Source organism: Clinocottus analis, unplaced genomic scaffold (genome assembly GCF_023055335.1).
Source record: "Clinocottus analis isolate CAN_PGR_092001 unplaced genomic scaffold, fCliAna1.0.p SCAF_10, whole genome shotgun sequence".
Taxonomy (NCBI): domain Eukaryota; kingdom Metazoa; phylum Chordata; class Actinopteri; order Perciformes; family Cottidae; genus Clinocottus; species Clinocottus analis.
The window spans coordinates 15723217-15864184 of NW_027175821.1; the positions used below are offsets into that span (position 1 = coordinate 15723217).

At 40.7% G+C, this 140968-nt stretch overlaps 11 protein-coding genes and 1 non-coding gene across 20 annotated transcripts; 3 read left to right on the forward strand and 9 right to left on the reverse strand.

Moving 5' to 3' along the window:
- Positions 1–5235: 5235 nt before the first annotated feature.
- On the reverse strand, positions 5236–6682 carry nkx3-2 (NK3 homeobox 2). The gene is made up of 2 exons (XM_068594641.1): positions 6310–6682; positions 5236–5660 (listed from the first exon to the last, which is right to left on the reverse strand). Exons 1-2 carry the CDS (start codon positions 6680–6682, stop codon positions 5236–5238), a joined length of 798 nt encoding a protein of 265 aa, XP_068450742.1.
- Positions 6683–16543: 9861 nt separating this feature from the next.
- Positions 16544–28286, reverse strand: bod1l1 (biorientation of chromosomes in cell division 1-like 1). The gene is made up of 27 exons (XM_068592671.1): positions 28045–28286; positions 27067–27191; positions 26712–26902; positions 26132–26608; positions 25532–25681; positions 25275–25432; positions 25065–25161; positions 24720–24846; positions 24514–24571; positions 22400–24404; positions 22246–22316; positions 21918–22044; positions 21632–21745; positions 21497–21540; positions 21354–21405; positions 21189–21253; positions 20977–21058; positions 20733–20791; positions 20549–20624; positions 20204–20241; positions 19910–20066; positions 19386–19499; positions 18936–19024; positions 18663–18813; positions 18263–18392; positions 17787–17858; positions 16544–17030 (listed from the first exon to the last, which is right to left on the reverse strand). Exons 1-27 carry the CDS (start codon positions 28159–28161, stop codon positions 16904–16906), a joined length of 5073 nt encoding a protein of 1690 aa, XP_068448772.1. The 5' UTR covers positions 28162–28286; the 3' UTR covers positions 16544–16903.
- Positions 28287–29676: 1390 nt separating this feature from the next.
- Positions 29677–29758, reverse strand: trnal-aag (transfer RNA leucine (anticodon AAG)). Its single transcript has one exon. It is a non-coding gene; the product is annotated as a tRNA-Leu (tRNA).
- Positions 29759–30040: 282 nt separating this feature from the next.
- aurkb (aurora kinase B) lies at positions 30041–34278 on the reverse strand. The gene is made up of 9 exons (XM_068583859.1): positions 34167–34278; positions 33121–33159; positions 32830–32911; positions 32709–32754; positions 32313–32501; positions 31840–31978; positions 31465–31613; positions 31163–31337; positions 30041–30605 (listed from the first exon to the last, which is right to left on the reverse strand). Exons 1-9 carry the CDS (start codon positions 34170–34172, stop codon positions 30432–30434), a joined length of 999 nt encoding a protein of 332 aa, XP_068439960.1. The 5' UTR covers positions 34173–34278; the 3' UTR covers positions 30041–30431.
- A 968-nt stretch (positions 34279–35246) lies between these two features.
- Positions 35247–38262, reverse strand: LOC137795731 (F-box/LRR-repeat protein 12-like). The gene is made up of 3 exons (XM_068593317.1): positions 38047–38262; positions 37834–37909; positions 35247–37114 (listed from the first exon to the last, which is right to left on the reverse strand). Exons 1-3 carry the CDS (start codon positions 38145–38147, stop codon positions 36074–36076), a joined length of 1218 nt encoding a protein of 405 aa, XP_068449418.1. The 5' UTR covers positions 38148–38262; the 3' UTR covers positions 35247–36073.
- A 2277-nt stretch (positions 38263–40539) lies between these two features.
- cops6 (COP9 signalosome subunit 6) lies at positions 40540–44931 on the forward strand. The gene is made up of 9 exons (XM_068593319.1): positions 40540–40676; positions 40798–40929; positions 41547–41635; positions 42067–42129; positions 42215–42262; positions 42361–42475; positions 43366–43458; positions 43683–43783; positions 44462–44931. The coding sequence occupies exons 1-9, from the start codon at positions 40565–40567 to the stop codon at positions 44600–44602; spliced, it is 894 nt and encodes a 297-aa protein (XP_068449420.1). The 5' UTR covers positions 40540–40564; the 3' UTR covers positions 44603–44931.
- Positions 44932–47210: 2279 nt separating this feature from the next.
- LOC137794653 (uncharacterized) lies at positions 47211–48900 on the reverse strand. The gene is made up of 3 exons (XM_068591581.1): positions 48822–48900; positions 48558–48718; positions 47211–48050 (listed from the first exon to the last, which is right to left on the reverse strand). The coding sequence occupies exons 1-3, from the start codon at positions 48898–48900 to the stop codon at positions 47211–47213; spliced, it is 1080 nt and encodes a 359-aa protein (XP_068447682.1).
- Positions 48901–51128: 2228 nt separating this feature from the next.
- mcm7 (minichromosome maintenance complex component 7) lies at positions 51129–60354 on the reverse strand. 2 transcript variants are annotated; one of them, XM_068584655.1, is made up of 15 exons: positions 60145–60354; positions 57929–58008; positions 57317–57481; positions 56994–57118; positions 56724–56904; positions 56508–56645; positions 56236–56385; positions 55976–56090; positions 55737–55868; positions 55388–55471; positions 54917–55128; positions 54563–54828; positions 54263–54431; positions 52393–52502; positions 51129–51675 (listed from the first exon to the last, which is right to left on the reverse strand). In XM_068584655.1, the coding sequence occupies exons 1-15, from the start codon at positions 60173–60175 to the stop codon at positions 51450–51452; spliced, it is 2184 nt and encodes a 727-aa protein (XP_068440756.1). In that variant the 5' UTR covers positions 60176–60354; the 3' UTR covers positions 51129–51449. The 2 variants fall into 2 exon arrangements, with proteins under 2 accessions (XP_068440756.1, XP_068440764.1); XM_068584663.1 differs by lacking the exon at positions 60145–60354 and adding an exon at positions 58654–58672.
- A 716-nt stretch (positions 60355–61070) lies between these two features.
- On the reverse strand, positions 61071–80008 carry LOC137795325 (cohesin subunit SA-1-like). Of its 7 annotated transcripts, none has more exons than XM_068592742.1 (32): positions 79889–80008; positions 79391–79505; positions 78838–78934; positions 78032–78238; positions 77073–77169; positions 76644–76720; positions 76110–76314; positions 75485–75636; positions 75069–75266; positions 74624–74722; positions 73947–74026; positions 73177–73284; positions 72082–72178; positions 71593–71695; positions 71293–71396; positions 70819–70911; positions 70476–70568; positions 70108–70308; positions 69407–69474; positions 69227–69314; positions 68803–68883; positions 67861–67953; positions 67387–67558; positions 66994–67127; positions 66468–66569; positions 65962–66095; positions 63939–64061; positions 63614–63792; positions 62746–62923; positions 62312–62413; positions 62082–62178; positions 61071–61579 (listed from the first exon to the last, which is right to left on the reverse strand). In XM_068592742.1, exons 2-32 carry the CDS (start codon positions 79417–79419, stop codon positions 61529–61531), a joined length of 3642 nt encoding a protein of 1213 aa, XP_068448843.1. In that variant the 5' UTR covers positions 79420–79505; positions 79889–80008; the 3' UTR covers positions 61071–61528. The 7 variants fall into 7 exon arrangements, with proteins under 7 accessions (XP_068448843.1, XP_068448851.1, XP_068448835.1 ...); XM_068592750.1 differs by having other exon boundaries at positions 70285–70308; positions 71293–71420; XM_068592734.1 differs by having other exon boundaries at positions 62746–62920; positions 71293–71420.
- A 287-nt stretch (positions 80009–80295) lies between these two features.
- gpc2 (glypican 2) lies at positions 80296–95333 on the forward strand. Of its 2 annotated transcripts, XM_068595389.1 has the most exons (12): positions 80296–80405; positions 81625–81767; positions 83542–83700; positions 84891–85025; positions 86481–86656; positions 86755–86835; positions 87127–87292; positions 87967–88097; positions 88983–89129; positions 89994–90130; positions 92435–92607; positions 92731–95333. In XM_068595389.1, the coding sequence occupies exons 3-12, from the start codon at positions 83592–83594 to the stop codon at positions 93009–93011; spliced, it is 1536 nt and encodes a 511-aa protein (XP_068451490.1). In that variant the 5' UTR covers positions 80296–80405; positions 81625–81767; positions 83542–83591; the 3' UTR covers positions 93012–95333. The 2 variants fall into 2 exon arrangements, with proteins under 2 accessions (XP_068451490.1, XP_068451489.1); XM_068595388.1 differs by lacking the exon at positions 80296–80405 and having other exon boundaries at positions 81293–81767.
- Positions 95334–95407: 74 nt separating this feature from the next.
- LOC137788659 (integrin alpha-6-like) lies at positions 95408–104827 on the reverse strand. Its single transcript, XM_068581640.1, has 25 exons — positions 104620–104827; positions 104414–104535; positions 103789–103868; positions 103434–103704; positions 102940–103059; positions 102632–102845; positions 101745–101941; positions 101049–101137; positions 100849–100976; positions 100298–100387; positions 100142–100206; positions 99573–99718; positions 99331–99477; positions 99036–99157; positions 98757–98913; positions 97894–97977; positions 97736–97815; positions 97580–97654; positions 97301–97403; positions 97016–97192; positions 96819–96920; positions 96589–96699; positions 96330–96434; positions 96050–96175; positions 95408–95590 (listed from the first exon to the last, which is right to left on the reverse strand). The coding sequence occupies exons 1-25, from the start codon at positions 104793–104795 to the stop codon at positions 95504–95506; spliced, it is 3174 nt and encodes a 1057-aa protein (XP_068437741.1). The 5' UTR covers positions 104796–104827; the 3' UTR covers positions 95408–95503.
- Positions 104828–115808: 10981 nt separating this feature from the next.
- anxa5a (annexin A5a) lies at positions 115809–135911 on the forward strand. Its single transcript, XM_068585844.1, has 14 exons — positions 115809–116062; positions 118575–118705; positions 119269–119305; positions 122042–122126; positions 123434–123528; positions 125552–125665; positions 127930–128020; positions 129666–129745; positions 130072–130122; positions 131109–131202; positions 132240–132335; positions 132688–132746; positions 133570–133692; positions 135629–135911. The coding sequence occupies exons 1-14, from the start codon at positions 116060–116062 to the stop codon at positions 135686–135688; spliced, it is 1119 nt and encodes a 372-aa protein (XP_068441945.1). The 5' UTR covers positions 115809–116059; the 3' UTR covers positions 135689–135911.
- Positions 135912–140968: the final 5057 nt, after the last annotated feature.

A 140968-nucleotide genomic window follows, 5' to 3' on the forward strand; every position in this document is an offset into this window, starting at 1 on the left:
AAGCATTTAAAAAAGCTCCACCTCGACCACACACAAAAATGTATACATGCACGTGCATGCATAAGTAAATCCATACAACAATATATATGTGGCCTATCCTGCTATTAGTCAGCGCCACTGTCACTTTAGAGTTGTCTGTATTTATTTCTCTCCTCACTTATACTTTATTTGATATTTTTTACAAATTGATACTTAAATAAATGAGATACTTTCACTGTACGTCTTACTTAAAATTTAAAATATATAAGTACCTCTTTCTCTATCACAAACTCTCTGAAAAAGGTTTTTAATTCAACATTATCTGAAGTTCTTGTTTACTTTAGGAGCAATACAGTGTTTCCATAAAAATAGATTTGTAGACATCAATCTAATCATGAGAATAGTATTATGATAATATATTTGTATTATGATTTATAATCGCTTCGATCAGTCTGGAAACATATTTTTGACTACAGTAGATATCTGCAATATAATATTTATAATATACTTCGAACAGCTCTGCATACTTGTCTTGCAGTAAAGCACACACCGGTACACTATCATGTCAAACTGAATCACAATTTTTGACAATTTAGGTTCACCTGAATAAAAATACAGATCTATAATCTGCCGCAACAAACACTTTATACCTTTCAGGTTTTCTTTTTGCCTTAAATAATTATAGGCTCTGCAGTGTTAAAGGTATTGTTATGACTGAGACATCCTAATTAGATATACAGATTTTATTTTTCCTCTGCTAACAGGTGAACAAAGTCCAGAAGAATATCTTAGCAGCTGGAGTGTAATCGATGACACACTGATGTATTTACCAAATAAAGTATGACTATTATGGCAAGTTAATTCCAGCCGTTGACAAAATAACAAGAAAGAACATTTAAGCACATTGATTTTCTGACATTTGTTTCTTGTTTTTGTCAATGATTCCTCTCAGTTTCAAGACACAACACTTGATAAAAATAAACAAAGTACAGTTTGAGAATCATAAGTCATGGAGTCTCTGTGATCTGTTGACAGAAACTTTAGTCTTAATTATTGATTCTCTTTACTTATATTTGGAGGTATTTGGATGTTTGGAGTTTGGATGATTAAACTTAATTTGCATTAAAATAAAATATCCTTTCAAAATACCAAAAGATCAAACTATGCAGGAAAATAAATGTAAAACAAAACAAACTATTCATGAAGAATTACACATTTGTGTCCTGACCTTAAACTCTATTGTCCTATTAAACTTTTTTTTTGTTTATTAAGAATTGACTCTTTTTCTCCACGGTGTGAGCTGCAGCTCAAGTGTGATGTCGATATATATTTAAATAAGATACAGTCACTGTGCACAAAACTATTTTCACCTTTTAAATCCACTCTGCCGTGAGATTATGTGTATTGGAAGTGTTGCTTCATCATTTAAAAATATGTGTGTGCATATGTTTTGTAATATGTCTGTAGAATCATGCGCTGCAGTTCTTTAAAAGCAAAGGTTGAATCGCGGTCCTCGTCTTTCACACTTGCTTTCCACCGCAGGGGGAAGGATGTCGCTGCCATGAGGGATGCAGAGGAATTTGCACCTGGGCCACTTTGAAGCAGGTGGCAGTGACTGTCAGGTCAGTGTACTCCAACCTGCTCATGAGGGTGTGATTGACAGCAAGCTTTGGGGGGGAATTAAGCCTAATTGTTTTTGAAAGATGTTGAAGGCAGAAAGATGAAGAAAGAGAGAGAGACATCTTTACTTCATTAAAGCATTTGATCCCTTTAGGGACAAAGAATATATGAAAACCACGTAAACACTAATTCATTCATTCACAATGACTGACGTGTTGAACCTTTTACATTGTAACAGTTTTATATATGAGGATCAACTGTTCCACTAAAATGTACAAAAACCGAAAAAAGAAGAAAAAAACATTTACGTATTTTGTGGTAAAATTATGAATATTTAGACAATGAAAACGTCAATATTGTTGAATTGAGATATTATTGATTTAAGCTACTTAAATTAAGAGATGTATTAACTGGTTGAATGATTAATTTGTGACTAACAAATAAATCCATTAAAAGACCTCGTGACGTTTCAGCTTCAGGAGCCCTTTTTTTTCTTGAATTGACCTTAAATAGAAAAAGAAACGTTTTCAGAAAAAGAAAATTCTGAAATAGTCAAAAAAAAATAAAAATAAAAAAAAGGCTCAGTCTACCAACTCATATTTGTGTAAATAAGATTTCACGTTTTGTCAAGTGCACGTTGTTCGCAGTGCAATGTGCTGGTTAACTCACAGGACTTTTGAATCCGGTCATTTTATTCTTCTTTTAACGTCCCCATCTCTCTCTGTGGCCGCTCTGCCACGAAAAGAAGCAACACGTCTCAAAAGAGGACTCCGGCTGTAAGCAGTGTCTGTTTAGGAGAACACAACTCGTAATGTCTCAGAAAGGCCAATTTCATCTGATCGATAACAACTTTTCAGATGTTCCACAAATTAAATGAATTATACTGCAGAGTATAAATGGAAAGAGCAGACTGGATCCTTAACTCCTCGGAGAATAGGTCTAGGCCGACATTTTATTTTAAAGACTTCGTGGCCGTATAATTTCAAAAGGAAAAGAAAAAAACAAAGAAATGGCGATGTGTTGGACGGCATTTCCGTGGGGAAAACCATGTCAGCAAATGCAATTCCACCGGGTTTTTTTTGTTCGAAATCACAATTCCCAAACTTTGGGAACTCCAGAAACGACCCAAAGAAAATTGTAAACTCATCCAGTGCTCCTTTTTGTTTAATATATTGGCCAAAATAAGTTACTTGTGCACAAACCTCCTGAAAGTGTGTAATTGATTTAGTGGTTGCAAAAAACCTTTTCTGTGAAAACTGCCTCACTGTGAAATACAGTCACATCCAAATGAATATATACAATAAATTTAAATATTCCCAGACACACATCAGTTCTGGAGAAAAAAAAAGAAGTAACGGGTAGACGCCATGGTGGGGTAAATGCACACCGATGGGGGTGTTTGCATTTCAACGACCGCAGGTTGAAAGGAAAAAACAGCCGCAATATGTCCCTCTGTATCAGATATCTCCACATGCAGGCACGAACAGAAGTCATGTGGGACGGGGTCCACTCCTCAGTGCCCCTCTCTGTCCCTTCGGAGCAGCCAATGAGCGGCATCATTGGCGCTGGAGGAAGCCTCGGGAGGCTATACCTGCATCAAGGAGATCTGATTTTAGGACATATGGCGCCATCCGTGGGTCTGACTGTTTTTACCATATAGGGTTAAAGAAGATGTGGCACTGATCAACCAAACACCCGACATGTACCCGGGTGTTGTGCGTAAAAGCGCAGCGCTGCCAGGGATACAGATGTTCCAGTTGTGTCCACATAACACACCTGTGTTGCACTTTTATTGTCCACTGCCAGCTTTAGAAGTGGCACTTGAGCCACCGGGATTCCTTGGACGTCTTTCTACTGTATTTCTGTATGCCATCACACATACAAGCTTTTTATATTCCCGCTAAACAGCACCCGGCCGTATAAATGTCTGGAAGGGATGTGGGTATAGTTTAAGGCCAAAGATGGATGCTGATGTGCGGCAGCTCCCCACTGACCCTGGCTTAACATCCACGCAGCTGGTGGAGGCAGAAACACACTCCCGTAATATTTCAATTCCATCATTATGCCTCAAAGTAGAAAAAAACAGCTCAAAGTATGTTCCTCTTTTGTTAAAACATATATTGTTTAGAATCTGCCAACTTTACATTCGTGACATGGGCCTCCTTAACCCCGGAATACTCCTCTCCTTGTGTTGACATGCAGCCCTAAAGGTAGCTGTCAGTTGGCCCTGTCCGGGAATCACAGAGCGATTCATCATTGTTTGACAGGTGTGTTTGGGAAGAAAGCCATGGTGGCCCAGATGACTCCTACAGGGCGCTACAGTGAGTGTACAGCACGAGCACTGTGGGAAAGTTGGTACACGCTTAAGTTTCGATCATAATAAAGATTTTACATTATGAGAAAATGCGCAGATAAAGCTCATAGCGATCATATTCACTGCACATGTGGCCTTATGCCCCCCAAACACACAAAAAGCATCCTAAATCAACCGCTAAAGAAAATGTGTATAAATAATTATTCATACGCCATTACATTCTTATAAGTCTGACATTATTCATTTAATTTAAACCTCCGGATATGGACTATGGTCAGAAAAGAGGAGCGCAAAACATCATGCTCGTTTCCATTACAAGAACGCAAGGCTTGTAAAAGGCTTATTATTGCAGATGAATCATTTTACGCTCTATAGTTGATGTATTTTAGTTTTTTTCCACACAGAATCAAACATAGTTTTTAATGCAGTGCATATTTAAATGGTAAATGCGCTAAGTGTCATAATTATTGTTCAGCTCTAACCTCTCACGCGTAATAAAAACCTTAAAATGAAATGTCATCCAAATGAAAGTAATGCCTGATATGTTTTAATGTTTTTATCGATCTAAAACAGTCATTTTACACAAATAGCACATGTACATTTCAATTAGAAGCAGGTCTGTTTTATAGCCCGCTTCCTGCCACGAGATCACTTTTAGGCCAATAACACAAGAGACGCCTCCTCTCATCCCGACACTGTGCATGCCCACACTATAATGCATTGTACATTGAAGTATGTAACGTATATTAGCTCAAAAGTGCTGAAATATCTTACCTTTACAAACACAGCAAGAAAAAAAACAACCTGTAACAGAGACAGTTTTATGAAAAGTCAAAGGAATAAGCCTATTTCCAATCACTGCAGAGGTAGGAAGGCGCATGTAAAATATAAACCAACATAAGGTGACATTTTCAGTCTGTTCAGGCCGCCGGTTTCCAAAGTGAGGTCCGGGGGGCGTCAGAGGTCCTTGAGGGGCTCCCGCGCAAAGAGAGAAATACTTCAACGTTATTACTGTCATTCCTCAGAGGTTAACATACTGACATTATAAAAGAAGGTCCATTCTCCCCGCTCACCAGCAGTAGGATTTGATAGCCTTAAGAAACATCTTCTTGAACCGGGTTCCTCGGGACAGACTCGCATTAAATAAACAAAGGAGTCGTTTGTAAGTATTTGAGGATGTGGAAACGGTTTTGGAAACCCATGGTCTGGCCTGGAGCAACACGATGAGGCAGATGAGCAGATTAGTCCTCTTGTCAGAAAATAAGTATAGTTAGTCTGAGCAAAATAATCAAACAAAATGAATAAATACAGTCACAGCGTTGTCACGGATTCCCCGCACATGCAGAGAGTGTCCATGCAGGGAGGCAGTACGCGTAAGGGTAATAGTAGGACGGCTGCAGGGAGAGCAGCGGGGGCCTCAGGATCTCTCCGGGGCTGTACTGTCTCTGGTCGTCCCGCACCAAAACCTTCACCGCCACCTTCTTGGCCGCTGGAGTCGACGCCATCAGATCGGCGGCCATCTGGCGGCGTTTCGTCTTGTACCGGCGGTTCTGGAACCAGATCTTGACCTGAGTCTCTGTGAGCTTCAGGGAGGCCGCCAGGTCCGCCCGCTCCGGCCCGGACAGGTACCGCTGGTGGTTGAAGCGACGCTCCAGCTCGAAGACCTGCGCGTGAGAGAAGGCGGCCCTGGAGCGCTTCTTCCGCTGTTTGGGCTGGTCCAGACTCTTCTCGTCCAGGGTGCTGGAGTCTGAGGAGGAGAGGGAGACACGCAGATGCAACTTGCAAGTTAATTCCTGGATTGGTTTGGAAATGCAGCAGGAATCACGCGTGCTGGTTGAAAATGAGATTGGTGCGCGTTTTGGGATCAAATCTGAATTCGTTTAAGTGTCCACACTTTTACAGAGGTTTCAATGTCCTGTTATTGCAACATCACAATGGATGTCGTGTTTTTACGAAATGAGTTGAAACTGTCCGATCAGGGTTTTCATTCAGGCCTAAACGTCACAACTCATGCCTTTATTCCAGACGCTGGAGTACAGTCCTTTGAAATAAGCTTAAATCCTTGTAGTTTTTAAACTTTTGTCCAACGTTAAATGGAGCATTACATGCGTTATGGGTCAAAGGATCCATTAATAAGCGTGCGTAAAACGAGAACAATTTGTGCGTAAAATGTGCAGGAGAGATGTCGTACTGTTTAATATCTCATGCACGCAGGCCTGCTATCCGTCAACAACACAACAGATTATGCACAACTGTACCAGCAATAAACTGCAGTATTGATCAGGCCTTTGGCTCTTGTTTCAGAGATAAAGTTGACTGAAATCAGGGAGCCACGCTTCTCTTTTTCATTTCTTTCTTACTTTGCGTATACACATGAGTCTTTCAGCCCTACTCACCCGTAGCATTATTGGGCTCACTGTCACTCTTTGCGTTCTCTGCAGCTGCAGACTCGTGGTCCGTCTCCTCCTGCAAACTTTCTTCCGGCACATCGGACGAAGGGTCTCCGTCTTTCTCCGACTTGCACACGGCCGGAGTCTTGCTGTCGTTGTCGTCGCTGAGTCCCGAGTCAGAGTCGTAGCTTTTCTGGTCCGTCGGCTCACAAGCCTCCACATCATCTCGCCGAGACCCGCCGTTCATCTCCCCAAATATTTTCCAGCACGTCGTCTTGGAGAAGCACATGTCCAAATCTGGCAAGTGTCGACTGTCGTCCTTTTTATTCAGGATGGCTTGTATTGAGAAAGGCATCAGCGAGTTGCCACGAACGGCCATTTTCAAAAGAGAAAAAGGCGAAGTTGTCTCGCTCTTCAAGTTGAGTAATTAACCGGAGTCAATGTCAGTTCATCCACATTTTAGGCTATTACCTCCGTGGAGCTCTGCTGTGACTTATATTTCCCCCCAGTGTAGTTTCCTGGTCGCATCCCAGCGGGAGAAGCTGTAAATAATAATAAAAAAAAAAAGTTTCTGCTACATCCGCAGGCTCGATGCTGCTCCTCCGCATAGCTCTGCCATCAGCCCGGGCTCGCTCCAGTCTCCGGCCCTTTTCACCCAACTTTTTTTTTTTACCATCCACCCTCACCTGTGACTGACAGGCACTCCTCGTCGCCTCCTATTGGCCCGGAGAGGAAGAAAGCCGCTTCACAATTGGCCACTGTAAACTACGTCATGCTGCTTTCAACCGGGTGGGGAAAAAGTGAAATACATGTTGGTCCAAGTGTTTCACAGCTGAACGGACCTGCAGGTGGCCGCCACACAAACATATTTCACCTGAAGGTTCCTTCAGATCAGGAGGGCAGACTGTATCTCCTCCTGGCTGATAACTAAACGTCCTGCACATTTTAATTCACGATTTAGGGTTAATTTGACTGAACGTTATGTGTTGATAACGTTGAAAGTTAACGTGTAGTCAGAAGAGGCAACGTCTCGTGCGCATAACACGTAATCAGCTGCAATACCACGCGAAAAGCACACGGGAATGCCGTGTCTCCCATTTTCCGTGTATCCCCTGAATGCAACATCGGGACAATATATTCGTAGGGTATTTAATTTTCTTTCAACTTAACCCTTCACTATCCAAACGGGTCTGCAGGGACTCGTGGGGGTTGTCTTTCTTCTTTGGTGACATGTCGCACTGAGCGACGTGTGTCCGGGTTCGAACACTTGACTCTTTCTTCGTCCTCGCTGTGCTCTTTCCTGTTGCTTCCTGGCGGCCTGCATCACGGATCGCCATGACCAGGTAGGCCTCCGCTGCTGCTTTTTTTTTTTTTTTTTTAAATATAAATACGAGTTCAAAAAGCAAACATTTCCTGCAACCTCCTGTTGCCTCGCGGGACGGTTTCATTGAACGAGGGCAAATAGTTCTGACACCAGGCGACAGGCTGCACGGATGAATCCGTTTGAACAGCAGTCAGCTTGTGCAACGTCACATAAACACACACTGTCATACAAGTGAAACACAGGTTTTCACTGACATGATCTCCTTCAACGTTGAGACTACTTGACGTCAATTAAATCGATTCGTACAGCTCGTTTGTTTCCAGTGACCCGGTGTTTCTCCTCTGCTTTCCATAGATGTCTGAACGTCATGGAAATGGCGCCCATCATGAAGTATTATCCATCTTTGTTGTGCGCCGTCTCGGGGATGTAAGTGTACAAACGTCTGTCGTGACCTCTCACAGCGTTTCAACCAATATCAATTGAAATGCTTCCTAAAACTCTATTATTTTTTTAAATAACGGTAACATGGTTTTGCTGCATGGCAAACCGCGCGTGCAGGGGCTATTTTATTAAAATGATATCAGGCCGCTATTTTATTCTGGCAAATTGACAATCTGTCTCCAGTCTGGAGGCTTTGATGGATTAATTCCTTCAGATTATATACACTTTTATGTTTTATTCCTTAGAATAGTGTTTTTTGGAATTGTGCACCTGCTATATATTAATTTAAGTAAACCATGTTTAATTAATAACCCCGAGCTTATCAAAATGTTAATGATGTAATGTATTAAATACGTAGGACGTGAAATTGATCAGGTCTAAAATAAATGAGTCATCCTGCTGGCTTTAGTGCTGCATCGATACAAGTTATGTTTAATAAAATAAGGCATTAAATAATACATTTACAACACCATTTAAGTATTATAATTCTAATAGGAGGCCTAATGATAATAATCATAGTAATAATTCTACCAATAATAATACTACTGCTAACCTGTTCCACTGTTGTTGTTTTAAATAAAACGTTAATAACAAAACAATAGAAAAATCGAAAACTAAAGAAAAATGGAAATATGAATATTGTTGTTTTGTCTCTGTTTGATTTACATCATTAGTCTTTTGAGACGTGTTGTATTTTCTGCACGTGACCCGTCTGAATAAACCAACACACTGAGCGCGTTACAGCTGACTATGAGACAAACGACTTGACTTTCAACATAAATTACTTTTAATGTGTGTGTATATGTCTGTATATGTCTGTATATGTCTGTATATATATATGTATATATATATATATATATATATATATATATATATATATATATATATATATATATATATATATATGTGTGTATATATATATGTATATATATATATATATATATATATATATATATATATATATATATATATATATATATATATATATATATATATATATATATATATATATAATCGATCTGAAGCTGTGTCACTATTCCCAGTCGCGTGAGGTCTCCACTTCATTCGGCGGCTGCTGGTAAAAGTTAGTAAAAAAAGGTGAATTAAATCATCGTGTGTTAATGTTAAACATTGACCCGTAGAATAAATGATGAATCATTTCTCTCCTCTGTTACTTTATTTCGAACATTTATTCCCCAAAAAACAAGTGGTGCACAAATGATAAAGCTTATAAAGATGTGTCGTCTTCAACTTCATAAGAATGATAAAGAAAATAGATTTTTTTTTTTTTTAAATGTCTGTAAGTCTCATAATTTGAAACCAGCTCCATGCTGCTGTCACCTTGTGCAACCCCGTTGCGTGCATACATTATACCATCTAGTGGCCACTGAAAATACCTCTTTTACTTGACTTTTTGACATCTTCCTTTGGGGTCAAAACACTGAACTTCACTCTGTGCAATATATTTTGCACTATTAATTATAATAGTAGATATTGGGACATTACATACTTTAGTTACGCCAAGAAAGACATCTGCTTTTATTTAAAAAAAAACATATTTTAATCAACTAAACACTGTCGGTTTAACTGCTCAGTGGAAATAAATGTAATGAAATGATGTGGCATTGTTTCAGGGCTGGATGTGACCTCCAGGATGAAGGCTTGGATCACCACAGTGAAAACACAACTAGGAAAAAGGAAAAGCACAAACCACTGACATGTCTGGATATTTTCACACACCCTGCCCTTTAGAAACTCATTCCTCCCAAGGCCAACACACAAGTGGTACATCAAATCGTTTTAAAATGCTCATGTCGAGGGGTTTTTCTTCTTCTTTCTCTCTGCGCATTACTGTTGTCTTTTATCCTAAAAACCAACCTCACTGACCCGCACACGGTCCGCTTTACCCTGAGAGAAAAAATGGAAAATAAATACATCTGTCTGCCAATTCTCCAACAAAGTGAGTCAGTGTGCGCCTATCAATGTGATGTCGAGCAGAGCTCCACGGGTTACTCTGTGTTTTGGTAACCACACTGCGAGGAAGAGTAATAAGCAGTAAGTAGCTGTAAGTGGCAGGAAATGTAAACAGCAGCTTGGTTTTCATTCAGACAACTGCAGGGGCATTTAAAACAGATACACCGCTGGTTTGATGGGATTCACACTTATAGTGCAGGGAAAGTGCTCATCTGAGTAAGTTTATTTACATATTTATTGATTTGAAGAAGCTACAAAAGCAACGGAAGAAACTATTGCTATTCTAACTAGCTCTAAAGAAAGTAACGTACAAGTAACTTTGTCATGTCCTAAGATTTACTTCTGTAATTAATGTAACATTTAGTGTTTCATGTCAGCAGGTTGTCTTTTTGAAGGGGATGACAGTAGTAAAAGCACATTCATTCATACATTCATGTGCAGTATAATGATCATTCATATAAGTCAAAGTACACAGTTACAATAGTACAAGTTGTGCATTCAAAATGCTTTGAGATGTTAAAACAAAACAGCAAAAGTACTCATGAATCAAAATGTCAGTGTAATATGACATTATTCAGTATTATTCCAGAACTTTTACAATATAATGTGAGCAGTACTTAAATAGTGAGGTGGAGCTACTTCATAATGATGCTTCATATTTTATAGCCTGATGTGGTTTTTAATATGTGTCTGTGGCAACATTAACTTTTAAACATATTAGTTGGTTATTTTATTGCAGTGATCTCGGCTTTAGTCTTGTAATTTTTTATTATGTTTTGAATACCAAATCATATCTGGCAAAGACTTAACAATATACAATAAATAAAGGAAAGATGCATAAAGCATAGCGCTGCAGCTAAGGATTATTTTCTTTTTTACATTTAAAACAAATGAATTCTCATTAAGTCTCTTTAGAAAATAGAAGAACAAATGGTCATTAAAAGATCCCAGAGCCCCAATGTAAGGTCCTCAAAGGTCTTGTTCTGTCTAAAGCTGCATACATTCAATTTACAATAACATGAAATGGGAAAAGGCAGAAAATCTTCATATTTCAGTAGCTGGAACCTGTGAATGTATCATATTTCTTCTTGAGGAATGACCTAAATAATACATTTATTTTTTAACATTCTTCTTTCTTGAGGAAAAATCAATTAATTGTTTCTTTACTAATATTGGGTGAACCAAAAAAAGAAAAAACAAGATGAAAAATACACTTACACTGGACTGCTGTCTATATAAACCTGTGTGTGTGTGTGTGTGTGTGTGTGTGTGTGTGTGTGTGTGTGTGTGTGTGTGTGTGTGTGTGTGTGTGTGTGTGTGTGTGTGTGTGTGTGTGTGTGTGTGTGTGTGTGTGTGTGTGTGTGTGTGTGTGTGTGTGTGTGTGTGTGTACACAGTCATGACGCTGAAACTGGTTTGCTGTTGATGAGCAAGACGTCGCCCTCTGGTGGCGAGGACGAGAAGCTGCCGTCATGGAAAGACGAGATGATCACTACATAATAGCCTTGCCGGGGGAAAAAAAAGCTATATTTTCTTCTCTTTTTCTGTGCCCAGACTCTTTGTCTGCGCCCCTCCAGTTTGACACCGGGGTGAAAATCCCACCACCTTTCCAGTAAAGAAATACACTTTAATGGCACATTAGACTATTACGTCTGCTCCTCCGCCCGCCGGCTCCTCTCTTTGCTGCCACTTCTTGTAACTGTAATCTGGCGTTTGAGAGAAGAAATCACGCCTGATGCAGTAACAGGCCGGTCGCCCGTGGTAACGTCTCTGTTTCCCCTCCTCTCTCCTGGGTGTGTTCATGACAGGTCTTGAATTCTTGCATGCTGGTATGGAGAAGGAGGCTCACAGCACGCCATGCACCCCCCCTTTCCTCTTCGGTGAGAATAGCTGCCAAATTGTGTTCAGATGGAGCAATACATGAGGGCACTGCCAAGAGTCATTTGCAGTAAATGCTCCCAAAATGCCCTGTAGATTTCTCACCAAATATCAGATCCACCATGATAGCACCCTTAATCAACCTCAAGATTGGAAAGTGGAAGGAACCAGGAGGGAGAGGGGCTACTGCCAGCTTTAAGTATGCTTTTAGTCGCCCAAGTTACAATTGAACCCTCCCTCCTAAAGAAAAATTACCCTCGCATGCGATGGAGCACTAAATGGAAGAGCCCTTGGGACAGAACACTTAATACAGTAAATTGAAGCAAGAGACGAGCGGGGAGAAGTTCCTGCGCCTCTTGGAAGCTATTCAAAACATCTCAGCAAGGGCTGCATTACTGCAGACACAAGAGCAGAAGTGTGTGTGTGTGTGTGGGGGGGGGGGGGGGGGGGGGGGGGTAGCCCGCTGTTACAGTCCAATTAATGTGTGTAGATAGCGCAGGCGTGATTTATAGTTTATCTTTGGGCTCTGCCGTGCTGACAGACGAGCTTCCAGACGCCTCTGGCACGCAACAGATAATGCATGCAGCTCAAGCGCATCGTGAAAGGCGTCTCAGGTCCTGGAGAGGCTTTGGCTGCCCGCTCAGGTCTCTGTGACCGGCTCCTTTTCTCCTCCACTCACGCCTAAATGAAGACGTCCTTCAAGAAGCAGCGGCCTGCTTTCAGGGGGTTTTACGTCACATGTGCCAATACCACTTTTTGAACGTAGGAGTTGATGTGGTTATGACAACTTCAAGCATCATTTAGGAGTTGAGACATCAGGGGCCTTTGCTCTCCGTGTCACCGACGGCGGCTGCAGCAGTCCAGCTCTGCGTTTTGGATATTTGCAGATAACAGATTTACCTTCCTGACAGGTGTTTACGGTTTAGAGTACGGCATTAGGGCTGTCATCTATCAGCCCATGGATTCTTTTGGTACTGTAGCTTTGATCACGTGTTACTCAAACAGAAGTAAATGGTGCTTTTATTGCGGCTGTTTTCAGCTGCAGACTAATACACATTTTGTGCTGCGTGAATATATTTAAAGCAGCAGCTTCAGTTGTAAAAAGGTTATGTGGCTTACATCTCGTGCACTAATCAGAGCTTAGCAAAGTTTGAATCAATCTGGAGAAAGTTTGTCAATCAAATCTTATTAAAAACCCACAAATATTTAGTTTAATAAATGACAAACTAATCTAATAATCACATTTAAGATGCTAAAAACAGTAAAACAAATGTTAGTTTTGCTTTCAGAAAAAACAATGATTACCAAAACAGACTCTAATGACTTTTCTGTCTATTGACTAATAGTAGCAGCTTTACACTTTGTCAAATCATATCTAAGGATGTTTTTCTCAAAACTCTAAAATTGCTTTTTAATTACAACTATTGCATGTTGTAAGAAATACTTATCACATATGTAGATATGAAATGTAATTTGCATCATAAAGTTAAGAATCAAGGTTAAGATTATTCTTTTAATTCTATATTGGGCAAGACCAGACATAAGATGCTTGTTTGACTTCCTACAACAGTGACACGCTGCGACGACTTGATTTGACTCCAACGTGTTGGGAAGCAAACGTGTATGATAGAAGTGATCCAGCACTCTTGCGTGTGCTCGTCGCAGCCTCAGCCGCCGTCAGTCGATCCAAATCTCAACTCGACTGCAGAACTATTTCAACTGCGAAAAAGGAGAGAAAGAAAAAAAGACGAAGCCATCACCCCTTTCCTGCTGCCTGTCGCTGGCTATTTCTAGGACTCTCGCATGAAACACTTCTGACGTTAAACACCTGTTAACTTTTATGTCTTGAGAGAGGAGCGGCTGAATGGGGGAGCATTATGTTCGGCGCTGGCCAAATCCCCAGTAGAGGAAAGACCACTCCCAGTGCAGAGCGGCAGCAGCAGCAGGACTGAGCCCCCTGATCCCTGCAGCCGGCGAGGATCCCCTCCGCAGTTACCTCGATTCCCTTTGACAGCTGTGTGAAACCGCCATCTCTCCACAGGCTCTCTGCTGGATACACTGCAGCGCGGCCCACCGGCAGAAAGTGAGGAGAAGTGAGGAGGTTTGAGGCCGCTTATGTTGCTGGTGTCTTGTATCATAGTCCTCGTTTTTTCCTTTTCTTCTTCTTCTTCTCGTTCACATGGAGATGCTGAAGTGAGGGCGGTGCAGTGTGTCCTGCCAGAATCCACATGACCTGCACCACCCATTGGAAAGAGACCCACACTGTACTGCGAATCCAATAATATAACGCACACCACTCAGCATATTAATTTTACGCTGATACTAATACTTAAGTACTTTTTACGAGAGTAAAAATGTTAATGCGGGACTTCTACGTGTATACGTTACTTATTAATACACTGGCTTGTAGATCTCCATCAATACTAAGTTTACAACAACATTATCTTAATCTTTTCAAAATAGTTTTGACTAAAGACAACATACCCTCTGGTATGGAACCACATACAAATAATGCCCAATACAGGGTTTCATCTTAACCATTAGTCAGTGAGTTAAAGGTTGAATCTTTTCTTTAATTCTCATTTTTTAGTAGAATTCTCCTGTATCATATTATTTATGGATAATTATATTGTAAATATGTAGCCCTTTTCTGAATGGAGATTGAGCCTTTTCACTTGTTGATGGATTGACATTAAAACATCAGACTTACTAAAGGACGTTGTGACCAGTTGGTTGTAATGTGAAGAACTGCAAACAACAATTATTGTCGTTATCAATTAATACGTCGAGGGTTTTCTCAACGTCTTAATGTGTCTATGGAATGCAAAAAAAGGGAAAAATACAATATTCACATGAGACAATTTGTAAGCAACTAGAAACTGCAAATATTTGTCATTTCTGCTTAAAAACCGCTGATACATTTTCTGTTCATCTCCTTGTGGACTATGGGCTCCATGAATATGTATTTAAAGGTCTCCTGTTGATTTTCTTTACTCACCAAATTAAGTAAATGTTATCTGTAAAAACATTTTGTAGAGTTAATCTATAAGTGACATAACTGATATTTAAAAAAACTAGAAACGATTCAGACACGATCCTGATGAAGACCACGTTGAAAACCAGTAAACGCTTGACTTGGTTGATTGAGAGCAGACACGTCTTTTCTTTCAGTCTGTGTGAAAACACGTTCAGGTACAACAGATTCAAAGCACCTAAAAGCAGGTCAGTAAATGTCTCCATAATTTAGCAGCAGCCATAAATGAAATATATTTAGATTCTTTGCCGTGCTGCTGCTTTCTCCACCTTTCTAAATTCTTGCTGTGTGAGGTCCCCGCTGGGCTGAAAGCATTTCTCCATCTCATACATAAAACATGCTGCCTATAAATCAGGCTAATGTGCCTCAAACTGCTGATTCTCAGCAGCAGAAACCTGCCTGGCGAATCCAAAAAATCATTTTGCACTACAATGCAAACGACGTATAATAAAATGACGTCTCAAGTGAGTGAAAGGAGCGCTGTTTGTCTGCCAGACCTGGTGGCTGAAGGAAAGCTGATCCAAGCCTTTAAATGAGAGCTAATATTTTAAGGCTCCAGGAAATACCTGGGAGAGGTACACCTTTAAGGAGTCAAATTTAGCAATCCACAGGAATGGGCCGAGACTCACCCAGAGAACTCTGTCTCTCTGTAACTCCTCTCGGAGCTTTCTGGATCGCGTAACTTCAGGTGCAGCGATTAAAGCCTCCTAATCTGTTAATGACGGTGGAATATTTCATTCAGAGTTTGTCAGTTTTATCCCCCATTAGCGAGCAGGAATGTCCTCTCCTCTTCTTGCTCTCAGGGGCAATTGGTTAATGTCTTAAGGCTATTTACACATTCACAGACAGCACATCCATTTAGGAAACTCAGAGGAGATAACGTTCAAGACATAATAAGGGTGAATTGCTTCCAATCTGGATATTCTACCCTGAGCACTATTTTATCTTTTCATAAACAAATATTTCAGATTTTTAGAGTTTTGAAAAACAGAAGCAGCACAGCTTAAAACCGCTATGCACAATCTGAAGAAAATAAACTGTTTAGTCTTCTGTTTTTACCATTGGTCTGTGACTTTACTAAAAAAATTAAAACAAATCTAAACATTTGAAAGTGAGATTTCCCAGAAGCAAATGATAGCAAATTGTATTTTTGAAACAGAAATGCATATCTGACTGAAATAAGAATCTGAAGTTGCACTATTCAGTATTTTTACATGTCTTGCAGGTAGGCGAGACATCTAACACAATTGTATTGAGAAACAGTTAACTCTAAAACAATACAAATAACTAGATTACCGCCATATAGAAACAGTTGTTAGTCTGCAGTGCGTTGTTACAAATATGTTATGAAGACAATTCTGTTTATAGAGAAACGTGACGTATCCTGCTGTTATATATATAAAAAAAAAAACTTCCCACAACTTTTGGATATTACATATAAAATCACAAACTTAAAAAAGTGGGAGGAAAATTCCTTTCATTCACAGAATGAATATTGAAAAATAAAAATTCACAATGAACACAAAGATGTTTCACAGTGATTTCCACGTATAAGTGTTTGGATTTGGAACGGAGACACAACTCTGGCCTCTAAAGTCAGTTCACCCTCTTTTATCTTGAAGCACGGCTCGGCTGCACGTCGGGCCTTCGATTGAGCTGAAACACTATGATTCACTGCACATTACTGAATAAACGGAGGAATGATGAAGTCTGATCCAAACCATATGCATATGCAGGAGAAGGATTCCTACACAGATCCTCAGGTTCACACTCGACCGTCAGAGGAGAGAGAGCATAATACTATCCAGCGCTTTTTAAATGAAACAGAAACGTCTCTACGTGCTAACTGACTGCCGAGGCTCTCCGACAGCCCCGATGACAAAAACTGACTTGAATATGGTGTGCAGAGAAAACGCTGCTGCGGCAAATCAGTCCAATGCTGTCTGAGGGTTTAGCGTTTGGCTCTCTTGGAAGGGGGCTCCTCTGATTTCTGTCCACCCCGTGTTCGCACCGCAGGGGGGCTGGCCTCCCGTTTGCGGCCCCCCTTCGCCGCCGCCGCTGCCTGGCCCCTCGTCCCGCTGCGGGAGGGAAACAAGGAACAAGTGTCAGCTCGTTTGACTAAAGTGTCATATTTAGGTGCTGTAAAACCCCGTCTTTGTTAATTCAAGAGTAACCCGGGAAAAGTGTTGCAATAACAAGTACTCCGTTACAACATGCAAGTGAACTTGGTGTGTCCACATTCCCCTTAATAGAAATTCATAATAGCACCTTTTTAAAAAGACGTACAGAAGCAAAATGTATGAACATTTGATAAAATCTCCTTGTCACACAGACAAAACCCCAGAGAAAATATAGATATAGATGGTTTACTGTCGTAATAAAAAAAAATAATCAAGTGTCTTCCCTTAAAGATATAGGAATTGGTTGTTGTTGATGAGACAGAGATTTACATAAACTGAAAGTTCAACCTTTTTAAACTAATTTTGAAAAGTTGTTTTCTCTCACCTTCAACAAAGCGTGTTGCTTCCATTTTAAAAAACGGTTAAAAGTCTTGCGAGGAGAGCGGTGAACACTACGACCACACAGGCTTTATTTGGTAATAGATTCCTTTCATGTTCAACCAAAGAGTGCCCACACTCAATACCTTTTAAAAAATACTTGGTGCAGAGGTTCTGACACAGCGAGAACGTGTGCATTAAGTCTGCTGGCCGGCCATTCCGGGAAAGCTTTTGGTAAAATGTGGTCTTTCACAGAGCAGCGACCGGGCGGCCGGTTTCGGTCGGATTCCCCTTCAAGCTTGTTCGTTCTGCTGAACCTCAATGAGACAAACTCACCGCGTGCCAGCTGCGGTCTCCTCTTTCCCGTTCTGTCGACTTGCCCGGGTGGATGGTTTACTTGGCCTGTTTCTGAGGAGTAAAAACAAACGTGGAACAACAGTTGCCGTAGTGCGAAATCGTCCCCCCGCTTTCCTTTAATAGGATGTGACACTGATGATGCCTGCCGGGTGCTTCAGAGTGCAAACATTCAGCACTAAAACAAACAGTGTCATTCATCACTTCACAGGATGACAGCGTCTCATAACCGTGACTCTAAACTGTCACACTATATATAGTTGTGTTATACATTGTGTTTTGTCAACATTTTTAAGATTTAATTGTAATTAAATCAAATAATGGCGTTTCAGTTAAGTTTGAATTATGGGTCCATAATAATATGCAGTCCTGATATTGAAGTGATGATATTTCCCCTCATTAGTGCATTTATATTAGTATCATTGTTGCTCATTTGTGTCCATGAGCTGTAGAATTACCTTTCGGCCTCCAGGCGAGATGCTGCCCGTGTGGTCGCTCTGGTTGCAGTTCCTTTTCCTTCCTCCTCTTTCTCACCATCCTCATCATCATCATTCTGCTCGCTTTCTTCGGCCTTTTTGTCCTTTTTATCTGTCAGCAAGATGATAAAAGGAGTAACACTGGAGTTCACTGGAGCAATACAATTTTATGTAAAAACTTAATAAATATATTTTAAATGACCAAACTGTTATGACTCGTATGTGCTCATCCATAACACTGATATGTTTTATCTTTAACCAACAAATCACTTATGTACTTAAAATTAAATAATATTGAATAATAATAAATAGTTTGTGTGTTTTAGACGCAGTATTCAAGAACCTGCACAGTAATGTTTAAAGTGAGTGTGTTCTCTCTCACCACCACTGTCAGCTTGTTCCACACTCGGTTCCACACTCGGTTCCACACTCGGTTCCACACTCGGTTCCACACTCGGTTCCACACTCGGTTCCACACTCGGTTCCACACTCGGTTCCTGTTGGCTGTTGTCCTTCTTTTGCTCCACTTCAGCCTGTAGAATTATATATTATATGTTACACCACATCAAGACACACCTTGAGAGAAGTGAATCTGAATTCAGACGGCGGGAGTGCAGACCAGGATCTTTTAATCCACAGGGATGACAAATCTCACCTCCATAGTTTCTTCCTTTGTTTCCGCCACAGATTCTTCCACAGATTCCTCCATTTCCTCTGATCTCTTCCTCTTCATTGCTGGTTTGCCTGAAATAGAAATATCATCAAAATTATTTTTTTTAATAGACAAACGGCGACAGCATAAATAAATATGTTGTGCGGTTGAACTCGTATCAAAGCGGCCAGCCTTCCCTTGTGTCAACTCTCATTGCAAAATTACTCATTCATTCTAATTTACAATCTGTTAACCGTGATGACAGAAACAAAACATCTTGTGAGGAAATGCAGCAGTTAGCTGTTGAGGTTTGGCTCATTTAGTCTTTAGACTGTAATGCATGCTCCGGCAGACAAGTAGCCACACCTCTTCATATTGTTATTCACATTCATAATGTGTACAGCTCTTTGAGCCATTTGAAGACACAGGAAGCCCAATTAAAGATGAACCTACGCGTGTCGGTGGTCTCTTCAGAGCCTCCTGCAGCTTCAGTTCCTTCTGGAACAGGAGACAGCAGATCGACTCCTTGACGCTCGTTGTCCTGATTCTCAGCCTTCTTCTGATTATCTGAGATGAAAAATAAATAATAATAGCAAAATCATAGAAAACAGAGATATGCCTCTTTGAGTATTTTACTCTGCAGCACTACACAACTTCTCAAACAGAGGAATAAATAATAATCAAATAATAAGAGCAGGCCATCCAAAAAAGAAAAACAGAAAAAAAAAAACTATGACAAATCAAATATTTGTAAAATGAATCCCAGTATTAAACATTTCAATGTTCCTTGATCATTTATATTGTAAACATGACCAACTCTTTTGTATGGCTCTTAACTAGGACGAAAAGTAAACAATTCCTGATCAATAAAACACATTCATTCAGACCTAAATATTCACCAATCTCTAAAATATATTCCACTGCAAATCATAAAACCTATTTCAGACTCAAACAACATCCGTGTTGGCTCATTTTACCAGCAGTGGCCTCTTTTGCTGCAGCTTCTGAAACTCTTCCCAAGCAGCTTGAAGTTTCCTGTAACTTCTCAGGTTCTTTAGGTCGGTCCTTCTCTGCCTCCTCGCTGGTTTTGGAGGACCGACCCCTGCGTGGTGTCCTGACCTCCACAACCTTCTCCTGAGCAAATCAATAGATAGAGATGTCAAATATATAAGCAAAATGGAATTTATGTATTTTATAAGGTTTCAAAACCCCAAACAAGAAAACAAAGCACACATTTTACATGATTGTTTTATAAAAAAGGCTGTATTTACCTCAGCAGACGGTTGTTCTTTACTTTCCTTTTCATCCCCTGATCAGTTACAGACACATAAAACACATTACTCCATACAATTACAAATATAATAATAATAATAATAATAATTATAATAATTATAATAATAATAAGCTGGAAGTGGTGAGCTCTTAGATGGAATCATTTTATCCACACATGATTAAGATATAATTTACAAACTAGATCATAATATTACTATTTTGTGACCCGATGTCTTCAGCTAACTAATTAATAATAGTTTTTACATTTTACTGAAAATTTAAAATGTTCCCAGACTTTGAGAAATCAAGTTAATATCTTGAAATGATGGAATGAAAAATCTCACCACATTCTTCTACTGCTACAACTTTCTGAGTGGCCAACTTTCGTTTACGCCTTCCTCTTCCCACCGTCTTCTCTTCCTACATCACAGAAAGAAGTGTGAGCACAGAGGGCGGGGCTCTGTATTGATACCTGCAGCTCTCAAAAATATGCAAGAGCTGAATTTCAAACGAGCTGTTTGGCGTTACCTTTTCTGACAAGTCGGATCCCTTCTCATCCTCCTGACTGTCTGCACTGGAGACGTTACCTGAGTAACACACACAAATATCAGTGACTGAAATCACCTGCAAAAGGGCCAACGTCTACATTGAGGAATAAGAATAAGCATAACATAAAAACAATTCAGTCCCAGTTTCAGCTTCTTCAGAGGACAGCCTGTAAATATCTTAATTGTACGCCGACGTTAGCAGCAGGAGGAAAAGTCAAACTCACTGATTTGTTTGACCAGTTTGGACTGACTCTCAGATCCACTTTCTCTGATCTCCTCAGTCTTCTGAAGGACATTGTGCTCCACCTGAACATCATTTACAAAGATAAAAAAAAGAGATAATACATATTCAGTGGGCAGACAGGACATATAGATCAGAGAGAAATGCTGGGTGTTATTGTTACACAAGTGAGCATGACTGAGGTTGAACACTTACAGTGTGTGGGTCAATCTTCTCGGTTGCAACATTTTCTTCCTCCACTGTCTTGCTCTCAGCTTCACCTAGTGGTGAAAAGAAGAAGTAAGGTTAAATAAATATTGCCTTTGCACTTCCAGTAGTAAGATGTTTTTAAATCTAAGTCCGACGAGAGAAAATATTTACTATCATCTACGTCCATCTTGGCCTGGTTGTCCTCAGCTACCACTTCCTCTGGCTGTTTTCAAAGAGAGATGACTTTATTAGCTTGGCATGTAAATATTAAGAAGTATAGAATTAGAATTTATAAATCCTGAACGGTAACTCACCTTTGGGCTCGTCTCTGTGTCGTTAACGTTTGGCTCAGTTTGCTCTAAAGTAGCGATGGGACGTTAAGTTAACAGTCAAGGAAAACTCATGATGTTCTTTTTTTTGTTTTTTAAAGAATGATTTGAAGCACTCGCCTTGTTCAGTGGTCATTTCTGAGGCTCTTTCAGGGGTTTCAGAAGCAACTGCAGTTGTGCTTTCATCAGTGGTTCCTCTGACCTCGTCTGCTTCAGACACAACAGCACCACCAGCTGAAATATTACAGAAAGTAAAAGGTGTTGACGAACAGATGATGCCTGGTCAATAAAAACATATTGCATCAAACCACAAACTTCAGATTTAAAAAAAAAAATTAAAAAAATCACAAGACATTTGAATTGTGTCGTTCAATTGAAGCTTAAAAAGGCGAAAAGAAAATGTTACCTTCTTTGGCAGATTCTGCTGTTGGTGCCGTGTCTACTTCTGGCTGTGCTTCAGAAGCAACAGCTGCACATTGGGCTTCAGCCTCATTTAAAAGAGCCTGGCAGTCATTTGAGGTGGTGTCAACCTCCTATGTAGAAGACAGAACATTTTTCCATAACACAATAACACTTAAGAAAGTACTACTTGTCCAACAATGACATATTTGTGAGTCATAAGAAGCTCACAGGGAAATAGTCCAAAAAGGCTAAACAGAAGCCAAAGGAAGGATGACTTCATCCCTTAACAGGACAACGGCAATTTACAAATGTGACGTGTATTTCTTATTTACCTGTGGTGCCAGAGACTCAGACACTTCAGCCGTCGTCGCATTCATTTCTTTCTCTGAATCTTCAGTCACATCTGTAAGGGAGACACATTTCTACTGAGTGAAACATTCAGACATGTTAATACACACATTTTACCATCGCCGCTGTGTAGTTCACCTGCAGCGTTTGGTTTTTCATTGACAGATTGTTGCGACGGCTCAGAGGATGTAAACTCCGCTTCAGCAGCGATTTGCATTTCCATAGGAGGCTCTCCGTGTTCAGCTGCAGTGGTTTCCACTTCCATAGGAGGCTCTCCGTGTTCAGCTGCAGTGGTTTCCACTTCCACAGGAGCCTCTCCGTGTTCAGCTGCAGTGGTTTCAGTGGTTTCCACTTCCGTAAGAGGCTCTCCGTGTTCAGCTGCAGTGGTTTCAGTGGTTTCCACTTCCGTAGAAGGCTCTTCGTGTTCAGCTGCAGTGGTTTCAGTGGTTTGCAGTGCGGCAGTCGGATTCACCTCCTGGTCTTGTGAGATGGCATCGTGGCAAATTAAGGCGGCAGACACTGTACTGTCAGGATCCATGGAGAGCAGAGTCAGAGCGGCCTCTTTCATCTTCATATCCACGTCGTGCAGAGTCATCTCGGGCACCGCCTCCTCCCGACTGCTCTCAGGCGCCAGTCTCGCCTCCTCCGAGCTGCACACGTCCATGAGAGCCAGCAGAGCGTCGGCCTCGGCCGGCAGAGCCGGCGCGTCGCTCAGCTGCGACTCGGTTTCCCCTTCCAGCGGCTCGGGGGTGATGTCGCTTAGTGCGTCACAAGTATCGTCCGAGAACGAGGTGGTGACCGTGGTGGTGGTGGTGGTGACGGGGTCGGAGTCCGTGCTCGCGTCTTGGAGAAGAGAGCGTTTCTTCGGCTGCTCCTCGGCATCCAGCGAGGAAACTGAAGACTTTGAAGATTTATCAGACTTTTCCAGTTTGTCTTCTCGGGGTGTTTTCTTCTCTTCTTGGTCATCGTCTTTCTTTTCTGGGGCTTTATCCTTCTTCTCCGGTTTTTTCTTTCCACTCTTAGGTTCAGATTTCTCATGGAGAGGTTCCTCTGAGGCTTTCCTCTGTTCCTTTGCGTTTCCCTCTTTCTTCTTCTCAGGTTTGCTGATGGGAGCGCCTCCTGGGCTTTTGACTTCTGAACTCTGAACTTTATTATCCGTCTTCGGTAACAATAGAGTCTTTGTTTCCTCTTTGGATTTGGATTTAGATTTTTCCACGATTCTTCCTTTATCTGTTGGCTTGGCCCTTTTTGGATCTTTGTCCATTTCAGAGCTGGACTTGTTTAATTTCTGGCTGTCCTGGTCTGCTTTAGTCTTTTCCTTCTCACCGTCTTTATTATCAGTTTTAGATTTGAGTTTGTCTCCCGGCCTGTCCTCAATGTGACTCTTTGACCTTTTCAGGACTTCCTTGGAGTGTTTATCTTTCTTCTTGCTGCTGTCGAACCCGGGCTCCATGTCAGACCGATCCTCAGAAGAGCAGGCAGAATCAGGACGGAGCAGCTGCTTGAAATCACTTTTCGCTGAGGTTCTCTCTCCCTTGGCCTTTTCCTTGCTCTTATCCTTATCTTTCTCCTTTTCCCTACTTTTGTCCTTGTCTGCTTTGACAGTCTCCACAGATGGAGCTTTTGACTTCTTGATAGCAGCATCTTTTGGACCATCGTCTGTCACGCCGTCACACAGAGATGACTTTCCTTCTCTTGGGGTTGCAGCCATTTTCTTCTCACTTTTAATCTTAAGTTTCTTCTCACCTTTCTCTTCAGAGGTCACTTTAGCAGCGGCACCTTCCTTCTGCTGAGCTTCATCTGCCTGATGTTCAGGTTTTTTCTCCTGCTTTTGTTTTGTTGGTTTGGCGCGTTCATCTGATAAGCTGCGTTCCTTCTCTTTGCGTTCTTTTAAGTGAAGTTCCTTACGGGCCAACCTATCAAACTTCCCAACCGAGCGCTGTTTGAGAGCCTCTTGGGATCCCTGCTCCAACTCCAGGATGAAGGAGTGAGTCCGGCTTTTCTCAGAGAGCTTTTTGGTTTCACAAGAGTCCTCTGAGACGCTGCCGCTCATCCTTCTGTGCCTTTCATCAGACGATGTAGATTCTGACAGATTTTTTAGCAATTTCGGTTGTGGGGGCTTTGAGGCTGTAGATTTCCCTTCCTATTTGTAAAATGACAAAACACAAAAAAAAATGCTTTTTACAACTCACAATCAAAGAACAAACCTTTTACCTATAAAATCAGTTGCATTCATGACGGCTTTCACTTACCGCTTTCTTGGATCCTTCTGCATCTCCTCTCTTTTTGCTTGAAACATCTCCCTCTTTTCTGAAGGGTGACATTGATGAAGATATTTTATATTTATAGACTGTATTGTATATCTCAACATGTGGTTGTTTTATTAGGCAGCAGCTGGATGATGTAGCTGATGATGATGATGATGAAGCTGTTGGCATGGCAGTCGTTGATTACCTACCTTGAGTCTAACTTCCTCTTCCTATTGAGAGCCACTTTTTTCTCCAGAACTTTTCTTTCTTTGCGAGCCTCTTTGGCTCTGGGACCGTCCAGCCCGGCAGAGTCTCCACCTTTTTGTTTTTTCTGATCTGTGTAGGAAACAGAACCCGGTAAACAATGTGACAGTCAAGAGTAAACAAAGTTCTTTTGAAGACTTCACGTGCAGCAATTTAGAGACTTTGTACGAATTTCATGTCTCTTGTTTCCACTCGAAATGAAAGAGACAAGAAAACATCGGGTGAAACAAAACCCTGAGACCCACAACTATGAAAGCAGTTGACAGACACATACGGCAGACAGAAAATACCTTGTTCTTCAGCCTGAGCTGCTTTCTGTTTACGCTTCTCTTCCATTCGCTCTCTGTTCTGCTGTCTCTTGAGCAGCCTTTCCTCTTTGTCCTTCGCCTATGAGACCACAGACAGAGACAGCCATGACAAAAGCCAATAATGATAAACAAAAGATCTGAATGAAAGCTCTGCTAATGCTGTACTTTAATGTTATCATTAAAACAACTCACCGCACTTCTTCGACGTTCTTCCACAGTGATTTCATCATCCGAGTCGCTATAGTAGCGCGAGTAGAGGAAGGGCTTATGAACGTAAGCCTTGCGGCGAGGTTTGCGCTCTTCTTCTGCATCTTCACTGCCTTGTTTCTGTTCTGCTCCCTCATCTTGATCTGGTGAGTATATAGAGACCATATTTCACATTTAATGATACGGTGAACTGTTAAAAAAATTAATTTGAAAACTCTTGTCAGGAACAAAAAGGTTGACACCGTCCGATTGGAGTTCTCCCTCTTCAGAAGAATCAGACAGCAGCTCGTCGTCGTCACTTTGTTCCTCGAATGATGACAGGTCGCTGGTGTGGACGGAGCTCACCGTGATGTCACTCAGGCCGTCCAGGTCAGAGTCCTCCAAAAAGTATTCTGCAGAGCAAAGACACATCAGGATTTTAAATCTTGTTGGACTAACGCAGATAAATTGCTTATTGTTTTTATTTAAATTTTTTATGTTTACTGATATTTGCAGCATACAAAACCTACCTGAATGAGGTCCAAATCAATGTTTTTGTTATCTATTCATCTGTAAGCTATTTTTTTAATTTAATCTTTGACGAATCTGAAAATCTTGAAAATGCTCATCACAATTTCCTAAGATGACGTCTTTAAAATTGCATAAAACTGTCGACTGATCCGAGACCTGAAGATATCAAACTTATAATAACATAAAAAAAGCAAATCCGGAAATTTTGACTTCAACCATTATGTTGAAAAACATTCCTGTGCCTATGTGCTTCAGCGTATAAATCCCTGAAGTGCAGTTGTATAAAGAATATTCCCAGAGCTCATACAGAGGGTGACGGGACAGCAGCTCACCTTCTTTTATCCTCTCTCTGGCTTTCTGCTTGGCCTGACTTGCACATTTCAGCAGATCCTCCTCCTGCTTCTCTTCTGTGGGTTTTCCTGTTGTTTTGCTGGCAGCTCTCTCTCTCTCCTCCTCTGTTTGCTCCTGAGCTCCCGACTCATCTTCTTCCATCTTCACCTCCTCTATTAACCCTTCCTTCCCCAGATCCACGTGCTCCTGAGAGTCCTCCGTCTTCACTTCGAATGCCTGGACCTCTGTCGCCAGCTCCTCTGCCTCCTCAAGTATCCTCCCATCTTGGTAGTCGTCTCCTTCCTCGTCAAGGCTCATGTCCTGCTCGCCGTCCTCCACCAGTTGCATGGGCTCGTCTTGGCCTCTCCGCCCTCTATCTGAGCTGGCCCTGACACTGGCCTCCTGGTTGAGAGAGGTTATGGTGTCCAGGATGGACATGGCGTCGCTGGCCGAAGTGGTAGCCGGAGCAGACGACGAGGCTGTAAAAATGTAACGTTACAGAGGTAAGCTTAAGTCAGAGTATGTTTATTTTAACATTTAGGAGAAAAATTCTGGCTGATGAAGGGATGAAAAGCGTAGTACCTTGCTCAGGAATGCTGACATCTGGTTTGGTCTCTGTTGAAGGCGGTGGCAGCGGCGGCTCCTCAGAGCAGCTGCCAGGTGACAGAAATTCCCGGACCACCCGCTCCACCTGCGGCCTGAAGAGGTGGTTGACTTTGGGATCCACCACTTGGGCCACGATCCTGTCCACCCCTTGCTCCAGCATCCCAGATCTAAGAGGAACAGATTTAACTTTGGGTTCTTTACTTGTACATAAAACGTCATGCAAAAAAGAAAAAGACGTAAATTCTTAAAAAGGAATAAAACACTTTCCGACGCCGGACTATTAACGTGAGCAGAGATGAAGTAAAGGAGATGATGCTCCGTTCTCACTTACTGCAGCACGAGTTGCCTGATGTTGTTTCTCAGCTGGTTCTTGTTCAAATGAGGGCTCCATGTGTGGTTAGAGAGGTGATTCGAGACAAAGTTGTCGACTCTTTGTTTCAAGTTCAAGTAAGCTGGCTGCAAGAAAAATAAAATGATCACAGGATTATTACAACCTAACTAATGTTTAGTATGTATAATGTGAGTATACATGGCGAGCTCATCTGCTAAAGTAGCCACTGGTTTAATTTAATAAATGTTAGGATGTAAGGATAGGTAGGATCAAAGTAGTAAGTTTAGCATCTATGTTGTTGCAACAGCAAACTTGAGTCAGCTGTAAAATTACAAACTTTTAAATACTACAAGCCACCAAACTCAGATTGTCCCTTGCCATCCGTTGCCTCTTGTTTGTGTCAAAATTGTATCAGTCTGACATGAAACCGAACTCCAGCTTGTTCACAAGAGAGGTCCAACTCTCTGTGGCCTAGTCTACCTCAAACATAAGTAGCATCGCTGTGTGGGACAAATGAATTCATTCATTCTGAATTTATTTTTTATCAAACTAAAGGAATGTGTTCATGCATAGCCCAAATGTCCTTATTTAGTGTAATAGCGGCGTTTAATGGTATTATCTGCACTTTTCACCGTCATCGCAAGGACAGCACATAACAGAACCAGTTTGCAATCATTTCCTACAAATTTTCTTTTTAATAAAAAAGTAAGAATTGGTTGATTTTACAATTTATTCTATTGCCCCAAAACAACAACTCATGCCAACCATCCAGAAAGGCCCTAAAAGTGAAAAACTGTGAAACGTGATGGTTCAACATCACTTGTCCAGCCGTACCTGCATTGTATGCAACATCCAAATGAATGAAAATCAGAAACGCTTTCAATGTTTCCCAAAACCGGTCACGTTATCAGACACAAGACAAATCAGAAGTGGCTTCACACTCGGAGGTGAAACGTTAGAAATGTTTCCAACCGTTACCTTCGTGTCGACGTCTGCCAGGCAGTCCCTCCTGAACTGGTCGAAGAGCCCTTGTGTTTTTAAATGACTGACGATCATTGAGACCAACTGCGGGTCTCCGGGTGGTAAACCCGCCATGTCTGAATGCAGCCGACGGTTAGCTCGGATTCAGTTCGTTAAAATGAGTCAGTGGCGACAACACGAAGGTGAATATATCCGACTTTAACGCGCCAGGCTTGTGTTACGGTTTTTATGAAGTTCGAAGCAAGTTTGACCCGGAACAAGTTCAGCGGGAAAAAAACAACGGTTGCACTAAACCGGAACCTCTTCGACAACGAGAACTTTTTTTTTACCAAAATAAAAGCTCGCAAACCAGGAAGCGCCTCGGGATTGCACGCGTACTTGTAAACGAGCCAATCAGAGGCCAGTAAATATAATTATTATCATTTTAATGCAAATTCAGAATATTGAATGATATTTATGTAAAATAACTACAATATGACAAATCAAATATGACTTTTACTTCTGAATAAATGTGTAGACAGTAAAACCTGCATGATGCTCTTCTAATAGTAGTACCTCAGGGACCGGCTCAGCTTTTCTTCATGAACAACACATGCTCACACTTCCATGTAAGAATGTTTGGTTCTAAAATGAGAAATACAACAAGTAAATACATCAAATATCATAGAGAATAAACAGACTTACTTACATCTGTATCAATAATTAGAACTAATAATTATCAAAGGCAAATATAACTAAATATATGGTTTAAATACACTTATACTGCCATCTACTGGTAGAAAGGGGGAACACTTTTACTCTGGGTCTCCTAACAGGGTCTGCGGTCCCTCAGCACAATAAGATCGAAAAATACATATGATTGCTAATAGTAACAACTCTGCATTCAAAAAAATACTTGGATTAAACTATATTACAAACTGTGTTGCATTGAACAATATAACTATTCATTTAAACTTGATTATTGCTGTTTACATGAATATTTAGTCAACCTGTAGTCAACTATTGCTGCTCCAACATTGGGCCAGGTTTATTTATTTCTATTGATTAATTTATTCTTCTAATGTTACCTTGGTATGTATTTGAATCATAGACTTGAATAAAAATGTCTTGCCAAAAATCCTTCTATTGCTGACTTTTATTGGCTTTTATTTTTGACAAACTCTCATTTCCGGTCACCTGGCCTGCTTTGCGTCTCTTTTCCAAAGAAAAAAAAGGATTTGCAAAAACATTTTTTTTCGTAAAAAACATATTGTAAAAACGTGTTGTTTTCGGCTGAACTACAAAACAAACGAATTATTCATTACATTACATTATACGAACACTGTATTTAGCTGACGCTGGTTTGATCCAAAGCGATATACAATATGTGCATTCAACCATGAGTACAAACTCAGAACAAGAAGCAAGAAAGTGACATTTTATTTAAATGCTATTTTTTATTCATTTTCCTGCGGTCTTCATGTCATTGAAGAGCCAGGACAACAAACGTGTTTAAACGTGTTTAACCTCGCGACACAACTAAAGCACATTCGGGCTGTATTAGCTATTTACATGTTTACTCTCGTATGTCATGTTTGCTTGTGGTTTATAGTATATTTGAGCACAGACGGTACAAAAAGGTGAAGGTTATGGCAGCGGTGGGATTCGAACCCACGCCTCCGAGGAGACTGGAGCCTTAATCCAGCGCCTTAGACCGCTCGGCCACGCTACCGTTCACGACCAACTCAGTCAACTGGTTTCAACAGATTTTACAAACTGAAGGTATGATTATTCTCAAATGGCACTATTTAGTCACCCTTCTTTTACGTTGCAGCGCATACTTTTATGTGCCTTGCAACGTATTTTGCAAGGCACAGTTCTATGACACTGCAGCAGTTTTAGTTGGATGTCAGTTATAAACTGAGGCCACATTTCAGCTGTTGCGTCACTCTTAAGTTACACTATACTGTTTGCAATGTGGCCACAATTTACCGACCGATTAAATGATCGCAAATGATTTTATAATATTTATTGGAAATTTAAAGTACAGCATGAGGGAAAATAAAAAATGCTTTTCACCCCAACCCTCAAGCATCTCCTCTTAAACTATTTGAGAACACAGATAGCCTTGAATCAGTCTAACAGTAGTACTTTGGTGTCAACACCCTCAGATACAGAAATTGAAAGTGTCAGAGAAGAAATGACAATTAAAACACAAAACACCTCTAGGCAATATACTAGACATATATAATGACATCACACTGTACAAGATAAAAAAAAGTGGGTACGCATTTTTACTATAGTGACGGCAGTTTGAAGCTCATGGCAGTGAAACCATAACATGCTGGCCCAGAGTCACTTGTGAAGGACAGATAAAACACCCCTCAGCGGGAGTCAGGCAAGGCTCAGGATTTCTTGGCGGGGCAGATGGGGGGTAGGACTCGGCGGGAGTTGGCTCGCACCCATGGGTGCTCAATGACCCTTTGTAGTGAGAGACGATCGACGGGGCTGTGGCGTAGCAGCTTGGTGATCAGATCCCGTGCACCATCGGAGATGGCTTTGGGAAACTTCAAATCCACCTGTAAGCAGTAAGATATTATTTATTAATGAAATGTGAACAATGACTGGTGCAGGAAAAACTGTTGTTAATTGCGATTAATAGAAACATTGAATGCTCTTTCTCGCAGAGCTGTAACAATGCACAAAGCAAGCGTAGCTCTACTCATGACAGTATTGCTACAACTAATCTGTGTGTGTGTGTGTGTGTGTGTGTGTGTGTGTGTGTGTGTGTGTGTGTGTGTGTGTGTGTGTGTCCTTTAGAAAAGATGCCATCATTCATTAACATTTTGTCTAATTGGAAAGATTATGGCATATTTCCACTGCATGGTACAGCCATACTCAACTTTCGTACCTGGTTCTTCTTTGCTACTACCTTGATACTGAAAGGTGGAGTAAAAAAAAACAAAAAAAACTGCAGACCACTGACTAGTCAAAAAGAAGTCACTTGCACGACAAAAGATGTCCTGCACAAACATGCCACTTACTAAAAAGCCACACTTCCATCAATAGTGGCAGTTTTCACCCCAACAACACTTTAACCAAAGTGGAAATGGGCCAATAGACATCCAACACCAACCTTCGTAATTCTCTTGTAAGTTTCTGAATGGCTGGCAGTTTCAAAAGGTGGGTTGCCTTGCAAGCACTCGAAGCAGAGGACCCCGATGCACCACAGGTCCACCTTCTCACTATGGGTGTGGCCCTCAATCATCTCTGGAGGAAGGTAGTCCAGCGTCCCACACATTGTACGACGTCTGGATGAGTACAGAACAAAGTGGTGAGCATGGCAAGCAGAGATTCAGCGACAAGTATATTCATGTGACAGTTTCTCATAGAGGTGCGTTAACATTATGGAGCATTAATAGAATGTCAGTTCTTCACCTTAGAGATGGAGCATGGACGGACCAACCAAAATCTGCAATTTTCAGCTCTCCACGATAACCGAGGAGCAGATTCTCTGGTTTGATGTCCCGATGAATCACTTTTTTCTCATGGCAATATATCAGTGCATCAGATATCTCCTCCATGTACTAGAAATATTGAGAGGTTGTTATTGGATCACAACAAGAGTTTAAATTGAACAAATTGTTCGATATAATTAAAAGATAGTAGCTATAATTAATTCCAGCCGTCAGACTGCTGTTCGAACAAAGGATACATTGAGGATTTGCTGATTACTATTATCCCAGGTTAATTGACAAAGACAATAATAGCACTGCTAAAAAGTTATCTTTTAATATCATAAGGAGTTCTTACTGTCGCAGTACGCTGGTCATCAAATCTTCCACATCTCTGCAGCTCCTTGTACATTTCACCGCGTGGGGCATACTCAAGCACCAAGAAGACCCTCTTTCGGTCATGGAAATAATTGTAGAAGCGCAGAATGTTGGGGTGTCTGGGGAGAAAAGACATTTTTAGGCAGCATTTAGACTGTGATTACAAAACAAAGTGAAGGGAATATCATGTGATCAAAATTCCTATTTGAGCAAGTTGACTACATACAAGTCACGGTTAAAAAGGTAAGGCTAACCGCAACATATCCATTTTTAAAATGCAAAAATGCAGAGGTTTATGGAAAATGAAGCATTGCGTTAGCCTACAGCAAAATGTACTTCTGTTTCCATGTAGCTCAAAGCACATCTAACCTACTAATAATTCTTAAAAGATGATAAATGGTTCATGTTATTGTTAGTAGATATTATATACTGTCGACATTTCAGGATACTCACTTGAGATGTGCCTGAATCTCAATCTCCCTCCTGAGTTGATGCTCTACACCCTCCTTCTCCATCTGGGACTTAAACAACACTTTCAGCGCGACAATGGCCTCCACCTTCTTCACCCTGGCTAGGTAGACATTACCAAATTTGCCCTTCCCCAGCGGCCGACCGATGTCAAAGTCATCAATGGAGACTTTCCTGATGGTGTACAAAGATCGATATTCTCACGTTAATCATTTAAAATGTATGAAAGTTGGGCTGTATCAATGTTTTTATTCAGAATTGACGCCATTAAATATGACAATAGACATTTGAAACTTATTTTGATAATCAATAGAAGGTTCTATGAAAGCATAACAAAAAAACAGAACTGACAACCAATACACAACAAGGGAATATAAATACTTTGAGGCTGCACTGGAGGATGACCCAGCATATTCCCTCCCAGGGCCTGAAAATGATAATATAATCAAATCAGGTACATTTCTTGAGGTGTCCGACTGCATGTGAAGAGGGGCAATATTACCTGTGATGGCATTAATTTCCATCTCTGTTCGTGGCTTCACCTGAACACGCTGTGGGCCTGCAACCAAGCTTGGGGTTGCGAACTGGCATTCAGAAGGAAACACAGATTTAGAAATGCATGAATATGTTGTTTTTTCCAGCCAATAATAGTGACCAATTTAAATTTTGTTTGATACTCATATCTGCCAATGATGTCATTTTAATGTCTGTGATAGTACAATTGCTGGTAATCAAATGTTAGTTTAACGCAGCTGGCAAATCCACAAATCCTTTTACAATTACTACATCTTACCGGTCGCTGGAAACCCCTGGGCTCATAATTTTCCTTATTCTGTGAAGGAATACATACAATTAACATACAATACATTTGAGCTTCTGTGTCTTTTGTTGAAGGTCAGAATTATGTTGAACTTGGAGTTGTGCTTGTTATTTTAGACAATGCTTAAAGAATGCCCAGCGAGGAGCATGTTAAAGTACATTTGCACAAATAATCCTGAAAAGACTCCATAAGGTTGTTTCCTTGTGACTTTCACCTCAACGTATAAGTAGTTGCTCAAAATCAAAAAGCTTGTGTTTAATCAAAGAAGACATTTTGAGGTTTCTTTGTAGTGTCAGCTATATTTTTTCTGATGTTTTGCCCAAATTGGACAAAATAGTAAGCGTCGTTCACAATCCCCTACAATAACACAAATTAACACAACGTTAAAGCATCTCAAGACAAACGTTAGAACAATTAAATCAACAGCTCACCCCTCCACCACAAATAAATATATACACGATGTGCCTTATTTTAGTAGACGCATTAACGTTAGACTGCACGTGCTCCTTCTTGTCTGGTATTCTAGTAAACGGTATTAATGCAACACATGAAGAAGTCCAAAAACAACTCATGCTTCAACGCTTAAGGATTGTTATATAATCAGCTTCATACTTATACGACTAATAGTGGGGAATCTCACGCTCTTCCTGTGGATCTAGTGAACTGCGTTTGGCTCAAGACGTTCACGTCACTCCATTTAAAAGTTAGCTTAACAAGGCCATTGTTTAGGTCGGTCAGATTGACACCATTACCCCATGCATGGACGACATACTACTTCGCGGGTTACTTCAGATTAAAGACCACCTTTCAGTGTACATACTTTGTGTGTATGCACGTTATATAGCGCTTGTTATGACGTGTCATTGTTCTGTGTTAGCTTAGAAAGGTAGCAAACGTTAGCTACCTTGTTGAGCTCAAATCAGTTTTCTAGTCGAACAACATAATTTAGTAAAGGAATTGTCCGTTGAACTCGTCTGTTACTGGTTCCTATCTCAAAGGTTAAAACAAACAACTGTTACCTGCATCGTAGTGAAGAAGTGTAGTATAACGTTTTTGGTAGAGAAAGAAATTTTGAACTTCCTCAGCCGCCAACGTTTTCAAAAAGCTTTCCTTTACATACCCGATTGGTCGGCGTGCCGCACACAAAAGGCTCCCATTGGTTAGAATTGTTGGAAGAGAACGCGTGTGATTGGTGTAAATCAGATGTCAACCCGCCCCCAACCATTTCCGACTACACCCTTTTAGTAATGGCTACCGTCTTCTCGATACCTTGCGGTTGCTTTCTTTATCAGCCTGGACAAATTAACTTAATTATATCACAATTTACGTCCCCTTAAAAAGACGAATAAATATGTTCATGCTTCTGATTTCATTAACTGCCTTGAAGCCTTTGAGCCGGCTAGTCTCGCCCGATTATGAGCTCTGGTTCATGTTGTGCAGTTTCTTAGAAAAGCTGATAATATAATTAGTGAAAACATATTAATAAACTGCATTCAACAGTCACGATCATAACGAAATATCTGTCGGTTGTGTTCACTCTTAAATTAGTGTTGCAATGAATTGTTGTGACATCTTCAAATAGTTTGTTTTCTCCAATAAACAGTCCAAAATATATATTTACAATGATATAACACACAAAGAGAAAAAAAGAAAAGCAGAAAACACACGTGGAACCAAACAAAGTATGGATCAATGATTGACAGGATTAATTCACTATCCAAATGTTCTGCCAATCAACTATTAGATAAATTAACATTCTTTTTTCAGCACTGACTACATCTTTTTTGTTCCAGATCCTAGAAGTGTAAACAAGCAAAACAAAATGTAATCTTTATGACAGTTTAGGATTGTTCATTCAGAAGCAGCACATACTGTTACTTTGACATCTACAGGTCTGTTGATCAACCCCTGGATTTCATGAGAAGACGGTTTATCAGTCAAAACAGATCTTCAAATAGTTTTTTTTATAGAAATATGCAAGTTTCTAATGCAATACACCAACAAAAAAAGACAAATTAAACATTAAGTTGTATTGGTTTAAAATAGGTTTATTCAAAACTCATTCATAGTTATTCAGAAGGTAAAATTATAATGGTTGGCTTGCTGCATTACAATTCACGTCAATAACAGAGATATTTCATGTAATTAATACAATAAACAACACATTTACAACTACAATGAAAGTAAGTAAGAAAGAATTGTGAATTGATGATGAATTGAAATATGTTGTGCTGTTTTTCTACAACACCAAAGTCAAACACCTGCTTGTAAACGGATACATATTTTCTAAATGTATACATTGCTAAAAAAAAAGAAAAAAGGAGTGATGGAACAGGAAACAGGAAACAGGTGGTGCCGCAGCATGCTTCAGTTCTCTGCCTTTGTAACTGAAACCTGCTTTTGTCTACAGTCTGGCTGTGACAGCTCGATATCATTTATTTTTATTGTGACCGAGTTTGATACAAATGTTGAAAATCATGTTCATTTTTGTTTGTGTATGAGCAACACATTTGAAAGCGATACTGCCCACTGATCAACCTTAAAGGTTGGACACAATAGATACCATGAGACAATATGAATCTTTGTACCTTCCAAGATTTTTATTCAGATTTGATACAAATAACATTTAAGAGAAAGATTGTCCTAAAAGCCTGAAAAGGCAGGCGAGGTGGACTATTTTATTAGAGTTTACCTCAAGTTTTCCAGTATAATACAGTTTATGAAAATTAAAAATGTTGTTGACATGAAAGTCTAAATATCTGATTCACATCCAAAGCTGGCTCAGATGAATCTGTGATATCTTGTAACCATGTGGGCTGGGCATTTTTACAATGATACAAAGTTATGAATTTTCTTTATAATACTACGTAAAATGGCTGAGTGAAAAGGGAATTGTATTTATATTGGCCAGTAGTAAAGACTTCATTTAGTCTGCACTGATCTGAACGGAGCAGTTGGTGAAAACTAGTGTGCAGGATGGTAGCAGGACAGCCAGAGAGCGACGCAAACTTGGAATGGGATCGTTCATGTCTAGTGTGTTGTTCTCATTGCTGTTATCTACACCCGCAGCTTCCTCATTGTCCTGCTCTTCTCCACTACCACCACCCTCCCCCTCCACGGCTGGTGGACACTGCCTAGGCTGAAAGGTCACATCCAAAAACTCCAGCCGGCTGAGCCCGCGGAGCATCCTGCAGCTCCGCACGATCTGCATCTCGCTGAGTGTGCAGGCCCACAGGCACAGACCCTTCAGGTCCTTCAGGCGGCTGGCACAGAGCAAGCCTGGCCCCACCTCTTTACCCCCCAGACTCAGTTCCTCTAGTCCGAGCCATCCTGCACCCAGCCCGAGGGAGGCCATCTGTAACTGGTAACCTTGTCGTCCAGTGATGCCTATTTCCAGAAATTTGAGCCTGGAAAGCCCTTCCAGCCCACAAGCGCCGTCCTTGGCAGCACAGCTCCTGAGCCCGTTAGCGGTAACACGAAAGGTGTCGCGCAGCTCTAATCGAATGAGCCTCTCCCATGATGTCAGACTTTGCAGATGCTGGTCCGTGAAAGAGGGCACATTGTTAAGGACTAACCTTCCAATACTAATCCCTGATGGAGGGCCATGCCCTTTTCGATGCCTTCCTTGCATTTGAGCACCAACACTGGATGTGGCTTCTGCTCTTTCCTGGGTATGGGCAGACGAAGTTGAAGTCTGGTTGAAGAATTCACGAGGCAGCTCACAGCCACGCAGCTCCAGCACCTGTAAAGACGTGGGTAGGGGCTGGCAACTGGGAAGGCTTCGCAAGTCTGCATGCAGAAGATAGAGCTTACTCAGGCGAGGGCACTTTGTGGACAAAGCTTTGAGCCAAGACTCGGAGAGAAAGGTGCCACCTCTGGCAGAAAGCAGCAAACCACGCAACCGTAGGCACCTTAGTCCACAACCGAGGTACTGACGCAGCAGGAGCCAAAGTATGCGGGACGTCACCTAACAAACAAGGGACAGTCACGTATGCATTGAGGGTGGGGGATGGGAGGCCAATGAGAGACAGTTTCTGTCAAAAATTGTACAGACATACAGAACCCATATGTAATAACATGTTATAGTTACTATAGTATTGTTTTATGGGATTATGGCAAAACAAGTTTATGATGCACAATTTATATCTAAAAAGATTTTTTAAGATATGCAAAGTGTATGATTTCCAATGCTCAAGGTTCAGTCATAGGTGGTGGAGAACATACACGTTTTGCTTCTATTGATTAGTTAAATGCTCTGATTGAGTCAATGAAGGAAATGAAGATGTGGTCGCATGTTTAGAAGTTATGTATGAGTCTTGCATTATATGCATGATTCTTCTTAGTTCTTTGTTTTTTAAAGATCGTAGCATTCCGACCCGTTATGGATTTGACAATCAAACAGTCAAAGTGTTATTGTGAGTTCCTGATGACACAAAGTTTCAGAGCTTTTGGTTGTCAAAGACAAAAAGTTAAGCTCTGACTATCCGCCGTTCTTCTTCATCGACAAATAATTTGGTAATGGCATTGCTATTAGTTCAATTGTTAATGGCAGGCTACATATAATACTCATATGTGTTGAGCGGACTGCATGAGGTGGCTATGTTCCCCAAATAAAATAATTACTATTGTATGGAGCGATACATTCAAAGAAAAGGGTTGACGCTAAATCGCGAGTATCATTCTTACCCCTTTCCATGCAGTCAGATCGACAAACCTCCACAGCTTTTGGTCTTTCACGAGACGTTTCCATCTTTTACACACTCTAAATGACACCGCAAACACAACAAATAACTTAATCATGTAACGTGATCCACGGCAAAGACAAAACTGGCACGGTGTTGTATTTTACAAGACGAATAACTGGTGAAATACTGTCGGTAAAGTGAAAGTCACCCTTACCTTCCAGCTCTAACGAGCTCTCGTACGCTCAAATACGACAACACGTCAATTAAAATGTTTTCTGGAAAGTAGTCCAGGTTACAGGCTTTAAATTCATCCATTTTGTCAACAAAACTATTTCAACCATGGACACGGACTGATTTCTCGACACACACAGGTTGCGCCTTCAACAACATTCCCTCGGAAACCACTGCCCATTGACTGTAGTACCGAGTGGTGGTTTTCCGCTTCAATTAAATATGCTTCTTCATGCTTAACATAACGTGTCTCGGTTAAATTCGGTCTTGCTTTCTGTTAACGCATGTCAGATTGTTTACCATAATTTTGTGGTTGAGGTCATTTTAAAGCGTACTGATGAAGCTATATTGCCATCTAACGTTCGTTAGGTGAACAGTTCACTGCGCCTGCGCGGTTTACCGGACAAGATGGCGACCAGCAATGGTGGAGGAATGGAAGTGGATGGGGCAGGCTAGTATTTCTCGCATATCTCACAATTTATGCCTGATATTAACATGAACTTGTGTGCGGACTGTTGCATGTGTCGTACTTTAGCGTTGCGATTGGCTGTAAGTAATGAATTAGTGGCGTTAAAGGTGGTATGTCGCGAGCTTGCTGACGAGCGGGTTAACGTAACGCACACGGTTCTGCTGTAAAGCTGTCAACAAATTCATCACTTTGGCTATTTGAGTCAGTATTTTAATATGTATAGTATTGCTTTCCTACTGGTGTTAAAATCAATAATTGGAATTTAAATCTGTCAACTCAGATAGTCTTAACAAAAACTAGTTTTGCCAACAATCCGATCTTTTAATTAGGGCTAGTCAGCTTTCCATGGAATCTCATTTCGTTCAATATTTGTATTTTCAGATATTTAGATTTATTAAGCCAAAGAAGTCCTTACATACAGTATATGGTTTTTGTCAATGCTCCTTTCCATTTGTATCTAAGAATCACTAAATTACTTTTTATGTAGATCCACATTTAAAACAGGTGAAAATGGAACAGTATCCAAAATGAGCCAATGGTGGACAAAAGAAACATGCAATAATAATAATAATAACTATAAGAATAGAAACGTGACTCGAATAAGGCATTGATTTCTATCTTTAGCTCCCTCTCTTGTCTTTCTTATCTTTCTCAATCTCTACTGTTCCTTAACCTACTCTCACTCTTATTGAATTTCATCAAACAGTATATATTATAAGCTATAAGTCAGAAACTCTAACGTGTGATATGAGGGGTGGCCAAAATCGTATCATATTGTGCATCAAAAAATACTAAGCACAACTATTATACCTCAGGAGATAGAGCTGTTGTCAACTAAGCAAATCCCTCGTCTCTGCAGTCGACATATCAAAGTGTCTTTCGACAAGATAATGAATCCCAAATCTGCCAGTACTTTATCGCCAATGACACACATAATAGGCAGTTAAATAAACGATATATAACACACACTGTGTTGACACAGAGTCGGTTTTGAATCATCAAATATCCTTACTAGTAGTTGTGATAAATTAAGGTTTTGTAACCTTAACCGATGGTCAAAGCTTATGAGTTCAGGAGAAAATGAGCTAAGTCTGCTTTCGTCTTTAAATCCTTCTGGGTTATAAACTGTCTCCATCTTTTACGTGCGTCTCCAATACAGACATGTACATTTTAACAAGTCTTGGACTATGTAGCTTTTTAAATGCTGAGGCTTTATTGGTCATGTAGAATCCAACAGCGTGTGAGTTGATCCGGGTCGTTTTGCTTGCTTCTGTGGCTGCAAGACGCTGCGTTTGTGTGTCAATTTGTTTCATAACTGACAACACGGGTCGTCAAAATAGGCAGTGGGTGGTGGTTTTGTATGTACATCAAAAAGTTAAAGTATTCCATAAAAATTACATTAAAAAGTCACGATATAGTATCATAAAAACATGACTGTATGAAAAGGTTTATTATATAGTCATACGTGTCATAATAAATGTCATAGTGGTCCATCAAAATGCAATAGAAAATGAAAAAAAATATGAGTATCACAGGAATGTCATAAAATATGTCAATAAAGAAAATAACATATGTCATAGTGTAATATTTTACCTTTTGAGTTTTATGATACTAAAAGTCAAACATGTTGCTTGTTTTTTTTACAATGCAACAATCTTTGGACAGTTGGGCTTCATCCAATTGATAGTTATCTGACAATTTTCTTTTTTTTAAAACCATCAACAAAATATGCAGTGTGGTCACACTGTTCTCTGTTCAGGTGATACTCTAAATCAGAACAAAGGGAAATGTCTGATCCAGACCTTTCTCCATTTCTTCTTTGACGTTTTTTAATTTAAATTTAGTTCCATAACATCTTGTCCATTAAGATTAATCTGGAATAATATTATTTGGGCATCTTGCGCTATTATTGTTACATTGAATTGGTTTCAAACACGCATCACTGAATCCTTACTTATATTAGCAAATGTTCAATCAATAACCCAATAATAATGCCCACCTACTTTGTGTGACTGTAGCCAGCCCCAGTGTTATGGCCGCAGGCGTCACCGGAAGCGTTTCTGTGGCCTTACACCCTCTGGTTATCCTCAACATATCCGACCACTGGATACGCATCCGCTCACAAGAGGGACGACCAATGCAGGGTATGTATTGGGGAAAAATGGCTTGTGAGCAGTAGTGTAATTCACAGTTGGTCTAATGTTCAGTAACTGAGTGTAATTAAGAAGGTTATTATATATTACTGTGTTTATTTCTCCTGCTCAGTGATTGGCGCCCTGATCGGGAAGCAGGAGGGAAGAAACATCGAGGTGATGAACTCCTTTGAGTTGCTGTCTCACACAGTAGATGACCGAGTGCATATTGACAAAGAGTACTACTACACCAAGGAGGAACAATGTTAGTGGTTTGTATTTGTTAAGGGCAAGAAAACAGCTCTATTCTGTTTAAAAAAGTTTCTCCTTATATGACAATGTTTTAAAAATGCAGTGCAGCCAGTGATGCCCTGGCAGGCCTGTGTTGGTGTGAGAATACAGAAGAAGACATACTCCCCTTCTGAGCCCTGCTTGTGTTTCAGAAAGTGACTTAATTATTGATATTAGCAAAACAAGCCTCATAGAGTTCAATTCCTAAAATACTTTTTTTGTGTGTGGGAGTGATAATTGGAATAAGAAAAGTGGAGACATATACATTACATGATCTACTCAGATATTTCAGACTACACGGGTCTGGCAGAAACTATTTTAGGTCAAGGGTCCCATATTGCCAAGATACCTATAAATGCATTCATGTTTTGGTTCTTCTTTGACACATTCATTGTCTACTGTAACAGTCCATAGGGGACTTGCTAAAATTAATACAATATGTGGTGCAAACTTTCCACGTCAGGATTTGGTTAACAAACCCGTCCTCACCCGCCAAATCCTTTTAAAGAAACATCAGTGACAGATTTCTTCACAGGGGAAACATTAGATTAATTTATTGATAAACAAAGTAATGTGCTTTTTGTCTCTCAGTTAAACAGGTCTTCAAAGAGATGGAGTTCTTGGGCTGGTACACCACAGGCGGCCCTCCTGACGCATCAGACATCCACATTCACAAGCAGGTAGGCAAAAGTTGAAGGGGCTGGTATGTACAGTCAAGTTGAACGAACATCTTTAACTTGTCACGGATCCTCACTCACTGAGTCAGCAGCAACCGGACACCACGGTTTTAAATCAGGGTTGTCCTGCATTCACCGCGATCGGTCAGATACCTGAGATACAAATTTTACATTGAAAACTAACACCGAGCATAAATATCGCAGAGATTCTGACATTTTGTGTTATTGATTCATGATCAACCAATATAGATGTTGTGTTTACTGAATTCCAACACAATGTCAACTCACAAAAACGACATGCAATGCACTGGTTATTTCCCGAGGTGACTTTTATTTTGTTGTTATCAATAAAAGTAAAATCATCTTCAAGCCTGATAGTTCTGTTAGGTTGTTTGCACTACAATTTCTTACTTATTTTCCTTATTCTCTGCCAGGTGTGTGAAATTATTGAGAGCCCTCTCTTCCTCAAGCTCAATCCAATGTCCAAGCACACAGATGTGAGTTCCTCTGCATTTTAACTTCATAAATGAGAAAACGATTTAGACACAGCTGCTTTTAAATGATGTGCCTTTTTCCCTTCAGCTTCCCGTTAGCGTTTATGAATCTGTGATTGACATCATCAATGGCGAGGTAATCTTCATATTTCTCATCATCATTTACATAACCTTTCCTGCAGCAGTGAGCCAGATTTCCATTGAGAATTGTCAATGTCTCTTTTTATTTTTTAGGCTACCATGTTGTTTGCTGAGCTGACGTACACTCTGGCCACAGAAGAAGCCGAGAGAATCGGGGTCGACCACGTAGCTCGAATGACGGCCACGGGGACCGGAGAAAACTCAACAGGTAAGAGTTAATGTTCTGTAATGTAAACACAGTGGCTGAGATGTCCTGTTGGCTATAAATCATTATGTATTGTTGTTAAGGTTGATTTTATAAACATTGTTTATTTAACCTATAACTCATAAAAGGTGTTATCTCATCTCTTATCTCAGATTTTAAAGATCCAAATAAAATGGCTATTGCAGCTCTGATTTATTCTGTACTGTTAGTTCAATTTCAGCAGCAATGTTGTGACTTCTTTGTGCTTTATATTTGTGACCAGAATATGAAAGACTATTCAAATTAAAGATTAAAAAGACAGGCTTGGTAGAGCAGCAGAAGATTAGTCTGTAATGGACTGTGTTGTTTACAAGATGTACTTACTAACATAATCCCTCATTCACAAAGGACTCATCTGGTATTTAGGATTTTAAAGTGTTGTGTGTTTCATCTGTGGGTATATGAGCTCAAATTATTCAATGCATTTTCCGCCATATACTGGTTTTAGTTGGTATCTAATTAGGATATTTGGTAGACTTAAGTCCAATTCATTAATATTGACCAGAAAAAAAAAAAATCAAACTCTGATGTCAATGTGTGAAAAGTAAAGAGAATTCATAATTAAATAATTCTGACGCAGATCACAGGCTCCCTTATCTTATATGATTTACAGATTGCTGCCGCATATTGAATTAAAGATGATATGTCGAAGTCTCGTGTACAATAAATTCAGAAAAACTAAAAACCCTTGTGTGGTTCCTTCTGGCGAATTAAATTAATCAATCGATTAGTCCAACAAAATGTCTTTTATTTATTCCAAAAGAAGATGTTTAACCTGCAAACTGACGATGGGACCCAATCAGACAACATGTACTCTGTCTTAACTCCAGTGTTCTCTTGGTTTTCTCTGTTAGTTGCAGAGCACCTTATAGCCCAGCACAGTGCGATAAAGATGCTCCACAGCCGGGTGAAGATAATTCTAGAGTACGTCAAAGCCGTGGAATCAGGTGAGAGGACGACGGGGTCTAATTGAGGCTTTGGGAGCAAAAAAATGTGAAGAATAAGTCAAGAAAACATCTGTTCTTAGATGAGATGTTTCCTTTCCTCACTTTTACACTCGGACACACCTCCATAATTACGCTCCCCTGTTTGACACCGGCATGACAGCATCGTCTTATCTCAATGTTTAATAAACCGTGCTTTGACTTGTTTTATTTCTTCTGGACCGCAGGAGAGGTGCCATTTAACCACGAGATCCTTCGAGAAGCCAACGCCCTGTGCCACAGATTGCCGGTTCTCAGTACCATAAAATTCAAAACTGACTTCTATGATGTAAGCAAGCTTTGTGTACCTTAACGCACAACATGTTTTTACACGCTAACGCATGTTGGTGGTTTCATCAAAATGCCAAAGGATAAGGATAGCATTCGTATCAAAGAATCTAGAGAAAAGGCTAAAACAAGCTCGGTCCATCTCTAAAGACGTTCACCTCCCCAGTCGCTCTGGCTCTGAACCCAAAGCAACTTCATTCTGAACACAAATCTATAGTTTCTGTTCTTAAGATTATGGTTATTCTTTTGTAATCAGAACGATAAACAGACAGGAGGAGACACCAGTACGGTGATGGTTTTACGACAGATGCCATAGACAGTCCATGTCTGTTTTAGTGGACAGAGTTCAGATCCGAGGGTAATATCAATAATAGCACATAACTTGGATTCTATACACGTTTTTATTTTCCAAAAGCTTCAATAATTTTATAAAACAGCAGGGCACTATTTAGCAAACGGCACTCAGACAGGAGTAAATATTGCATTTCTTGGGAACCATTTTCAGCTGCGGATCAATGCATTGTTTTGGTGCTGGTGAGTGTTTTCAGCGTGTAGGGGGTGAGATGTGAGGCTCAGCCACGTGTGGACAATTCCAAGTTGATTTAGGATTTTGAAAATGAAATGTCTTATTGGCAGGTGATTTCTGTAACGCTGCCTTTCTTTTCTTCCCCCCCTGCAGCAATGTAATGACGTGGGCCTCATGGCTTACCTAGGCACCATCACCAAGACCTGCAACAGTATGAACCAGTTCATCAACAAGTTCAACGTCCTGTACGACAGACAGGGAATCGGCCGGAGGATGAGAGGACTCTTCTTTTGAGCGGGCAGTCAGCCGAAGCAGAGAGACAAACATGCACTGCAGTTTCTTTTTCTGTTTTTTTTTTGTTCTTTTTGGATATGTTTGTAATTTTGGTTTGCTAAAACAAATTCTGCAGTAACTTTTCCAACAAGTTTACTATTTTCAACCACAAGTGTATCGAGAAACACTTCATTACACAAATCTAAAAGAGATATGTACAAAATGGCAAAACCTTTTCGTGGTTACGCACAGAAATGAATCCACTAAACATGAACGTTATAATATTTTACCCCGTTTGTTTTAGTGTTTCATGTTGCTGTATGTAATAAATAATCTGCTGATTTTTTTCATTGGACTTCGACTCTTCTTCTTTCTAAGCTTGCAAGATTGTATAGTATTCATGAAAATAATATTGAAACATGGAATAGTATATTATGTCATAAGGAAGTGTTGTATGCGTTTAATTGGATTAAACATGTTGAATTATAATCATAATATTCCATAAATGTTGTAAAAAAAATGTTGTATTATGCCTTGAAGTGATAGGAAAGATGTCAAAGTAAAAAAATCATGAGAACGTAATTGTTCTCCAACAACGACGAAAAGGTTTATTGGCGGGTCGTCAAGTGTGTCCCATAATTGTGTCTTTTGGACTGGAGAGTGAGGTCAGGTGGCGCTCCAACCAGGAGCCCAGCTCCTCAGACAGGAAGAAGATGAGCCAAAACAGACGCATGTTCCACACAGCGTACAAATTAAAACACTACGAGGAGGTTTAAACACATGGAGCAGGCGTCTGCAACAAGATGTCATAAAGAGTGTCGTAAAAACACCCAAACAAGTATCTTACACAGAAACAATGTCAGTCAAAAAAACAGTAATGGCAGAGTTATATGTTGTAAGAATGTCACAAGATAATATTTCGTTGAGTCTCATGAAGAATGGAAAAGTATGTAATCAGTCATACTATATTATATGGGGAAAAAAATGTTTAAACAAAATTCATGTAATTAATTCTTAAAAGAAGATGGTTGAGGTACAAACTTCAAAACATACAGAATTCCCTTTCGGCAGATTTTTAATGAACTCTTGAACTTTGAAGGAAATGGCCGCCTTGTGAATGAAACGAGTAAACTGAGACGTTCATACGCGCCTTTAGCTGTTCTATAGTTGTTCTATATTATATATAACTACTCTACTTTAAATGTCTGCTCTGGATCGTCTGCAGGCCACCCAGAATGCTGCTGTGTGCTTCATTGACGTTAATAGTTTTCGGACAACAGATGAGGTCTACGGCACAGATCAACAATGCAGCTTTTATCCCCTGCAATGCTTGGACGTTTAATCAATTCAAAGATTTGAATCTGCACATCTAAAAAGGAAAGATTAGCACAGTCACACCCTGTGTTGTATTGCCTCACAAGTGCTTTTTTGATGTGCCTTCCTTCCCTCCTGCAGCAATGTAATGACGTGGGCCTCATGGCCTACTTAGGCACCAGCAGCAAGACCTGCACCAGTATAAACCAGTTCCCCAACAAGTTCCACATCCTGTACAATAAACAGGGAATGGGCTGCAGGGTGAGAGGGCTCTTCTGTTAAACTGGCAGTCAGCCAAAGCAGAGACAAACACGCACAGCAGTTTATTCTTGCACTTTGGTTCATCTAGATCTGTTGGCCTTTTTGGTTTGCTGAAACTAATTACGTTTCAAACAATTTTCATCCAAGAGTATCAAAAAGCGTTTGATTACAAAAATCGCTCAACTCTTTCTTAAATTCAAAGTAATCCACTATTATTGTACGATTATACTATTAATTCTGTTTATGTTATTGCTCATTATGTAATAAGGGATCAGCTTATTGCTTTAATGGGATTTTCAGCGCTCTTCTTTTTATGCATAAATGATTGTAATAGGGGAGACAATCTAGTAACTCTACACAACGTCAGAGCTGCACTCTGAAATGAGTCGGTGTCGGTCGGATGTGCAGCTGCAGGTTTATTGTCAGGAGTGTTTTCAGTTTGTCTTTTGAAGTTGTGTTCCTGCTGTTCGATTGGGAGGGAGGGAGGGGGGAGGGGGGGCGTTACGGCTACAAAGTCGGGGGTCTAACAGGAGTCAGCATTTTTATGGGTATTAAATGTAAAGCGGCACCAGACATGAAGACCCCCGCCATGCATGTTAGCACTTTACTTTACTAGTCTGCTTCTACGTGCCATGTGGCTCGAGCTGGAGCAAACATTTATATACCTTTCTGTCTTCCTGCACCTTTAAGAAGAAAGTATTTACAGAGCCAAAATACTACTCCTTCACCGATGAAAAACTGTTTTGTGAAACTTTATTATATCATTATTAAAAAAGTATTTGCATTACATGCTTGTGAAGACTAAAAACAGTTTTTGTTAACGTTCTGACAGTGATGATAGGAAACACATCAATACATTAACAGTTGTCAATTTGATAAGGTTTAAACAAATACGCAACTTTTCAACGCTTTAGTACAAGTCGTAGTCCATGATGGTACATTTGCAGATGTTATAATCCCTCAAACAATGAACAATGTTCAACCTTATTGTTTTCAATCAAAGTCTGTTTCATTTAAAGTTACACCCTCTTTCCTCCATCACTTCCTGGATGCCTTACTGACTGTGGCCTGACTCTGCAGGCTCATCTGCAGTCGAGGGCTGCGGGTATTGGAAGCGGGCGTCGTCGTACAGGTCATCCCTGGGGTCGTAGGGCCTCGGGTAGTAGTACGGGTAGACTTTCTTCTTCATGGGGGTAAGGAGAGCTGGCTCCACCACCTTTTCCTCTTTCTTTTCCTCCACCACAGGTGGAGGTGGCGGGGGCATCATGATCTTCCCCTTCATGGGCCTGGGTGGGTGATCAATCAGGCAATCAGGGTCCCAGTAGGGGTCACAGTCGTACTCCATGCCCTTGAAGGTGCGGATGGGGACCGGGAGAGACTTCTTGATGAGGACCGGTGGAGGTGGAGGTGGTGCGGACTTCATTGGTGGAGGGGGAGCGGACTTCATTGGTGGAGGGGGGGCGGACTTCATTGGTGGAGGGGGGGCGGACTTCATTGGTGGAGGTCCGGGCACTAAGACGGGAGCCGAAGCTTTCTGGGGGGTGCAGTGGGGGTGGTAGCGGGGGTCGCAGAGCACAGGCACGGAGCCGCTGGGCAGGTAGACGATGTGGGGCTTACAGAGGGGGTCTTTCTTGTTGCACAGGTAGAGAACGTCAGCCTGGGAAATGACTGGAGCAGGAGGGAGAGGAGGAGGGGTTGCTGGGGGCTCTGTGGGAATCGGGACCCCTTTCATTGAAGACGGAGGAGCGATTTTGCACTTCTTGTCTGTGGCTGGGTCACACACGGCCATCGGCATTGCCAGCTTGTTCTGGTAATAGGACGCGTCGGGGCCGTAGGTGTGCTCCAGGTACCTCATCTGCTGGTAGAGCATCCGCAACTTGTCAATCTCATAGAGCTGAGAGGAGAGGGAAAATAAAAGGAGAAATCAATGAAGAACATACATATTTCATCATTGCAAAAGGAGGTTCAGACAGTGTCGGGGTTCAGGGTTAAATCATCCAGATGATGCTGATGGTGTGAAGAGAGCGTCCCTGGTTTGAATCCGGTAACATTTCCGACCCGGGGCGACACGGATGATGAACATGGACACCACATATTCGCATGCGATGTGGGATGCAATTTTTTGCTTCACAGCAGGAAGCCCACAAGTGAAATCAATTTTAACTGTAATATTTCTATTTTAAAATATATATATAAAAGCTTTCTGAGGCATTTAATAATTCTGGGTGTGTGGATAACGATTGTCCTGAATTAACACATTCTGTCTTCGGATGCATTTCTGCTAGTATAATTATTTTTGAGGTCATACTCCCAGAGACATTTAGATTCTCACTGGAGTCTCCCAGGATGAGAAAGTGTGCACAAAGTACCATATCTTTACCTTCTATCTGTAAATACTCACCCCCTCAGTGTGTCCGATGCTGCTGTAGTAGCGGTAGTAAGACTGGAAGTCTGGGTTTCCTCTGTGCCACCTGGGGTCTGAGTTGCGCTTCGGTCTGGAGTGACTCAGAAAGCCGTTTGCCGTTTCTGAGGCGATGCCAACATTAGCGACGGGTACCATCTCTGTTAAGAGAGGAGATGAAGCGCAGTCCTTTAAATGATACAGAACTTCTTCACAGTTATTTTCAGCTGTGATATCCTGAAGTTATTACAGATCGGCACCTACCTTCCTGCTTGATGGTGCTTAAAAACGTTTTGGCCTCCAGCAGGCCTGCAGGAGGAGACATGTGATGGATGTTGATCATCTTGCTTTCACAGGTTTTTGTACTTTTTTTTAGTAGTTATACAATAAAAGAATCAACACTTACCCGGGAGCAACATCACACAGCCGAGTGCCCCCAACAGCCATAATGAAGAAAGCATTGCAAACTCCTGTGTTTTATGGCAATAATAGATTTGCATCATTAACAGGAAAATAGTAGAAGTTTAAATAAAGATATTTCTATTTGATAATATAAATTGTAATCTTTTAAAAACTAATTTCACTCTAGTAATACACCACTGATCACACAAACATTATACATGTATAGAAGAAACTATTTGGCTTGTTTCACATATTTAAAAGTGCAGGCCTTTTAAAGTATAATTTTATTGTATAATAGATGGGAGAAAATATTCAGACTGATGTTTCATAGTATTACAAGAAACACTTCACATCCTGAGGTTAACTTTGTCTTCTTTTGATTCTAAATACACATTGTTCTGTAGGAAATATTAAACCAAGCAGCGACAGGAAATAAGGATGAAAACTGAATTACATGCAGTTTCCAGTTATATTAGTCATCACTAAGTGGCTAAAACGGATCACCCCACAATGTTTTCCTCACCTGTCTCAGGAAGCGGTCTTTTCTGCACCAACAGGGCCGAGCGGGTTAAATACAGATCTCCGTGTCCGACCCCCCGACACATTGTCTCCTGTCCAATAGTTCTCCACCAACTTCGACACCCAAATCTTGTCTCCACCTCTCTTTGTTTAATATGTGGCCTTTGGCGCCAATTAAGAAGAAAAAACCTGCACTTTTAGCTGCAAAGCCATAAAAAGAACCGACTTCAAATGGAAACTCCCCATTAAGTCTGGAAGGAAAGCATCACCTGCTGGGACAACTGCAACTGTGGGGGAAAATGCTGCCTACTAACACAATAACTCAGCCAAAAAGACAGTAAAAATCATAGCTGACGATCTGCGCTGCCTTGAATGTACATTTATAATGAGTTGCTGGAGCTGTCGGCACCAGAAGGCTGTTATTTTTACCCAGAGGACACCTGCTTTTTTTAACGGTTCTGTGACCGACTGCTGGTTATCAGCGCGGAGCAGCAAAGAGGCATTTATATTTTTGTCTTTGCGTGTTCACTATTGTGTATAAATGCACTTAAAATTAGACTGAAGCTGAATTCTCATATGAAGCAACAAACAACTTACTACACCTCATATAGACTTAATGCAGGTCACACACGTATATACTATATACAGCGGCTAAAATAAGTGGTGAACATGTAACAATTGTTCTCAGGAAATACATTTCTGGTGGTGCTATTGACATGACAGTTTCACCAGATGTAAGTAATCCAGACATACAAAGAAAACCAAACAAATCAAGTGGGACGTTGGCCCATTCTTCACATCATGACGCTTCCGTCGGTATGAACTCTGATCTTTAGCTCTTTCCATAGATTTTCTATTGGATTCAACCTAATTGATGCAAACATGTTCCAGTGAGCATTGTCGGGGGCCTTAATCTAGAAGTAGAAAGAGCATAATAAAAGCATATTTTCCCGATAAACCGTCCACCTTCCCAATGCTCCTCCCAATAATTCTGACAGAAGAGAGAAAATAATCATCAGAAATGTTGTGCAAGAGCCAAGGACCACTGGAATGAGCAGGTCCAATTATGAAAGAAAACAATAAGTAATGCACTCAACCGCCGTGGCCTGTATGCACGCTCACCACCAAGACTCCACTGCTGAAGAAAAACATGTTGAAGCTTGTTTAAAGTTTGCTGCACAGCATTTAGATAAGCATGTGTAAGACTGGGAGTCCAGTTTGTTCAGATGAGTCCACAATGGAACTCTGTGGATGCCGTAATACACCATGTTAGGAGGTCAAAGGGCATTGCACTAAACACCAGACCAGCAGTGAAGTCTGGAGGAAGGAGCATCATGAGGTGGAGCGGTTGTTCAGCATACGGCTCTGGCAAACTTTATATTACTGAAGGAAGGATGAATGTCGGTGCAGCTCTTAACAACTATTAATATTTGAAGACATAGCCTTGGGCTTTTAGGAACTTGGACATTTCACATGTTTATAGACCCAAACATAATGGAAATAATGGTTGGTTTCAGCACTGTATTTAAGCATGTTTTACGAGGCATGTTGAAGGATGGACTGAACGCAGCGCCACTAGTTGATTGGGGCTGGCTGCAACTTTCTTTATTCCATGTTCACACCAGAGTCCACATGAACCACAAAACAGCATCGTATTCAACCATCAATTTATTATAACAATCCATCACAATACAAGGCTATCTTGTGTGATAATGTACAGAAATGCTTTTTGTCAAAGCACATAGAAGCTTTTGAAGCCTTAAACTGCAGATAGTACACCATTCCAAATTCTGACACGTATTTACAAAAAGATTTACTGGTGAACAGGAATAGCATAAAAAAAAAAAGCTTTGGGTCACCACCAGCAGGGATTATTGCAAAAATAGCCAAGTTTCGAAAATGTCTGGGTTCTGCTCGGCTTGTGTTGCAAAGACTTGCCCTCAGGCGACTGAAACGCTGTTGCGGGTTTCTTCAGACGAAGGTGATGCGGCTTCGGGCCTGGTTGACCTGCCAGACGTTCAGCTCCTCGTACTCCTCCAGCGCTTCCTGGAACTGGGCGGGGGTGAAGCCGCGGGTGACGCAACGCTGTTCTGCCTCGGCCATGCGAACCACTCCTCCGGCTCCGCCGCGGCCCGCCACGCCCTCCGTGGAGAGCTCACGTACCAGAGAGAAGATGACGTCGGCCGGACGCTGAGTCCTGTGCAGAATGAAAGGAGTTGGTCATTTCAGAGACACTCGCTGGTCTTTTGCTGTAGAGTTCAAATTAAATGTTTATGATAGAGCGTGTAGAAAGGGAGTATTGATTTTAACAAATAGTTTGACACTTTGTGAAATACAGTTAGCTGTGATAAGATTCCCACGCGTGCCTGTCTGGTACGTAACCATCGGAAAACCACGCGCTTTGTTTTATGTTCGGATGAGACAAAACAATTATTATTAGGTCACGTTTGAATGGTTGGAAGGTGATTTTGATCTTTGAACAATTAGATGATTGGAATCAGGGAAACTGCTGGCCTCCGGATCCATACGCAAAACAAAGACATGAATGCAATATAAATCGTTCAGTGTAAAAGCAAATATGCGTTATTTGTGTAGTAACAAGACATGATTTTTTTTTGCGTCAGATGTTAAAAAGTACTCTAATTGATCAAACTGATAACATTTTAAAAAGATATGGTACATGGTAAGGCCACCACGTCCCTAATCCTGAAGTCCGTGTCAGAGAACATGGTTCTGTGGGAAGAGAGTTTCCATAAAAACCCAGAGACGTTTTACAGCTTCCTACAGGATATGTAGCTACTGTTACGGGCATATGAGAAACTCATAAAAGGGCATTCTGGGTTGGATGACGTCCGGCCACTCATGTTACACGGAGCTAGACGAATAGCATCAATCAGGCGCTGGTAACACTAACCTCGTGGTGCTGGACTTGTCTGCTTGTAGCGAATCCTTTGACATCTCCATCATTCTCATTGCCTCGTTCACATCTTCCTTCTCCACAGTCTCCATCATGCGAAGGCGAGCCTGCAGAGGCAACCAAATGAACGGGGATGTGATTGAGAACGAATTAAGATCAAGAAAATGTGTATCGCAGTAGAAATTTGAGTTTGACATCTGTCTGATTACGAAGGCTGCGCTGTGCCGGCACTGTCAGACCGAGACAAGTGCAATGCCCTCTGGGATGGCCGGCAATTGCCCAAGTCTCCGCCTCTCAACACCAGCTAGTCTCTCTACAGGTGGAAATAAAAGCCAAACTAAATGCCTAAAATGAACCACTGAACATTTTTCTCGGCATAAAATCTTCATCTTCATAGTGATGACGGTTCTGGCCATGGTCAGTTTTGCATGGGTTTGCACAGCCGCTCATAACGCATACTGCCCACCCTGCAAAGCTGGTCAGGATCAGACAAACCTCGACTCACTCGCATGGTTACGCACATGCAACGTCTGTAGCATCGGAAAACAAATGCAGTGTCAGTCGATGTGCAGGTAAATACATCCTTGATTCTCTTCAGTACTACCACTAGGTTCCTCTCACAGGGCTGGTTGCAGTTTGCCACCTTGTGGACATCTGTGTGCAGCACATTGCCAACCCGTCTGCCTGAAGTGCTGGTTTTGCAGTAGGTGGATGACTGCTACCTGCACAAACAGCACTTTTGACACCCAGGGGCCGACACCACATCAGAAAAGGTTAAATTCAGGAAATAACATTTTTTTAGATGCATTTTTATAAAGCCAAGAACAAAATACATTGTTCACGAATAAATTATCGTCATTACGCAAAGCAGGGATGCACAATGAAATTGAGTTGTAGCCCATTTGAAAGAAAAATGACAAACTCAACAAAAACATCAGTACATTCCTATAGTGCGATTTGAAAATGAACAGCAACAAATAGTTGTGTACAGTCGTCCCTCGCTATATCGCGGTTCACCTTCCGCAAATTTTTTTTTGTTGCTTTTTTTTACAGCGTACAGTATGAACGCGCATCGTGTTTTGCGCCCTCATTAAGCTGAGGGACTGTACACCTTGTAATCAGTCTCCTCCGTGCAGTGTCTCCTGTACAGGACAGAATACGTCCGGATAAAAAGTCAGCGGAGCGGCTCCTGGACAAAGAGGCGCGGTCAGAGGACCTCGTAATTGGTCAATAAAATGAAATTTGTTAAACATGGCCGGGCTTATTTTTTAAATCCGCGAAACTTTGAGAGTGTTTTAATAAGAGAGAAATGTGAGAAGATGTTAATGCCTGTCTGAGAAAAGTGTGTGGTTAGGGGTTTTACAGCCTTAAAACATGTATAAAAATGGTAAAAACATAAAGCTGACGACTTCGCGGATTTCGTCTATCGCGGGTTGTTTTTGGAAAGTATCCCCCGCGATAAACGAGGGACCACTGTACATTTATCTGATTTTCTATTGCTGAGTCACGATGACTCAGCCTCAGTTTGGCAGACTGGAGATCTTTTGTCCGGCGTGGGAGAGAAGTGCTCACACCGCAGTAGGCCAGGTTATTATCACTACCTGCACTGTAAGCACTTTATCGCACAACGGACCATTAGTCAAGAAACACTTCATATTACTCCAGTAACAAAATCTTAACCCTGTCATGTTAATTGGACATCTTTCAAATTTAAACAACACTAGTAAGGCGTTCATTGTCTATTAAAATTAAATCCAAATGAAGTTCTCCATTTGTATGACGAATATTACATCTCCTGAAGTTCACACTTTTGGAAGAGATCTGAAAGTTTCCTGCCACCCACAGTTCACAAAGGTGCATTTCTCACCAGGGCAGTGGACAGACGGAGGATGGACAGAAGGGTACGTGCAGAGGTGAAGGTGGTGTCTTTGCTGACTCGGGACTCTTTCCTCATCTCTACGTAAGCAGCAGTGATGTAATCGGCCAGCGACTCGGGCACCACAGGCTGCCGCTTCTGACACACAGCGATGTATCGTCTGAAGGGATTTAAACATTTATGTTAAAAAATAAATTGCACATAGTTGGTAGTGTCGATATACTCTAAAACGAAAATGAAATGGCAGAGTGGTGAGGCATAATCATCTTGAAATATGATGCAGATCATCACCTCATCAGCTTCATGTCGATTGGGGTGAAGTGAGTTGGGGGCTGGCGGGAGTGCTGGTGGACGTAGGTGATGTGATGCGCCAGACGCAGGTCAGCGTCGGCGTCCGGCTTGTCCTGGATCAGCCAGAGCAGGTCGAAACGGGACAGCAAAGCAGCCGGCAGCTGAATGTTCTGCTCAATGCTCTTCCGTGGATTGTAGCGGCCATAGGCGGGGTTGGCTGCTGCTAGAATAGAGCAACGGGCATTGAGGGACGTCATGATTCCCGCCTGGAAAAGAGAAATTAGTCGAGATGAGACAGGTGCGTTCAACATTAATGTATCAACTAATGAACCCCACCAGCGCCACCCTCTTTACCTTAGCGATGGAGATGGTCTGCTGTTCCATCACCTCGTGGATGGCTGTGCGGTCAGCCTCGGCCATCTTGTCAAACTCATCAATGCAACAGACGCCCTGGTCAGCCAGCACCAACGCTCCACCTTCCAGAGTCATTTCTCCAGTCACGGGGTCACGCATCACCGCCGCAGTCAGACCGACGCCGGAAGAGCCGCGGCCTGTCGTGTACTGGCCTGAAGACCAGAGAGGACAAGAGAACGTGAGCAAACCCCAGGTGAAGTGACAGAGGCACGCGTTGTACTTTTACATGGCAAACCAGGGCGGTCAGACAGAAAGTAGCTAAAACTAAAGTGTCTGAAGCCTGTGTCAGAAAAATCACATCAAAAGTTAATATTTTACTATGTAAAGCCTTAATGGAGAGAAAATACCTTACTGGATAAAATATTAACCGAGATACACGACATTTACTCCAGTGAACAGGACTGCACTCACTTCGAGGAGCCAGACGGTCAATGTAGGACAGCAGCTGGGACTTGGCGACTCCTGGGTCTCCCATCAGGCAGATGTTGATGCTGCCTTAAGGGAGAAGAGCGTTATTGCAGAATTACATAACAAGGCAAAGGCTTCGTTTCAGAGAACGTTCCAGAACATTACACCTAGCTCTGTGATCTGCACAAATTTGGTAATGTGACCCCACTCAACTGAACAGAAAGGCAATCAACCGAATGACCTCGCAAACGAGACAATTATTATTTATCTAGGTTGTAAAAAGCCCTAATTGGCCTATTGTTTAATAAGCGATACAAATAAATTTTAAAAAAAATTAAAAAAAGGTGCTCACCTCTGATTTTCATGCCTTTAGGTGCTTGTTGCACCCCTCCAACCAGCAGCAGGAGCAGAGCCTTCTTTACATCTTCATGTCCGTAGATCTCTGGTGCTATTGAGCCAGCCAGCTTCTCGTAAAATCCCTCCTCTGCAACAGAAAATACAATCACTTCAGTTACTAAAAAGGGCAAGACAATGAGCAGCATCAAAAGGTGACTACAGTATTTTATTGAAGTCTAGCTATCTTGCGCCTACCTGTAATGCCACGCAGCTCCTCATCAGTCAGATCATCATTTCCAAGCTCATCGTCCTCCGATTTGTTCATGAGTGTGATGTTATGAGCCTCCAGGTAAGTTTCCGACAGAAGACCCTGAAATTTCCAAAACCAAAATCAGGATTGGTTTAATTTCAGATACTTCCATTCCAACACTTACATAAAGCTCTTGCCAAAGATGAGAATTTTGAGCACAAAATGGGTTAAATCAGACAAATCTATTTAAGTAGAATCCACATACCTGGGTGGCCTGTTTGAAGCCTGTGCGCAGAAGAGGGAGGAAAACCCCGGTGATGGCCACATGATCTCCGGGCTGAGCAAGACGTGTGTTTTCTCCACGGGCATAAATAGACATGCTCCTTGGAATGTTTCCAACGGGCACCTGGTCACTCTGTTGGACAACAGAAGAAGAGAAAATTTAAAACGCCTTAAAGCTCAAAATAGAGAATACAATTCATTGCAACGGTGTGTCAGCATTTTACTGTGATAATGAACGTGTTATAGCTTACTTACATGTTCCTGGATACGCAGCTCCTGGAACTTGACAAATTTGGATCCTCTGCTCTGCAGGTAGAGTCGCCCTCCAGATTTGTTGGTGACACACTCTTGGCTGGGACACATGATGAGGGGCATGAAGGTGGGAGACTGGATCTGAAAGACGAAAATACTTAGTTAGGTGCACGTATTGTCATGAAATATAAAGAGCACAGAACTGCAAAACAATCTTACGGGTTGGTAGGTCTCAGCACCACACTGGTCACACGTGTACGTAGCGACGGCCATCATTGGTTTGACCTCTGTGGCACGCGTCACTATGCCTCGAACCGTCACCAGATTGCCGATGCTGTCCGCTCGTACATCTCGCACCACTTTGGGCTTAGCGGTGGTGGGAGGTTTAAAGTACAGCTCGCTGTGGAGGAAAAATAGAGTTCAAGACATGAAAAAAATAGGTACACGTACAGCTTTAATAATTAATATGTTAATAAAAATTAAACTTACAATCTCCTCATGAGTTCAGGTGGGTATTGGTTACGAGTGTCTCGGGTGTCTGCTGGGTCACGACCCCTTTGTTCCATCATCAGCCTGTGCTCAATGTACACGTCCAAAGAATCCTTGGCCACAATCTGGATGCAACAAAAGTGTTTCCATTTTAATAAGTAGGTATTTTATAAATACACTGGCACCGTAAACCAAAAACAATTAAACAGATCATCAGATACTGTGACTTTATTGTAGTACCACCCATTGACGACAGCGGGTTTAATCAAAATGCTCCGACTTTAATTAAAGTCCATTCAGGATTAATGTGCATGAACACGTACATCTCTTTCTTTGTACTCTGGTAGCAGCTCGTGGATGGCGTCGGCCAACAGGCTGTGGTAGCGCTTGGCATTCTCACAGATGCTCTCAACCAGCTCTGGGTCTTCCTCGGCCACGTCGTCCAGTTCCACGAAGATGGGAACCTGCTCTCTGTGGGCCAGCGCCACCTATAGGCACAGAATAACTAATAATTAAACAAGTCACTTAATTCGACTACTTCTGCACATATACTGCTTAATAATAACAACAACACCTCTAAAACTTGGACTAACAGGCAGCTGTAAATGGTCCACCGGCCTCCACCCTTTTGTATTTAGCATTATTTTAATTATTTTAATAATTATTCTAAAAGCAGGCAAGGAACAACCTGGTGTTTCAAACTAAATATAAAGCCACTTTGTTTAGAAAAAAAAGAAAAAAAGGGCTGTTCTAGAGGACCAAGAGTGTCTGAAATTATAATTAAAAAAAAGACAACTGGTTGATTCATTTTTAAAAGACCGGTATGACAGTAATCACGCATCACTTATTTCTTCACCTAATTAATGTGTAATAATGTCAATAACGTCGCTAGTTAGGGCCAAAACAGCTACACATTCACTGTTTACCACACTTACAAGTTGAGCTCCATATTTGAACACCTTCTTCCCATTGTCATCCTCTGAGTAAAACTCCTGCAGGAACCGTTTGCATTTGTCTGCAAAACAACAAAAACACCTTCAGTATTATTTCACAACAGAAACAGGCAGGCCACATTCAGCAAACACTAGGTGGAGAGAGTTCACTAATATATATATATATATATATATATATATATATATATATATATATATATATATATATATATATATATATATATATATATTCACAAAAATGAAATAACTGCTTATTGATTTCACCTTTTTGTTTGTTTAGCCATCAAAGCTGCTTTGATGGTTTAAAAGCTGTATTAACACCACCACTAATGGGCCTAGAAACTGGGAGCTAATTTGTTGTCCTGCGACGACCCCTTTGTTGAGTAACATGGCATCCTGTAATCTCGATGAGTCACTATCGCCAACAGTGGAGCACAAACTGCCACTGGAGACGGCGTGAATCCAAATCCCCCTTAGTGTACCGACCGCCATAGTTTTAGAGTAAAAATAACCGATGTTACGCGGGAGATAGCCCCAGGTTGAGAATGTAAATACAACAGTCGCGCTCAGTTCAGTGTCCATTTTTTTTCTCTTCGAAAAAATATCCCCCTCACTTCTCGAAAGAGCTACAACTACTAACAATATTAATTTCCCCGGAACAAGAAACGAAACTAGCTCGAGCACGACGATTAAAATACTCTACTTACTTTGACGCCGAGGCAGAAAATCTGTAGCTCCGGTTTAATATTTATCTGTTCCGAGGATGTTATTGTAAACAAAGCAGCACATGGCTTTTGTGCCTCGTCACTGTAGTATCCCTCCGCGACCCAACCTCCCTCCCCTCCGCACTCCAAAATAGTCCTGGCTGTTGTTTTCAAGGCACGGCCAGCCATCTTCAAACGTTAGCTTAGCTGACTTGGGGCTGAACATACGTGGACCGCTCCCCAGATACGAGCCATTGTTCTTAACTTAAGTCAACTGAGCGGTTGCAGGTCGCTGGCCTCACGTTTATGCTAACACTTCAGGTTTCAAACCCTTCAATGTAAAACTTCTCACTATTCAGTTAACCTAAAGAAGCAGTAGTTATTGTAACCGTCAAAACCAAACAGTGTTTGTTTGTGTAACATCGAGATAAAGTATGTGTTCTATACGCCACAAACCAGACTTTCGAAGTGCCCTTTGGCAAGACACAGCGGCAGACTCACGTTTTTTTTATTATTAAAAACGTCAAAAATGACACGTTACCGTCCGTGTTATTGACAGACAGGTAACGAGCGAGCCGATTGTCCATCATGCTGACGTCACGATGGTCGGCGGAGAGCTATCGAAGGAAGAGGAAGACTATCTGATGTCAGGGCGCTTAATAAAAAGCCCAAAACAAGCTTTAACGGGGTATTGTGGTTCTGAGTTAAGAGAGCCGAATGCATCCATTTAAGTTAATTAATGCTATTCAGTTTGATAGCGTTACTTGTATTGTTTCATCGAGTGGAGACGCGGGTTTACTGAAGGACAACAATAACGTCGGGTAGTCTAATGGTTTATCCTTCATGTCGGATAAAGTTAACGAGTAACTTTTAACACGCCGAATTTCGACGTCTAACATTAACGATGGATCTCCTGTTGCTTCGCCGTTATTACAAAGTTGTGTTTAATCCGAACTCGAAAATGTGCACATTGCAACAAAATAACAGCAGCGTGTGATGTCAACTTTCTGAAAGAGAAATACAGCGCGACTGAGATTCTTCATTAATTTACGTTGCTACGTTATTGACGGACACGTGCTCGCAGGCTCGCGCCCGCTCCTTTGTTTAAAAAGTACCCATCCGGGTCCTCACGTAGCGGTGGTCACACAAGCTAAGAGAATGTAAAACTAGTTACCAACAAGTTGCCAAACGACAGACACCCACAGTAATTATGCATCACTTTAAAAAATATATAGCGATATAGAAGTTGGTTCAGATCGGAAATGAGGTGAAGTTATGACGAGCGAGTGAATACTTTATAACTTTATTGCACAGTCGCAACGAATTAAGATTATTTAGATGAGCCGACTTTATACCCAGACCATCACATGACGTAAACCAGCTACGTGCATTTCAAACGAGCAATTTAGAGACAGCACGTAGTTAAAATGTAGAAGTTTAGGCCAACCTGTTGCTGCCATGCTGTTGTGTGAAAGTTACGTTCACCCATTTTACCTTTCTCTGCCGCATAATCTTTACGAGCCATGGCTGCAGACGTTGCCCCTCAGGTGAGATAACTTGACCACTGAATCCTAAAAAGCCACCGACGGACCGAAATACTCTTTAAATTCACGGTTTTAAAGGCTTCACTGTGACGGGAGACCAGCGTTCATTCAGCAGCAGCTCGCGGTTCTCCCCGGTTCACGGTGCAAGAAGTGGCGCGAGTCTGACGTCTGCAGCATCCAATCGCGTCGCTCCTTTCCGCGGGGTGAGGCGGGCTCTGGTGGTGGCGCGAAAGTTGTGGGCCATTGTGTGTCACGTGACGCGACAAACTTCCGCCCTGTTAGTTGGGATTGGCGCGAAAGACGATGATTGGATTTCATGCAACAGTGACCCCAACGTGAACTCAACTGCTGTAGCTCCTGTGATAGAAACAATGAGGCCAAAATAAATCTATTCAAACTCTGAGGTATTAAACTCCCTCGAATCTCAGGCAAAATAGTTTTTTAAAGTTAATTATTGAAAATGAAATGGCTGACTTAGCTTTAGCATATGAAGTTATGGAAATCCACAACCTGGATTTCACTGCTCATTGTGTTGCACAATGACAATGAATTAAATCTTTAACCTTTCCAGGTTAATGGATTCCAACAGAAAAACAAGCATTTATTATCGATCTTAAAATGATCTTGAACTGAACAAAATGTTTTTAATACAATTATTTACTTAATGTAAACAATACTTTTTATTAAGTATTTAATTTAATGAAAACACAAATTGGAGGCTTAAACTGTAATGGTAACTTGTTTTTTGTCCATTTACTGATGATATCCAACTTACGTCATGCAAGTTTTCTAAATTTAATTTATATTTAGAAATGTATCATGTCATGCCCAACTTGCAAACCTTTTTCTTGTGATTATACATAATTTCAGTGTTACTTTGCAAAATTAAACTATATTTTATTTCACATTAAATTAACAAGTGTCTCACAAAAATAGATGTTGTCAACAACAGTGAGACTAAATTCAAACATGGAAAACAGGAGAGACTTTCAGCTTGCTGCCGGCCTACAGGGATCTAACTGAACTTCAGCACAACATTTCTTTTGAACAAGTTGTTCACAACATAAACAAAAAGTTGTTGCCATCCACTATTATGCATAATAGTGGATGGCAACAACTTTTCTCCCCAAACTTCATAATCAATTATGCCTCTTTTCCTCCAACAAATGAAGAGTGAATTAAATCTGATCGGGGAACTCTGTAAGGAGTCATGAAAAAAGAACAGATGGACCGAACACTTAGTCAACTCAAATGTCCGGAAACCACTGAAAACACGTGTTGACGAGATGTCTTAATGAACTGTAGTTCTCCAGGCGGACCAGAACTCTGAGCCTTCAGTCAAAGAGCTCATCGAGGACACTGGCGGACGTGTGGCGTGTGGAAGGCTGCAGAGCAAAAACAAGAGAGGGAAAAATTTGAGCTTGCCAAGAATTCAGTACTTATATTTTGGTAAAAACAGAAGAACAGAAAACCCATAAAAACTGAATTCATGTACTACTAGAGGCACTGGCCCAACTTCACGCGTCTCTCCCATCAGAAATATTAATGCATCTATACTCCACTACACTTTCGTGATACGAGCCCGGCCACCACAATGCATCAGTGATGAGTCTGTTGGTCGGCTGAATGAATCACAAGTATAATGCACTCTCACAGGCATTGATTCAATTGTAGCTCAGTTAATTTAGTCCACAATGGCGGTACCGCAGTATATTAGAAGTTGCTCCATAAACTGATGACACAGGCTTTAATCAAATCTGTATATCATAGACAAATATAATATTTATATCCGACTCGGTAATCAGTAGAACTTACACCGGATGTAATTGAGTGTGTTATTTGTTATAAAATGGTATGACAGACATGTTCTAAATGTAGTTTTTTTACCAGCGTATATGTAGATTCAGGGTCAGAGTTACTTTCGTAATCCTCAATCTCAGGCTCCTCCTCTCTTTCTGCATCGTCGTCCTCAATCAGAGATAGTCTGGAGAGAAAACACAAACACAGTTTATTTGAATGTCATTATTTTTACCCGATGAGACATATTTTTACATTTTCAAAATTTAAAACAATCCTGTAGTGGAACAGTTTGAGCTCTCCTTTCAAATCTGTCTTACAAGGTGAGGTGGGAGTTAAGGTCCTGCTGATCCAAAGAGCGACCGGTCTGGCTGGAGGAGAGCTGACGTCGGTTGATGGGCTTCACCTTTCGTATTTTGGACCTGGTGAACAGCAGCAAATACATTCTAGGGGACGGACATACTAAATGTGTTTAACACCATTATTTAATGTAGGAGTGAGGATTTGCTTTTATTTATTATCCTGTCAGGCAGACCGCTGGAGAGAGTTCAATCCAGTCAGGAATAGAGTACATAAGGTAGCTGCTGATGCCGTCTCTGGACAGTGATACTAGCTCACTGGCAATCTGTACTGAAATTAGGGTGTGTGATTTGGTTATAGCTCTTATGAAATAAATCTGACAACTAGAGCTTTCTCTAAATATATAACAAAAACAATACCAGTCTGGCATAATGCCTAATAACGTAAAACATACTCCAAGGTGAACTCGTCCTCAGACTCCGGCTCAGTTAAGACGCTGCCGGGGTCAGACTCTGTGGCTCTGGAGGCCGGCTGCTTGGCTGTCTGTTTCTGGGCCGTGGAGGTGAAGGCTGGAGTGGCAAGGCTGCTGTGGATACTGCTGTCCGACCAGGATCCTCCGACTTTGCTGGCTACTGAAGCGAGACGAGTCAGAAGTCAACCAGAGAAGATTATTTGCCGTGACACTGTTCAATTTAAGTGTTTTTTTTACAGAGAAGGTATATATGCATTCACAAAGATATTAACACTGACAAGGGGAGGGATACTTTCCGACAGAGCAAAAGAGAAAACTGACAATGATTTCAATCAATTATATAATAATTAAAAGGTATACTATGAAGAAAGTTCTTAAAATGTAACATGTGCAACACTGCTGTAATGTTTGATTGAATGAATACAGACAGTTGTCTAAGCCCCCTGTTTAGACCACAGGTTTACAGACATGTTTTTCACGCTGACTTCTTCCACAACAGATTCACTATGTGTCTGTGCAGCAGTGCGTCTCAGCGCAGTCTCGTGGTTGTAACCGCGTCCTAATGCGTTTATTTAGGCTTTGAGTTCAGTTTGTTTTGACAAAATGCAAGTAAACGTCAGGTTTATGCCCAATGAAAAGGAAAAAAATAACTCTCTGGCTGCAGAGCCAAGGCTGAGTGGAGTTGCATTTGAAGGCCAGGAAAAAACGTCCTTTCACCAAATGACTCTGAAGTGAAACAAATGTTGAAGATAGAACATATCTTTTAAGTTTTTACGGTCAACATGAAGAGCTGTGAATCTATATACACAGTTTTTTGTTTGTCTGTGTATAGCATGCGTGTCCATCTCACGCTGAGGACTTGTCTTCTTGCGTTTAGCTACAGGGGCATTATGAGAGAAGACAGCATCGCCTTCCGCCCCCTGATCTCTGGGTTTAGCAGAGGAGCGGCCCTCCAAGGAACGTTGATACAGTCTAACTGACGGCCAGGAGAGGGCGGCAGCGGGACACACTGACTTCAGAAAGGCTGTCCTGAGAGGGGATGACAGTGGCAGAGAGATGAGGACAAAGATGGTAAAACTTTGTCAATATTTAGCTGTTCAGACGTTTCAACTTTCTGTGAATTCAAAGTGAAATGTAATATTTTACTGTTTGTAAGGGTGAGCTGAGTTTCTTACAACTCAGCGCGGTCCTGTGGCAGCAGCTTGAAACTGAACTCGCTAAGGATCTCCAAGAAGCCTAGGTTCGATTGCGGCTCTTCTCCCTCTGGTGGGGCCCGAAACGCAAAACGTACGCCGTCCCTAAGAGGAGACACAACACGGGCAGAAGAGCTCAAACTTTTAAAAAAAACTAGTTTATAACGCAGAATGAACTTCTATAGTAACCTCACTTAACTGTTAAATTTACACCCTACAAGTGTGATGATTCATCACAAATTGCATAATCATGTAAGAGGAAAAACTTCTTTCTTTTACATTCACTGAGCTGCATCTGCCTCTCAGAGCCGCCATCACGGCTGGAAGAACGTCAATTAGTAAAATAAAAAGGACTGACAGGCCGGGGGTCTCATTCACAAAACTGCTTGTAGGATCCCAATGAAATGTTTGTATTCGTTCAGAGGAGGAAATGTATATACGCCAAAAACATACTCAGGTTTATAACACCTTGGGAACGCCTGCCAGCGCGCAATTTACTTTGATAAAATCCCAAATCAACCTGTAAATGAGAGCAGCTGGCTCGCTACACGCCCACCACAAACGATCAATGCAAAGCATCTCATGAATGTTGATGCACGGAAAGGAGCTGCTGATCAGTGACGACCGAGAGGAAGAACATGTATTTCTGTTTACAGCCGTCAGACAGGTCGCTTCCAAAATTATCACGACAATCTGAGTTTATATATATATTTTTTTAAATTAACGTTTAATAGGTGAATACATTTTTTTTTACAATTCTGACTAAAAATTGACATAATGAGTCATCATACGAGAGCTGCCGCTGGCTATATTTACACACGCTGCTAATTCACAGTGCAGGTGATGAAGATTTGCAGGTAAGGTGACCGAAGAAGGTGTGTGACAATCGCCATGGTTACTCCTCTGCTCGCTGAGCTCCTATCCTCGTATCGGAAAGACGTTTACAGTTTGTCTGTGTACCGTAAGCGTCACTGTAGAATAAACCATTAATTAATCAATAAAGTAGTGTTCACTGCAGCGATGGCACTCAAACACTTAATGAAAACTCATATCGGAATTGGAGATATTTGTACAGTACTCAAAGATTATTGCTCTGTTTTGCAGTTTTTTCACGTTTTTTATTGTATCCATCAGCTGCTCCACAGCCGACCACGAGTGCCGGTCGTTCGGCCATCTTTTCTGCGCTGAGCTGGGCAGACAGCGCTGATGAAATATTAAGCAAAATTCAATTTGAGGTTTGAGTTGGTTTACATCCGTTATAATTTAACAGTACTTATAATTATGGCTTACTAGTGCGCTCACAAATAACACTGCTGGTTTCACTGGTAATGATAAAGAGAATGTACAAGTGCAAAATAACACAAGTTAAGAAGTAAAATTGAATGTGGGAAGGCATCATTACATGTATAAAGATGTTGTACAGTCTGGCTTCCATTCACCACCTCACCATCTGCGTTGCCGATATCTCCATGTCTCCAAAATGTTTGTGCGCATGGAATGTCCATATACGTGCGCACACAGTTTATTAGTATATTGACATTAGAGAGAGGCAGACGGGACGTTGCACGTCTCTTTCTGTGAGAAGAGATGAGAACACAGGATTCTCCTCCTCTTGACAGTTTAGAGCCAATCAAATGTTACTTTGCTTAAGATATGTTGATGACGGAAAACCGTGTATTAAAGAGCCGAACTTCCGGCTGTTCGGGGTGTTGTTTTAGACGGTCAACCTGCGTTGACTGGACAACTCCCTGCTTTTGCAACTGCAGAGCTTGGTACTTTACCTGTGATCGAGGAAATAAATTACGAGAAAAAGAGAAGTTGTTGAACTGAATTCTTCTGGAGGCTACACCAGGCTTTCAATCATTTTTCACGCTAACACTCTGGGAAAGTATAAGTATAAGGAAGTGGTGTACGTCTCTTCGAGGCCTTGTTTTCTCCGTATATAACAGTTATGATTGAGACCTCAGGTCTGTATGTGTTTGGCAAGGACCCGTTAGTTACTTACGTGTGCAGGGCCACCAGTGGTTTGCGGACACGATTAAGATTGATGCCAAAGCTCATGGCAAGCCTCTTGGCCAAGTCTCTGATCTCAATGAGATCCTGCCTGCTGTGGTCCTCCGTAAGCATCTCTGAGAACAGCTGAACATACACAAACATGACTTAGACTAGACGCGCTACACAAAAGGCACACTATACAACCGGTTGCATAGATGTGGACGGACTGTTCCACTTGATCGTTAGTGAAAAAATACTTTGGACTGCTGGTTTAATTTGACTTGAAGAGAAGTTCACCAGATGAAACACAATATCATAAATCACAATACTGTTTTGTGATTTTTTTTTCGAGATTTTTCTGTGATTGGCCCGGTTATGCATAACCCAAATGTTAGTCATAGAGTTAATAGATATTAATTACAACATCTGGCCCTGCCCTCATTAAACATTCACACTACAAAGTCCATTCTCTGAGATAAATCCATAAAGCCTGGTTATTTTCCTGTAGGTGCACACCTGCTGCAGACACAGACAGACGGTCTTGGCGCTCAGTATGGGATTGATGACCTTGCTCTTGCTCACAGTCTCTTTAATGATGTCGCCAAAGTCTTTGAAGTACTGGAGAAAATCAGTAAAGGAAAAAAAATATCTTCAACAATAGTATATTCCATTAACAGCATTGTGTAAATGTCTTAAAATGTTGGAATAATCCACTGCCTTCTAGTCATCTGTGCTTCTTTTAGCCACCTCTGACTCATTCTCAGCACATCCTCAGCACTGAGGTTTTCTCACCATCCTCCTCTCTCTTAAACATCCTCTCCATTATTAATGTTGTACTAACTCACTTCCTGTATTCTTAATCCAATTGATTCACTTTTATTTCAACAAATTCTAAACTCATGAATTAAACTATTAACACATTTTGCTTACATATTCAACATGTAAATACTATTCATATTCAACCCGTTGTTGAATATGAATAGTGCTTATAATGGAAATATCTCTCTGGCTAATAAAACTTGACTATCCTTTAGATCTCCACCTTGCTGTAGTGCTTGAAGATGTTGGTGGCAGCAGTGAGGTCCAGCACCCCGTAGATGACCAGCTTACAGTAGCCAGCCAGCTGGTTGCGCTTCCTCTGGAGAATAGTTATCTTCATCGCCTCCTCATCCTCATCTAGAAAAAAAAGCCAGAGTGGTGGAAAGGGAAAGGAATAACAAACACATAATTAACTTAAAAGATGCAGACGGGAGAGGCAGGGAGAACTTTGAGGTCTTGATAAGACAAAAGCAAATCAGAATGCGTGAAGACAAAAAATAGTATTTGGCTCATAGTAAATCAGGAGTCAAAATTAAATCTGCAATGTAACCAGTAACACTCATCTGCCAGTGTAAATGTAGCCCTACAATGTTTTGTTCTGAAGTGAAAAAAATACCGTTGAGCTCAGCATCTTCAGTGTCTGAGAAGACGTAGTCCAGGAGGAAAGCAGCCATCTCAGAGCGCAGGGAGTCAGACGGCAGGTGGACCAGCGGTTGGAGGGCGGCGGGTTCCATGCGGGCTGAACTCGTACTGTACAAGAGCAGCAAGTCACACAGCAGCTCAAATGCCTGTGGATGGAAAGAAACCAGCTTCATCACTGCAGCTCAGCCTGTCTGAGTCTTTAGTGTCAATGGGAAAAAGAGGAGCAACTAGTTCAAAGACAATAACGTCTACCTGCTACCCCTTCATGACAATCGTTTTATCCTCTTAAAAATTGTGTTATGGCCCAAAAACGTGTTTTGTGAGGTCAGTGACCTTTGACCAAGAATCAGAGGGACAGACGGACAACCGTAAAACATTAACTTGTAGTCTTAGTGTTCAAAATGATATGAGAACACAGTTACTTCAGACACGGTACGACAGGACTTACCTGATCTCTGATCTCAGTCTGGTCCAGAGACAGACACGTTTCACAAACTTTGCAGAACGAACGCATTTCCTTCTTCAGACGCTTCAATTCCCCCTGAACCAGATGGTGAAGGGACAAAAGGGCAGAGGGAAACAGATCTTAGACATAATCACTAGTTTTATATTTCTTATTTGTAGTCCAGGAACGAGAAGCAAGGTAGGACATTTTCATCATCTGGACATTATAACCAAAATCTAGCCTCTATATTTAAGTTGTTTATCATTCAATAGGGATTTAAGACATGACAGGACCAACTATAAGTTACTACTACTATCTATGTAACCTGTAATCTATGTATCTATGTAATGCCACATCGGTTCAGAGTAGGAATTATTCATATTAAAGTGCCCTCTTCCTGTTAAAAGGACTAGTGTGCAGGATTTAGGGGAAAATCCTGGCAAAAACGTAATTTGCATGAGATTTCTTTGGAACTGTGTTGTAAATAAATACACAAATGGATACATTTGTAATAATGATGTGCTCAGTGTGAATCAGAGAGGGAATAACTGCAGAGAAGGTGAAATAAAAATTAGTGAAGTTTAGACAAGACAATCTATTATGTAAAGAGAAACGGTAAAAAAAAGTGTGAACTAGTGGCAAATAAATGTCTGAGAGTCACTGCGGGCTTGGATGCGCACTAACAGATTGTTGTGTTAATTGCCTGCTGTCTGCGCAGCTGGTGAACTGGTGAACAACACAGACACAGAAGAGCTCCACAAATACACAGGAAGGCCACCAACATGGCCTCCGTGGGTTGGCTGTGATCGCATTATTGTGAGCAGGTAGGCTGGCACTTCCAGGAGCCAAGTTGTGAAAGACTGAGAGAAGGTCAAACTATTTCTAAACATCCAAAGAAAGATGAATGCAGTGTTGTAGCTGTTGGATAATCAGTCAGAGGAGCACCTCAGCTGGTGTGGAGTTAACTGCATTCACTTTAGCCCACATCAGGTTAAAGGCAGCGCATTTCAGAGCTGACACCATGAGCTGAAATTACACAAAAGGAAAATTAAAACCATTTCCACTGAACTCTAAGAAGCACACCCATGTATACATTACTTTCAACAAAATACAACAGTTAAGTGTGAAAGTAAAAAAGGGTTTAAATGTTCAAACCTAGTCAAAAAATCACGTCACACTAAATTTAGCCAAAATTAAAATAAAATGTTCTGTATTTTAGTTGTACAATGTGGAGCAAATTCAGAGGTGGCTAACTGCAAAAATGAATCTACTCAGATCTTCTAGGAGTTTTAACCATCTTAAGTTGTGGCCTTTATTATAACAACACCACACTCCTACACAAATACATAAATGTGTGACAATCACAGACCTCCTTGTCGAACTCTCTGGACTCCATCTTGCTCTTCAGAAGCTCCAGACAGCAGTCGAACAGCTTCCAGCCTGTCGGGTCCATGGCACTGAACAAACACAAGCAACAACACAGACACACACTTGCGTGTAACAAATAGTTTGTAGTACGACTGTAAAAGTATCATATGAACACACATACCTGCTCAGGGCTGCAATCTTTTTCAAAGCACAGGCTGCACTGTATACATCATCGTCATCTGCAGTACCCTAAGTACACAAAACACAAAGACACACATGAGAGAAAAGATGCTCACCAATCTGCTTTTTTTTATACTACAAAATTGACCTTGAGCCTAAAAAACTAATTAATTAGAACAACTTGCTTAACACCCTGTCAGTTGTTTACTTTTTTGCCTCAACAATTCTGTGTGTTCATGGTTTAGTTCTCTACAGTTGATACGGATGTATTTATATACCACAAAGCTTAACTGATTAGGTTATGCTTCGAGGACTACTTAAATAAAACATACTATTTTTAGAGAATATCGTTCCAGAATGAGAAGTTTATATTGTCCATGTAATACAGATACATTAATTGCAGACACTGTAAGAGACAGTTTATTAGGTTCACATAGCTAAAACTAATGCTGCCAAATACAGCAGTCCAGAAATAAATAATAATTCATGAAGATTGTTGTTATAACTGATTGCGATGAATAAACCTAATGAGGCTTATGGGGGCTGCAGTTTGTGGCGCTGTTGACTTGTGTTGCATTATACCGAGATGTGGTTCCTTTGCTACGCCTGCTCTCCCCGATATAAAATCGGGGGTGTCTAAAATGGTGTTTTATGATAAGCAACAGTTGGCTGTGTTCACGCTCCACTGACGCGCTCTCCCACCTGCAGCAGGTCACTTAAGTAGGCGTTGAGGCACTCGGTCAGGCCGTCCATCAGCTGGCTGAATGCCAGGTGCGTGCGGGAGGAGAAGGTGTAGCAGTCGACGCAAAGGCTGCTGACCAGATTGCTGCAAGCCTCGAGCACGGTGACCTCCGTGTGCTTCTCCATAATACAACATACCTGAGACAGCAGTAGGTCCAGATGCTGACAGAGAGAGGGGAGTGTGATGAGGGCCAGATCACGGCAGAACAGGTTAAGGAGAATGAAAATATGGGAGAGGGGAAAATGATTAACATGATGTAATTTCCTAAAGAGATTTTAACAATCTGTTCAAGGTGATTGATGTTGCCCCACATTTCCTCCGCTCCTACCTTGTCCAGCCGTGGACTGCTGCTGTACATCTCCAGAAAAAAGTACTGGGGAGCTTTGAGAAGGAGGGTCACCTTCACTGCATCTGCAGAGTACTGAGAGGAGAGGGAACAATAAGGGCTCAGCATTAAAAAACATGAGACAAAAATAATTTTAAAAATACAGCATATGTATATTTGGCATAGAAATTTGGCCTTTAGTCTAAAATGTAGTCTGAGGCAGCAGTATGTACACATATTAAAAGTAAGTATGATGCTTTGCCATCACTTCAGATAATTAAATCCTCCGTGTACAACATAATACCAATGTTATATTAAGTATATTAAGTGCATCTTGGTTGTGTACCTTGGCCAGCAGCTGTGGCAATAATGGGATGAAGTGTGCGGTGATACGTCTCCTGTCTTGTTCCTGGACCTTCTTATCCTTCATTCCAAGGATCTAATCCCACGTGCAGCAGTTCAACCATGTGAAGACATGTGAGCATTGTGAATATTTCACAATGCTTTGCGAATATAACATATTAAACTTTGTGTCTTGAATGTGGCCAGAAACTTGAAACTGAACTAACCAAAAACCAATGTCAGAGAACGAAAGCAAACATTTGTACTCGTGATTCAGGATACTGTGGGATATCTAATTTATTCCAGTTTAGTGTGACAAAGTTGCATATTGTAGTTTTAAAAACTATGACTTTTTGTATGATGGATACATTTGAAGTGGAAAAAAAAGAAAAAGAGTGACACTTCTCTCGCCCCTGAGCTCTTCTGTTCCATAAACTACTAAAGTAAATGATCATGCATTTTGTCTGTGTGCCTCCACCTTCTTGCCCTGAGTTCTCCCAACAGGTGGGGTTGCCTGTGCTGCCTGTCTGATGGCACACATCATCAGCTCAATGAGAACCCCCTCCTCTTCATACATCAGACCTGACAACACAGACAGCTGCAGAACTGAGTGGGTGATGGTTGAGATGACACGATGCCGGAAGAGCGAGGGAGCAGCACACGCAGAAAGAAATAACTGTGATAAACATGACTTGCATAAATAATTATGGTGTATTGGCGTTAAGCTGAGCTCAGTGCACTGGTGCCGCTAAGATACAAGTTGTATCTTGTTCCTCACCAGACTCTTGTAGCAGCATCGTCGTCATAGTCTCCCAGTCTCTTAGCTCAGATCTTGCCACGCCCCACAGACTGTCCACCAGGTACGCCCCGTGCTCATGGAACTGTCAAGAGGGACTTCATTGAGTTGGATCAGCTTCAATGCATTTCTGAACTACAATGGCCCTAATTCATTTGACCCACGACACAAGGGAAATTGTGAAAGGGAAGATGAAATGTGATCTATATCACATTCTCCGTCGTTCAGAGTTACAGTATAACTTAAGATGTGATATGCAACGTGACTTTTGGGTGGATGTAATTTTTTCGTTTCCGTTGTGGGAATTATATTTTCCGACAGGCGTTGTGGATGTATTATTTTACAGGGAACTCGAAATAAAGAAATGATTTAAACAATATACACTTTGTCGTGGTAATGCTACCTTAATTCAAGAAAACATAATGGCAATAATTGGAATAGTGGAGTGACGGGGACTGAAAGAGACGCTACCTCACTCTGGATGAAGAAGTTGATGAGGATTTGAATGAAGGCTGCATTTTCACTTCTATCATTCTCCTGGTTTTCACTGGCAATCACACTTTTCAACCTGACATACAGAAAAAAAATATTTCACATGACATTAAAAAAGGCACAATGAGTATATATATATGTGTATATATATATATATGTGTATATATATATATATATATATATATATGTATATATATGTGTATATATATATATATATATATATATATATATATATATATATATGTGTATATATATATATATATATATATATGTGTATATATATATATGTGTATATATATGTGTATATATATATATATATATATATATATATATATATATATATATATATATATATATATATATATAATTTTCAAAACAATGTTTGGACTGATACTACAATAATTCCTTATAATAATGACTTATGACCCACTAGAAACCCTGCACTCTCTCTTTTCTATAATTTTGTTGGGCTGAGGACGTTTCTGCGGCCCTCGCTCTGCCTCCAGCTGTCACTCCTCAGCCTCTTCTCTTCAGCCCTGGGTGACACTGTAATTGTTGTCATCTGAGTCAGACGCTTGGGCAACTCCACTAAGTTCTCCTGTCTGTGAAAAAATGCTATGCCCATTAGCTAGCTAGACAGAAGATCACTAAACTCGCTGGCTAGTGTCATTGACCAAGAAGCCTGGGTGGTTTTTACAAACCGCGTCGAACAAATCCTACTCATTCAGGATTTAACCAAATTAAGAAAATACATTGAAAATGTGCTCACTGATTGAATGCTGAAGTTACATTAGTGGAACAATAAAATGCTTCATTCTCCAGGAAGGTTTTTTTTATCTACTCTGCAGGTTTGTATTAAATGATTTATTCAGTGTGTTTCTGAGCGTTAGTGTGAAAAAATGTTTTGATGTTTTTTTTGTTGAAATGTCTTTGATAAGGAAATCAATCCTACTGAAATTAAAACAGATTTTTTCGAATATGGACTGATCCACAGGTACGGGGTGCACCTCAACGACTCTACAACATTCAGACAGCAGGAAAATCAGATTTGTGTCCAGAAGGATAAAAATGTACTTCTCAAAGAGGAAGACGCCGGCTACAGAAGCCAGCGCTCTGTTTGAAGCGTAAACCAGGGGATAGATGTGACTGCACTCGCCCTCTCCCAGACCTTCCTCTGTGCCCCTGCATGAGCACAGACACAATCAGTTAAAGACAATACACTAAGTGACATTAACACAAAAAAAACATTTGTCATCGAGCATTATAATACTCTTCAAGTGATTTGTTTTGATAACTGACACAAGTTGCAGCTTTTTGTGTATAATTTTTAAATAGTATATTTCTTTTGATCTATAATCAATGGGAGCTTTGATGGTTTAATCAGTTGGATTTTTTTAATTGAATCACAACATGTTCATCTATTTTGTTAACTAATCCTAAAAACATCTAATTCACAAGTAACTTGAGTCAGCGGTGCGAGATGCCTGTTAATCACGCTGTGATTCAAGCGTGTTAGAACAGTTATGAGTAACCATTAATTACACTTCTATTGTCGAGAACCTGGATTTGAGGACTATCAGAATATATTTGCAGTATTTAGATATTTTCCCCTCATATTTCAGACACAATTTGATATTGAACTATTATTAATGCTCTTAACTGCATTTTAATACAATCTTTCCGTAAATAAAGCTCAAAACTATCGATACAAAACAAAGAAAACGCAAATTAAAATTGTATAAAATGTACAATAATTGTGATTTTTGATCTCCTGTAATGAGATTCCTGTCCTGCATGTTGCAGATAGCGGCACAAAGAAACCATCAGACTGAGAAACCCCTCACTGTTGGATCAGCAGCAAAAGATTGACCACTTCCACTGCCACCCCTGAGTCCTTGTCCAGCACCATGTTAAGCATCCTCTCCTAAAACACACACACACACACACACACACACACACACACACACACACACACACACACACACACACACACACACACACACACACACACACACACACACACACATTTAGATATGCAGTGGCAAACACACAGAGAAAAAATGAGAAAAATCATGCCAGCAGACTTCAATGCATAATTATGACACACATAAATTTACCCACACCCACAGATATGCATGCATGCACACAAACACACTGATTAGGCACTAAGCCATGCCATGAAACCATTTATCTGCCTCAGCACATGTGGCTTAGGAGGTTTTTTATGTGTTTGAGAAAAGCTTATTAACCATCAATAATTGGCAGCAATTAACGCAGCCAGACACACAACCAGACAAAGGATGAGAACATCACAACGAACAGGAATGGTGAAAAATGTTTTTGAAAGGCAAAGAAAAACTAGGAGGGGCCACAAATACTGTGAAGAGAGACATAGACAGGCAACAAAATGGAAACACAATAAGCTGAAACAATAGATTAAACAGAGACGCTGTGTAGACAGACAGTAAGGGAGGAGAAAAGAGGAATTAAATGAGGTTGCCAATCCAGAGGGATGCCTCACTTTAAATCTGCTGGTGAACAACTCCAGGCGGCCAATGAATTCCTTCTCCTGGTACAGACCCTGCAGGGCACGCACACACTGCAGACGCACTGGACTTTGCTGAAAGAAAGAAGAGTGTACAGTATCACATACTCTATATAACCTACGTACAGACTGATACACCAAAGCCTGTTCCTAGTGGACATTTCTCACTTGTGGAAGTGTGTGTATGTGATCTTTCTTGTGTCTGTGTGCAGATACACTACAAAAACACCTGGTGTAAGAGGCTGTCGAAGAAGAATTCATATAAAATAAAATGCTGCCCAATTTTCCAATAAACTGCGGTCATGTCTATCTCCTCCACTGGCCTGCGGAGGGCTGCAGACAGAAAGCGGCTGCCTCTGGGGTGATCCTAATAACACGTTACTCTGTCATGTATTGTCCAGTCCTGTGTATGTGTGATTACCTTGTCATGCAGGGTCCACCCCAGGTACTTAAGACATCCATCATTTAGGAAATCTGCAGGGTTTGTTTTCAGCCACATGCCCAACTCCTCAATACATATAGCCCGAATCTCAGGCAGGCGGTCACGAAAACGGTGCACAAACACACCGCGGAACGTGACGTTCATCATGGAGGATAACTCCTCTCTGTTCTCCTGCAGCTGTAACACATACATATAAAACAAAGGGTTGTAAGAAAATATTGATACACAAGACTGAGACTTTGGTAAAGACAAATTAACTGTTTGATTTAACTGTTCTGATTACATACAGTAAAATAATTCATGAATGATAGAGTGACTGCTTTAATGTCCCAACATGCCTGTTTAGTGAAAGTGGTCAGTGTTTGCACTTATGCCAGTGTTTGTGTACGTGTCACCTGACTGATGGTGGCCTGCAGCTCCTCCAGTCTGCCGGGGGCTTGGTCATGCGCCTCTTTGCCATTCTCCATGTCGTATTGCCGTTGGGTGGTCTTCAGCTGAACAGACACCAGCACAGCCACTTCCACCATCTCAGTCATCAACTTCATGGCTGAAGTACAATTTTAATGGGAAAAAAGGCAGCACCACATCAGGTACAGTCAGTCAACATGGGTCAAATAGTTTGATGAATAACAAAACGTGTCCCTTTTAATTACCTACAGTATAAAAAGTAAAACAATAATTTACAATACTTAACAACCAAATCATATAATAGTTTATCTGTTAAATGTCTTTTAGTGGGCAAAAAGAAAACAATGAGAAACAATAAAAGCCAGCCATACAGAAGGAATATAATCTGGAAAACAAAAGAACTTCTCCAGCAACTAAAACAGATGTCAGAAGGATGAAGCAGTTATATTTGGCACTCAGATGTGGGAGAAAAACATCTGCCATTAAGGCATGGAGGGCCGGTTTCTAAGCCCCTTAAAAACCAAAGCAAGTGACTTACATGACTAGCATACAGAAATGATTACCGCCAATCAAAAAGTATTTTATGCACCAGTGTTGTGCCGATGTACTTACCAATCAGGGTACTGGTGTGTCGGAAGGCTCTGACCTGGGAGTCAGAGAGGCCGGTGAGCAAAGCCAGCAGAGAAGAGAAGAGGTACTCATCATAAATGAGGCTATTCCGACACGATCTCACGAGAACGCGAACAAACTCGCACAGGCCGGCTTTAAAATGCTTCAGCGCGGGGCCTGGAGTGCACAACGGGTAAGTCACTGAATCCTGGAAGATGACAAAAAACAAAAGAAATGGAGGAAAGATATAACACACGGTGCTTTGTATAGTTGTTTGAGGCAGAAGTGGTTGCTGTTCTAATGCCAATTACATCAGTGGTCAACCAGAGTAATTAACTCATTAATCCAGATCCATTTATCAGCATGATTCTAATTAGTCTGTCCCATCATACTGTCCTCCATCCTTCAGATAATCATCTGCTTGGAAATGGAGGGTCTCAGCAAATTCCAGAAGGATTATTAGAAGTAAGAAAGAATGACAAACACTATGAACCATACCTATTTTAGGATTTATTGAAACAAATCTAAATGTCTCACCTCATTGAACTCTTTGGTTAGTGTGCCAATGATCTCAGCATTCTGCATGCTGTCCAACATCTCTCTGCTAACTACACCTGGACAAAAGAAATAAAGCAGTGTCCCACATCAGAAATCAAAGTTAAATAAACACCTGAACATAGTATGATATACATTAATTATTGTTCTAGTATTTGAACCCCCCCCTCGTCCCCCAAAAATGGCATCATGAAGATTTTTTTTTCTTCTTCTCAATCCAGACTCAGAAGATATTGATGTACTGTGTCGTCAATAGACAGAGGATTAACACAGCTCCTACACATTGCATCGTTACCATACTGGGAGATCAATAGTTGACTGCTGATTATTGCCTGAACTGAAATTGGAAGGAAAATCTTTTGAACTTTGACTCCCAGCACCAATCTCTTGGGCTCCCTCTTGACCTCTGACCTTTGCATCCACAGGACTGAACAATGAAGTTGATGAGCACCAGCAGCCCCGCCTCTCGGCTTGACTTGTAGCTGTCCAGCCACTCGTCCACCACCGTCTTAAAATTGACAGGGAGATAGCAGCCAATGAAAATGCTGTGCTCAGATCAAAAGGGAGAATGGATATAAAATCGATACATTTATTTAAATAACATTAAGGATTTCAGCTTTCACCTTTCTTCCTACCACTGACCTTTAACTTTTCTCTCAGAAACCTATGTGGGTCTGTATGCGCCAATGATCTCCCAACCTTATACATTTCTGCTAATTTTAAATTCCAGTATTATTCACCAAGCCTCACAAAGCCTTTGCATAATCCTTTTTGGCAACCATGGCACTATTGAACAAAAATGGACCCTACTTTAGAACATCTGTTGTGTAATAACCATAGTGCAGCGCACATTGAGTATATAGGAAAATATAGAGGAGAACTATGTGAGAAACCTTTGCCTAACTGGAAAAATAGTAGCTAATTGCACTTTTGCTAAATGTGCTGTATAAAAGTAAACCTTCACCCAGAATCACCATCTGCATTATGCTGCTGCTCTTCACTACAGTGGCAGGCTTTTTATTACTCCTCACCAGACCTTTTTTGTCTTTCTATTGTTCTGTGATGCTTTTTTGTAGTCTTTAACAAGAAGAGACTGGGTACAGTCCCACAAAGGTTTGTATGGTCACATGCTGTCAATCATTGACTACACAACCTAGTGAAAACACTTCTTCCTATTCGCGTATCAAAGCCAATTCTGTCGGGTCAAATCAGTCAGCCACTGACAGCAGAGGATAAGCTCTCTCATTGTTGGTCATAGAGCCTTGTTTCTCTTCTCATTACACATGCCTCCTCCAGCACCTCCCTCCCTTCATGTGTTTATCTCTACATCCCCTACCCCCTTCCCTCTCTTCAGCTGACGGTTTGCTCACCACCATGGCACTCTTTCCAGAGCAGACAGCATCATAGATATTCCCTGCACTGATGCTCCGGTTACCCTGGTTCACCCTTGTCACAGGTCTCGGTGAGGTCTGTCTGGAGGAGGGCTGCTGCGGGGAGGTGTCTGGGGAACTGGGGTTGAGGCTGTTACTGGAGTTGGACACCCTCAATGCAGCTTTATACCTAGGTCTCTTGGGTGGCTTGAGATGAAAGAGATGGGAGGGAAGCTCAGCAGTGGAGAAAGGGAATTGATGTGGTCAATGGAATTAGTGGTAGCCATGGCAAGACAAGGTGGAGGCTTACCACAGTGTTGCAGTTATTATGCTCCGATTAAGCCTTTTTTAAAAAAAAAACTTTTACAAAGACTAATCAGAATAAGAAAACCATTTATTGCCAAGTACTTGGAATCTGTCCTGGTGGAAGGTGCATGACATTTAACGATAAACATAAAACACAGTGCAATGAAAAGGGAGCATGAATATTTACAATTGGGTTTACTGAGTATTTACAATTAGAACTATGTAATATAAAAAAAGTAAAGTTAAAATTAAATTAAAATAAAGTGCACGGAATGAAGTGATTATAAGAAAGTGACAAGTATTAAGAAAGTGGCAAAGTGTATTTAAATATGAGGTGTATATGAATAAGAGATTAAGGACAATAAAGCTACTGGATTCCATACCATAAAAAAATACCAAACTTGGACAATATCATCATCCTGATCTACTCCATTGTGAATAATCCAAATGAAAAATATCTAAATGAGTAAAGCATCTTGAAAAAGAATAAGATAATTTACCCCAGGTCTGGTTACTGACAGTTTTCTCCGCTTCGTGGCTTTCAGCGTGGCTTCAAAGTCACTGCCAGAATCTGAGAAGTCATCCAGCTCATCAACACTAACAGAAAAGTAAACAAAAATTGAATTAAGACAAATCACAGCATGAACAAATATTTTTTGGTAAGGCTAACATGACTACAGAGCCAGGCAGGTATCATGATACAAACATTCACATGAATCATACAATATCCTGTTTGGTCCCAATATTATTCAAAGTATTATCAATATTGTATATATTCCATCTGTCCTTGTCCCTTCAACTATCTTTTCCTACAGTTTTGACGGTTTATTAGATGTTGTTTCAGCACACCTTATCAGCTGGTTTTAGCTTTTACAGATGCCCAAGAACATCAACAAGCTATTTAGGTTTAATAGTTTGTTTTCTTTAATTTAGACCAAAATACATGGATACATATACTTGAGTTTGAGAAATGGAACATTGTGTTATCTTTGACAAATCTTTAATCCTTGTTTCTGTTCTGTTGATTTAAACTTATTAATTGTCAACCTTTACCTGTCCAATAGGGAGTCTCCGCTTGACATTTTCACTGGAGGATCAGGACCATAAAGTGGTTTTGGTCAGCAGGTTAGTCGGTCTTTGTCCACACCTTTTCAGTTGTAAGACTCAACTGTGTGAGAGACGAGACACAATCAGCCACAAGACCAAATTAAGTTAGTTAGCATATTAGACGAAACCATTAGCATTAGCTAGCTAAATAACTAGCTACTTGCGTAGCCTCCCAGGTGTCCATTAAAGGACTTGTAACGGGAATTCTAAATAATGTAACGTCTTTGATTCCATTCTTCGACCAACACACGTCTTATTAAACAAAGCGGAAGAAATATTTGCTAGCTAACATTAATAGAAGAAATGTCTGTTTATGATCTTGAACTGCTAACGCTAACTGACAGACATTAACAAATGCTAGCTTAAAAATAGTAGCCAGTTATCTACTACAGCAACAATTACCCGATAATCATCATCAGCAAAGCATTTACATAATTGTACAACCTGATATATTATAATAACCGATCGATTTGTTTCTTTCTTGAGAGGCTTATTGTAATTTATCCCTCTGTCTTCACGGTCGATGAGATTCAAGGCGCGCAAAAGTATGAAACGTGACACTGGATGCCGATTGGTCAGCACCTTCTCAGCGCAGACGATGATTGGTCCTCCGAGAAGGTCGCTCATTGATAATTTACACAACAAGTAGTTCTGCTCTGCAAACAGAAATAAACCGAAGTGACAGTGTAATTTAAACATAATACCCCTGTTAAATATGTGCAGTTAACTTGCTTTGCCATCTTTATTGGTATTTTTCTATAAGTTTCTACATGCATTGCCATATCGTGTCAATATACGATCTGCCTGCTTGTCTGCTTGTCTGTTTTTAGGACCCTGAGGTGGTTGGCTCAGCTGCTCCCCGCCCCGCAACCGCAGGCTCCTCACCCAACTCTCCCTTGTTGGTGCTCCTCTGCACGGTCCATTGTTCTGGGTCTGATGGGTTATGGTCAAACTAGCTGAGGTGAAATACACAACTTCTGGTTCAAACCTCAAAAATAAAATACCTATTCAAGTTTTTTTTGTCAAACGATTCATCTCCAGCAATGTTTCCATTAGGTACTCGATGGGATATTAGACCTGATATGATTCCAATTCCACCTTGTATGATAACGATACAAAGTAAGATTACATTTGTCTTGAAAAATAGGTGCTTCGGCTGTATATTTTGCTCAACAGTGAGCGCAAGCCGCATCAGCGTTAAAAGTCGGTCTGCAGCAAAACACGTTTAAATGCAGCAAACTTACTGTTGAATGAATTACGACTAAACATTATTATTGTATGGTTCCACCTGGCCCATCAGCTTTTGCTTAATGAAATACCAGTTTATGCTGTAAGACGTCCAATGAGGAAAGAAAAACATATGCTTTTATTTGGTGTGAATAGGTCAACACAGGTTATCCAACATAACATGGTGCAGCAATTTTTGGGCTCTTTAAAAACAATTGAACCTTTTAGACCTATGTCCAATTTGTTGCATTATCTTTTTATGGTGTGTCCTGCAATATTATAAAATAACTAAATAAACAAATAAAACAACACAACTTTTGAAGAGGTTAAACACTGCAGTTCTGCACTGCCTTTATTATTTTTTTGGGGCTGCTCGTTAGAGCATTGCAATGTTTATTATCTTGGATATTAACTTTTCCTTAAATTTCACCAAATGTATAGCTGACATTTTACTCAGTTTCCGTGTCGTTCTTACACCTTGTATTTTAAGGAGTTGACGTGCCTTCTTGAGATAAAAATACAATAAATAAAAACTTGTCTTTTTATTTTGAAAAACACCCCGTTTCCGGTTTCACGCTGTCCTGTCCGGCGAGCTTGACTCAGTTTGTTGGACGAGGCTGAGGGACGGGAGTGCCCCATTCACATTTACGTACAACAGCGGATCTCCCAGGAAGGACAAATTAACTGGACACGGTCGATGGAGACACATTTGTGATATAAAAACCAGCCCGGATTTATCAATTCATTGCACTAATCGGGGAAAACTATGACTCTTTTAAACGAGTGACAATTTGGGATATTGTTTTTACTTTTGTGTGCGTCTAAACCGGCCATTCATTCATTTATAAAAAAGGACCTGCACGCACCAGTCTTTTTTTAATATAAACCCGCCCTCTCTCGGTCCTTTTTTTGAGTCCTGAGCTGAGGATGGATACCCGGCTCTCTTTCCCCAGGTACCCGCTGCTGGTGCTGCTCTGCGCCCTGTCGGGGACCCGGAGCCCCGCGGCTGCAGCGGGGAGGAGCTGCGCCGACACCCGGCAGGTGTACTCAGAGAAGGGGTACAGCACTGGCACCGCTCCGCTGACTCAAATCTCCGGTAAGTCTCTGCATCTAGCCTGCGGGTGGAGATAAATTAATTACACACTTGAGACTCACGCAGAAGGGTCCCGTCTTCATCTGTCAGGAAGCATGTGCCTTATTCAAGTTTATAATAGAACATGCAAGATAGATGTCGCAGCAGAAATGTATGTGGGTCAGCATGCTCTTGTTTGTCTCAACTGGGATCCAATTACGATTCTGCACATTAAGGTCATTATAAACTCGCTGCTCACCACAAGATATTATTTATATGGCAAAATAATAGCCTGGTGACGATAGAAAAGTCACACCTAAAAGTACAAGCTTGCGAAAAACTCCGTAATAAACACCAGAGACACAACGCAGGGATATCACGTTGAGTCTTCCTCAAGAGAAATAACACAGAATGGTTTAAAACAAATTACACCCGCCCCCTCCTCCCCTCTGTGCAGTTTATATAGGATGATTAAGGGGATGAGCAAATTGCCAACACCGGTGCAACAAAGAACCTCGCCCCTAATTAGTCTTTGCCTACTGGCCCACTGTTAAATCCCTGCGTATGCCCATCGGCTCTGTTCACTGGTGCTAATCTTATCTGCTAAAGAAAAAAAAATCACAAGGATTACAAACTGTTGGATTTTGGATAATTTAGAGAGAGAGAGAGAGAGAGAGAGAGAGAGAGAGAGAGAGAGAGAGAGAGAGAGAGAGAGAGAGAGAGAGAGAGAGAGAGAGAGAGAGAGAGAGAGAGAGAGAGAGCGCTAGAGAGCTAGAGAGAGAGAGAGAGAGAGAGAGATGTTTAAAATATTGATGTTTGGACAAGTGAGGGAGCGTGTGTGTGTGTGTGTGTGTGTGTGTGTGTGTGTGTGTCTGTGTGTGTGTGTCTGTGTGTGTGTGTCTGTGTGTGTGTGTCTGTGTGTGTGTGTGTGTGTCTCAAACAGACCTGCAGCTTTACTGAAAAAAAGTCCAATTAATGAGTGAAATTTATGAAATTGCAGATCTATCTGTGATGATTTTTATCTTGTGGCAATTTAGCTCTGTGTGTGTGATTCACTGAGACAACTGCAATATTGATTGATTGATTGTGAGTGTGAGTGTGTGTGTGTTGGGCTATCACTGCCTGAGTCTTGGCTCACCGTCCCGTGGGCCAGGGGAGCAGATGGCCGGGAGAGCGAAGGATGTAGAGAGGCAGTTTAGAAATGGAAATAGAGGGATGAGAGAGGGCTAATAGTGAGACACACAGAGAGAACAAAAGAGGCCGAGGGGAACCTCGGTGAGGGTGGAGTTGGGAGAGTTTCGACTGTATTAACAGCAGCGATATTCATGCTCGACGTAAAATCCTAGAAACAAAGAATTCAAAACCTTTTCCTCATTCACGGTGCTGTTTTTTTTCTTCCTCCCCTGGTTGTCGTTTGCATATCATTACCTCTGACATATCAAAGACCCAACCTGAGCTGACAAAGAAAGGACAGATTGAAGTTGAATAATTCATGTAGGGAAATTACAATTTTCTATCACACCCTTATCTTTGATAAGATTTCCCCACAGTAACTGACAGACTGAGTGGAGTAATGGACTTTCTCACTTAAAACATCTGCTTTGACCTGATAAAAGACCCACTGATGTTATTGACAACAGGCCTTGTTTTTGGTTGCGGTAATAACAAAAACTTTATTTGTATAGCAGAATCAAACATGTTACTATGAAATTAAAGTAAGAATTTCTCCAAAGAAGTTACTAAAACAGGCATGATCCTATCCTCTTTCTCTTCTGGCCCGGTTTAACTTGTCCTCCAGGTGAGCACCTGCGGCTCTGTCCTCTGGACTACACCTGCTGCTCCAGTCAGATGGAGGAGACGCTGGCCCTCCAGAGCGAGAGGGACTTCCTCAAAGCCGTCGAGGAGAACAGCCAGTTCCTTTTGACTACGTTCACGCAGAGACACCGCAGGTTTGACGGTGAGAGACTGATTCACTATTATCATTATGTTTAATGGGTTTAAATTGGTTAAAAATATCCTTCTTCTTAAAGTGGGTACATTTGAAGGGGAAAAAAGGAACACGGCTTCTCCTTGTCTCACCCTCCTTATCTACTGAGTTAGTGGCAATGAGTGACAGCTGATTAAAACTTATTTATGATATCCGACTGCGAAGCTCCTCTCAGATGGTCGGAATATCTGAGTCTTAAAATGACCTTTGGACGCTAAAAGCACTGCAGTGCATGTATTCATGAGATCCTAACATGCTTCTTATTTATGTTTAATCCACACCCAACCCAAAAAACTGCAGAATTTCAAGAGATACTTCAACAAGTTTTGCATTGCACTTTTATACAGTTGGAGGACTTACAAGACACACACACACACACACACACACACACACACACACACACACACACTGGAGTTCACTTTCCCATAATGCAACTCGATAGCATCACAAATTGGACCCTCTCTGTCTCATTAAAACTGCACACCTCCAGTTAGTATCTCAACATTTTCTGTTATAAATCCGTAGGCGCCAGCATAGCTGAGTTCACCTAATGACATCACCATGACGTCATCAGAGTTTTTTTACTTTTACTTTCGAGGGCTTTCTCCAGAGCCACGGACGGCATTTTAAAATCATGGACTAACCATGGCCAGTCAACTGAACTTCCTGCATAAAATCGGTGGAATGGCCGTTAAACAAATGGTCAATGGGGAAACCTTCCCAGACAGCTTAAGTGACTGCGTTTCAGAGAATTCAGCCCACGTTGTCTCAAGTTCTATATGGATGGCTGCAGGTTTTCAGCAGCAATAGCAGGGAGCTGAATTAACACTTTCTCCTCCTACCTGCTGTGGACTGCTATCACCTTTTTTTCTTCTTTTCCCCTCCTCATCCTTTTACATAATGTACGTGATGAATCATTTAAAGATGAGGAAGGAGTGGGAGACTGCATATGAGTCCTAAAGTCCTAAATAGAGCAAACGTTGTTACACTCATTTACCAGGATGCAGGTTCTGATGTAACCGTCCCTATGAGCTGTTCATCTCGGAGTGGAGGGGGTGTCTGAGCACCTACGTAGAAACCTAGCTCAGATACTACACGAGAAAAAAAATGGGTGAACAATTAATATCTAATTTTTGCTTTTCCTGTCTGTGTGTCTGCAGAGTTCTTCAGAGAGCTTATAGACTTGTCCGAGAAGTCTATGAACCAGATGTTTACCAAGACCTACGGCCGGCTATTCACCCAGAATGCACACGTCTTCCAGGAGCTGTTTGTGGAGCTGCGCAGATATTATTCTGGTTAGTTTAATCACTTTATACATCCCGCTTGAATTTTATGTATTCAGTCTAATGGTCCTGGCAAAGTGCCACTAGTCGGGTTGAATTAACCACATCAAACAGTCAAATTAGGGCTTCCCGTGGTTTAGTGGTCTTAAGACACTTGGTTACTTTTTTTGCTTGCCCCCTTTCTTCTCTCGTCGCATGTTTTTCCTTTCCATCTATACTCTCAACTTTCAAACAACGCAAAATGGCCAAAAACTATATTAAAAAAGACTACATTTTTAGAGGACTTAGTTAACCAAAAGATTTGCACTGGACACCATCTGATTTGACAACTACCACATTTCACGAGACAATACGGGCCTCCATCACCTCCATGATGAATGAATCATTGCACACAAGTGTTTAAAACCAGTAAAGTTGGTAAGTACGGTAAAGTAGCTGTGATGATTCTTGTTTCAGTGGAGTGTCGTCTTATCAATCCCTGTTGTGGTAAATCCACAGCTGCTCCAGGCAGCAGAAAGGAGGCAGTATTGTCTTTTGAGCTGAATTAAAATGCAGAGAACAATTGGAGAGAGCAATAGAGAGGGAATTGGAATCCCATGGATGACTGTTTCTATTTCTGTTCCGGATCGCTCCGTTCTGGCGTGGCGGCGGCGCGCTGGCGAGTCTGTCTGCAGGCTGTTGCTGCTTAGTCAACCCGTCTTTGTCTGCCAGACAACATGTATGGCTAATTTGAGGCCGTATTGTAGACTACAGATTGGAGCGTTGCATTCTGAGAATCTGTCTGCCAATTCATTAATGCACAAAGAGACTGACGAGGATTTAAAGGAAGAAGGGACCAAAAACAAGTGAACACAACAATATTATGTTAGGGTTGTGTTTTTGATATAGATATCAAAGGTGCAACATACATTGTTTTGTGGAGGTAAATTCTTTGCTTTGATGTCATTTAAAAAAATGTGGCGATATATTTTTTACTTTATTTGATTACAATACCTTGTGTATCCCGTGCTTGCATCTGGAAGAGTAGTACATGAAGTAAAATAATTTTATACTCTTAAAGAGAGAGCTGGTTACCTCTTATATCAGACAAAGGTTGTAAGAATGGCGGTGGGACTAAATGTGGCTATTGCCTTCAAAGTTAACTACATCTCAGCCTTTTGCCAAACTGTCAAAGTTAACTTCAAGCAAGTTAGTTCAGATTTAAGATTTGTATTGCCAACAACTGCTTCTCTGTAAAATAACTAACCCGATCAAAGTATAAATAACTTTGATTAATTATCTAAGATTTGTATTTAACTTAATATTATAAATAACATGGGCCAATGCGCCTCATAGGAGCACACATTATATGGATATGGTGCTAATGCCATGCTCTTTTGTTCAGAAATCCCAACAGGAACTCCATTTTTACAGATTACATTACAGATTACAGATACTGTATGCTGACAGTTGCTCTTGTGTCATCAGGGGGCAGTGTCAGTCTGTCAGAAGTTCTCTCAGACTTCTGGTCCCGACTGGTGGAGCGAGTCTTCTCGCTGGTTAACCCGCAGTATCATTTTAGTGAAGACTACCTGGAGTGTGTCAGCAAACATGCCGAACAGCTGCAGCCCTTTGGGGAAGTGCCCCGCAGACTGCGTGTCCAAGTATGTGTCCTCTCGCTAAGAGGCCTTTGATACAGCATCATTTACAGTTATTGATTATGATTATTTGACTAACACTGTGTCTTCCTGTTTAAATTCAGGTGTCGAGGGCTTTCATTGCAGCCCGAGCTCTGTCTCAGGGCTTGGCTACCGGTCGGGATATTGTTAACAAAGCAACAAAGGTGAGTTGTCTCTTAACTGTTGTTTGGTCTGCTTTTACAACTGCATTGGCAAGATTTAAATGTGAAAAACGGAGCGCTTTATAGCCCAAATCTATAAGTGAGGCCTTTATAACGATATGCACCATTATGTATGAGAACCAACTCAAAACCAAGTTGGAGTGAGCTTCACAATCATGATACATAGAAGTAAATTAACCTCATTTTGCATTACTGCTATATTAATGCTCTGAATATGAAGAACCTTTACTAATGCGAAGTTATTCTCCTTCGACCCACTGCTTTGTGTTTCAGTTGACTGCAGACTCGGAGTGTGTGCGTGGCCTGATGCGTCAGTGGTATTGCCCACTGTGCCGAGGCCTGCCCTTCCTGCGGCCCTGCCACTCCCTGTGCCTTAACGTGATGAAAGGCTGCTTGGCCAATCAGGGCGACCTGGACACAGAATGGAACAATTTCATTGGTGGGTGTGGTTAGGGTGAACAATGCGTCCTAATACGCTGTTGTTGTTAAAAGTGGGTTTCGGGTCAGGAGCAGCACACAAGAGCCAAAGAAGCCTTTGGTCTACAGATCTTCAGGAAACAACATCATGGCCCAAACTATATTTAAAAGCCTTTTTGATTATCATTATTACAATGAGCATACCTACAAGTAGAGTAATTGTATTGCATTCATTTACTTTCACTTCCGTTCCCCCCTAATGAAGTCCTCCTTCATTAATCATTCATGCTTCTCTGCTCCTTCACAATTGATCTGTCTTCCTATGTTTCCTTTCCTATTTCATCAAACCCATATGTTCCTTCCTTTTTTTTCTTCCTTTTCATGCGCAATGCTCCCTCTTACCTTTCATGTGTACTACATTCAAACCCATTTCACCCTCATGTTCCCTTTTTATCCAACCCTTATTCTTCACACTTCTCTTCATGTTGGCTTGCTTTCTAATCTTCCAGCCTTGTAACCTCACACACAGATGTGAATCAAATCTTTTTAGCTGATTAGCCAGCAACAGATTCCAGTCACAGGAAACAATTGTCTTGATGGTTCTCCGGGTCTACAATAAGCCACCAACAATGTAGTCATAGCAAACTTTATCACCCTGTCATCTCTATTTCTGTATCTCCCGCTGTCCTCTTTCAGATGCTCTGTACCAGGTTTCAGAGAAGTTGGAGGGGCCGTTCAACATGGAGCTTGCGGCCGACTCCATCTCTGTGAAAGTGTCGGAGGCCATCATGCACATGCAGGAAAACAGCGTCAGCATCTCAACGAAGGCAAGCAAGATAGCAGAAGCAGCTGATGACTAGTGATTCTTTTAGAATTGATTGCACCTTTTGTGAGTGTACAAAGACAACTGTCTTTAAAAAAATTGCTCTCACAAGGGAAAGCTATAATCCGGATGGTTGATTAATTCTAATCTTATTAATGACAGGATTTATACACAGAGAGCATGACAGCGTTTTCAGTGTGATTACAACATGGCAGACGTCCCAGCAGCTAATCCACCAGAGACGCCCACATCTCGTGAGGAACAGGAACGCTCCTGCTATGTGGTAGCTTTAAGGAACACACAGCTCTTTCCTTCTGTGTGTGTTCGCTGCGTGTGATTGTGGAGGTTGTGGAGCACTGTGTCAACAAAGTTCGATTGCAAGTTTCCAGTTCAGTTCCAACATTTGTGCAAACTTAGACTCTGTTTTTGTGTTGTTGCTGTAAAGTTATGATTTATAATACTAACATAAATGTCAGCTTTAAAACAGCCGAGCGCATTGCATTGTCAGGCTGTTTTTGGTGGTATTAGAGAGGACACTTAAAAAGCTTTGAAACACAAAAAGAGCAACTTCTTTGTTATGGGGTGTTCCCAAAGGCCATTAAGATAAGTGTTAATGTGATGTTTGTAACTTTTTAAAATATTTGGACAGTATGGACATGACAGAAAATGAGGAAAGAAGGTTGAGGAACGGCAGGCAACAAAGAATGAATATGAGACATTGCGGTGGTTCATTGAAGGTCGCTTGACCCACAAACCATAGGGGCTGCCCTCAAATTATCCCCAAATAATGAAATGTATAATACAATGAAATTTATTGTACATTGAAATTATATAAATGTTTGTTGCACAGCTGTTTACGCTAGTTTGGCTTTGTTGTTGTTTACCTCAGGTGTTCCAGGGTTGTGGAAGTCCCAGGCCGGCACCTGGACGGTCCAAACGCTCACCCAAAGAGTCGGGGGGCAACAGGAGGCCTTTCCGTACCTACAGCCCTGAGGAGAAACCCACCACTGCTGCAGGCACCAACCTGGACCGACTGGTAAAGAAAAACCAGCCTGTGTAAACCGGCTGTTGAGCTACACATCCATTCATGTTTTAAAATATAGTGTTAAAAGGTAAAACCTGCAATATTGGATTTTTTTGTAGGTTGCTGGTCAGTTAGGGTTGAGTGAGATTTTTAGAGCTTTTTCACAGAGAAATGCTCATAAAAGCTGTGAGTGTGAATCAAAACATTTAAGTTCCGTACTAGAAAAACTCAAACTATGAGCTGGGAGATGGTAGAACTCTCCATAAAGCTGTGGGAAACAAGTGATAACTATCCATGGGTTCATCTCTACATACTCTTTTTCCATCACAAAGTAATTGGCCCCATTGTTTAAAAGAAGGAAGCTGTAAGTACTCAAACGTTGTTTTGTGCAGGTCATGTTCTTGGGTTCAGTTTGACTTTGATGTACAATTTTGAAACCAATAAAGGAAAAATGTTTGCACTGTCCATGAGTCAAGATTCAGACATAGACTGTTGCTCATCCTCTCTTTGCTTTTTGCATAGTTGCTAAGCTTGGTGCAGAAACTAATAATACAGAGTGCAGCAGTCAGAGCCCAGACAGGACTCCTGTGACCACAGAGTGGTATTGAAAGATGGAACAGGAAAATAAATGAAATGACACCGAGAGCAGAGGCGGGAGAACGAGGATGGGAGGCATTCAAATCTATTCTCAGTTTTTTTTTCTCCATAAAAGACATGAGGTTTAAGAACTGGCCCAGAAGAAGGGTCGTGTCAATTTTCGACCTTTGCCAACGTCAGCACTGAAGCTTCAATATGCTTCCTCCAGCAGCCAGACCAAACAAGGATACTTTAAAAACAGGTCTGAGTCATAACCAATTTCTTTCCGCCTCCGCGCAGGTTACCGAGCTGAAGGAGCGACTGCGGCCGATGCGTGGCTTCTGGGTGTCCCTCCCACACACCATCTGCAACGATGAGAAGATGGCCTCCGACGTCACTAATGAGGACCGCTGCTGGAACGGGCAGACCCGGGGGAGGTGAGGGGGATCAGAGTGGTTGGTGGTGTTTGGCTAGAGGTGGAGGGTGGCGGTGCACAATGGAACGCATGGAACTGAGTTTATTTCATTTTGCCACTGCCAGTCACCCATACGCTCTGTGCGTGGGTCTGCTTGCTTTTAAGCACACCAGAGACAAGCCAACAGCGAGTATCTGGACTGATGTAGAGCATGTGCAGGCATGTGTGCATGTTGCGAGAGGAAAAACACGTCTGCATAATGGATGATTTTGTGTCTGTGATGTTCCAGCTGCATATGGCAACAGTTTTATGTGAAAGTGTAAACCCACCTTAGCAGCTTTCATCACAAAATGGGACTGGAGCCAAAACAAATGTGCTGGTGTTATACTGCTATAATTACTGTGGACAAAATGATGAACATCATATGATGCACATTACAATTATTCAACGCTAAAGTGGGATAACAAAATGAATATATGTATAATATTAATTATCAGCGCTTGTTTGTATGTTAAAACATCGATAAATAAGTATTTGTGATATTTTGATATATAGTTGGTTTGGTGTCTGTTCTGTAGATATAATACAAATATAGATATATGAGTATACAATAGATATAGTTACATTCCTGGGCCACAATGCTCTACCTAAAACCTATGGTGCGTGTGAGTGCCTCACTTGCTAACTCACAGCCGCTGCGTCGCACTCTTCTTAAATAAGCGGCGCTTACTTGTACATCCGGTTACAAGTTTACAAAGTTAAATTATTGTCATTGTAAAATAGAGTTGCACAACAAAATGCACTTTGTGTCCAATATTGCAACATAAACCAAATAAAAACGTTATTATTTGTGGGGGAGTCTCACAGCCTGAGGAAAGAAGCTGCTCTGAAGTCTGCTGGTTCGGCAGCTGATTCTTCTGTATCTCTTGCCAGACGGCAGCAGGGTGAACAGGCTGTGACTTGGGTGGATTTAGTCTTTTATTACACTTTGAGCTCTTAGCAGGCTCCTCTTGCCACCAATATCACTGATGCTGGGTACCAAAGAAGTTCTGGGCGGTTTAATCGGGCACGTCCCATGCCAGTTAGTAGGCGGTTATGAGTTTCTTCACCAGGCTGGAGATGTGTGTGATGACCATATCTGGTTGTTTGTGATGCTGACTCCCAGGAACTTAAAAAAGTGTTCACTTGTTACAGCTCCATTGATGGAGACAATAGAGTCTTTGCCTCTTTTTTTTCTCCTAAAATCCAGTTTGCTCCTTGGTTTTACTGACGTTGAGCAGTAAGCTGTTCTCTGATCACCACTCTGCAACGTTGTTCATTTCCTCTCAATATGAAATCTCATTGTTATTCGTAATCCGGTTGATGAAGGTATAGTGCCATCTGAAACGCAACACGGTTCTCTTCATGGCGGGGGTCGCAGTCGTGGGTGTACAGCGTGAACAGGAGGGGGCTGAGCACACCGCCCTGTGGGGCTCCGCTGTTCAACACTTGAGTGGAGGAGGTGTGGCTGCCAGTCTGGACTGCCTGGGGTCTGTGTGTCTAGTAACTATAAGACGGAGCGCTCGGTTTCATAGAGGAAAGTGTGTTGAAGGTAGAGCTGAAATATAAACAACAATCTAATGGAGGTGTTGTTATTTTCAAGATGTGGAAGGCAGTAGAGACGGTATCCTGCGTGGATCTGTTGGCTTTGTGTGCAAACTGGTGAGAGCCCAGGCTGGATGGTTTGTATATGCTGTAGAGTCAGGGAACACTGTGAGCGATGATCAGCCGTCGCCATGTTGAGAGGCAATCGAAATGCTCCCAATCTCGTTTTATGCATATTTCTTTAAAGGCAAAATGTTGCAACTATAGTTCTTCGTTCTCTGGTCTGAGGGCACACTGGACGCTGAAATGACGCATTATCGCCTCTTGAGAAAGAAGTGGTATTTCAAGAAAGTTTGAGCCATTTCACGCCAGTTGGCAGCAGGCGACAAACAACATATGTACACATTCTTTAAACATGCATTATTTCTAATAGCCAGTAAGATTGTCGTCAATTGGAATATTACCTTTAATCTTTAATCACTAGCTTCAAGTCTTATTCAATACAGCATATTTATTTAGTAAATTATGGTCCCATTTAGAGTAAAAGAGAGACATAATGAGTTGCTTGTGTTTTATCTAATCATTGTAGATACAAAAATACACATTGTACTCTAGTTAAACCTCCCTGCTGCTATTTAAACCTACAAAGTGTGAAGCTGCCTAGCGCCACTTTGTAAAGCTCTCGGCGTGTGTGCATCCATGATGTCTGTGTGCTTGTACATGAACACTTCCATGTGTACAGGTACCTCCCAGATGTTATGGGCGACGGGCTGGTCAGCCAGATCAACAACCCCGAGGTGGAAGTGGACATTGCCAGGCCGGATGTGAGGACCAGACAGCTGATCATGGAGCTGAGGGTGGTGACCAACAAACTGAGACACGCTCAGAGTGGACAGGACATGGACTTCATGGACAGTCAGTATATCCTTATATCCTTCCTTATATCCCAAAAGGAGTATTCAATTATGCATTTAAAGAACGTATTCACAATATTTGTATGAAATGTTTTATCATGATTCTCTCTTCTTCTGGTTCCAGGTGAGGAGGGCAGTGGCTCAGGAGGTGGAGATCAGGGTGAAAGGTACAATGACGATTGGCCCGGCTATGGGTCAAATTCCCCGCCCTACAGCAAACCCCCTCGTAACCCCGCTGCTTCTGACCCTGCAAAGCCGCCTCGAGTACGAGAGAGAAACGGCTCCAAGTGGAACAGAAAACACGGTCACGAACGGGACAGATCTGCAGCCAGCCAGCTCTCCTTCTCCCTGTTTCCTTTGCTGTCATTGCCTTTCGTGGTCACTGTTGCCCCCATGTGGAGATAGCTGGTTATTACAGCCTGGAGGTGGATGAGGTTTTCTGTCAGGGTCTCAAAGCACATTATGAAGAGAAATGAAATAATTCCATTTGGTTTCACCAGCAGACAAAATACAAAACCAGGCCAAATTAGCAATAATTAAAAATCACACTTTCCAGCACAAAATAAATAGGCTGACGTGACTATTTTTCCTATTGCCACAAAAAAAGTATGACCAGGTATCGAAGATACAAATAATTCATAATGCCACGATGTTTTCGGTGCCATTTGTTCAACATTTGTTGCCCTCATCTTGGGGGCGAAGAAGAAACAAACAGCAAATGAATTGGCTCTGTGTTTGTCTGATGAAGCTCCTGGTCTAGTGGTCTGGGAGATGGAGGTTATTTGTGTTGTTAATAACCATTTAATTTAGTGAGCAAGTGATTTAACCCGAGTTTGTTTGCAGTCTTGTGTTAAATTGAGTAAATTAATTTAACTAATCTTGATTTCAGTCGGGTTGTGTTCCATTTTTCATCTTGTGGAAGTAGTAAGATTTAATTTACTCGCTTAATTAAACCTCCCCTTCTCTGCTTGGAGATTTAACAGGTCAATAGTATGACTCTTAAAACCAAACAATGTTCTATTTTGAATGTACCTATTTTGCGGTTATGAGGGGTTAATTAATGTAATATATTGATGTTTTTAATTTATTTCTAATATAATACTTCATTGTTCTTATGATTTTTAAGGCAGTCATTTTATGTTTTAAAATTAGTATTTTGTTTAGCTTTCTCTGGAAAAAAAGAAAAAATCAAGTTGTGTTTATTGATACTTTTTGTAAACGAATCATTTAAAACAATTGTTATTGAACCAATCACAACAAAACCCTTAATTATCAGACAATATTGGGGCACAAAACTGGCATGTTCAGCCTTAACCATAGATAAGTGTGTGTGTGTGTGTGTGTGTGTGCATGTGCGTGCGTGCGCATGAGAGAGAGTGTGAGTGTGTGTTTTGTTTTTTATTGTTTGTCGTATGTTCTTAATTCAAAGTTTTTATGTCATGTTGAGAAGATGTTGGGATGTTTTTTAATACGGTGCTTTTCTACTTATTTTTTTGTAAAAGCAACACAAGATGAAGAAAAGAGATTGAATGTTGAAGGAAAGCCAAATGCTGTCAAGAACTGAGATGATAACTTGTAGTTTTCATACTGAATGTGTTTCGATAAAATCAAAGAATATTCAAGAAGAAAAAAGAACTTGAGGAGTGGTCCTCCGTAGACAAAAAAAAATAGTTTTAACATTTCGGGACATGCGCTTATTCCCTTTTTTACCACTCATGTCTGTGTAGTTAATGTGAAGCTGCAGACAGCAGACTGTTAGCTTAGCTTAGCATAAAAACTTCGCCTACCAGCACCAAGAACACTAACACTTTGTCACATTTAAATCATCGTCCAAATAAAAGTGTAAAAAGAGAAATAACGGTTTTACGAAAGGGTTAATGCGCCACACTATTTCTTCTCTGTGAGCTGCTGCTAAGTTAAGAAATAGTCACGCAATGTCAAACGCAAAACTGACATTTTTGTATTTAATATTTTCTACAAATTAAACCAGATAAGTGTTCATGCCTGAGGTGCTTGGTTCCCTTTTGACCGGAGCTAAACAAGCTGCTAACCAGCTGCTCGCTCCAGCTCTTGGCAAGAAAGCTCGTAAGCGTATTTTTTTAAAATGTTGAACTATTTTGTTGAAGATGATCAATTGATTGAAACAACAAAAAAAGACAGCAGAGATGTGGATGAAGAATATGAAAAGAATGTAAAGATGCTGCAAAAGGACACTTTTTTTTTCTTTAATGAGGATTTGCAAAATTCACATGGTCGTAACATAAGTACACCTACACTCAAATGAGCTATTGCACCTGTACAAAAAACAACGAGAAGAGTTTCTTCTTTAAATTTTGTGAAACTATGTGCTTGCTACTTTTAATCACTAGCAATCGAAGTGAGTTTTTACGTTAAATGCAATTAAGGAATGAAACCCTTCAACGTCAGTATCGACCTTGTTCAAGACTTCACCACGAACACAGTATTCTGTTGCACGACGACAAATGAAAACACAGTATTTCAAAAGCAACGGTATTGTAATCATATGTGCTTTTAACGGCAGTCAGAGGAGGACGTGGTGGCTGCCGATGCTTCCTTTGAATTTCAGGTAAATTGTTCTCCAGCACAACCTCTCATCCATCCCCACAACTCGCACATTCCTTTACGGTGAAAGTATAGCACAACTTTTTTCATGTTGTAACGTTTTTTTGGTATCAAACAAGTGATATTTTTTGCTTCATTAAAAAACTCAAAAAAGTACATTGATGTGGTTTTTCGTGTTATTTTATTTTAACAAAAGTAGCAAAAAGAAATCATGTAATTGATGCAGTAGCAGTAAATAACAGTTGAGCCTTAATTGAACCAGTTTTTATCAACAGCAGCGTCTCATACCGTTGAGGCGCCTGTGTTTGTTCCCTTTAGCCTCTGAGGGGAGCGGTCTCTTTGTGTGGATCTCCATCGTGTGGGCGCTTCTTGTCCTGAGCGAGGCAGTCGATGCATCCCCGCTGACGAGGACATGGACATAGAAGACGATCAATACAACGTTCACTGAGGTAGTATACAAAAGATGAATTGAGTCATGATGCTGAATGACAGTGGCTCAATGGTACATTATGTTGTATTACACAACATGTCTAAAATCCTCACTTGTATCTGTACTTATTTACACAGATATATACAGACTACTGCTGTTCATAATTTAGAATATCAGCTCAACTGTGCTAAAATGAAAAGCAGATATATTCTCCTGCAAAGGAGAGCTCACGCTTGCGGACTGTAAACATTTAACGGGGAGGCAGAAATCAGAAAATTGTAATTGAACAATGAGATCATTTGAAAAGACAACAATCTTTCGTACTTGGATACATGCTGAATTAGTTTAGCAACTCATTTTCCACGGCTAGATTACCACAGTTCTCAATAAACTAAACAAAAACTATATTAGAGTATTTTATATTTGTTACCTTCCACAACAAGAAGCCGAGCACTGCCAGCAGCAAGATCAACGCGATCACAGTCAGGAAGATTATCCACCAGACCACTTTGGTGACATGCGCAGCTTTTTTCTCGAGGAACACCGTCAGCTTTATCTGAAGATACATACATTTTAATGTGGTCACCTGTTTGTCAGTTACATCAGTGTGATGGTAGTTACTGCAGAAGTACGCTTGGAATTTAAACATTTATTAAAGCCCAAAAGGTCGAGATGTCCTCCAAAAAAACATTTAAAACACTTTGGGTTACCTTTGTCCCAAGCTTCCCTGGTTTGAGTTCAATATTCTCTGCAGAGTTTGTCAAACTTAGAGTAGCATCCACAACAATGTCCAGGTAGTTCAAAGAGCTGTAATCCTGTGTGGGAGAGGCACAATGAACGATTCATGTCGTTGGACATGCTGGCATTGAAGAGCCACAAAGTCAGATGAATAATTCAAAAGGAAGCCGTGTCATCACGGTTATCTGTCTGAGATGACGGGCAGAAGGCCTTTTTACAGGAGTTAAACACCTCGGTGAAAGTGGTGTTCCAGAGGCGGGAATGCAGAACCATCACTGCAGCGCTGTCCAAGCCCAGCAGAGGGCAGCGTATCTGCACACACTTCAGTCCGTCTGAGCAAGTCTGAAAACAAGGACAACACCCCTGAGGCTCATGTGGAAGCAAACTACAGACAGCAAAAAAATAAATAAAAAAATCAGACAGCAGTTTCTTTCTTCAATAATACTTGAATGATTTCTTACCAAAGTTTTGTATTTCCTTTTTTTTGGAAGAAATGTGAATCCATCAGACGAGAGCGCTTCATGTTCGGCTTCCCGTCTTTTCCTCTTGGAGTCACGCCACCCCTTGATATCACACAGCATCAGGTTAAGTGTTCATTAGTACAGAGCTCGCTTGTAGTTTGATTAATTTAATAAAAAAAGGCAACGGTGTGCATTACCTTTACATGTTTCAGTGGATTGAGCTCATTCACAGGTGAGCAGGGGACAGACTGCACACCTTTACTGCTGATGTGAGTCAAGTACAGAAGCCATTTTCCTACAGCGTTCTCCTTTGGCCAGTGGATGTTTAGTGATGCATTGGCAAAATATTTCAGTGATCTGCCGAAATTTGTTATCTGGTAGACAAATACGATATTAGAACAGTTTCCTTTGAGCTGTTTTTTTTTTAGGGAGGAATCAATTAAATGCATTTTAAAGTGAGTGAGCAACAAATATTGGCTCACTCTAAATTCATATTGAACTGCAGTTCCAATTTCATCCACCGATGTTATGGCGCTCTCACCCCTCCAGCTCTCCCCAAGTGACACCTGGGAGGGTTTGGCTTGTCTGTCAAACAAATATAGACCTCAATGTTATTATTCTTTGATCATTTCAACACAATAAAATTTAAAAAATCTATCTGTCTGCAAGAAAATAAATAGCATAAATACAAAAGACTCGGAGTCATTTACATTTGTGTTTGAATGAGAAAACGGTACAAACATGACCACATCAGTACTTACCCATATACTTGGAGCTCCAGCTCAAAAACCACTTTGGCTAATGCCTCAATTGGTTGAATAGTCTGCACACTCGTCCTGCGTCACAGGAACAACACAACGTGCTGATTCATAACCATCTAAAGCCCACCGATCAGTAACTGATTTTAACCTGCTTACGTTGTCAGGTTCAGAGTGACGTTGACGTCTTTTGTACTCAGTGAGATGCCGGATGTTGCCAGTAGGACATAGAAAGTAACCTGAAGGGAACAACGTTACCACGATACACCTCAAATGGTACTGGACTCAAGTGGAGGATGCTGAGCACTTCTACTCACTTCTGCGTCTCTTCGCAGCGGGTTTCCCAGTTCACAGTTTATTAGTGATCCTTTGTCATTGGCTGCACAACTCACTTGTGTCTCCTTTGAACAAATACATGCAGAAAACAAGGACGTTTGTGTGTGTGTGTGTGTGTTGGAATCAAGTTCTTTCTTTAAAGACAAATATTACACCTTTAACTCCAGATCTATAGTTTATTACTTTAAATACCAGTTTCTAAACAAATTGACAGAAATAAGACTCACCTTTCCTGGCTGCATTGTTAAAATTATAATTTAACATTAGCCATGTTAAAAAGGTTCCCTTTCTCCCTCTTCTACAGGCCCTAGTTTCCAATTTACCATTGCTTTTGTTTCATTATATTTGATACATTATCAATTAATGGGATGTAAATTAAACAAACTTGTTTAGTTTGTTTGTTTTTTGGGCTGAAAGGATTTTTTGTTTGTTGTTCTGCCTGGAATGATCTCAATCAAGGAGACTAAGTATGACCTCTTAGCAGTATTGAGTGCCCTTAGATAATAACTTAGAAACCTTTTATTGATTGTAACCTCTGGTGGGGTTGTGGCATTAACAAAGCATTAACCTCTGGTAAGGTGAGGCTGAGGTCAAAGACCATTCATTGGAAAAAGGGAACGGGCGGAGGTGGCAGCGTACTGTCAGGTTGCAGCTTTCTTTTGTTTAGTTTTCTTTTTCTTCAGTTTAATCTAGTTTTATTGAGATTTTGAATCTGAATTTCTATCAGCAAATGCTTTTTTTTGATAAATGACACTTCCGCATACCGTTTTCTGGAGCCAAATCACATCATCTGCTCTTTATATTTGAATATCGTTCTTCGACTACGCAGTACTTGTATACTTACTGATGCTGCACTGTAGACAATGGAGGAGTAATGAAGAGCATCCGGGAGGCTGATGACTGTGTGACTCTGGTGTGCGTCATCCCCGTTTCTGTTTGTCACAATGATCACCAGAGCTATGTCTTCTTCAGAGGGAGTGATGACTGCAACACCATCCTCCCTACAGACATGACACAACACCCAGAGTGTTCGGACTCAATCACACATATTGTTGTGGGACCAAAGACAGTTCTCATAGCTTTGTTTCTGAGTTTGTTTAGTTTACCTGTTTTCTTCCCTTACCTGGCGAGTGATATGAAAACCTCCTGATTATTTTGTGTTTTTCTGGAACAGAACTTGTACTGTAACTCCAGGTTACTTTGGCAGATGTTGTCCGTGCCACAGCCTTTGTTTATGAAGAGAATCTGGGAAAAACAACAGAGCAGAAAGAGCTTCTTTACCTTCGTCATCTTTTTTGAATCTTAGATTGACTTCCAATGTCTTCTTATGTCTCTCAGATAAATTGACACATTTGCAAAAGTCTCAGTGTTTGTGTGAACAAAGAGGTCTACAGACAGATGTAGACATACACTCGTACCTCTGACACGATGCTTTTTTGCTGGAAGAGGTTGAGGACAGGAGTAACGTCGGGCAGATCTGCACTCGTCCCGGTGGTGTGACTGGAGCTCCACAGGGACACAGTGATGGACACAGGGATACTGTGCAGCCGGTCCTTAATATCACGCTGCGGCAGAGGAGGTGTATCTTGGTTTCATGTGTTCAATCAAGCGTCTGACGAGTCACTTTAAAAAAAAGGGACAATGCACAATGAAACAGTACCAGGAGTTGTAGTTGGGTGTCATTACAGATTTGCCTCTTCTGTCCAGGCAGCTCTAGTTTTCCTTGAGATGAACCCAGAACATCCACTCTGTGGGGAAGCCTCATTTCTTTCCTCTCAGCATCAGCCCTGAACTGGTAGTTGAGTACTGTGAAGGAAGCAGAAGATTATAACGTATACTTTAGCTAGTTAACTCACTGTTGCTATTGCACAGTTTTTCTTATAGTCTGACAAATTACTATCCCAAAAGGCCTTGAGTAGTATTATTAATACCAGCATTACTTTCTATTACAGGAGCTGCTACTGTTCCAACTTCAACATCTGCTGCCAGTTATTCTAATGATAGTGCAAATCATAACTGAATGTTTATTACATTCAATTGTTTATAATTTAAAACTTCAGTATTTAAAAAAAAAACATAATTCCATAAGTTTGACATTTAATGCATTTTAAATTAATGTTCTTTCACTTTATCCATACATCTATTTTCAAAGCACATCACAAAGACAATCAAGCCTCAAAACTTTATATTTAGTTTGAAGAATTTTGAAGTGACAGGAAAGAAACTTACTCAACTCATGGTTGAACGATGCTGGATGAGCCGTGTAGGTAAAGCATGCCTGAGCTGTAAAATAACTTTGAGAAGTTTGTTTAAAGATACATAGGTTCAAAAGCCATCCAGGTTTCAGTTGGATCATGTTGACATTTGTGTTTTTGTACATCTCACCATGTGCGTTCATCACATTGTTCTTTTGCGAGGTCTATTTCAGCGGGCGTTACCTTCAGGGAGATGCTGACGCTGACCACCGGCCGAGCTCTAAAACACACAAGACATGTTACGAAGACACATAATAGTTGTGAGAAATATGTTGACCCTGAGGCCAATTATATTTATTAATATAACCTTTTAACAGTGTCTCTATTGCACAATCCAAAAAGGCGTAATACAAAATTAGATGCGTGAATAATCATAGAAACACAATGGTAAAAAGAATAAAGGAAAAGATGTCGAAAACAATTTGACGTAAGACACAAGCAAAGACAAAATGATGAAAACTAAGTCTATAAAATTGATCTGTAAATTTCTTCTTTGATGTTTCATCTGAACAGTTTAATGTCCAGTCAAACAATAAAGTGTATTATATTGGATCTTTATCGGGTTGTGTGCTTCACATTAAGTTTCAATCATCACCAATATAAAAAAAAACATTTTGATTAGATTTTTTAACTGATGTGTATTTTTTGCTTCATCTCCAAGAGTTTGTGCTGTAACGTCACCTGAACACAAAGACAGAATCAGACAAAGATCCCACAGCCAGGTCGGGGTACTGATTGTTATCCACGTCCAAGTTGCCCGACAGAGAATATCCAAACAGAGAAACTTTATTGGATCCCGATGAGAGTACCTGAGGGGGTCAAAATACGATGATATCAAATGATGTTCCACCACAGATTTGAACTGGTCACCCTGACATTACCTGCACTGGCTTCTTGTTGATGCCATCTGATGAACCGTAGTAAAGGTACACTTGACCAGAGCCGTCATAAGGCGCCCCCACGGCAACATCTGTCAAAGATCAATAAGCACAAAGACGGATGCCAACATGAGTTGGAGACAGAGATAGTAAGTACATCCCACATTTTTTTTCCAGTTCGTTTACACCCGAGTCTAAAATACCGAAACAAATTATAAGTATAATAACTACATGTAGTTGACTAAGCATTTGTGTGTTCTGCCGTTCTGTTATTGCAGATGTGCTCACGCTTTTGAGTGAAATATAAATCTTCTATAAAACATTCTCCTTATTACAAATAAAAAGCCCAATTCAAAGGTAATAAAGTGACTTGTTAATACTAAATAGATCAAATTTGAGCTCCCTGGCTTCTCTCACTTTGGGGTTTTCTTCTCCAGCATCACTTGGGCTGGTCTGACTGGTGGCTTATAGTGGGCCAGGTAAGCAAACTTAAAAAAGATGGGTACTGTGTGTTTTAATATAAATACCATATCTGTAATGACCCCTTGTGTCCACAGAGGTCGCTGCTCAGCAAACGTTACATGGGCTAATTTTTAGTAGTCTAATGAGAATTGAGTATTTAAAGATTAAAGCAAGTATACTTTCTTACTGCCGGTCTTTTTAGGAAGAGTATGATATCTGATATTAAAATGTCACAACCTCCATAACCATCTTGATTGATGTCTCCTACGTTTTCCACTGCGAGGCCAAACATTGAGTCTTTGTGTCCAAGAAGTTGAGTTGGAACAATTTTCTCCCAGTCTTTTCCTTTGCTGTTGATATAGATGTAGACTGCTCCTCCAACCAAACCATCTTTAATAAAGAACTCTGGCGCTCCGACAGCGAGGTCCTCCCACCTGCACACACCAAAGCAACACGATGCACAACTCCCACAATCTCGTGACAAACAGGGCGAAATGTTTGTTTTGGCTCAATGCTAACATAGTGATATGAATTGTGGAGAACATTTCTGTGACAGCATGAAAAATATCTGAATGTTGATACAAATGAGGTAGATACAAGCAGGGATTTAAGATTTAAAGACGTAAAGACAGGTCTTTAAAGCTGCCTTCAAAAAAAAAGGTGGACAAAGCAAACTTCACGCCACATGGCTAAAGTATAGAAATAAAAATGACAAAAGAAGGAAAGGTCATGGCATGAACTGCAAACAGGCCAGCAGACTCTTGTGGGGGAACACCAATGTTCAATGTGGCAACGATTTAAAATGTGGTCAGCAAACTCATGTCGAGCTGTCCATTCGATTTGGATAATAATTTGATATCTCTTGTCTCCTAGTAGCACTAAAATTTAGCAATCCACAGAAATCTGGCAAATTCTTTGGGCAATTTTTGACCTTTGAACAAATGATGAGGAAACATCCAACCATCAATAATCATACAAATATTATGTCAGTATAGACTTTGATTATAATGATTTTACTTTGAACCAAACCATATTATAGGATAGGATTGATAGACAGACCCGTGAAGCCCATGCAAAAGAATAAAAAGGAAATAAGTGTGAATGGAAGTCTTATCTAAACCTACCCATCAGCATTGAAATCCACCACAGCCACATCGTAGCCAAAGGAGGAGGCCAGGCCTGGACCAGAGAGGATCAACTCCACAGACAAACTTTTCCGTGCCTCAGGATCCGCCTTCAGAAATGCCACCTGGCCGCTGTAACCGCCTCTGGGCGCTCCCGATACGATGGTCAGCTCCCCCTGTCTGAGGAGGGCCATACCAGAGTCAGTGGAGAATCCTGGAGACAGAATGACGCTCTGATGTTATATCCTATGAAAAAGGAATACAGATGGACTTTGAAGGGACTGACTCAGACCAGACGAGAAACTGACCCAGGTAGCTGTTTCTTTGGAGAGGAATGAGTTGCATGTTGAACTGGTCAATATCCCCAGTCTCACGAGGATCTACGCTGGAGGAGTCCAGGTTATCCAGGCGCTCCAGACGCACGATTCCTTAAACACAGCGAGAAACAGAATACAACTTTGGGAGCATGAAAATAGACTGATAGAGTTGTCTAGAAATAAAGTGCCAGGGTAGGATCCTCCAGATGCCCCAAGAGAGAGTGAATAATAACTTATTGGAGGTGATTGGAGAATAGATAATTGCAAGAAAAGATAAGTTATGAGTTTGTACAATAAGTTGTCCTTGGCCTCCTGTCATTATGCAAAAGTATTCCTCGGGCATAGAAAGTTGAGTATCACTGCAAGTGCAAATGTATAAAAATAAAGACCGTTAATTTGTCATAATTACTTTAAATGCAATAAAAGATAGAACTTGTAAAAAATATGCTAATTTTCCATTGAATGCCACTCAAAGTGTATCTTACCTTTCCACTGATACGCTCCTGGTGCTCCAAACAACAGAGATGTGTTGTCCTTTGCAAAAGATGCTCCATGACCCTGTTGGCAGTATGCAAACCAGTCCGGGTCCCTTTGACGTCTGCTCAAGTGTTCGGAGTCACAAACCACCCTCCTCCACTTCCTGTGCTCCTTCCCGACCTGCAGGTCATCTCCTAAGAGGTAACACTGACCCGTCACCAAGCGAGGGACATGAAGACTCGGTCCCGGGCTCCACTGCTGGTATCGATGAGCACAAGTCTACAAGGGAAAGAGGATCAAGTTACTGTTGGATTTTTTTAATGATTTTCTTTATTGTCCTGTGAAGGAGGAGTGTTTGCTTACCATTATATTTTTACCAGGACCTTGGCTCGTCACTCTAACTCCCATCCACTGGTTGTTTATGCCTTTACTGTCGAGGAACTCTGGGAAAATAAACATGTTGAGCTCATCATGAGGCAGTAATTCAGTGTAATCACATTCAGTAGGTATTCAGATATTTTACTTAAAAAGTACCAATAGTGCAAGTCCTGCATCAAAAGTGTGATAATGGAGTATTACTTAAAGCATGAAAATTAAAAGTATTCTCTCTGCAGTTAAATACCCCATGTGGCTGATATCTTCTTATTCATGTCATCATTAGATATTTAATACTGATGTATTAACGTGGAAGCCGGATTTTACGCCTGTACCTGCTTACGGTGGAGCTAGTTTGAACTATTTTATATATATAGTTATTTATTGAATATGACTATAAATATCTTTTTAAATAATGCTGCAAAGTGGGTATTGCTGCCAAAACTACATTATGTTGTTTTTATTAACATACAATGACAAGAAAGCATCTTATCTTACTTATTTAAAAAGTACTCTATCTCCCTTGTAGAAGTTGAAAGTATTCTGAAGTAATTACAATATGTACTTATTTAATTAAATATCATATTAAACATACAAAGCTTAACAAACAAACCTTCGTTATCAAACTCAATGGGCCGGCAGCGCTGGGATGTTTTAGTAAGATCACACTGGTAAACAACACCTGTAACATTTACTTGGTTTTGGTGTTTTGATCGTGGTGCGCCGACCAGCAATCTGGGGAGAAATACCTCAAGTGTTGAGACACAGAGTTTCACTTAATTCACTCAAACTTGATCCAACACTATCATTTTCACTCACAGGTTCCTTTTGGCCGGGTTCAGCTGCTGGTGGAAGGCAACCGAAAATCCAAACAGGCTTCCTGGATCTCCATTTCTCTGCAGCACATTCTGGGTGTCCAGATTGAAAGCTGCAACATTAAGAGTCCGAAGGTGCCAGAAACTCAACAGATAGACCACGTGCCAGTGCTCTGCCATGATTTAAAAACATGCAATCTGTCCTTTCTTGTGCTGTGCCAGTACTCTCTTGAGAGCACTGAGGGAGTGTAAGCCCTCATAGAAAAAGGATTGGCTTTAGCAGGTGCTAACTACCTCACTGTAGACACAGAAAGAAAGGGTGTGGTGGCAATAAATGTATTTTTATAGTGAGGGAGCAACTTTGTCCACCTCCATGAGTTGATAACTGTAGTTAATATTTATCAACTTCTGCTTTGATGAATGTCGAACCTGAGACACCCTGTGAGTAAAAGTCTCCTCTGCTGGCAGTGTGATGACAGTTGATCCCAAAATGCAAAACATGCAAAAATAATGTTAACAATAAGAGCGTCAACAAGCACATGGCTGGATGTACCGGAAACATGCCCTTGTGTTTACTCCAACATGCTCTAAGCATTATGGGAACTCATGACTTCTTGTTTAGGAACAACCAGCTAGCTGCTCATTCACACCTGAGATTTACCTTGTAAAAGCACACTTTCCTCCCACCATGCAACAGTAAATGTATGAATTAGTTGGGTGGCGATTAACAATGTAATTTTATTCATGTAACAGATCAAAGATGTCTACACTGTCAAGGCCAATAAACTTCTGCTATTGCTAACCTATAGAATTTGTTTTGTTAGTGTAATTTAGATTCAATGAGTGTTAAATGAAGGTTAAAATCAAATTTCCACGCAAGATAGGATCCCTAATTGTTTTTGTAAAATCTAACTAAAAAATAACACTGTAACTATAAATATAATGGTGCTTTCAACACATGCATAAGTTTCTTAAGCGTTAAATAAACGTTACGAGTTTTACAAAAATATACTATTCAAATCAAGTATTTATTTTTGTTATCTAATATGTTCTTATATCTCTTTTTCTATGATTTTTGCTAATCATAAAAAAAGAAATGTTACTATATTTTGCAAGTTCACAGGGTTCCTACAAGGACAATACACAACACGTTCAATAGGCACTATTGAAACACAGGAAATTGCGATAGGGTGCAAGGCTTTTCTAACTTGCCCCTTTAATTTAGATTTGAAGACAGATGTTGAATTCAACAATTCCTTTCATGGTAAACTCAAATTCAATTCCCTCAGTAAAATATTAGCTATTGTTGTCATGGTCATCGTTGTTAATGGCTGTTTTACATAAGGGAACTTGCACTTGAAGCCCAGTGAACATTTATCTAAAATATTTAACCAACAAAGTATGTATTACAATTTAAATTGGAGATCTCTTCAGCTGAAAACTCAGTTGTGTTTGCTTAAGCACACAGCCACGCCAGATATACCAAGGTTTAAATACTCGCATCAGTGCAGGCAGAGACCTCAGATCAATTTTGTAATCATTAGGCGGAGTACCTAAATAACTCATCATCCAAATCATTCAAGGAATACTTTGACATCTTCCCCCTTTAACTTTCAACTTCAAAAAGCCGTTTCTCGATCCCAGCCACCATTACTGTAATACAAAACAAAACAATCAAAAGCATTACATAAGCTGCATTTTGTAGATTGTCAAAAATGTAATTGAGCTGATACATTGACAAGTGCATTATTCTTCATACGTTAGTAGCATCTTTGGGTAAATGGTTCCTCAATTAATTTTCTTCTGGGGCAGATAAACTTTTGATGGTCAACTACTCACTTGACAGAAACTCCTTTTTCAGGGCCCCCTATCAATCCATGGTTCTCCCATGAATGTAATCTTCAAAGGATTTACAGGACTGCCATTTTTTTTTTTACCCCTCCATAACTTCAGACCGCTTTCCACCATGTTGTCTCTGGATACACAAAACCCAAAAGTCTTGCTGAAATCCACCTGTGGTATTACCCACCTGATAACATCATTGTTCTGTTACAATTCTTAAATCAGTAAGTTATACGTTTTATTTTGAAACAGGAAATGTCCTGTAACTTCTCAGGTGACTTATGATCAGGAAGTGAAGGAAGAACATGGTCCAGAGCTGCTGTTTTCAGCTGTTTCCAATCCAGTTGATCTGCCTGCATCTTATGCCTTTTGATGGCGTCGTTAGTATGTATTTATTCGTTTTATTGTTACTTATGATCGCAGATGACTATTTTAATGACTACTCTGCGATAACTATTGTTTAGGTTCATGACAGAATTATTAAGTATTATAAGTATATGTTGAAATACAGTGGTTTACAGAAACATGTAGATAAATCAGTATTAACACAAAAAAAGTTGCGTTTAAATCAAAGCAATATATTTCATTAAAGAATCAGTATATTTACATTGTGTGTGTGTGTGTAAGCATAAAGAGAAAGCATTTTATTTGTATTCATTATGCCTTTTGTGCGTTGTAGTTTTACTCTTTTTAACATCATTAAACCTGTGCACAACAGACAACTGTCTTCAGAGTTGTGGTGTCAGGAAGGAGTTTGTCTCACTGGTGTATGGTGTATTACAGCACATAGACTGAGGGCAGTGACGACCCTCTCTGCCACTGGCCGCCAGGTGGACGGGGCATAGTGGGGACACCTGGCTTCATTAGTGGCCACTTACTTAAGAGGCCCTTGGGTCTGAGCTCTGGCGCTCTCTCTTTCTCCCTGAGACACCAGGTTGGGTTTGTGCACCACTATCGGGTTTGTCTTTGTTCGTTTCGTGCCTGGTTCGTGACAGGTGGGGGCTCGTCCAGGATTAATTTGATTTGTAGAGGCTGTTTTGTAATGGAAAGATTGTTTTGTTTGAGACACGGTGTGTCTGGAGGAGGGGAGGGGGAAGGGGGGATGCATTATTAAGTGACAGTGTGTTCGTTTTGACTCTTGTGGCGTGTCCCTGGTTAAGTAAAAGATGCACGGTCCATTGATCGTGTTTTTTTTTGGGGGGGGGGGGGGGGGGGGAGTTTGGGGACACATCCAGAGCTGTCAGGTGGGTAACCAGCTTGCTGGGGGCCTAACCGAGCTGCTGGTTTCAGTGTTTGATGTAGATTAGCCTCTCGCTAATCTACATGAAGACTACGGTTCAGTGAGGTTAGTTTTTTTTGTTTTGGGGTGCACAGTTTAGAAATAGGGACTTCCACATTAGTTTGGAGGAAATATTATTTGCTGGCTTGGTTGTGACCTTAGAGCTGCCCTACTATGGCAGTTAAAGGTTGTTTTTTCTCCGGCTCCAAGTGAAGAGTTTTTGGATAGTTGCTCTAGAGTCGTGTTCAAGGAGGACACGGGGACTCGGCCCCTCGCGACATCTGGTTTGACTTTGCCCCAGCAGATAGTACTGGTTGCACCAGACTTGCACCAAAGCTATGGTCAAGAACTAACATCAAAGATGAATAAATTCAAATAAATGTTTTAACTAGTCTACCCTCTGAGGGCAATGGTCTTCTCTGGATGATGAAGCACATCCAGCAGTTATTGAAATAGGTCCAGATGTCGGATGGCGTTTAAGCGTGACGCTGTTCAAGGATGGAGTTTATGCCCTTAGGAGGCGAGAGTAGTGTCCCTCATGCTCTGATTATCTTGCTGACTAAAAAGTATCAGCTAATTAAAATGTAATCTTAGAGTGGATGTGTTGTTTCTCCTTATTTTTTCCTGTTTTGTGGTTTCTCAAACCTGATAGGTTACCGGCTTAGGGGAGGGAGTTACTCTAAAATTGAGGTATAATCACCTTGGAAATTTTTTTTTCCCCCATGCCGAATCACTTGCAGGAATTTCAGCATATAATTATGGGGGAATAAAGGTGGTTTCAATCTGGCTGGTCTGGTCCACCATTAGATGGACGCCATCCTCTTCTTTGTGATTTACATTGATCCCACAAACCATTCCTTGAGATATTCCATGTAGCAGAGTACCTCCTTGCTTACTCATAAAGTCCCAGACATAGTTTATGATGTTGTTACAGGAAAGTCTCATTTAGATAAAGATCGTTACCGCTCATAAAGTTAAGATTTTCTCTGAATTGCATTCATTGACGGCTGCCAATGTCTTGGCATTCCATAATCTCACACTGATCAAAAGGCGCAGTTCGTAATTATCGCAAGTGAGAGGAGGCTTGAAACAATTTACGGCATAGTCCACCGACTGGAGGATCTGGTCCTCCATGCCCTTTATGTCCTCACCAAGAAAAAAAGTGAGGGAAAAATTATTAAGGGCCCCCGCACAATGGCATCCCTCTAATGTATTTCACACCCGTGCGTCGCTGAAAACTGGGGTTTAAAGGGGAGTGGCTTCTCCGCACTCTGGGAGTCGTGTTTCAGTCAGTCTATCTTCGCTTTCCACCTGTCTTGGCGTCTCAGCTGACCTGGTGTGTGTAAGCCGAACAAAGGCCCCGATACCTGGGCACTCAGCTGTCCCGGTGCTCAGCCTCCTGCCTGCTGGGACCTCGGCGATATCACTTCGCTCTTGGTTCTTCTGCTTCGCTGAAAAAGCAACCTTTTTTCTCAGTAATTCTATAACCTCACACTGAAGGGCCCCCATACACTAGCATTCCTTCTTCAATGTACTTCAGACCCAATAGATCACAGGGAAGGCTTGAGGTGCACGGAAATGGAGGCAGACCACTGTAACAAGCGCCTGCTACTTCCCCGGGTTCGCCCCAGCACCAATGACACGAGCACACTTGATATCACGTCGGTAACTGGTTTTATTGTGACATGCACACACTGGCAGACCGTGCCTCTGCTCTCTCCTCTGTTCCCGCTCTTCTTCATTACGGTTTATTGGCGGTTGGCAAACAACTGTTTGGTGCATTATCTCCACCAACTTGTATGGTGTGGATAGATAGATAGATAGATAGATAGATAGATAGATAGATAACACAACTACTTAACCAAAATAAATATATAAACCCAGGGCTCATATTCTCTCAATAGTCCTTGTTATGCTAAGATACTGCAATAGTGCTTTATAGCATCCACTCAAATTACTTTGCAGAACACACTTCATATCCAACCGTACCCCCTCGTTGCCGAAGCCTCCAACTAAATGTCTTTCATTCTCATACCTCTGACAGTGTAGACCAACATGTTCGATTGTTTCTTCCTGGCCACAATAGTCACATCTGCTCGTTTCTGTTCCTACTCCATGTATACTGAGCCTCATGTAAGGACAAGACACAAACCCCTAAACAGCTTCACCTGCGGTCAATTAGGCCTCATTAACGGCACCTGTTCCCTGATTTGTGGTGATATGCGATCTTGTTTTTCATTTAAACTAAGGGAACACTGAACAACTTTGCATTTCTAACATTTCAGTCTCATCACTCCTCGTCTGTGCATTAGATCCACTCTATTTCTCATGGTATGCTACAAAGCATTGTTGGTTTGCATTCAAACACAGGAAAACGTTTCATTTCTGACATTTCAGATGTGTGGATTCCTGGAGGTTTCAGAACCCGATTAGACTTTTTCTTTCTACTCACCAGTCATACTCTCCTACTTCTAGGCCAAGGGCCGAGGGCAAAATGCTCCCAGAACAAACAAAAAACATGTCATGGCCCTATAATCCCAGCAGGGGGAGCTCACAATCCACCGAGGGGGAGACCGCTCCCTCCAGGTGATGGACATGACGTCAGCGTGAGCCCACTAACAGCTTCACCATGCTGTGGTGATGACGACTACGCTGCCATTGTCGAGAGGGCGTGCACTGACCCAAACAGTTTAATGCAGCCGACCACATGCCAACATATCTCTATATGTGAACCATCTGGCCCAAAACAAACAAACACCAGCTCCTCTCTCTCAACACCAACCAGGAGAAGGTGTTGGAGACACGGCAGCTGTGGCAGAGTTGGACCACCGGCAGCAAAGCGCTCAGTGTGCCGGTCACAACCCTGCCTCCTGCAACCCTCGACCCTCCATCTGTGGCTCAAACCCAGGAGGTGGTGCAGCTGCCGACAGGTCGCCTGTGCAGGTTCTGCCACCAGCCATTGAAGCAGAGCCCCAGCAGCCTTCATATTCACAGCAGCTTCCACTGAGGTGTTGGAAGTACATCTACTGCCCATCCAGAGTGTTCCTGTAAAAGGACCAGGGCATGGTGAAGGAGATGACCTGGAGGGACTTCACACAGTCTGCTTTCTATGAGGCTGAATGGGGCAGATGGATCAGATAAGAAGTGACCATCATCACGTTATCAGAATAATCGTATATATTTTATAGGTGTATTATTCAATTTATTCAGTATTCTTTATATGTAATATTCAAATCATGAATGTAAAGGTAGGTTTTAGGGATGGACTTTAGAAGAAATCTTAGTTTAGACTGTAAAATTAGACCCGACTGTTGCAGTTATTTATTTGAGGTCAAATCTGAAAGTTTATCTTTTTGTTGGTAAAAGCAGTTAGGTCATCATGTTTAAATGATTCTGTCTTTAATACCACAAGTGCCTCCAGCTGTAATCGTGCAGCCAATATCGATCACACGTGTGGTCGCACAGTTTGTCCCAGCTGTTCCATTATAACCCGGCTGATTAAGAAATGAAGTAAACAAAACACTGTCTTTCAGTCCTGCGCTGATTCTTTGCCTGCTGGTTTCCGTTCTGCAACTGTACGAGATCTACCACCGATGAGACAGTTGGAGTCCTCGCCAGGCAGCAGCTGCAGCTCTACTCAGGGTATTTATTTTGCAAAAGTGGGTATTATAGCAAAGGAGTGAAATACAGAAACTGTACTAAACAAGAAATATCTGGAAAGTCATTAGAATCAGAATAATGGCGTGTGAAACATCGGATGTAACATTCCTCTTGTTTTAAATGACTTTCAAATTGATTCATAAACCTGCATACATTGATTTATATACTGTATATTGTGGACACAATGAACAATGTAACACAGTTATAGCACATTCAATGAATATGACAGCTCATCCATATAATGAGTAGTAGGCCTGGACCACGATCCAGATAACCACTATTCATGTCAGCAGCAGGAGGTAGGGAGGAACAGGATGGCCGCCATGGCAGGAGGCAGGAAGTAGGACCCAGGATGTAGGAGGGAGGAGGTATGAGGCAGGGGAAAACACAATGCTTGTGCTTTAAAAGAAAAGTCTTTGCTGAGCAGCTCAGTGTTTGTTAAAATTCTATTTACAAAGAGTACATTTTATAACTCTCACAAAGGGCAATGAGTAAAATGCAAGAACATAATTAGATTTATTCAATGAAGTTTTCTGTAACAGTTTCCACAAGAACCAATGATTTATTAAAGCCACTTTCCTCAAACTGGCGATACAGGGATATGTGTATGTGAGGTCCCAGAACACGATGTCTTATGCAGATTGTAAACCCCTTCTGTGCAAAATTTGTGATTTTTTTTTTTTTTACTTCACAAAATTGACTAAATGAATGCATGGCAAACAAAGATTGCCCCTCTTGTCTGCACATGGATATGCATTTGTAAATGAAATTACTGACGTTTCTTTACTTCAGTCATTTAATTCTCTAAAGGGGAAGTAAAAGCAGCCGGTGGCGTAGAAATCATTCTCTCTCTCCCTCACTCTCGTAATAAATTGGGAGGCTGGCTTTGTGCGAGGAGCCTGACAGGAGAGGGGAAGCACAGCCCAGCTGCAGAAAGCTTTCCACTTCATCTCAGAAAGGACCGCTCAGACCATGCACACGCTCACAACAGGTTTGCTTTGACTCCGACGCCTCACATTTATGCCTAACTGGAGGATTAAACCATGGGAACAAATGGGAATTCTGTGACATAGCAACTGGATACGTGTTTAAACAATGGCAGCTACGGCACAGCATATGCCTAACCCCTGAGAAGATCAAAGTGTGGGGCTTTTTTGGGATTGTTTTGAAGGAGGGAGAGGGCGGGTTGCTGCCTTACCCCATGCCTGCTCCCAGAAAATTTCTGGTGGCGTCCACCTCGCTGCCCCTGGCGCTGGACTGGGGCTGGAACCTGAGCTTGTACGTGGGGATCCTCCTCGGACTCCTGGTGCTGATGATGCTCCTCCTCTGGATGCTCCTAAAACAGCTGAGTAACTCGGTGGCAAAATCCTCGCTGCAGCCCGTCCGCTCTGTCAGGCAGCCCTGCTTTGAGCAGAGGTTGCGGCACGTGTTGTGAAAAATGGGGACAGTTGTGCCAAGAACACTGCCAGGACTGAGGCTTGTTGGAGTGCTTTGCAGGTTCATGTAAGGAAAAAAAGACTTGTTTTGGACTCAGTATTCTCTCAAAATAATAAAACGATGTTCGTATTTATAGAAACCACTGTCTGTTCCTTTCACAGCTTTATCTTTTTTCCCCTACTATGTTATGTCTATTATGCCCAAAATAGTATGTCAATAGCAATCAATATTATAGTTTTAAATCCACTGTTTCTATTCTGAGTATGTGTTTCATTCAGTCAATCGTTACATACAATACAATAGGTGAAGCTACAATCTAATATACAAAAGAGAAAGACTGAAGAGGTATAGGTAGAAGCATAATACTTAGATATATACTAAATTATTATCAATTAAATCACGATTAATTAGATATACTAATGTACTTTATATATATATATATATATATATATATATATATATATATATATATATATATATATATATATATATATATATATTAGATCATCTCTCAGATTAATTTACTCAACCGAGGTCAAACATCTAAATTGCTGAGTAAAAAGCACAAGCAAAAATTAAATCTGCATCTTGATTCATGTTGATTAAGGCAATGCATTCAGGAAAGCAATTTGCACTCCTCTCATCTCAGTGGTGAACTGGCAGGAGGGATATTGAGGATATGCCAGCGATGAGAAATATGAAAGGAGGCTGTGTGGCCACTTGGTTGCTCAACTTCCTCATGTGTCCATGTTGAGGTACAAAGTAAATGAGACCCTTGAGGCAAAAGGATAATAACACATTTTTATACTATACTTACACAGATGGGGCAATTGGTGCTTTCCCCTCTGTGCTTCTAGTTGTATTTCATCATAACTCAAAGGTGGCCAGGCTGTCTTTGATTGAATAGACTGAGAGGAATCAATAGCCCCGAGGTGAGCCTGTTCATTACACATCCAGAGTTGATTTCTTAAAAGAGCAGCACAATCACACAAACGTGGTCCACATTGAGTGCTTCTGGGTGCGATGCCTCAGCATTGTTAACATTTTGGAAAGAGTGTAAACAGTTTCTATATATGGATAAAATTATTTGCACAAGACCCTTTCTAAAAAATACTTTTGTGTAACGAATCCAACCAATTTATTTTAAAGCATCTACTTTCTTTGGATGTTTTTGTGGCTTCTGTCTAAAATAATATTTACAGAAGTAGCAGCTGCATAGCTTAGCTTAGCATTAAGACTATAAACAGGCAGAAACAGCGAGCTTAGCTTAGCATTAAGACTATAAACAGGCAGAAACAGCGAGCTTAGCTTAGCATTAAGACTATAAACAGGCAGAAACAGCTAGCTTAGCTTTGCATATAGACTATAAACAGAGAGAAACAGTTAGCTTTGCAATTGTAAACATTTTCCCTCTGACTTTTTTAATGGTCGATCCGAAAACTCTTCACTATTTCAAAATCTTGAGGGTTTTCTCCTCAGCCGGTTCTCTCAGAATTTGCTGCCTTCAGCAAAAGACCTGCAGACCAGTGAGGTCTGACATTGTGTGGGTGGATCCCATGACTGCATGTTTTTCTCCTCGTGAGCTGAAATGGTTTCTTCTGGCACTGCTTGACCATTTATGGCGTCTCAATCTTCCTCTAATGAAGGCTGTGCCACATGTCTGTAAATACAGCACACCCATTGAGGTGTTTGCATTGCTGCATTCCTCATTTGTTTTGGGGGAAATGCATCATTGAATCAGAATATTACAGTTTGGAAAATATGCCTATTTGCTTTCTTTCAGGGAGTTTGATCAGATATCAATCTTCTCGTAACCCTCGGCAAGAAAACTAGTAATCACACATATTTTCCGAACTGATAAACTGTGCTAATCCATCTCTAAACACATAGCATACTGTGTGTTGGTTCAAACCTGAAATGTAGTCTAAAACAGCAAACAGGCTGCAGGCTATGTAACCACCATACAGGTATTTACCGCTGGCTATTGATGACTAATTTTGTTGTCTCTGATGTTTTGAAGTAACTCTGTCTTGTATTAAAAATGTCCACAAGGGAAAATAGGAAACAGATTAACTCCACTCCGACTCTCAGTCTAAAGCTGCACTTGATCTTAACGTCAGAGCTATTACTCTCACAAAACTGCCTCACATCCTGTACTTTCTGTGGACGCCCTCAAAGGGCCATGAGGCCATGTGATGTTGGTTGAAATTGGGGCTATTTGCATTTGATAACACCTGCCCTCGTATCATCGCCGAGAGAGATAACAAACCGAGCCCATCACTGGTGGCTGGGGAGGCCCATTGATTGATGACAGCGCTTATTGTCTGTCAGTCAGCACCAGACAAATGGAGTGGTCCACTGTTCACCTGGCTGTCCCATGGCGCTCCGCTCATAAATGAAAAACTCACAGTGATTTAGTTTGAAAGCTGACAACTCGGGGATGATAGCAGGAGGGGATGTCAGCAGTTTGCCGCCTCACTGATTTGGCTGTTTGCACATGAAATCATGTTGAATTAAACAAACTTCAGTATTTATAAACGGTATTTGTCAAAAGCAATCCCACCCTGAGGCCCAGCTGCTCTGGAGTTCTGCAGGATTTGTTGTAATAGTTTTTCATATAGTGTAACAAAGTGTCCTTATGGAGATACAGTGGTAGTTTCATGTGCTCTAATTTCATTTGATCCACTTACATAAATCGGTCACAGTGCCACTGTTTACAGGGCAACAGCAAACATGCCATTCACTCAAAACACTGGCGACCTTTTCATTGCCACTCTGTTGCTACGGCAACAGCTTTGTTCGGCAAGTTTACTTCCTGTCTGCCGAGGCATTGACACACAATGCAACAGGAAATACAAAAGGGACCCTTTTAAATGTTTGAAAATGTCTATATAGCTTTGAAACTTACCAACATTAACATTTTAAATGGACCCTTTGTGTTTCCTGTTGCATTTTTTGTTGGCGCAGTAGTGGACAGGACCAAAGCTGTTGCCTATAGAGGGGTAGGCAACCTTAGGCAATGTAAACTAGCAATACGAGGGCAAGAAAGTTTTTCTTTTATGTCCTAGTCCCTGGTATTCATAGTAGATTGAGTTTTTGTTCTCCCGTAATGTGCTCTATGAAGAACCGCCCCACTCTCCCTCTGATTGGCTGGTATTTGTTGCCTTCTTCACATCATCAAGTTTTTTGCTGATAAAGAAGAAAGGTGGAAGGTTGGTCAGGTCAGATGGTAAGAAATATGTGGTGTCACAAATAAACTACAATTTCAAAATGGCCATTTGTGTCAAAAAAGTTGCCGGCCCCTGCTCCAGCAACGGAGGAGCAATGAAAAGTTTATATAGGATTAAAAATATATATATATATATATATATATATATATATATATATATATATATATATATATATATATATATACATATATATATATATATATATACATATATATATATATATATATATATATATATATTATGTGTATGTATATATATTTTATGTGTATGCATTATCAATCATAATGCCTTTAATCAGTGCAATATATTTGTAAAAGCCAAATCCTCTTTTTTTCTGTCCATATTATGAAAGTGTCTTCTGAAATACTAGTTTTAAACGGCAAAAAAAAGACACTGACTGTTGTAAAACATTTAACTTTCAAACATTATTCGGTAGTTATCAAGATCAGAACTCATCTGATCTGCTTCTTCAGTACCGGTATGGTTGGATCAGATTTGATTGGCAGTTTGGCAACTAAAGAAGTAATTCAATAAAATGACATCTATTACCATCTTAGTCTGATTTTAAAGGTAAGTGTTAATTACAAACAAGATTAAAAAACTCCTTCCAGGTGAAAGTCAATAGTTCTGTCCACTCAACCTCACAAAAAAAATCTATGAAAAACCCATCACAGCATGTGGAACTGAAATTAGTAGCAGAAATACGAAATATGAGAGTATTCAAACTTATTTAAACTCTACTTCTACCTGTAATGCATTTTGGGAATTCATGATGGAGACCTGTTCAAGCAAAACACATGTTGCGTTGCCTCACAAACAAATGATCTCATCTCGTGGGAAACATTTGAACCAAACATTGACGGGATCGTTGAGCTTTATAATTACTTTTGTGTGGAAGTAAGATGTTTGGACAGGCTCAAAGGAATCATCCCAATTCTTCAGAAGGAATAAAAATATCCATTTTCATGAAAGATTTGTGAGACTGAATATTCAAATGATACTGACATTTAATACCAAATTGAGAATGATCAAGCCGGACATTTTGTGGATTCATTAATTATGTGGAAAAGGAGAAAAAAAAAACACTTAAACTGATTAATTTGGTATAAGCTGCTCCTTTATTGCAATTAAAGGAAATTGGCTCCACGTCAGTCTGGGAGGCTGTGAGATGAAACAGCGAGCATCCGTAAATGGATAACCGAGAGATGGTGTTCACACCCTCTTCCACTCACAAGTGCTCACTTTAATTAAGGTTTGCAGGGACGAGGACGGCGGAAATGATATGTGAGCTGAGCTGAGCACCACTAATCCCTTCACTCCTGTTCGACATCTCGTCTCCTGTCTGCCATGGAGACACGTGACGTTTCACCGCGCTTTAAACAGGGTTTCCTCAGACGTCAGACAAAAAGCGAATGACATTTAGGGCAAAAGGTAAAAGTTACCTAATTAAAAAATACATGTTGAATTGAGTAAGAATGATAACCTCACTTCATAATAACTAAGTATATTTACTAATGTACATTTCTGTTCCCATTTTACACATCTACTTACACTTCAGCTTCAAAGATTTCCCCTTGGGGATTAATAAAGTACATATGTATCTATCATTTCAGAGGGGAAAGCTGAGTAGTTTTATTTTAGTATTTTATATTGAGGTATTAATAATTGTGATTGAAATATCTGAATACTTCTTCCATCACCAGTGAGTCTCAAATCATCTATGCTGCTATTAGATTATTGAATTATTATTATGATTATTCCTATGTATATAAATAAATGTTACAAAACCTGTTGAATGAAATATATTCAAACCTGTGTTATAGCCATTTTTGATATGACAATAACAGTTACATAATGTAATCAACGTTTGTGTGCGCTCCTAAAGTTTCCTTTTTCATTTGTATGGCTAATACTTTTATCCAGAATTATCGTTTCCAAAAAACTTAATTATGACGAATTTAAGGGGGTCTATTGTTAGAATTTGAGTGTAATGTGAATAAGTATGTATTAAGGATATTAAGATCTGAAAATAAGAATTATGTTTTTATGTAGAGTGAACGGTTTATATAGGGAGCAGGTACCTTCATGAAGCCACATTTCTACAGTAGCCCAGAAGGTACAAACCAAACACTGGCTCTAGATCATAGAGGCCATCAATGGAGGAGTAGTTTCAGTTTGTTGCCCGCCACATCCTCCACACTGCCCCTTTTAGATTGATCGTTTAACGTTTGTGGAAACCAAGTTGTCATTCATTTAACACAATAAGGATGATGACGTGTTGAAATACACCACGTGATCATCCAAATGCGTTCCCAGTTTGTTTCCCGTGTCACTGAAACAATGACCCTATAAATGATATATTGGCTCCTTGGGTTGCAGTGGATGTGAATGACATCAGCCGACAGAAAGTAAACACAGACCCGAGCTGTTGCCTCGCAACGCAGTTCAGCTGAAAGCGTCCAGCCCTCTGACTTGAGGAGAAACGTTTAACCTTTGTCACTCTTTTTGAAGGTCACACAAAGCAGCGGTCAGGATCTTCCGTTTGACTCTGCAGCCACCAACAAGAGAAGAGATAAGAAAGTAGCAAGCATCTACCTGAGCCCCAGATCACCTGTGAGGAGACAGAAGACACACACCTGTTGGTAAGGACACTTAGAGTTACTTTGTGCTTTCTATTGATGCTTTGTGTTTGTAGATAATGACATACCAACAGTGTTAGATGAAGATTTAAGGTCATTTACTTAAACGTCTCAAAGCCACACTGTAAATATACTCCACTACAAGTGAAAGTCATGCTTTCAAAAGTGTTATCAGCTAGTATGAAATGTAAAAAGTATCTTTTTGTGCAGTAAGATGTTTCTGGAGTACTGTTACTGCTGCATTCGTGTGTTTTACTGTTGTAAATGATTCATGTTAATGTAAATTGGCTTATTTTACACTTGGCTATGTAGCTTCAGTATATTACAAACATTTAAAATTCAAAATCACAAAAACATGTGAATCTGTAAAGTAACTAGTACCTGAAGCTGCAGACAAACGTAACGCAGTAAATAGACGGTCTTTCCCTCTGAGGTGTAATGAAGAAGTATAAAGTTCCAATAAATGGAAATACTCAAGTATAGTACAAATACCTTGATTGTGTTCGTAAGTACAGCAGTCACCACTCCTCACGACTTAATCAGAAATCTGGTCCACTTTTTTTCAGCTTACGGCGGTTTGTCTGCGATCAGCATAAAAGGATGGTAAGTTTTTCCTTTTCGTTGTTTTGTTTAGTTCATTATTATCAATGAATGCTGAAGTGAAAGATATGAGAATGACCAAGAGACAACTGTTGTTTTGCAGCTGTTGTTTACTGCACCTGAAGTGATTCATATGTTTGTGCGGTGGGGTTTGACTCTTGAAAGGTCAGAGCCTTTTCAAGCCCCACTAAGACCTGAACTGCATGTTCAGTCTTAAACAATACACAACACAAATAACTGTCAGCACCAGCCTCTGATTTACATGCAACTCTAGATGCTTTGTGTTTTCACAACATTTTAATTTCACGAGAGCGTCATTTTGCATACAGATGTTTCAAACTTCCACATGATACCCGATTCACTGACGGGACCTTCTGCGACAATACACTCATTAATAAAACATCAGCCCTGCACAAAACGCAGTGTACTCACATTGGCACAAAAGACAAGGGGGCAGCTTCATTTGATATCCTTGATCTGATTCCATCCTCTCAACCTGGTTGAAAGATGTCAGACTGTCGTATGAGTTGAATGAGAAGTAAAGAGATTAAGAACTGATGACGGTGTGTGTCATATCGAATTATCAAGTGCACGGAAACTGCAGGTACGCGTGTCTATTGTGTCCCCACCGGCTTGAATTACATGAAAGGACAGTTGGGAGACAATGACCCCAGATGGCATTTGAAAAGTACATAAAACAGTCTTCTTCTTTGAGATTAGCGTTGACTGTTGCTCAACTGTCGTTAAAAGCATGTGTCCAACCTGTTTAACAGACCCACTGAAAACTACTGTGACTATGCGAGTCGAGGAAACAGGACTTATTGATGCTCATTGTCGAACGTAAATATCACGCGAAAGCATCTGCGGGCCACGTATAGAGTTTTGACTGTTTTGATGTTCTTGAAAAAAGCTTATCTCCGAAACGGTCATTATCAAGAAATACGAAAAGAAGCATTGTTTAGCAAATATTAGCGAGGTTAGAGCGTCGCTAATTTCTTGTGAGTCTGTACTTATGCTCACAATGCTCTTCATTTATTGTGTTAACATTGCATTGGTTTAAAATGGTACACACTTCCTGTAGCTTGGGTTATATTTGCATCATGTATTTATTATATTTTTTTGCTGAAGAATACAATCATTTCCTGTCAGAGTGTTTGGAAGATACGTTGTGAAACGTTTCCAATATTTACATTTGGTGACCATAGAGCGAAAGAATGGGTCTTAATCTGTGTTCACAGTCACTTGTCCCATTAAAGTTAACAGACTCAGGACCTGCCACTGGACTCCTAAAGGGGGGCTGCAGAGGAGAAACCCCGTTAGCACCAAACAGAACCGCTGAGGCTGATGGGAATTAGTTTTGCAGGGAGTGGAAGCTTCACTTCATGAATGACCTCACAGGACCATGAAAGTCAGTACAATCAATCCTCTGGGGACCTCGAACATCTTTACCAAATTTCATGGCAATCCATCTAGTAATCTTATCATGAACCAATAGCGTTATGGTGTCAGTGGAAAAGACTGGCTGTCTCATAGATGTGGAGATGTTTCTTTGGCTCAGTGAAAGCTTTGACCTGCTGGTGGCGCTGGATTAAAAGCAATTGGGATTCATCCTTTGGGCACCTTAACATGTGTGTGCCAAGTCTTATCACAATTCATCCAATAAAGATATTTCAGCTTAACTTTACTACAGTGCTATCACGACAGTTTGACAGCGAACACTGGTGTCTTTGTAGAAGATGAACACTAAACGCTGTAATAAAAGAACATTTAATGAGCAGTAAGGGTTGATTCATCCCGGTTAAGAAATGTGAGTTTAAATAGCTCATGATTAATTTCATTGTAAAAAAAAAAATGTAAGGCTTATTTTGTTAAAGTGTGCTTTGTTAAATGATGAATGCAGGCGGGATCAAAGCTGCGACAGTGACGTATTCAAGTGGCACTTCAAGATAACATCGTCATGTTGCAAGAAGAGGTCGTTCTCTTGATAACTAATAAAAGAGATAATAAAAGAGAGACCTTTTCTGAGAGGAGGGGACGATATTCTTCCACTTCTCCAACCAATCAGAGTTTGTTACACGGCTGCTGCTGAGGCAGATATTTTATTGCTTTTCTTTTTCAAATTACCATTTTCCATGGAGAACAATCTCCAGGTAGGACACATTTTTACAAATGACTTGCATGACACAAAGCAGCAGCAGTCAGACTTCATTTAGGTTGTGCTTAAAGTACTTACCCAGAGTTCGGAGCGACGTTGTGCAGCTATGTCATGTGCAGTGATATTCAATATATTTTTAAAATGATTAATGCCCATGGTTTCATTTCTATGAGGGCAGGGAAGCACTTGAAGCTTAGATCCCACTAAAACAGTTTTATTTTATTTTAGCATCTCTTAAAGGCACAGCAGCACACTTCACATATTATTTGACAATTGATTCTCTTTTATTATACAGTAGCCCAGAATGGACAAACTAAACCCCTGCTCTAGAGAAAGCTATTTGCGTTTTAATGTCGGCCGCCGTCGTTCTCCTACACGAATGGCACACCGGAGGAGTGTGAGTTGGTTGTAATCTGCTGTAAAGTTCTACACACTGGCCCTTTAAATTGAGAAAACACTCCATTGCGTTCGGAGGTTTCTCGTCTACACTGGACAAGAAATGAAGCGCAAGCCCGAGCCAAGAAACATAAGAAAAAAAGCTTGTGTTTCCAAATGTATTTGTTTGTTTTGCTCTCTTCCCACAGGCGTACAGAGGCAGCGTGAGACCTTTCGTCAACTTCAACGCACAACACGATGCTGAAGTTCTCAACAAAGCCATGAAAGGAATCGGTCAGTGCGTATATATATATATATATATATATATATATATATATATATATATATATATATATATATATATATATATATATATATACACTGCAATTTATTTTTTAACTCCTCTCGAAACCAGTTTAACCCTAATAGTGACACAGCTGTCAGTGAAGCTGTTCTTGACAATTAGTGCTATCCTCTGGTGCATGGGAAATGATGTTACTCTCTCCAGTGTGTTTGGTCTAATTAGAAGTGTCACCAAGTTTGAAACTTAAACTTTACAACAAAAATACAAAATAAGTTCTTTCCACAGTGCTATGAAAAACACCACAGTAATGAGCACTTACTGCAGCACCAAACATATAAAGACACAGAAAATAATTAATTATACGATGTGATGGCAGAAGGAAGCAGTGGAATATAATATAGTTTGACACCTTTGTGTAGGTTTGTGAGTACTAAACTTACAGGCAGCGTGCAGGTGATACTAAACAAAGGAAAATATATATCTTTTAAGTGAAAATGTATTTTGGTCACCACTCTATCATGTTTTCTGTAAAACACTTCAATAATACAATAAAACAAGTATACCTGAGGATTCACTGGGAAGATAGGTCATTTCAATTCATTGTTTAAGGCTATCAAATAGTCAGCATTACATATACAAGCTTTACTTGAAGTACAAGTGGACGGTATACTAGGAGCACAAACCAACAGAACAAAACATCAGATCTGTTAACCTAGTGGCCACTTGTGAGAGATGAATAGTTCAAAGGTTATGTCACATTGTTGATGTCTTTGTTTGTATGCGGGTGAGATGGATTTAGATTACGTTTTAACAGTTTGACTTGATACCATGTTCCTCTCTCAGGTGATCTTATTTTAATTGGAGAGAAAATGCAATGAAAATGCAGCTCTGCAGTCATTAGTGTAAATCAATGGGCCGAGGACTAACATCAATTCAATGGTGTAATATGTGTGACCATTAAAACCGATGCTTCTCCTGCTAAAAATAACCTTACTGACAATTTTTTACCTCCTATTCTTGCTTCCTGTCAGTTTAGTCCTTTCATAATAAGAGCAATTATACAGAATAAAAAAAAGGAAAAGTGAGAACAACGATCACCCAACATCTGTTTATAGTCATTGCTCTCATTGCAGATGAGCTGGATTCAAATTATTCTCAATTGAGGCTTTTCTGTGGAGAGAGCGTGCTTCTGTTAGATGATGTGTGCAAACAGAATAATGCTTTTTAAACTATAATTTAGATATAAAGCTGCTCAGGGTATTTGACATGTTGTTTAATGCTCGTTTGACTTCTGCAGGTACGGATGAAGACGTGGTCCTCATGCTTCTGTCGGCACGCAGCAACGATCAACGCCAGCAAATTAAGGCAGCGTATAAAAAGACCTACGGAAAGGTAAGCTGAGCCGCTGGGAACGAAACAGAGCTGATGACGAACGATTAATGGTTCAGGGTCATGTCGCTGTCTCGCTGTGTCCTCCTCATTCACCAATGTCACACGGATGAGGCTACTAAACTCAAAGTCTGTCTATCGACCATCCCTTTATTATCATTTCCCTTTAAGACTGAGGCTTGGCAGTCATCCATATATTTAAATTATTGTGAACTTCAATACCTTCACCAGACCAAACATATTATATTGCTTCTGTTTATTCTACCAAAGAAGGACTTTTGTTCTTATTGTATTTTCTGCATTGTTGTATTGCTACTTTTTTATTCATGTTGCAATTTAATCTATAAAGAAACTATTTCCTATTTTCAGAGCCTGTCCGTTCTTTGTTGACATTGCCGAGCGGCTGCACGTGCTTTTAGTGCATGTTCCTGCATGTGAGCGTGCTCCACTCAGACGGCGGTTACAGCTGGTAGGAAGCCGATGGCGTCATCCAGGAGGTGTAGCCCCCATCTTCTGGTTTCACTGCATGTGAACACGGTTAGCTCTGTCAGCACTGGAGCTGTTGTTCGTGCTGTTAGCTGAGATCTGCCTGCTCAGCCGTCGCCATGTTGAGAGCCATTGAGAGGCAATCGAAACGCTCACAATCTCTAGTAGTGTCTTTAAGTATCGACTCTAACAACTTGCCAGCTCAGCTTAAAGTTTTTCTGTCATTACAATGAAAGATCAGCAGTTGACACTGTCTTTTAAAATTCTACAGTCACAGAGGGAAGAAAGTTGGAGAACCAATTTCCCAGTCACCAGAGTGCAGTGCAGTTACACAAGAGCATTATTACACTCCCCTTCTCTGACTGTGAAGCTATTTTATGACCACCTGTTGAATCAAAGCAGCAGCTTAATTTGCTTTCTGTGGAGGTTATTAAAAAGGAAATGAAAGTGCACAATGAAGTATAAAGATGAGCCGGCAGGAGAAAAACAAAAAGTGCCTCAGAAAATCTGGAAATAGCTCCTGGTGTTTCTCTAAATACTGCAGTGTTTAATATATTTTTTTATTATCATTTCTTCTATTACATGTTATGAAAGGTGGTGATTGCAAGAGACGCTGGGTTTAACTATACTCATTTGCAATAACACTTGAAATGAGAACTGGTTGCAAAAAGTAGAGAAAAAACGGATATTGCCGTCACATCTTGCAGAGTGTATGCTCTTATCGCTCTGCTACATTTTACTGCAACATTTCATGATTCGAGTGCATCATTTCTGCTCTTTTGACAAACCGTTTATGTGAACTTGATTTCAAATGAAGACGCGTTTTTATGTGAAAGGTAAGATGAATTATGCAATCCAGAGGAAAAGATCATCTGTTAGAGTCCTCACCTGTTGAGCTGTGAAAGAGATGAGTGTTTGGCCGTAAATTGAACCGGCCATGCGCAGTAGATCCTAGGATCCCTTGGGTGTTTTGTGTACACAGGCGCACAAACAGACGTTATTACTCACTCTTTACAATGACTCTACTCGGGTCGAACTCCCTGCAGCGCCCACATATGTGAGTCAGTAATCAATAAAGCCATCTGTGGGGAATATGTGCTGCTTGAGTAGCTGGGAGTTGAAGGACCTAGAACAAAGTAAATATATTTTTCTTTTCTGTGGGTAGATTTCTTGTGATTATCTTCATTTCTCTTCAAATGTGTGCAATGCAGTGAAACGTCATTTCACATCTTTGAGGGAATGCTCTCTTTATGTTTTCACGCCTATGTGTGATACTTTCCGAATAATCTACATTTTGAGGAGCCCTAAAATCCATTTTTTCCTGTCACTGCGCTGTTATAATATTGCTACTTTGCTGGTACCCAATATGTTTTACGCATTTTAAAGACTTTGTTTAATAAGTGGAGCAAAAAGACCCACACAGTTCATTTGTTTCGTTTCTTTAATGTTCACCAGCATTTAAATTACGCAACATGAAGTTCAATACAAGCTCAATTAAAATTGTTTATTGTTCCAGTTAATCCTCTCTCCCCCACATCAGGATCTGGTCAGCACACTGAAATCGGAGCTCGGTGGGCTGTTTGAGAATCTGATTGTGGCGTTGATGACCCCGCCTACCTCATATGACGCTTTCCTACTGCACCGAGCTCTCAAGGTAACCCATGGACACTTTTCCTCAGATGCTCCACTGAATCGCAGGTCTTACATGCAAATGAGTTGAAACCCTCAGACGATGCAGCTTATTCAGGTATTTGTGCACAGATGTTCCAACAGTCGTCTGAGTGACAGCCCTTTTTAATGGCTCTCACTTCAACTTGTGAGGAAAACAGGGATGAGGCCTCCCTTCCATTAATGCTTTGCCAATAAACCAGCATGCATAATGCCAGTGCACTGGCATTGGCCCAATCAGATGCAACTCCAGTATTGATGTTGCAGTGAGGCATAAAAGCCCGTTTCATGCTGATTTGCCATTTCGGGAAAACTACACTAGGTTTTATAGCATTTAAAATGGCTACGAAATTAATATTTAGAATTACCCAAAGAGATGCAATGTAACCAAATACATTTATGTATGTAAATGTATTGAGGTCCTTGTACTTCCCTTGAGTGTTTTTATTTTCTGCAATTCACCACATTTCAGTGACAAATATTGTACTTTTTACTCCACTACATTAACTTGATAACTTAAGTATTAGTTACTTTCCAGCATCAGATTAACAAAGTCAAGCTTATTGTAGGTTAATTAAAAATAGAAAACTAACAGAGTTAGAGTTCCACCTTAAACCTGCTGCAACATTAAAGTGATGATCAAGTTCAAGTATCAATCATTATAATCCAATCATAAAATCTATGTTATCCTTAAATTTAGTTGCGTGTGTGTGTGTGTACAGGAAACAGTGTTACTGTCTGTGTCACATGACTAAATTAAATTAAAATAAAAGCAAGTAGTAAACAAAATCAAAATTATTTATGGACAATAAGACAACAGAGAGGAAAAGTTACTTCCTTTCTGTTGTTCGGAAAAAAATATGTTTATAGTCAACGGCAAGAGACAGATCTTTTTTTATTGTCCTGTTTGAATTGTGAAATGAATTACACATATTATGTTTGTCACGGTAAAAGACAATTTTGCAAATCAAGGGAGTCACAGTTTGTCGTAGTACCATTTAGTTTTTAGTAAAACCAAGAAGAGAGCTACATTTCTCGTAAGTTACAAACATGGCTTTCACCTTGACGTGCTAGCTTGCTGGCGTGCTTGTTGGCTAGCTTACTGGTTTGCTTGCTGGCTTTCTGGCTTTTTGGCTTGCTAGCTTGCTTGGTAACGTCATTTTACCTCTTACGCTAAAGCTCACATATCTCACTTTGAGTGTTTAGTCTTTCTAATTAAGTATTTTCTGAAACTTCAACAGTTTTATGACACATTGTAACTTTCTTAAAGTTGAATTCTTTTTTTTTTTATCATAGTATTTCATGTCATTCATGGCTTGACTTCCGTATATCATTTCCGTATATATTTCTTCCAAAAATATGGTCCCGCGGTGGTCCACTGGAAGCAGCAGGAATTTGTCTCTCTCTACTAAAAATACATGCAATGTTCTTATAAAACAGCAGCAATATGCTTCCATAAGAAACAACCTGCTGGAACCATCTCATCATGTTAGCCGAGGACTCAATACATCTTGAGATATACAATACAGTGTTTTGTCTCCACAGTGCCAGTTGTGATGGGGCCGTGTTGTGTATTAGATGTCTTCACATCGCCTTTAATGTGGCTCAATTGGATAGCATGTCACGCTCACGCAGACGTATTTCATCTGAGCACACATATTTGTCAGTGCTGTAGACTGGATCTATTACCCAATTTATTTTATAGTTATAGAAATGAGTAATGTTGCAGATCTTATTTCTTTGAGGAATCACATACTTACCACCCGTTGCTATTTATGTCACACTGAAGGCTTATGAGGTTTAAAAAGAAAAGGACACTCAGCAAACTCCTGCATCTTCTTATATGTTATCAAGGGATTTATTTTTTCTGTTCTTATGATTCTCTCATCACATTTATTTTTTGTATTACTGGCACAAAGGAAATGTTCAATCAAAGAGAATGTAAAGCATTTAGGACTTGGCCTACGTTCCCATCACACCTGCTCCCTTTGTTTGGCATGTCAGACATTTTTTGTGTGGAAGGTTAATTAATGCAAAGAGAGAAGACTTTGTTTTTCTTCATTCAACTGAGAGTCTTCATTCTCTAATCACATCTCTCTTCAGTGTGTTGTGCTGACAAATTATACAGTTTTTCTTCAATCATTTTCATATAATATGAATATAATTATAATATTACTCCATTAAAGATGGGGTAATGTAAGAAAAGATTGCCGTGGCCACACACATCCATGTTGTCTCTCCTTGTGTCAGGGAGCCGGGACTGAGGACAATGTGCTGATTGAGATCTTGGCCTCCAGGAGCGGGGAACAGATTAAAGATATCATCAAAGTGTACAAGAAAGGTGAGTCACTCAGCCGTAAAGGAAAGAGAGAGAAAGAGAGAGAGAGAGAGAGAGTGAGAGAGAGAGAGAGAGAGAGAGAGAGAGAGAGAGAGAGAGAGAGAGAGAGAGAGAGAGAGAGACATAGATGAACATGTCGGTTGTAAATGTTAGTTATACTGCTGTTTCTATGTTTTGTTTCGTGAGAGGGTGTAATGTTTGAGTTTAAAGAGCAACTCAACACCAGCTGAACATATGGTTTTTACTGACCTCCAGTAGTGTAACAGTAGTAACTTCTCACCTTGCTGCTGTGACGTGTCACAGTTGGATGTGGTTACAGGTGCAATAGAGCACATGTTGGAGAAAACAAAACAAACACATGACAAGTGAGACGAAAGATGCAACGCACTTGAAACTATTTAACTCCACCGTCAAAATCATCCAGGAAACCAAGTAGATTCCAAAATGAAGAATTTCTCTATGGTTTAATGATTCTTTAATGTCATTGATGGCAATTTATATATAAATATTATGTATATACATGTAGCGCCCTGATAAATAGTTTACATGTGTTTTGTTTACATTTCTGTAAAAGTACAGTTGCCTTTGTATTTGTGTCCTACAGTTTTAAGTTGCTCTTGAACCTCTGGTGTCCCTCCCTACTAGTTGCTCAGGTGTCAAAATGGTTGGCAGCCAATCAGAACAAGTATAAATAACTTTTGGGTAACCTACCGGATTCGGAGAGGGGTGGGACTCGATAGAGAGAGGCGGGAAAAGAGAGCGAGGTGGGAAGAAGGCTTGTTTGGACCTAACAAGCCAGCGGCTAACAAGCACGCCGCTAACAAACTAGCGGCTAATAGTGTTTATTTTGTATTATAATAAATGTTGACTGTTGTATTTCATATATGTGTGGTTAAAATTAATGGTTTGAAGTTGTGTTATTTTCACTAAGAAAATAATGGTTTTAAAACAGGGCTATATAGTTTTCACCTCCCATGCAAAGGGTGTGAGGACCCTGACTGGAACTGAAATAGTGAAGGTGGGCTACATACAGTATGTGTGTGTGTGTGTGTGTGTGTGTGTGTGTGTGTGTGTGTGTGTGTGTGTGTGTGTGTGTGTACTATATAAATCTGGTAGACAGTATTACACCAGAAGAAAGTAATTGAGGGGGCTTGTTCCCGTATCTGCTATTACTTTGTACACATTTTAGATCAACTTGCACTTAAATTCCAAAGAACAAATATTTACTTTCTCTTGAACTCTCACTTGTAGAAAAGCTTGACACAATCTGTTTTTCTTACTTAATATAGATGTCTAGCATCCATAGTAGTTTCTCCATTGAGAAAAGAAATACAGAGGACTTCTTTCCCTTGTGCACAAAGTCAATAAATATACTGTACTTATACACCTTAATGACTCTAACATCTTAACAGCTTCAAATTGCAACCACACCACAATACGAAATTGACTGTGGCAACAAGGGCTGGAGGCCAAGAGGCCAGTTTATTTGATCTGGATGAAAGAGAAGGGCACTCTGTCCGGAGGCCACCTAATCAGATCTGTGCCGCCGCAGAACCTCCTGCAGAACGGGCCCTCCGCTCACGAGGGTCGATTGCAACCATTAGTGACTGTAAGCAATCTTCTGCCCCTCTTCTCCTCTTTCCTCTAGAGTTCAACGGAAAGCTGGAGAAAGATATCTGCGGTGACACCTCGGGTCACTATCAGCAACTGCTGGTGATCCTCCTGCAGGTACAGAAAGCGGCTGCTGGAGAGACTTGTGTTTCCTTTGTCCTGATAACGAGAGCCTCCGGTGATGCCGTTACGCTGCCATTAGAGGTTGAGGTTCAGCAGCGGTTGATTTCTTGAATGTGTTTTGGTTTACAGACAGAAATGTTATCTTCTCGATTCTGCCTTTAATGTCATCTGCAGGTATTACCTCAGTCAAGAGAAGCTCTGACTGAGCTCATTGTCTTTACGTCCACATTGACCTGATGCTTACCTCCATTTGTCCCTCTGTGCCTGTCTTTCTATCTGTTTGTCTCTCCATTTGGTTTGTCATTCCTCCGGCTGTGAAGGGCAGCAGGGAGGAGGGAGTAGACGAGGAGAAGATAGAGAAAGACGCCGAGGTAAGGACCAAGAACACGAGAAAAACATGTCTGGCAACCTACTAACTACAACTACCAACTATAAAATGCAATAGCTTTAAAAAAGTGAAAACACAACAAAAACACCTGTGCAACCTTGCACGATGCACGACCCCTGAGCTACAGAGCTACTTACTGTACTTCAGCTGTCTTCTTTGAAATGTCTCCATGTGGAGGATGTGATCATATTTGTGAGGCTGCTCTTCAAAGTGCAGTTAAAGGCCATGAACGCTCAGACAAATTGTCAATAGGATAAATTATATAAAGCATGTTAATCTTCGGGAATGCAACACCTTGTTTCCTAATATACCATTGCAATTAATTTATATTGAGCTATCAATAGGGATCTAATGATAGTAAACATTAGGTTACATGTATCTGAATTTAAAAGAAATGCTCAAGACGCCAGTATTGCTTGACTATTGAAAGCACTTCTGTGATAAATCGTCATCAAGAAGAAGTACTCAGTTATTTTACTAATACATTTAATATTGTATATCTACTAAAGAATACTTTATACACTAGGTTAGTACTGCATCATGTCATATAAACAAGTCATTCGAAAACATCTTACACTAAAGTAACTAAGCGTCAATATTTCTCTCTAAAATTCAAAGGAATAAAAGTATACGGTAGCATAAAATGGAGGTAAATGTACTGGTCATCAACTAAGTAGAAATACACAATTGATGAGAATCAAATTTCATATTAATTGTATTCTTTTTCTCAATGTGCACCAATTAAAACATCATCTGAACACAATCCAAACGTCCACAGATCTGTAGGTGAAAGAATTACTCGCAGAACGAAGACAAATAGACAAAAACTAAAGGTCTCCGTGTTGTTTTTGGCGCAGTACAAGGTCCCAACATCAGTGCTGTCATTGGTGCTCTTCTTCCTGTGAACAAATGAGTCTACACAAGGTTTGCTGTGAGTGTCAACGTACAAGTGTTTGTCTGCCATTACAGGAATTGTTCGCTGCTGGTGAGGCAAAGTTTGGCACAGATGAGGAGAAATTCATCACAATTCTTGGCAACAGAAGCGCAGAGCATCTCCTAAAAGGTGAGCCTGTTTATGCCAGGATATTTGAACGCTGTTGTGTGCAGATCTGTGATTTCTTAGACAACTGCTGTGAAAAAGCAAGATCAAAAGCTGCAGACAACAACAAACCATCAGCCTGCCCACTTGTTGTTCTGTATTATTTTACATAAATCATTTCGACAGCATTAACAAGGTTAGTTACTGTTCAATTAAATGATAGAATGAGCAGTGTGAGTGATTTAAACAACAAGCTTCTGACAAATGCATCATGGAAAAAAAACATCTCAAGATGGAGAGTACATCCTGGCATTTCAATTCTTATTTTCACACAAAAAGTTCAAAATGAAGAAGCCAACTTGTCCAAAGAGAACAGCACGAAACTTTGACAGACTTCACTTGGAGGTGTGAGCTTAACAAGGTTTGCAGGGTTTATTGGTGTGATAAACAACAACCAGAGTCCGGAAAGGAAATTGGTGAGACTTGTTCAAGCTGGTTAGTGAGTCAGTGGCCTGACCGAACTTACTGAAAAGATGAAGTCTGTGAACTCGAGCAGCAAGAAACAGCCGCAATGAGCGGCCACGGAAACGACATCATGCGCAGGTGCAGCGATGAGTCCTTACATTTACTCAATGAAGCCGGTTTGAAATATAGTGGAATGGAGCGTTTTAGGCCCCAGTATTCCACTGAAATAAGCCTCATGCATAATTCATCCATTCATTATATGTGTGGCGCTTGGCAAACACATTTCCAGGTTGTCTCGGTCACATTGTGGCGGTATTAGCCAAAAGATATACCCCCTTTCCATTTATTCTGCTAACATTTGCACTAAAGCTGATATGTGTCGACCATTAAGGGTTATTTGTAGCGGTAATGTGACGGTTGTTGTGCCTAAAACAGTTTTAGGACAATATTATAGATCAATACTAGCACATTCATTGCCATGAAAATCAAATTGTTTGCATAAAACATTTGCCCTGAAGTCCAAATTGTCTGGCTTTTAAATGCTGTACAGAGTCATTCTACATCAACAAATGATGTTATTGTTTTGTTCTCTGCAGTGTTTGATGCCTACAAGAAGCTCTCTGGCTCTGATATCGAGGACAGCGTTGAAGGAGAGACCACTGGGAATCTGGAGAACTTACTGTTGGCTGTTGGTAAGACCTGTGATTTATCCGGATGACACTTGACTGATCCCGAACAAAAGGAGGCGTCCACACCAACAGTGTTTTTCTGCTGCTTGCTGCTGTTGCCGCTGGCAGCCTTTCTTTCTACCGAGAGTTTAACAATCAGGATGAACAGCATGTTTCATTTCATTTCATTATAATTGCATTATAATTTCATTCATTTGTTTCTGTTTATTTCCTATTAATTTAGGGAGCCGCGCAATAAAATACAGCAGGAGATAATACATATTTCAGCAGTAATTGGTGCAAATACCATGTCCGATTAACATGACAGAAATGACATTTCACACAGAAACATAAAATTGTCTTTTTGTATCCTCAGTGAAATGTGCCAGGAGTGTCCCACAGTTTTTTGCTGAAAGCCTGTATAAATCTATGCGGGTAGGTGTCCAAGTTCTTCATACCTCTAATGAGTGTTTTTGTTATTTCAAAATTTCAAACTTTCATTACTGGGGAAAACAATGCATAACAAAAAACAATATTTCCAATAGAAAAGTATGGGACATGTTTCATTTAATTGGTGCCTTGCAGTTCAACAAGCCTTGAAGAAGTCACTTCACCTCTCCAAGAAATAAAACCACAACATGTTGTTTTTTTACACTTAAGTTGAACACATTATATATAAAGTGTTAATTAGTGAGCTTTAGATGCGTTGGAGTTCAGACGAGCTGTTTCCCCCTGTGTCCGGACTATTGCTTCAAAGAACCCAATGTGGTTTTGCACGTTTTGGAAATCAAACACTTGACATCAAAGCTATCTATGTGCAATCCCTGCGTAATGTGTTTTAGATGTACTTTTCCTCCTGGATTTAATTAATTTGCATACATTAGGAAAATCAATTGGCAGACTCTTAAAGCGTATTTGAGATACATGATCAGTTGCAATGTTTTTCGAATCTGCATTAATTTGTGTGGTAATGCAGTTTAAATGAATAGATCAACCGAGTGGAGAAGATTGATGCCGCTCACAATGAACGCATATTCTGATGAATTACTGTACATCTGTCAAGCAAGTTTAAAGAGTCTACTAATTGATTTCCAAATCTAAACTCTCACTGCGTCCGTTTAAAAATTATTTGCAGAAAATACATTTGCAGTTATGCAGTAATACCGCCGTTGAAACTGATTCACCTGAAAAAAAATGAAAAAAAGAGAAGTTGTCTCGTTGTTAACGACACCTTTTAAACGTGGTTTGTTTTGTTTAGCGCGCTGGAACGGACGACGGCGCCCTGATGCGGATAATGGTGTCGAGGAGTGAGGTGGACATGTTGGACATCAGAGCCAGCTTCAAAAAGACTTATGGAGCGTCTCTGTACACCACGATCCAGGTACCGCTCACTCACACTCAAACTCCTCACATGCACCGAAGAGTTTAATCCTTTTGGAAAAAAAATAATGTGTTGCTGTCGCCTTTGATGCTCTAAACTCATGCATCCCTCTGCGTGCTTTTAGACACCAGCTGGGTGTGCTATGGTTATGCTGCTGAAACACCACTTGTGTCCGCGCAGCGATGGGAGTGGAGATTAGCGATTTACTTTAAATGCCTTGTTCAGCCTGATGAGACTGACACGAGAGGGTGCTTCTCTGCTTTTCACATAAGTGAATTAGCCTGGGGGCTGGATGTTCATGGAGTATATATTGACATCCTCCTATACAAAAAGCCAATACTAAATAGATGAATGGTTCTTTTTTATTTGATTGTAGAAATTATTGATGCAACAATTGATATGTTCCCCTGTCATGATATTCCATACCCCATTTTTATGACTTTTCATGTTCATATACTATTCTTACAGCTGATATTTTTGCCCTGTCATTCAAAGGGGTAAACTAATAGCATTAACCGTGGCTGCACTCCATTTGCAGGTATTTCATTTCCATGTCCACGGTGGTTTACTTGTCATTGAAGTGAGCCTGAGCCATAATTGATGTCATTAGTTTCACCTGCCAAAGTCTGTCATTCAAGGAAACTGAATCCATATATTATTATGGTTTTTTGGGTTGGATTGTCAACGCTGACACTGAAAAGATGTCTGCTTAAGAAACAGTCCATTGTTTTCACTGCTTCCTGCCTTCAACCCTTCAGGCTAATTTGCACACTTAACAACTGTCAGCTACTTGCTGTTACAGCAAGCTATGAGAAAGAAACTATTCGTGTTTTTATTCATATGCTTAATTTCATATCAATCGCTTCATAATTACCAGCTGTAGAGTGGGAACGACTTTTCCCTCGCTGAGGGTTTATGACAGCTACTGTTTGAATTCTTCCACTTATGGCGGAAATAACTTCACACCAGTCGCAAAATGGTTGCAAAGAGTGTCTAAACAAAATGAAATATTGACACTAAAAAAGTGATTCAAGAATGAGTTCTAAAATCTGAAATTGAGTCATAATGTCGATGTGTTCGTTGTTTAGATGATACAAGTTTAAGCAATTTAAACATGTTTTTTTTCCAACATAATCTTTAAGTCTATATACATACAAGTAATAGATTAGTAAATAATGAAATGAAATAAATGAATGAAAAATACCATTATGATGAATGCTTTAATGTCTCAAAAAAGGCCAAAAGGCTAATAAGTGGCTAAAAGAGACGACTAAACGTCATCACCAGAAAACTAGTCCTCTTTACCTTCGTAAGTCATGTGACTGTGGTGGAGTTTGTTAATATTGTTACTTTTTACTTCTGCCGATTGCGTTCACGCTTCAAAAATCATAAAAGGTTGTGTGAATTTGTGATGACTATCTTGCGAAACAAAACATGTACCATCAACATCTGTTTGCCGCAGAGTTATACGGATCTAGCTAACTTTAACTTAAGGTAGTGAGTTAAAGTTTGGTAGAATCAGCTGAGCGTGCTAATAGAGGCTGAGGACATGTGAGCAGCTGAAGCACGAGTGTGTGGACAACAACATTGCATTGAATTGTCAAAAGCGACGATGACAATGCAGAGCAAGTTGTGGTTCAGTGTGTCGCTCAAGGACACTTGGACATGTGTGGAGGAGGAGCAGGCGATCCAACCGGCCGAGCTCCACCCGCCCACATGCACAAGACGAGACAGCGTGACATGCAGGTGTCATTGGAAAACATACCCATTCAAGATTTTGAAATTAGAATACATCTACAATGGAAAACAAACCAAGTGCCTTCATCTTAAAGCTCGAAATAAGTTCTGATATATCAAGATTATTTAGCGAGGAAAGAGAAATCTTCACAATTTCATAAGATGGATAAAATAATTCTGCCTCTGTTGTGTTTTGCAGGAGGACACAACTGGAGACTACCAGAAGGCTTTACTCTACCTCTGTGGTGGGAATGATTAATTTGTTTTGTGAGGTGTTCAGCATCCTGAGTGATGAGTCATCATCATGCTCAGTGTTGCCAGATCAGATTGACACTCCCCAGCCTAATCACAGCTTAAAACCTGCCCAGTTCAATACAAATCACGCAGCTCGAATCATAACCTCGCCAGAGTTGCATACATGTGCAATGGAAAACGCATGATAAGCATATTAAGAATCCACCAGCCCATAATGCCGTTGTTCAACTTGCAACACTGACATTGCTGCTACGTGCATGTGAGATAAGGTTATTGATGTGGAGTTGTCGATTCTTTCTGACTTCCGCTTGTTTTTGATTGATTTAACTTGTCTTTATTTGACTTACCTCTGCATGAACAGCAGCTAGACTACATCGACTTCAAAGATGTTTAGTTTTTCTTTCATGTTAGTATTTTAAACGGCACAACAATAAGTAGAGGTGCAGTGTCCTAGATGACGAATGGTGTTTGAATTAATTATAATTTCTGGTTCTTCCTTAAACACTTGAATAATTTTTGCTGTGTTTCTGTTTTCGTGTTAGCAGTTGTCTGTTGTTCTCACAGCATGTGTTGAAATGCAACTTACAAAAAAACAAAACCGCCGCTGAATTAATAAACCCTACATGTCGACAGCTCTCCTGCTCTCATTAATTACAAACGAATTCCGACTTGAATTACAATGCGCCTGTCAGTGATCAATGAGTAATGAGACACTATTAGACATCTGTTGACTGGTATGAAGACGTCGGCACGAAGAGGCTGGATGTCAAACTAATTGGGTCTTTGGATCAATTGATGGGAGATGAACTCACGTTGCTGGAGTTGCACCACAAGGGGGCAGCAACGTTTAAAATGAGCTCACTGTTACAGTCGCAGGGACTGAAGATATGATCATATAAATCTTTGCAGTGACAGTGTATGTATCTATTTATTCATAACATTTTTGAAGGATCCAAAATGTACCCAATATTGACAATTATATTCAAATTAGTTCACAGTTCAATTTCTTTTATATTATTATGTTCTTTTTTCTTTCCATCTATTCATTATATGAGTTTCGATTATCCATTTGTTTTTCAACCACTTGAACACTTTCACTGTTTGACTTCATGTACTGTCTCTTCTTTCTTTTGTCTTTGTTTGGTCGCTGTTCTGTTTTATTATTGAAAACTTGAAAAGTTTCCATCTGATCTTGAATTTAATACAAAGTTCAGAGTTTGAGAAGTGTTTGTCCCTGAAAATGCTGATTTGCATGAACCCATCAAAGTGTTGCTGTTATTGAAGACATTCAAATATTACTTGATTTTCATCTCTGATTCCAGTGGGATGCATACGCGGCACCAGTTTCTGATGAATTTTAAAGCTAAATTCAAGTGATCTGTGAGTGAGTGAGAACAGTCTATTTATGCATATAGGGGTCTTGGCTCCATGCATTCATCCTACAAATCTAAACACACCCGTCAGGATTACGGTTGACAAGCCTCTCCTTATGTTCAACATATCTCTGTCTGCAAGACGTGACCTTTTCAGAAAAACACCTGAAGGTTCAAGTTGGAAAATGTTTTCGTGTATTGGCATGCATTCGCTCAGAGGCTCATTCTCTCTCTGCAGACAAGCCCACGTCTACTGTAATTGACATTACTTTTACCCTGTAGTTAAAGTCGTTCAGGGAGAAAGAGGTGTATCTGTCTGAGCTTTTTATTGCAGTTAATCTCCGATACATGATCTAAGTCTGTAAGTAAATCTGTATGTAGCATGTACATATCTTCTATGATATATTCTCTGTGTGTTTACTGTTTTAGTAGAACCTGGTGCTGTGTAGATGCTTTCTGCATTGACATCAATGTTAAAATGAACTAAGACGCTAACTGGGCAAGGAAGTATTACCTTAATGGCTACTTTCCTCGCAAAGTGACTGCATGTCGAATCAGAGCTTAATATTCATGTATGTGTAAATGGACAGTTTGTAAGCTCATTTCATGTTCTGGAGTTTCAGCGCACCACACCTGTGTGTCGTTGTGTGTGTGAGTGTGTGTGTGTGTGTGTGTGTGTGTGTGTGTGTGTGTGTGTGTGTGTGTGTGTGTGTGTATACTACACAAAGTGTTGCTGTTTGCTCCTCCGCTGGTAATACAACTTCTGTTGAGAAGAACAATAAACAACCCTATAAACTAACCCTAACCAGAGAGAGAGAGAGAGAGAGAGAGAGAGAGAGAGAGAGACCCCCGCCTGAACATCCCCCCCAACAGATACCTGTACATGGTCGCTACGATAGTTTATACAACAATACGAATGAGTTTTCAAAATATAGTGCAAATATTTTCCCATATGGGTGGGGACTATTGTGTCTTTCCCTAACTTTGGTCGTGACCCGTCCCTAACGGACTCCATGCAAACCTGCGCCCTTGCTTTGAAAAGCCATGCAGTTGAACTGTTCACCGTGAACGTCTCCACAGGAAATTAATTTTTTTTTAAAAACATGCTCCGTGTCTCTGTGAGCGTCGCCCGGCCTCAACACACTGTCCATCTGGCTCAGCCACTTGTAAAAGATAAACATACCCACTGATATCTACTTATTATCCCAGCACGGTGGGTGAATGGTTGGTGCGCGCGTCTGTCACACGAGAGCCCCGGGTTTGATAATAGCGTAAGCAACATCATATCCCCCCAAGAAGTTATCGGGTTGATGGGCTTGTTGTCAATTGTCTGGCCCAATGACCTCATTGGCACGTGGAAGGTCATGCAAATGGCTCGAAGAAGTAGCTGTCCAAGGCCAGCCCCGTGAAGATAGATCAACGAACTCTCTGTTAGTGTGTCGCGTGCACCGACTAACGTGTGTTTTTTGTTCCTTTGAACAAAGATAGCGTGATAGTGTGGCACTGCTACGGAAAGCTACGGTTCTTGGGCGTCCAACCAGCCTACCCATTTCAAGATCGGTCCATCACAGCAGCTACAGTTCACGATAATGTCAAGACAACAACCAACAAACAATCGATATCAAAATCTAGGTAACTCACCGAAAACGCCTCATATTGATCCGTACATCGATAACATTTCATCAACAACGGTCTTCTTACGTCGACTGCAGAAGCAATAAACAACCAACCAATGAATTGTTATGATCAGTGGAAGCACTTCCTGTGACATTTAATTTGAAGTCAAATATGCAGGATCTCTGCATCTCGTTACTTATATGTTCCTACATTTAAAAGATGAGTTAAACATATCTTAAATACCATAATGTGGCTGGAGGTGGTGCCAGAGCTCAGTTATCTCTTTTTACTGGTTGCCATTTAAAAATACTTATAAAATGCATATATGATGATGAGGTTGAGTATAAAACTCTAATTTTGACAATTTGAGCTGTGTATCACCAATAATGGTAATAATGGCCATGTATTAATGCTGCTTTAATGAGGCGAACACCTGAGTTGAGGAATTCCCTGATTGGATACAATTTATTTCGCAATACCCTTAAATATAACCGCAAACAACAACTCCCAATTTATGATTTATATGTTTTTGTTCTCTCCACTGTGCTACGACACAAAACAACTATAATATGTCTCAGTCTGGGTGGTTGGTACGGTTGTTAATCAGTAAGAGTGACTCAGCTTTAATGTGGCCATGCAGCTGCGAGCTCTGACTTAATAAATCATAGATCATAAATCACTTTAATGTGCTGGATGTTCATTTGCACTGCAGGAAAATGCTGTAAACCAGCCTCCAGTGGCACGTGTTGTTCACAAATGAAGAGAGATGAAGTTTGGGACGCTTATATAACTTCCCCACCACAGATTTCAGGTAAATGCTGATTCAGTTGATCACTCTTCATGTGTTGAAAGAGCGACTTTGCCAGTTATAGTCCAGCTTGTGTTTCTCGGTCCTGACCCGCCACCAGCACACGCTAATCACTCTCATTTCACGCTAACAATGTCATATTTGTGATGTTTTATTAATTCCCCTCAGTTTTTTGTAATCTTGGCTCCACCGAGCTAAAAGCTCTTTAAATGCCCAGGCATTCAAAAGAGTGTGTAAGCCTGGTTGTGCACACACACACACACACACACACACACACACACACACACACACACACACACACACACACACACACACACACACAAATCTCCTTAGAGTCGATTGTAAACTTTTAGTTTGACCAAGGCAAGGCCCGCCTCTCAGCCAATCAGCAGCCACAGGCAGTCAGGCCACCCGTAAATCCACAACATCCACAGCCCACTCAGGAAGGATGCTTTGTCTCGGCCTACAAGAGGATACGACAGAGGTTTAAAGCAGCATGGAGTGCCAAGCCTGAAAGAATAGAGTCCCTTCCTGTATATCTACTGCCCACAACAACAGCAAAATGTCTTTTCCAGTCCAGTGTCTCTCGGAATTATATTCAAATTGGACAATTTCACACATCAGCATTCATGTCCAATGACAATGAAGAAGTAGTGTGTCCTTTAGTCTATATGATAAGAAGGAAGCAGGTGGTGTGGAAAGCCTAGGAGGCTGAAAACATTTGAAATTGACCTCTTCAGTCATGTGTTGTCACCGCGTGTCTGTTTCACATGTTTTTATCCTGCTGGGCTTTCCACACTCCTTTGAGTGGTGGGTGTCGTAATCCCGGGGGCCAGAGTCTGTGTCTCGTCACAGACCGGCAATTCAAGTGTGTCTTTTATAGTCGGATCACGGTGAAGACAAAGAATAGATACATGTTTGCAGTGAATATACTGGCACGGGGTTTATCTGTGTTTTATCAGAGATCAACACCATACACATTGTGGAGCATGTGCCTGTCCTGTGTCACCGTGTAAAGGACTCTATGTTGCTGAAAAGGTAAGTCAGGCTCCTATATACAATAAAAACAACACGAAAATATTTTTGAACGTAAAAAAGAAGACGAAATTCACGTAAACTACAGTGACTGTGAAGCATACAGATTATCCTGTGCAGCACACATTTAAGCGTCTGTGTTTTTAAGAATTATGTGAGACTAAACACTTCAGTGCCCACTCGTCGTGGGATATTGTTATGAACCAAATAGTTGGTAAAAGTAATCACATTTAACATGTAGCGGTTCTTTGACAGTGGTAGCTGCTGGAGCTTGTCAGAGAAGAAGTATCTTCTTTCCGTTTGTGTTATTCGGAGGAGATGTTGCGGTCAAGAACATGATAACAAACACCAAAGCCGCAGTTCTTCCACCCAAAAACACCACCGTCACCCTGACTGTTCACTCACTCAGGCATGCAGTATTCTGTTGGCCAGTTCATTCAACCGACCATTA

Coding starts and splice junctions, on each gene's coding strand:
- nkx3-2 (XM_068594641.1), bottom strand. CDS start 6,682: ATGGCCGTTCGTGGCAACTCGCTGATGCCTTTCTCAATACAAGCCATC. Junction 5,661..6,309: donor TGAGCCCAATAATGCTACGG/GTGAGTAGGGCT, acceptor TCTCCTCCTCAG/ACTCCAGCACCCTGGACGAG.
- bod1l1 (XM_068592671.1), bottom strand. CDS start 28,161: ATGGCGGGTTTACCACCCGGAGACCCGCAGTTGGTCTCAATGATCGTC. Junction 24,572..24,719: donor AAGAGGAAGTTAGACTCAAG/GTAGGTAATCAA, acceptor GTCACCCTTCAG/AAAAGAGGGAGATGTTTCAA. Junction 24,405..24,513: donor CAGAAGGATCCAAGAAAGCG/GTAAGTGAAAGC, acceptor TTTTACAAATAG/GAAGGGAAATCTACAGCCTC.
- aurkb (XM_068583859.1), bottom strand. Junction 32,912..33,120: donor CCAGGGGTTTCCAGCGACCG/GTAAGATGTAGT, acceptor TCTGAATGCCAG/TTCGCAACCCCAAGCTTGGT. Junction 31,338..31,464: donor GTCCATGCTCCATCTCTAAG/GTGAAGAACTGA, acceptor GTACTCATCCAG/ACGTCGTACAATGTGTGGGA.
- LOC137795731 (XM_068593317.1), bottom strand. CDS start 38,147: ATGGATGAATTTAAAGCCTGTAACCTGGACTACTTTCCAGAAAACATT. Junction 37,910..38,046: donor GAGCTCGTTAGAGCTGGAAG/GTAAGGGTGACT, acceptor GGTGTCATTTAG/AGTGTGTAAAAGATGGAAAC. Junction 37,115..37,833: donor ATCTGACTGCATGGAAAGGG/GTAAGAATGATA, acceptor CTTGTTTGTTAG/GTGACGTCCCGCATACTTTG.
- cops6 (XM_068593319.1), top strand. CDS start 40,565: ATGGCCGCAGGCGTCACCGGAAGCGTTTCTGTGGCCTTACACCCTCTG. Junction 40,677..40,797: donor AGAGGGACGACCAATGCAGG/GTATGTATTGGG, acceptor TCTCCTGCTCAG/TGATTGGCGCCCTGATCGGG. Junction 40,930..41,546: donor CTACACCAAGGAGGAACAAT/GTTAGTGGTTTG, acceptor TTTGTCTCTCAG/TTAAACAGGTCTTCAAAGAG.
- LOC137794653 (XM_068591581.1), bottom strand. CDS start 48,900: ATGATCAACATCCATCACATGTCTCCTCCTGCAGGCCTGCTGGAGGCC. Junction 48,719..48,821: donor AAGCACCATCAAGCAGGAAG/GTAGGTGCCGAT, acceptor CTCTCTTAACAG/AGATGGTACCCGTCGCTAAT. Junction 48,051..48,557: donor GCATCGGACACACTGAGGGG/GTGAGTATTTAC, acceptor CTCTCCTCTCAG/CTCTATGAGATTGACAAGTT.
- mcm7 (XM_068584655.1), bottom strand. CDS start 60,175: ATGGCTCGTAAAGATTATGCGGCAGAGAAAG. Junction 56,905..56,993: donor CCTGAACTCATGAGGAGATT/GTAAGTTTAATT, acceptor TTTCCTCCACAG/CGAGCTGTACTTTAAACCTC. Junction 56,646..56,723: donor GTGCTGAGACCTACCAACCC/GTAAGATTGTTT, acceptor TTCGTCTTTCAG/ATCCAGTCTCCCACCTTCAT.
- LOC137795325 (XM_068592716.1), bottom strand. CDS start 79,419: ATGTCAAGCGGAGACTCCCTATTGGACAG. Junction 76,721..77,072: donor TCAGTCCTGTGGATGCAAAG/GTCAGAGGTCAA, acceptor TCTTTTGTCCAG/GTGTAGTTAGCAGAGAGATG. Junction 71,421..71,592: donor GATGCTGCTACAAGAGTCTG/GTGAGGAACAAG, acceptor TCACCCACTCAG/TTCTGCAGCTGTCTGTGTTG.
- gpc2 (XM_068595388.1), top strand. CDS start 81,599: ATGGATACCCGGCTCTCTTTCCCCAGGTACCCGCTGCTGGTGCTGCTC. Junction 85,026..86,480: donor GCTGCGCAGATATTATTCTG/GTTAGTTTAATC, acceptor TTGTGTCATCAG/GGGGCAGTGTCAGTCTGTCA. Junction 88,098..88,982: donor GCGTCAGCATCTCAACGAAG/GCAAGCAAGATA, acceptor TGTTTACCTCAG/GTGTTCCAGGGTTGTGGAAG.
- LOC137788659 (XM_068581640.1), bottom strand. CDS start 104,795: ATGGCAGAGCACTGGCACGTGGTCTATCTGTTGAGTTTCTGGCACCTT. Junction 101,942..102,631: donor GTGGATTTCAATGCTGATGG/GTAGGTTTAGAT, acceptor TGGTGTGTGCAG/GTGGGAGGACCTCGCTGTCG. Junction 99,719..100,141: donor ATCGTTCAACCATGAGTTGA/GTAAGTTTCTTT, acceptor CTTCCTTCACAG/TACTCAACTACCAGTTCAGG.
- anxa5a (XM_068585844.1), top strand. Junction 129,746..130,071: donor TGCTGGTGATCCTCCTGCAG/GTACAGAAAGCG, acceptor CCGGCTGTGAAG/GGCAGCAGGGAGGAGGGAGT. Junction 132,747..133,569: donor GCCTGTATAAATCTATGCGG/GTAGGTGTCCAA, acceptor TGTTTTGTTTAG/CGCGCTGGAACGGACGACGG.